The 143055-nt window shown below is 49.6% G+C and overlaps 3 protein-coding genes across 3 annotated transcripts; 1 reads left to right on the forward strand and 2 right to left on the reverse strand.

Moving 5' to 3' along the window:
• Nucleotides 1-2138: 2138 nt before the first annotated feature.
• LOC134434492 (zinc finger protein 397-like) lies at nt 2139-6004 on the forward strand. The gene is made up of 3 exons (XM_063183147.1): nt 2139-2439; nt 4813-4892; nt 5078-6004. Exons 2-3 carry the CDS (start codon nt 4841-4843, stop codon nt 5425-5427), a joined length of 402 nt encoding a protein of 133 aa, XP_063039217.1. The 5' UTR covers nt 2139-2439; nt 4813-4840; the 3' UTR covers nt 5428-6004.
• Nucleotides 6005-12511: 6507 nt separating this feature from the next.
• On the reverse strand, nt 12512-105246 carry LOC134434447 (olfactory receptor 14J1-like; the record flags this gene model as incomplete). Its single annotated transcript, XM_063183103.1, has 2 exons — nt 12512-12523; nt 104785-105246. Coding segments are annotated over 2 exons (474 nt in total), but the record flags the coding sequence as incomplete, so codon positions are not given.
• A 22096-nt stretch (nt 105247-127342) lies between these two features.
• Nucleotides 127343-128275, reverse strand: LOC134434448 (olfactory receptor 14J1-like). Its single transcript, XM_063183104.1, has one exon. The coding sequence runs from the start codon at nt 128273-128275 to the stop codon at nt 127343-127345; it is 933 nt and encodes a 310-aa protein (XP_063039174.1).
• Nucleotides 128276-143055: the final 14780 nt, after the last annotated feature.

Raw genomic sequence — 143055 nt, forward strand, 5'->3', positions numbered from 1 at the left:
ACCAGGCGAGCATTCCCTGAGTGCAGCCCTGACTGTGACCCTTGGGGCTCTGGGATCAGCCCTCACATCCCTGTGGGAGCAGCAGCAGACAGGATGAGAGATTTCCCCGCCCAGTTTTTCCTGTGGAAGGGTGAAGTCCAGCTGCCCTTTTCTTCTCGTGTCTCCTCCTCTCCTCAGCTGAGGATGTCAAACTCCCCAGGAGCAGGAAAATCCCCATTCCCTCTTTCCTTGTGGCTGCAGCCTGGAACATCCACCCAGAATGAAGGACTTTCTGACAGCCCTGGTGAATGACATTGGCAAGAGGTTTGTGAGAAGGGGAAGAAATTGTATTTTGATAGTAAAAAAAAGGTGCAAAATTATTCCTTTCTGTTATATTCCTTTTCAGTCAGTTCTGGTCTGTTTTCAGAGTGCCACCTTCTCAGCTGACTGTGTTTGTGCCCTCTTTTCTCTCCTGCCTCTCTTTGCCTGCTCTGTTTCTCTCTCAGTGTCTCCCTTGACCCAGGGCAGCTCCCACCAATGACCGTGCCCAGATTTAATTCCCAATTCAGGAGCTACAACAACCATGGGGGAAGTTATGAAGGCTCGCAGTGAAATGCCACTGTAAGATCCTGCTCCACTTGGCTTTTGGCTCCTTCTTGACAGCTTTGCCCTCAAGGGCAGGAACATCTTTTCATAGCTGAGAACTGGAATTCCAGACCCTGGCAGTGAGTGCCGTGGATCCCAGAGGGGCATTCCCGAGGCTCCCAGGGTGCTGCTCCTGCCGTGCCTCCCAAGGAGCTTCTCTCCCAAGGGGAGTAGATCCAGCAGCTCTGTGGGCTCCCAGAGCACACAGCAAAGGTGGCTTTGATGGACATTTTCCAGCACCTTCCCTGGAAGGGACCTTCTCTGGAAGCAGAGGGAGGGAGGAAATAGAAGCGAGTCCTGGAAGGACTGGGGTGGGAAGGGACCCTGTCCATGGATTACGACCCCGCGAGGGAGAGACGCCTCTAACCCAGTGAAGGAGCGAATGAGAGCGTGGGAAAGCAACCGGCGATTATTGAGCGTGGACTGAACGGAACAAGAAATGGGGAGGAGAAAGGGAGAGAAAGAAAGCGGGAAGAGGTCTCAAAAAGAGAAAGAAACAGGAAAGAGGTCTCAGAGAACAGAAAGAAACAGGAAAAGGCTGCCGCCCGGACTCCGCAGCTCCCAGGAACACCCGCAGGGCGTAGCGCCTTTTACAATTCCAGCCAATCAGAGGACGCGGTAAACAATTTCCAGCCAACCAGAGCTTTTCCCGCCGATGACTCACCGGTTGCCAGGCGGGCCCGCAGAGCCCCGCGGCCCCCGAGCGGAATTTGGGGCTCGGGCCGGGGGACGGATCCGCCCGGGGGGGTCCCCGAGCCCCTGCCCAGCCCTGGGGCCGATCGGGGGCTCCCCCACCCAGCAGCCGGTGCTGCGGGGCCGCGGGGCAGAGCGGTGGGAAAGGGGGGTCCGGGCTGGCAGCGGAGGAAATGCGGGAGGAAGAGGAGGGAGAGGAGGAGCAGGAGCGGGAGAATCGCGGCGCTCGCAGCGCCCGCACGCCGAGCCTGCAGCACCCCCTGCCCCGGGAGCATCGCCCCCAGCCCCGAGCCGCAGGGGAGGGCGGAGGCCGAGCTCGCCCCGGCTCCAGCCAGGGGTCTCCAGGAGGATTTTTTGGAGAGTGTTCGGAGCCGGCAGATCCCGGACTCGAGCCCCGGGTATCCCCGGGCTCCCCAAGAGGAGCTTTTTCGGGGGGAGAGGAGCCGCGATCGCCCCTCGGAGGGTCCCGGGGGTCCACGTGGGGATGGCCCGGTACCGACGGGGCGGGACATTGGTTTTGGGGATCCCCGTGAGAGCCGGGGCTGTGGAACGGGGGACCCCCGGGGTGGGGAGAGGGGAAGGGGCGATACCGGAGCTGGGGGACCCCCGGCAGCCCGGAGATGAGGCGGGGACGGGACCCCCTGACCCTGACAGGGGCGTGTCCTGGGGCGACTTCATGATGCTCGTACCCCCATCGGTCTGTTTAGCCCAGAAATGAGTTCTGCACCTTTAAGGCTGGTTCTGAGAGCAAAGGGGAGGAGGAAGAAGCTGCAGTTTGTTTTCATACACTGCACTCACTCCTCCACATTCCAGCTGCTGGATGGACAGACAGCAGGACAGAGCTCTCCTTTGCTTTTAGTTAGTTTTTAGCTCGCTGAGGCAGAGAAGTTCCCTGGACTGTGGTTTTTCTTTTTCTTTGGAGCTGTTTAAATCTGCTCTGCACTGAACAGCCAGAACACCACGGGCAGCTTGCACCTGTGGCCCACCTGGCTGAGCCTGGGCCACAGCATTTCCAGTGCTGGAAGGACTGATAAGAGACTGATAAGAGACTGATAAGACACTGAGTGTGCGGAGCTACAACCCAAGGAGGAACTTTCAGAGTTTGTCATATATTTTGGAGCGGCAAGAGGTTTTTTTGCTTAATATTGTTCAATTTTTGTGCTGGTAAATGCTTTGCCTGTAAAGTAACTTTTTTTTCCACTTTCCTCTAAGGAAATATTTTCCCAAACTGGCTGAGGGTGGGGCTGCTGAATCAGCATTCTAGAGGAAACTCCTTTTGGAGGGTTTCAACCAAATTTGCCCTAATCCAGGACAAGGTGGTAGAAAGAAGGGGGAACCCCAAGTGGCTGGACTGGGGTGAGGCTGGAGAGGGGGACCTTGGGACCCCAGAACCTCCCAGAATCCAAAAGCAGGACCCTGGAGAGGGGGGATCCCCAGGACCCATGGGATCCCCACAAGCCCTGAGATGGGGGACCAAGCATAACCCAAGAGGGATGAGACTGGAAATGGGAAACTCCTGGTGGCTTTTTTAATTTACTCTTTATTTTGGGACATCAGGTGACTTATAGAAATGGACGTGGGTGGGAGGAATCCCCAACCAAAGGCATTCACACCTTATCTTTCCCCAAACCAGGATTTTCCCCAAACCTTCCCACCGTAACATCCCCTCTGTCCCACTCTCGGTGAGCTCAAACCCAAACCTGATCCTGGTCTCAATCTCACTCCATGTTTAGACACACTTACAGTTCTGTATTTATTCTCATCCCAGTGCCAGACCTTTCTAGTCCCAGACCCAATCCCAACCCCAGCCCTAAAGCCAATCCCATGTCCAGCTTTAACCCCAATCCCAGCTCTAATCCAAATCTCAGCCCCAACTCCAAGCCCAGCCCCAATTCCAGCCCCTTCCTAAACCCTCAGCCCCAAACCAAATCCCAGGCTCAGTCCTTCTGGGGCTTTGGGGGTGTCTCTGTCCCTCTGAGCCCGATGATGTTTGGGTGGGGTCACAGCAGGGCTGAGAGGGACAGAGACCCCCCCGGCCTCCCCAGGTGTGAGAAGGTGGGAGAGCCCCCCCAGGCCCGAGCACCCTCAGCGGTGAGAGGGACACAGAGCCCCTGGTCCCCAGCCCTGCACAGGCATTGCCTGAGGCCAGAGGGATGGAGACCCCCGAGCATCCCCCAGGGTGAGGGGACAGAGACCCCCGAGCATCCCCTGGGCTGAGAGGGACAGAGACTGCCCTGAGTACCCCCTGGCACAGGGTATGAGAGGGAGGGAGAACCCCCCAGGCATCCCTCAGAGTGACAATGATGGAGACCCTCTGGGGAATGGACTGGGGTGACAAGGACAGGGAAAACCCCCCCCAAGCATCTCCCAGGGCGAGAGGAACAGAGGCTTCACAAGCATCCCCTGGGCACCAGACAAATTAATGTTGTTTTTTGTCAGAAATCAAAATTGACCGTAGATAAAATGCCTTGAATTTACTCTTCCCACAAGTCACTTGTGATGGAAAGGCAAATAAATCCCAAAATTTTATAAACTTACAATAGAAGCTATTTTGTGGCAAATCCAAATTCCTTTGGTCCCGCACAGCTCCAGCTCAGCTGCTGGCACATTCTAAAAAAAGAAAAGTGGAAAATAGGCCCAATATGGATTATGAAAAGGAAGGGGAAGCTATGTGTAGCTGTCACAAAGGTGACAGGGACAAAGAGAAAAAATTATTCTAACATTTGGAAAAGTCCCCCAGCCTGTGAAACAGACTTCCCCTGGAGGGGGCCAAGTGTGACATTGTCCCCTGTATGCGTGGCATTCCCAGGGTGGGGGTTTTACAGCTGAGCCAGTTTGGGTAAGGGGGGTGGTGTTCACCCCCTGAGCAGGGATTACCCCACTGTTTCAGGTTGCCATGCAAGATGTAACCAAATGCATGTTTTCAATCCCCACCTTCAGCAACTGCTATAAACAGGTGGGGCAGTGTTCTTTATCTCTTCCATGACTCAGCCCTGATAACGCCCTCCAGGGGAGATATCTCCTGTGAATGGGCCATTGAGTGTCACTGCAGAACTGATAAAATTCCATCCTCCCATTGTGGGATGCTCCGCCCAGGGGGAGGATCCAAGCATTCCTACCTGGATATAAGCTGATGCTTTGCTACACCAGGAGCAGCTTGCCTACTGGATTGCCAGAGGACAAGAACTCCAGAACCACCACTGGGCCTCCAGAGGAAGACCAGACCCTTCTACAGGATCACTGCTTCGACAGAATCGTGTTCATCTCTCCAACAGGACTGCACAACCATTTACTGGGACTGCTGCCACCACCCTGAACAACAGGGTGTCAGGTTATATCCTGACTCTGTCAGTTTAAGGCAGTGTTTCTGTATCATTGCCTTGATCCTCATTTTGTTACTGAATTGGAATTCTGGCTTAGACTCTTCCTCAGGTTTGCCTTTAAATCAGTACAAAACTCATTGTACTCATCCCTTGTTTTCCTCCCTTGTTTTAGGAATATCCCGTTCCTAAAACTTGGCCAGATGGCGGAAGACACCTCAAGGCAGATGAGGATGCCCCAGGACACCCAGGCAGGTGAGGAGGAAGTCAGTGTCCCTTTCCCCCTCTCTCCTGCTCCATCTCCCAGCCCAGAAAATCCGCTCGCTGCAGGACGTCCCTACTGCCAATGCCATCCTGCTGGGGATGCACTGGGGGGATCTCCTTCCCCATCCCTCTTCACGGAGGGAAATCCCATCCTGTGCTTGTCCTTACTCTACCAGAGAAGGAGCTGAGGATCAAGATCAGGGACGACAAATCCCCACAGCACAACCTCATGGAAGAGACCGGTTTGATTGGCTCCATGGGAAAAGAATCCAATGTGGAGGAAAAGCCCTGGAGATCCCCCATGAGGAGGAGGGGCTCCAAACCCAACCCAGGGTGCTCTGAGGAGGAAAGACCCACCCTGAGCCAGGAAGGTGGACAGAGCTTCAGCCAGAACTCGGAGCTGGTAGTCCATGGGCATCTTCATGATGGGCAGAAGCCCCACAAGTACTTGGAGTGTGGGAACAGCTTCAGGCAGAGCAGCACCCTGATCAGCCACCAGAGGATCCACGCTGGGGAATGGCCCTAAGAGTGTGGGGAATGTGGGAAGGGCTTCAGCTCCAGCTCTGCCCTTGTCATACACCAACACATCCACACTGGGGAGAGGCCCTACGAGTGTCCCCAGTGTGGGAAAAGCTTCACCCAGATCTCTGTCTTAACCAGACACCAACGGAGGCACCTGTAAGGGTAGCTCTGCCAATGCCCCAATGCAGGAGGACTTTTGTGCACTGCCCCAACTTCATCCATAGTTGGAGGATCCATGTTGGGAAGAGCCCTGGTGATCCATTTTTCTTTCTGATCCATGCTAGGAAGACACCTGTCCCTTTTCCTGCCTCTGCCAATGACATGATGTGGGATGGAAGAACATGAGGGTCTGGCAATGACAGTCTCATTACATTCACTCCCACCTCAGGTCATTGCCAGGGACAGGAAAGGGACACTCTCTCTCTCTCTCTCTCTGTCCCTGAGGAGAAGGGTGTCCTTTCCAGGCAGGAGGAAATATGCGGCCAGGAAGACCCAGTAAGTTGTGTTTTAGTTTTCCCTGTAAACAGTTTTATTTATACACTCTGTTATCAAAATTGTTTCTGTTCCATTTGTTCCTTATCTCATTGTTGTTCTCAATAAATTGTTCTTATCCCAGCCCGGGATCTTTGCCTTTTGCGCTTTCCATGGGAGGCAGCGAGGGCAGCGCGGTTTTAGCAGGGCCAGGAAATTGGGGAATCCCATTCCTGAACCCCGGCCCATGGAAACTGAGCATCCCAGCTGGTCCCAGCCCTGGTGGCCATGACAACAGCCTTGGGAGCGGGTCCCTGGCTGGGGCTGTGGGAACCTCTTCCCTCTGGTGCCCAGGGACAGGAGTGGAGGGAACAGCTGCAGCTGAGTCGGAGCAGGCTCCGGTTGGATGTCAGGGAAAGGTTTTTGCCCAGAGGCTGCTGGGGCCCTGCCCAGGCTCCCCAGGGAAGGGTCCCAGCTCCAGGGCTCTCTGAGCTGCAGCAGTGTTTGGACAGCGCTGCCAGGCCCAGGCTGGCATTGTTGGGGTGTCCTGTGCAGGGCAAGCAGTTGGACTGGAGGATCCTGATGGGTCCCTCCCAGCTCAGCCATTTCTGTGGTTCTGGGATCCCATGAGCCTGGGGATGGGGCTGCCAATGGTTGCCATGGAAACGGGCTCTGGCTGCAGGCCTGAGCTGATGTCCATGGCAACCACCCCGGCATGGGGTCTCCATGGAGCTGCCAAGGGACTGACCATAGCAACAGGGGGCTGGGGATGGTTGCCATGGAAACTGACCATAGCAACAGGGAGCTGGTGATGGTTGCCACGGAAACTGACCAGAGCAATAGGGGGCTTCTGATGGTTGCCTGCTTAGGATCAGATTTGTCACAGGCCCTCGGAGGGGTTCCATGGGGACTTTCCAAGAGTCTCCAGGCTGTTCCAGACCTGGAATGTCACAGGCACAGACAGGGGCTCCATGGAGACCTCCCAGGGCTTTCTGGGGATGGTAAAGAGCCCTGTGGTCAGAGGCAGTCTCAGCCATTCCATGGTGACATCCCAGGGGACCTTGTGCTGCAAAGGCACCGATCTGTCACAGGCACTCACGGGGGCTCCATGGTGACATCCCAGGAGTCCCCAGGCTGCCAAAGGGCCAGGATGTCCCAGACACTCACAGGGTTCCTGTCATGGGCACAGTGGGAGCTTCAGGCAAAAGCTTTATTTCTTTATTGGAGAAACTCCTGCCGAGACGTGAGCTGCAGATATTACACGAAACAGCCACCATGGATCCTCAAACTTGTGCAGGGCCCCTAGACTTCTAAAATTCCTTCTAAGGGAGGAGACTGGGAATGGCTGGATCCAATCCCAGCCCTAGTCTTTCTCAAAGTTGTAAAAGATTGGACATTGGAATTGGTCTTTATCGCTATTTGTCCCACAGGATTAATCATAGAATAGCAGATAAATTTATATAAATACAGTTCTGATTTTTTTCTGATCATGATTAGACAGAATGGTTTATTTACACCACAGAGTAAATGAAAAAAAAAGAATTATTGCTGCAGTCTTAGGTGGTCTGGACAAAACCTTCCCCGAGAATGTCTTGTGCCAATGGGTAGGAACCACAAAGAGCACCAGCACACAGACACACACACAGACACACAGATACACACACACACACACACACACACACACACACATACAGAGAGAGAAAGAAAGAGAAACGCTGTAAGTGTCCAGAGGCCAAAGAGAAAGGGTTGTCCACGGCATAAATGAAGGGAAAGAGGGTGCAATGGAGGGCACCAGGTATCCAATGATCTGAGGGCTCAGGGGTGGTACAGTGGGAAGGGACCAGTAGGGAATGCCAGGGTAGATGGACAGGGTTACACACCAATGGGAAGGGAGAACTCGCCAGAACATGAACATGTAAGTGTAAAAGGGGTAGAGAAGGCCAATGGAGAGGACAGAACTGGGACAAATTAACACAGTGCTGCAGAGCACCATGGGGAAGCCTTTTTTCTCACCTTGAGCTGTGAGGAGTGCCCAGAGCCTGTGGTGTGTCTTTCCAGGGCATTGCTACTGCCTTTTCCCTGGTAGGCTCACAGGTTTGCACAGTTGTGCAGTGTCACAATGACCTCCTTGGTTCTGCAGTCCTGCTGTGGCTGCTGTGTAACAATGGACCTGTGATACCATGAGGCTCCATAGTGTCACCATGGTCCCTTTGGTTGCACAAGGCCCTGCTGGGACATGATGGACCCTTGGTTGCATGAGGTGCCTGGGCTCCCACAGCCCCTCACAGACCCCTATGGCCTCTCAGAGTTCCCCATGGCCCCTCATGGCCTCTCAAGGCCCTTAATGGTGCCTCATGACTGATGGCTCCTCAGAGCCCCTCATGATCCCTCACAGCCCCAGGTTCAGGGCTCCTCCAAAAGGAGAAGGGGTCAAGTCCTGCTTGTTCTCCTTTCATTTCAGTCCCTTCACAGCCGCGAGTGCAGAAAGGCTGAAATGGAGCCTTTCCCCAGCGTTTCCCTCAGGGTTAACTGTAGGCTGAAGCTCTGTGCTGGCCCCGGCCCCAGTGCCACCATCCCTGCAGCCGCCAGGCTTTTGCTGTCCCCCGTGTCCGTTCCCTGTCCCCGAGTCCCGCCCGGCTCTGGCAGCAGCAGCAGCCGCAGCGCAGGGGGCGCCGGCCCGGCCCAGCCGGGGCTCCCAGCCAGGAGCAGCAGCAGCACCGGCCCCTTCCCGCCTGCTCCTGCCTCGGCTCCCGAGGGCTTTTTCCAGCTCAATTCTGGAGCAGAGCAGCCAGCACCCACACACAGCCCTGACTGCTCAGGGCCCGCCTGTGCTGCCCTGAGCCAGCCCTCAGAGGAAGAAAGGATCGGGTCCCAGCACTGTTTTCAGCACTGTTTTACTCACCCTGAGGTGACAGCAGGAGGCTGCTGGAGCCTTTGCCTTGGGAATTGGGGATCATGGTTGCTCGTGGCCCTCTTCTGCTTGCCACCTGAATTTTATCCATAAAACTGCAAGTGCCTCTTTCAGTTGGTGCTACCCATGGTGCTTTCATGACAGTGAAGTCAGTATTTTTGTCACAGGCATAAAGATCAGCAGATACTGGAATGTCCACCAGCCCCTGAGCACTAAAGTGAGGGGAATTAAAGCCACACAGGCCACATTTGCAGTGCTCAAACAGAGTCCTGTTGCTGGCACTGTTGAAATAGAATGAACTGACAGAGGCCATCACAGAAATTGCCTCCGCAGTGTGGAATTAAATTGAAAAATCCACCAGGAGAAACAGAAACCAGAATTTCTTGACTCACTTCATTGCTCCTTCCCAGCAGCAGGAAATGCAGATGCCCAGAGGTGTTTTGCACTGCTGCTGCCCCCAGTTTGAGCCCAGGCTCTGCCCAGTCCCAGCGGGAACCTGAGCCCAGCCCAGGCAGCTCAGCGCACACGGGGCCAGGCCCAGAGCCCCAGGCAGGGCCGCCCATTGCGGGGCAGCGGCGCAGACGGAATGTCCTGCGGCCCAAACCTCCTGCTCCTGCCACACAGCGCCAGCCTTCTCCCCCTCCTCCTCCTCTCCCAGCACGGCACAAATTCTAGCTTGGAGAAGGCTGCCCCAGAGAGGGCTTCAGCTCCTGTTCCAGCCTGAATGTCCCTGCAGAGGAACAGGGCATCTTTCAGGCACTTGCACAAGCCCAGGCTTCTCACTTCATTGGGAATCTGGGATGCAGATGGCCTTGCTAAGAAAGCCAAAAGCCAAGGGAATGGATTATAGATTACTGAAAAAAAAGTCACCCATCTTTCAGGCAAGGTTTACCAAGTAATTTCCTGCATTTCTTCTTTTCAGATTCTTTCAGTTGGCTACTCTGGGAAGTCCAGCTTGTACTGGTGCTTATCATGGACTGATTGTGCTCTTGATTTACGCAGCAAGACACCAAATGTGGAATCATCTATATGGAAGTGTTATGAATGATCAGTCGAAAGCCAAATTATAAAACATGCGAAAAGATTTCTTTATCTTTTTCTGTGACTAAAATATGGTCTTCAAAACCACCACAGCCAAAGAGACAGTGTCGAGCCCAGGGTTGGTGCTGGGTGAACCTGGATCCCACCTCTATTGCATCGGAGCCTCCACCATTCACGAGAGTTGCTTCTTGTAGGGATGCTTTATATAGTTTATTATGCCTGAGCTAAGAAGTCCCAGTTTCTTTTGTAACTCTGCATATTCATAGTTGGATCTTTCAGTGTGCAGAGCTGGACAATCGCCATTTCCTTGTTGATAGCCAGTGCTGATCAGATTCAGGGAAGTCAGGTATTCACAGGTATATTTCTGGCGACTTTGGCTATCTTGATCGATGTTATCAACAGGGCAATGATTGCTCTTAGGCATCTTCCGATGACTCGGGATAATGGTGATCATTGCGCTGGGTGTGTCTATTCTTGGGCTAAAGTTCCGATCGTTATCCGACCACCTTCAGGAATTTCGGAATTTGAATAGATGCCCGCCTCTCAGGTTGCTTGTGATCAGAGACTTGGTTGGATTTTGCAATCTTTATATGAAATACATGCTTTCATAGCATTGATTATTTCCCAACATATATTACAACACCTCTACAATCTCACAGAAGAAGGCAATCATACAGATCAGTGTATGGTCAAATTGCCCCCTAATTCTCATAAAGTCCATCTACTCTGCATATGCTTACTTTGTATTTTTGTTTCTCAGTCATCACAGAACTGAGAGCTGCAAGAAAAAGAGAAAGAAATATGAACAGTCCTTGGGTAAGGGAAATACTGGACTGTCAGGAACTAAAAATAGTTGATAGCATCGGTATCAGGCAAATTTTTTTACTCTCTACCAGTGTCCATTTCAGACATCCTGTTAGCATGACTTAGGATTTTGCAGCTAAATGCAATGGGCTGCAATTTGAGGGGCCTACAAGAAAAAAAACTTATCAGACTTTTTTCCCCTGAGTGACAGGTGCAGATTACAAAATGAAAGGGCCTACAGACATTTAAAATTTTCTAATTTTAGAAAAATATAGTATTAGCATCAGATTCCAAGGGCATAGAGATATAGGAGCAGCAAGGAAATGCTCCCAGAAATGTTTTCTAGCCTGAAGAGACAAGCTCGCCACAGGAACAAGAGAGAGCCACTTCCTTTAAAATGTGTGAATTACTGAATGCAAGAGCCATTGGCCCTTTCAGCTTCTGTTTTTAACAAAAGTAATCTATTAACTTGTGTTTATGAAGACTTTAGTTGAACTTCAATGTTTTTGGGACAGCTTCTGAACAAATACAAAGAAACTACATTACATATTAGTAAATGCAGCATTTAGAATAACAACTAAATAATCCTATCTCATAGTTAAATGTTCAGTTCTTCATGTGATCAAGTCCATGAAATGCAGTACCTAATCCAGTTAAATCCCACCTACACCTCAGATTTGCTTGTGTAACTGATATTTTCCACTCCACTCCCTATCTCTCCTCTCACCACAGTCCTCAAGCCCTCAGCCAGGCACAAGCCAACTTCTCACCTCAACTGCTGTTAGCAATTACCAAGCACCTGTTGGTAATTACCTGAGCACCTGCCCCACCCACAGCAGCTGTAGGTCCCTGGCTGCTGGGAGAACAGGTCTGAAGTGCAGACCCCAACACCACCACTCCCCCACCAAATAAAAAGAAATTAAAACTTTTCTAAATAATTTGAGACTAGTAAAAGATCAGGACATGGAGGGACTTGTTTATCCCCTACAGGCCAATCAAGAAAAAGTTTATAGCCTTCTCTGGAAAGGGAAGACGGGGGGTTTTTCTTGAAGCAGAAGCATGTTTTATCAGCCCAGTTTCCTTCCTCATTTGTTCCTGCTCCCCAGGAGGCCATTCACTAGGCATATATATGTAAATATCTATGTCTGAAAGCACATCTACAGGAGTGCATGACTTACACTGGTGCAATTTAAAGCATAGTTTTTATTGTACAAAAATGCAAAAATCTGTTCTAGGAGAGGCACATCTTGTGGAGCTCTAAGGACCCTGCCAGCACATCTGCTACCAAAGCAACAACTCCTGCTCTGCAGTGGCTTGAGCGGGCTGAGATGGAAGTGTTTCTTCATCAATGCATAAACCACAACAAAGTAGTGGTGACAAGCCTTTTTTCCAAGTCTGACTGAAGGTTTGGGAAGCAGGTCTGCCGGCAGAGGGCACACAGAAGCATGACACGTTTGCCTACTGTGCACCTACAATTTCTACACCATCATATCACTACTCAGGTCACTGAGCAAGCTGACACTGTATGACAGGTTATCTGTCCTGCATAGAAAGTCACAGAGAGAAGAAGAGGGGAAGAAAACACAGAAGATGACAATGCAAAAGAAGTTGAAGAAATGTGGCAAGGATTGAGCATTAAGGGACAGAAATAAGAAGAGACCATACCCTTGAACTGTAAAGTCCTGTCAGGAAACTGCAAGTACTTGCATATTTGAGTTCACCACCCGGACTTGCATGCTTCTCCATATTACCATTATTTCAAAAATTTTGCTTCCTGGACAAGCTGCCAGGTCTCCAGTACCAGTCCTAGCTCCCTTCCAGCAGTCTGCATCTGAGCAGGGAGTTGAAAATAGATCAGGGCTTACCTTTTACGCTGTAAGAATTCAAGACAGCAAAAGAACTTTGAGGAAAAAGGCCATACTGAGTGCCCAGGACAAAGAGATCTTAAGAAATTGGAAGAAGGAAGTATTGATTGAGGGTCACAGTTATGTTGAGGTTTAGCCTTTCAAAGGTTTGTTGCTTTTCTACTGAAAACTGCAGGTGAGAAAGCCTAGGCAGAAAAGGGAAGGAGAAGCTATGTAAACAAACCCATAGCTGTACACAAGGACAGAAGCAGATTTCTTCTTCACCAGGCTGAAGAGAGTGGTTTTATTATTTGAAAAACAAAAGCCAAAGTACCCCAAGTCAAATATATATTGTCCCACTACATTTAGACATTACAACAATAAAAATGCTCTATAAAACTACTGCAGTAAATTAGTCAGTTAGGAACAATAAACAGGGCACATGTTAATAGTATCCATATCTATCTTTGGAAAGATGAGCAATTACAATCTGCATCCCAGCTCATGCTCAGTATTTACTACAATCTCAAATAACAATAAAGTCAAACACAACAGATGACTGATGTTCCTACCTTCTGCTTTCCAAACAGAGTTTTAAAAGTTTATTACAAAATCAGTCTCAAGTATGTTCAAGGCCTTGGGAGCTCTCTAAGCTTAATTAATAACAGAAATAAAAACTATATCTTTATAACAAAGTTATAAAGATCACAACTTTAACATCACACATATAGAATCCATTTAATATTTCTGTAAAGCCAGTATTATAATATTATAATTTTTATATAACAATCTATTTGTAATATTGCTGAAAGAAGGCACACTTTTCTAAATACCTACTGGCTTTGGTAACTGCTAAAGGTAATGTAGATTGAATTGTACTACTGCTTACTCATCTTTCTGTTGCACAGAAATCTTGGATACTTTAGTGCGTACATCTGTAATTCTGACATTTTCTGAAATTAAAGCGAGAGGAGAAATGGGCTAAATTCAGGTACCTAAAGTTACGTATCAACATTTGCAGACATGAATCAAATACACAAGGAAAGCTTTTCTAGGGGAAGAATGCCAGAGCAAATTAAAATATGTATTGATAAGAATAATCAACACAGTAGAAATGAAGAGCATCTGCACCATAGGAGAGAGTGTATAAAATCACACTCTGCATCAAGAGAACATAATTGGTATTTCTTCACAGCCTTCTCCCTTTTCATGCCCCTCTGCCAAGTGCAAGGGGCCTCAAGGACTGAAGGAAACACAGGGAGTCAAATGGAGACACTTGCACCTGTCTCACTGGGGGCTCCTGGGGAAGCAGTTCCCTTGGCAATCCAGCCCCTCTCTGCCAGGGGCACTTCCCCAGATGTGTACATTTCATGGGCAACACCAACACACCCTTAAGTGCATGGTGCGGAGGTTCAGGGACATCACAACATAACCAATATGATCCAGTGAAGCTAAATTTATTATTCCTAAAAAGACTCTATTTATAATAAATCTTTACTGTCCACGTGTCTCTAGCTAATACATGATTGGTTAATCCTAGCTGTTCACACATCTAAAATAGAATGCTGATTGGATCACCTAATTTTTTACACATCTTGCTGGAGTATTCTGGCCCACCGATGGCTCACTTTCCCAAACTTGCTGACAAACTTGCTGAGTCCTGATGACTCTTCTTCATGTATCTTTTTCAAGGATATACCGAGCTCATTTCTGAATATGTCCATAATTCATTCTTTGTGAACATATTCATTGTCCATTATTACAAGCAGGCTGGATTGGGCATTGGCTGAATATGGCCACTCTCTTGCAAAAACTCCTCCATTCTGTCTCTGAGCCAGCATTCGAGACAGTTAAACAAAATCCTCCCTCTCACACTGTAAAGAATGTGGAATTAGAGTTGGAACGTGACCCTGAAATAGAAGCAGCTCAGAAAATAAAGTAGAAAAAAGTTATTCCAGAAGCTATTGTAGAAGGGACTTTTCTCTCAAATGATGTAGAAGCTTTTCCTGTAGTAACTAATGCTGCAAGTAGAGTTTGAAAACCTTTCGATTGGAAGATTTTAGAAAAGTTAAGAGCTGCAATTTCACAATTTAGTTGAAAATCCCAACTTGCACAGTCACTTCTGCAGTATATTTTTCCATCTAACACATTAATTCCAGCTGATGTGCATACCCTAATAAGACTTAGAATGCCACCCCAACAGCAGTGATGTGTCATAAAAGCTGGGAGGAAAAGTGTGCTCAAGAAGCAGCAAGACCTAGAGTGCAGGGTGATCCTCTGTATGGTTTAACAGCACAACAGTTACTTGGCAAAGGGCCCTGGGCTACTGCCACTGCCCAGGCTAAGAGCATTGATCAAGTCTTGCAGATGAGCCAACAACTAGCATATAATGCTATCCTTGCACTTCCAGATGGGTTACACACTATGTCTTTTACACAAATTCACCAAAGAAGAATGAAGACTTTGATAATTTTTTAGACAAATTGCATGAAGCTATCTATAAGCATTCTGTTTTAAATTCAGACAGAAAGATACAATTGTATGGACTTTGGGATCATTACTCCATTCCAAATAGCTTTCCCTTCAGTCACAAGAGCCTTCCATCTCTTCCAAAAATTGCCTGCTGAAACTCTTCTGCTCCCTTCCAAATCAGTTCACTACTCTACCATAACCCTTGAAGCACGGACAAACAACTCTTCAACTAATTATATTAGAAAAGAAGGGTATTTATTGGAGCCCTGGACACATGTGAACTAGTTTCCAAAGACACGTGCAAGGAGTTGCAGACTCCTGCTCTCTATTTCTACAGAAAAGGTTTTACTTTGGGTTTCTAAGGACCCATAATACATAATTCTTACCTGTCTGCTTCGCATTTTTATCAGCTGAATATCTATTACAGCTGCACAATTGTACTCCCTTAACTGGGTCGGTGGGATTTTGAAATGAGGAATTTTGAAATGTATGGGAGGAAGAAAGCCTTCTTGCTCATGGTGAACTCTTCTCCCATGGCCAGCTGGCGAGACCTTTGGACCTGCTGCTCATGGTCCAAGCCTCTCCTAACTGTTCAATTATTCTTAAGGCAAGGTATTTCTATGGTCTCTGCTTCTTCACAATTGCTTCCTCTATCCCTGTCACTCCTAGCTTTATGTTCCTAATATATTGGCTACTCTTTAACTAAGGTATGTGATTTCTTCTAGCTGTATTACTAACTTAGTTTCTTACCTCATTTTAAAATCTTAACTAAAATATGCAATCTTCTACTATCCCAATTCTATTCCCATCTAGCCCCTCGACCCATCTGCAGTTTTCAATTATCCTAATTCCATTTTCAGCTAACCCCTTGGCTCATCTCAGGCACATCCCCGACTGCCTCTCTCCCAGCAGCTCAGAGCTGCATTGCACAGTGCTTGCTGTGCGCCACAGAGCACCAAGCAGGCTGGCCTGGTTGGCCTGAATATTTCTGCCAAACACTCTGCATCTCACACCTTTGCTCTGGCTCAGTGCAGAACTGCAGGATTGCAGGCGCTTCCTCCCAGAGCTGCGTGAGGTGCTGGCTGCTGCAGATGTGCTCTGCCAAGCTGTCCCTGCCTCACACTGGCCACGCTTCCCCTGGCACAAGTGCCGGGCCTGAAGGAGCTGCCCTGTGCTCCAGCCTGCCGAGCAGCCCGGCTCCCTGTCCCGGTGCCCAGAGTGCTGCACACACTGCTGGCCTTTGCCAGGAGTTGCAGGGCAGCCAGCAGAAGAGGAGGAATCCTCAGCCAGCCCAGCGGCCCGCGGCTGCCCTTGGCCTTTCCCTGCTCCTGGGCACACTCCAGACGGCCATGGCCTCCAGGCCGGGCTGTGCCCAGCATGGCTGCGCTTCCCCTCGGCAGCAGCCAGCTGCCACCTGGGCTCTGAGAGCGGAGGATTCACCTGCTCCCAGCAAGAGGCACCCAGGGCCCGGCTGCTGCCTCTTGCAGCTCCAAGGGCCTCCTTCCAGCCTGCCTCTGCCAGGGCTCAGGCTGCTCTGGCCTCTGCCGAGGCTCTGCTGGGGCTCCAGCCTGGGCAAGGCCGGGCCCGCTCTCACCTCACAGGCGCTGACAGCTCTGCGCCACAGGAGACCTTCCCGAGCACCCTCTCTGACCTTTCTGCTTTCTGACTTGAGCAAGGCTCTCCTCCAGCCAAAGACATTGCTCCTAGGGATACAAATCCAAGTGGCAGGAACCCCAATGCTCTCCAGTCACAGCTGAAGGCCTGCATCTGTGCAAGATGTTTGGGCTGCTCCATTCTTCCTTTGGTTTTGCCTTCAAATGCCATTGCCCTTTCTGCCTCAACTAGAAGTGTCACAGATGTACCAAAACGGGCCAGTGTGCTGGCCAAAGGCAGTGTGCTCTGGAGATGATGAATGAAGAGTCTTCCCAACTTTCAAAGCAAATTGAGAAAAACAACAATCCCTTCTTTTTAAATTTGAACCGTTTAGTAGCAATAAAATTGTTATTAAGATAGTAATCGAAGTTAGAATAATAAGAATTTGGACAATCAGAGTCAGAACAGTAAAGGACAATAAAAACAAAGACATATGGACAGTCCTGGTGCCTCCTGGGCAATTATGCCCTGAAAGCACACAGGCTAGCAAAGGATTAGCCCTTTAAAGCAATAGCCTGTTGCATATTCATGTATCTCATACATGATGCATAAATTCTTTTCAAACAAAGGGTGTTCTCTGCCTATTGTCAAGTTCTCCCCCTTGATCCTGTTGGCTCCTCAAAGCTGGGAAGGAGGTGGAAGAAAGTTGGCCTTTTCCAATAAGGACACAAAAATTCTTCCCTTGGGGCTCTTGGTGTCCTGTTGCTGTCATCTCTGGGCAAAGAATTTCTTGATTACCCCATCCCTTTCTTGAGCTAGTTAAAAAAGTATCTTACATCACATAGCTCCTGTTTTACATAATGTTATAACCTAAAACTATATTTACCACTGAAATAATTACCAATATAGCTGGACGGGACCTACATGAGCTTGTCTGGCCCTTGCTGCCTGACCAAATAGTGGCAGCTGTGGAATTTTATCCCAGAGACACTTTTGGCTAGCTGGGTGCTGCAGCTGGGTGCTTGGAGGCGAGTCCAGGCATGCAGGAGTTCAGGTTTACCTTTGGTGGAGAAGCTTTAAGGCGAGGTGAAGGAAAGGAGTCGGTTCTGATGGAGGGTTTCTATCCAGAGCTTTATTCCTGCCCCACAGGCCTCTGAATCCAGCAAGGGCTCCAGGAGAGCTCCCAACCGCATGGTTTGCTCGCCCTTTTACCCGGGGCAGAGGGGCAGGGAAGGAACACGGGGAGCACCAACCAGGTACGGGGCGGGGAAGTGACAAGGGACAGAGGACACCTGGATGGCCCAATGTCCTTCCAGGAGGGGAGGGCATCTTTTGAATTCTGCCAATCACTGGACGCCCTTCTGGAATGCCAAGATTGACAGACAGCGCTCAGCAGGGGTCAGGGTGTGGAAAGGAGGGATGATTGACACACCTGGCAGGGAATTATCAGGGAGGAACCTGGGGTATCTGAGGCAAACCATGACATCACACCGCAACATACCACACTACTTAAAAATTACGGTACTACTAACTAAGACACCATAACACATATAGTATATTAATTTATATATATATATATATATATATAAATTTTAATATCTGTGAAGAGCCTGTCCTGTAATATGTACTTTTCACAACACCAAAGAAGCCATTGCACCTTTAAGAGACAGCTGACAACTCAGAAGGAAATGTTCAGCTTGTTCACAGGGTGAGAAAGAAAGGATTCTTCCAGATGAGTTAAAGTTTCAGAAACTTTATTTATTTACAATCCTACTCTATAATCCTGTAGGGTGGTATTTACAGAAAAATGGACAGGCACTAAATGAACCAGCCTAACCTTCTGGAGCTAACTAAACTAACTAACCTTGTAGGACTAAGTCAGGTTTTTAGTAAAGCTGCATTCAACTCTGTGGATAAAAAGGTGATGTTGCAAGTGGAAAGAAGAAGCAGAAGAGTTGCTGACAGACAAAGGGGTAGCAACCCAAATAAAATGATCCTTACAGCATCTACCAATTAGATTAAGAAAAAGATGCAACCAAACAATGCATGGCTACAGAAAGCTATAGGATAGGAACTAATTATAAACTATATTTAGAAGAACAATAAATGGCTTCACCTTGATTCACATTAAATTGTGCAGAGTCTTTTGTCTTTTCTCCACATAGTCCTACTCTAAATCCTACTCTAAATCCTACTGTACTGTCCTACTCTACAATCCTACTCTAAGATGGCTATGGAGAAAATGGTCCTGATATGATTATATCACCGTTTGCTTCTCCATCCTCCTCTTCACTGAGATGATGAGTGGTGCCAGGGTGGATGCAGTCTCAGCTGATGTTACAAATGGATGCTGTTCACAAAAAAACCCCAAAAAACAAAAAAAGAATACAAAAACAAAAAAGAAAACAAAACGCAAACAAAAAACCAAAAACCAAAACAAAACAAATAAACCCAAAGCAAACAAAAAACCAAACAACAAAAAGACAAAGAACAGTGAACAGTGAACCATTACTTTCCAAGCTCAATGCTTTACAGGCTCAGTTGGGATTACTCTGGGTCCTAAAAAGACCCAGAAAGAGGAGCAGTGGGACCATCTGCTACCCAGCAGTCATGTGCAGGACCCTGCCATCACAGGCAAACCTGGCCAAGAATCCCACTCATCCATTTATTCAGGTTTCTTTATCTTGTTGGGATTTTTGCCCTGCCAGTGCCCTAGAAATGGTGCTTTCTGTCCCTGGGTTATTTTCCTTTCAGGAAACTCCAATGACTCACATGGGTCCCTGCCTTTGAAAGACAGGCACTGTGCTGATTGCCACAGGGACAGAAAGCAGTGTCTACCTTTCCATGCCCTACCCCTCGTGTGCTGGATGGCTCCTTCCTTCCCAGCAGGGCCAGCCCAGTGGCACTGGGCCCTGCAGTTCCCTCTCTGCCACACAACCTGGCAGTAACCCTGGCACAGTTCCCGTCTGCTTGAGCGTGCCAGGCAGCAGATGGGGCTGGGACAAGTCCCTCCCAGCTGTCCCTGTTTGCATGGCAGAAACCTCTGAGGGTGGGCTGGGGGGCACCAACCAGGGCCCCTCAGAAGCTCACAGTGAGCCCCCCACAGCCCCTCCTGCCCACAGCCAAATCTCTGACCCCTAGGCTGGGACTGGCTTCCTTGGGTTCCTCCACCACCATTTCATGTCTCTGTACCCTGCATTGCTCTACTTCAATTCTTTTGCCATTAGATAAAACTGAGCACTCCACCAAATTACAAAAGAGGGCAACAGAAACAGCCAGAGGACAGAGCACCTCTCCTCTCAGGAAATGCAGAGCGAGCTGGAGTTATTCAGTTTTGTGAAGAACAGACCCCAGGGAGACTTTATTGCCACTTTCCAAGATTTCAGAGTGGTTTTGAAGAAAGTGGGGGACATCTTTTTTAACAGGGTCAGTTACAATAGGATATGGACAAATATTTTTAAACACAAAGGGCATCTAATCAGAGTAGGTCTAAGGAAGAACTTGTTTTCTTGGAGCATGGTGTGACCCTGGCACAGCTTGCCCCAAGAGCTTGTAGGTGCCCCATCCCTCCAACCATTCTGGCTCCGGTGGAAAAGGGCTCTGAGCAACCTGATCTCTTTAAAGATGTCCCTGCTCATTGCAGGACACTTGCACCACAGGACCTTTACAGGACCCTGCCACCCAGCCCAGTCTAGGATTCCGCACTGTTTTCATTTGAAGAGTACCAAGAGTGGAGGTGAGGAGGAAGGGGGCTCATCTGATGCCTTGGGCTTGAGTGGAGGAGGAGCCCATCCCTCAGAGCCTGTTTCACCTGCAGCCCCTTCACATTTTACCTGCAGGAGCTCCTTGGCAGACCAGCGCCGCGCCTCGTCTCTCTGCAGGCAGCAGCTCAGGAAGTCACACAGGCAGGATGAAAATAGGTTGGGCTGCTGCAGCTTTTGTCTTCCTCCTGTGGCTATCAGGAGTTGAGGCTGGGGAAAAAGGAGACACCAGGCTCCACCTGCTTCTTTCCCATCTGTCACTGCTCTCCCAGATCCCACTGATTAAGCTCCACTCTGCAGTGGCAGTTTCTGCCCTGGCAGAGACCCAGAGATGACTTTCCTTTACCAACCAAAACCCCAAACCCCGATGCACCACAGCCTCTCCAACATCCCACAGATCTTGCCTTGGCAGCTGATTTCATTGACTGACCTGGTTAGTGGGAACTACATCAGCACAAGCACATTTCCTTCCCTGAGGATTCATACCAGCTTGAGAGGCTTTTTGGAAGAAGGACTTTGCTATACTAACTCTACTGTATCCAAGGGTTAGGATATGAAAAGTATCTCTGCAGTGCTTCTTGTCTCTTAAGAACAGCTGCCATAAAACAAAACCAATCAAGTTTTTTGCTTTGTTCTTGAAAACAATGGGAATTGGAAGGAAAGAAAGGAAATCCACCAGGCATTCCTCAGGTAAGGAGACAAACATTTGGAATCCCAACTTCAACACAGACACATTAAGAAGCATGCACAAATGTACTGGGATGAAAATGCCTGCTTGGACACACAGGAGCCACCTGCAGCTCTGTCTCTCAGCAGTCTTAAAATTCCTGCTTTCCTTACATGGAAAAGAAAAACTTTTCATGGTCAAATCAGAATGAGAGGTTCCATCCCTACGGTCACCCTCGACTCATTTGGCCACACAATTCAATGCATGAATGGTAGGCCCATGCCAGAAAGTGCCAGGAAACAAATGGGAGGTTTTGGCAGGCTCTCCACATCACCAGGCTCTGCCTTGGTGATGTGGAGAATGTTGCTTTGGGCTAGGAGAGAAACACGGTCACTGAGTGTTTCAGCAGCACTGCACAAGAAGCAGAAGAGCCTCTTTGGCCTTTACACCCTCATGCCCAGGTTTCAGGCATGTTTCCCAGTGAGAAGAAACTGCACAGGGGGTTAAGTTCCTCTCTAAAAACCAGTGCCTTAGCAACTTTCTTGTGTTTGGGCTTCTTTTCTTCATTTCTGGAAATGTAACACCAGTTCTGAGAGGCTTGCCTTGTGGTTTTAGGCACATCTTCACAGACAGACAAGTGGGAACAACTTGAAACCCAAAGCAAATGTTGCCTGAGAAGAGCTGGGGAGTGTTTGCCTGTGGTGAGGCTTGAGCTGTCTGGCAATCCCCTTCCATGATGTGCAGAAACATCCAGCTGCTCCCCAGAACTCAGTCCCTCTGGGCACGCAGGCCTCTGGAAACCCCTGAGGATTCCAGCCTTTCTCCTGCGTAAGAGCATCTAACCTAAGCTGAGCTCCAGTTAGCAAGGCCAAGGATGCTCACTTCCATGCAGCTGACAGTGTCCATGGAGCTCAGCAGGGCTTTCTGATACTCCTCAGGCCAAGGAATTACAGTGTAGATTGGCAAGACATTGGCTGATCATTATCCAGTGTGGTTCATGTGGAACCAAGCTCTAACACGCTGACAAGTCAGGGGGAGAGAGCTCATTCTGCTTTTGCAAGATGGTATTTAGAAACATAAGACACCAACTTGGAACTATTCAAACCTCAACTTGCAGAATCCATCTCAAATAGACAAAAATAACAATGGCAAGAGGCCTTGGAGTCTCCATAAAAATGCCCACCACTGTCATGATAACTCTGTGCTCTTGGCACTGAAATAGATGGTGACCAAAGAGACTTTGCTATTATCCTCTTTAAGCCAAAGGAGAATTTCAAAGCCAGAAATGGCAATGCACTTCCCTTGTGTACAAATAATTGATGCGGCTTTCTGTCCTTTTCCCACATCACCAGAGGTGACAAAGAGGGTTTTATCCTGACTCTCAGCTGAGCTCAGCCACTGGCCATGGTGGGGAGCTGGAGCCCTCCCTGTCATTAGAACTGTGCAGGCCAGGGATGGCCCTGCTCCTGTGGTAAAGAAACACAGCACCGGTGTCAACTGCCCATGTTGGATCCTAGCCCAGGCACCTGCCTGCGAGCTCATCAACTTGTTAAAGTACCCAGAAACAGCCAAGGGTTTGGCAACTGCAGTCGGAGAAAAAAACATCCTAAACTTATCGAGGCCACCCACACACATGACTGAACGATGTACAGATGACTTGAAAGCCTGAAAGTTTTGAAGATCCACAGGATTTGGAAAAGATGCTACAGAATGGAAGAGAAGAGCTGTGTTTAAAAAATGAAAAAGCAAGCAGAACTGCTTGGGCATTGCTTTGGTAGTAGGTTTTTTATCTTTTTCTTTTTTGTTTACTTTTCTTTTTCCTTTTTTTCTTATGTTTTCTATAAAATTGAAACTGGGAAGGTCTAACCTCCATTGCTCAGGATGTTTATCACATGTCTACCCTGTCCACTGAAAAATTCTTGTCCTTCAGAAACAGAGTTCCAACATTGTTCAAAAAACAAGTGAGAAATGTCAGGCATGGCTGGAGGCCAAAATGGCAGGTTTCTGAACTGGTTAGGTTTCTGAACTGCCACTTCCCTTTCTGATACAACCAAAGCTACAGCAGATGCTGATGTGTTGCAGGGGCATTTTTAGAAGGAGACCTTGGTGGAAGTGGTGCCAGCAGATGGCAATGGGATTTTGTCCAATGGCACACAGAACACGGGACAGGTGAGAAAGACAGTGGGATCAGTGAGTATTTGCACCTTACCAAGACAGGAGTTGCATTCCAGGAAGGAACTTCTCGTTCCACCATTTCGATGCCCACGATTCCCAAAGACCATATGTCCACTTTGGGGCCACATGGTTGACCTGTCACCACTTCAGGCGCCAGCCACCCAGCAGCGCCGGCCACGGAGCTCTGTCTGTCCTGCTCAGGGCTGAGCTGAGCAAAGAGGCCAAAGTCAGCTGTGGAGAAAAAAACAAACCGTGAAAGCCAGCTCCAATTAGGAAACCAAGCAACTGAATTCCCCACTCTCAGGCTAACAATGTGCTGTTGGATCTCCTGGAGAACTGTCCACGCTTGATTTCCTTGGAGCTTTAGCCAAGGGAATATGGAATTGGCCACCTCCAAAAAAACCCAGGTTTCTTAACGCTGCTCACAGCAGTGGACTTTATTCCCCTGAAGCTTTAGCTTGTAGCTCCCTCTGTCTGGAAGGGACACACACAGAGCAAGGCCACTCTTGACTGCTTGTGGTTCCTTATACCTCTGTGCACATTGCAACTGTGCCCTCAGCTCGCAGCAGGGGTCCCTGCACTGCCACCAGCACCATTTTTGGGGAGCTGGCAGTCACTCCAAGCAGCCCCACACCCACATCCCTGGAACGCTGCACCTGACCAAGAATATACTGACCCAGCTTGACAGAGCCGTCAGTTCTGAGAAGGATGTTGCTGCTCTTCACATCTTGGTGGATGACGTGGTTTGAATGAAGAAATTGCAGTCCTTGCAGGCACTGAGAGAGAAAACAGAAAGAGGAGGTCAAAAATGAGTGATGTGATTTCATCCCACAAGAAAGAAAACAAAGAACCTAAAAGATTCCCTCTCCAGGGGAATGGGGAGTAAGGGCAGAACAGTAATGGCCACTGAGAGGAAGAGCTTGCTGCTCCAACACTTGCAGAGCAGGACCTTTCTGAGGAAAGGCACGTCAGCTTTTGAAAGAGCAACAGCACCTGCTGTTGTAGGCTGTCCCCTGCCAACCAGCCAGGATGACTCCTGCTGCAGTGGACGTGCTTTTTCCATGCAGAGGACAAAGGAGGGGTTTGGAAAGGAAAAGTCCCTCCCTTTGGTGTTTAGTGGATCACTTTTGGGTGGGAGGCTGCATGACAAAGATTTTCTTGCTGGCCTCAGCACAGGCTTGGATGTATCACACCAGTCACTTTCCAGAAGCAAAGAGCATTTTGGCTGCACTACTATCTTTTTCAGCTGAGGACTGTGAGAAATGAGTCTTTTTTCTTTGCTGATCATTTCAAATCCTTCCACCAGCACCTTTGCTTTCACAGGCAAGGAATGCAGTGAAGACAGACTCCAGGCAAACATTTAGAGAGGCAAGGTGGAGAACAGCAAATACAAATACAAGAGACAGAGCGAGAATACAACAGCAGGAGATAAGAGTACTGGCACTGAGTACAGGGAGTGCAGGGGCACTGGCAGGCCTTTCACTTGAGATGCTTTTACTTGCCCATAGAATAGGAGCAACACAGAAACAAAGCTTGGCACAGGAAATCACTCCAGCTCTGAGGCCCTGTTTCCCAGACAATCCTGCCCAAGCCCTTGGAAACACAGATGGGATTGCTGACCTCCCGACTGATGGCTGCCATCTCATCTTCCGACAGGTAGGTCTGGCTGATGACCAGAGTGCCTCCATCCATGTACTCCATAACCAGGGACAGTTCCTCACCCACAAGGTAGCTGAAAGAAGGAAACAAGGGCGTGGAGATGAATGTACATTGCTAGGTTGCTGTTTGGAAAAGACAGGTTGACTCTTCTTTTCAGATCCCTTTGAGACAAAGACAAAATAAAGGAATATACATCCCCTCTTGGCTGTGCATTGTTTGCCATCTGTGCAGTCTCAAAGAGAAAGGTGCCGCTGCAAAAAAGGAGATGTCTTAGATGGGCAGCAAGCAAAATGTGCAGTTTAGTAACAGCCCAGATAAAAATCCTGTCATGCATGGTGTATCTGGAAAAAAGTACCTAGTCTTCCTGGCAGGCATAGCAATGGAAAACAGTGGCAACAATCCAAGGGAAATCCTTGTTAGTTTACCTGGATGTAAGAAGACACTTGAATAAAATCAAGCTCCAAAACAAAGTTGTGGCTGTGAATATAGAGATCATTGATTTAGTAAGACATGACTCATCGTGTCTTACTAAATCAATGATCTCTATATTCACAACAATTTTTTGAACAATTTTCAAATGCCATGTGCCAGCAAAGACTCATGCAGACAAAATGCAATCTCTTACCACCCACTTGAGATGAAAAGAGCAATAATAATTAGCCAATAATTACAGCTCTATTTTCTGCCAGTGACCAAAGTGGGATTTTACCTTGCATGTTTGCAATATGTGAACAAACATTCATCGGACAAAAGCACAACTCACCTGTCTAAACAGTTGACCAGGTTGGAATTTCTGTTCACCTTCATGACCATGAGTTCATTGACTTTTAGTTCCTTCTTCCTCAGTCCTTGAAGCTGTATTTTCTTGATGGCCACCTAAAATGACATTGATAATCAGTAACTTGAGAGGTTGGTGGCACGAGACCACAAGGCACGTGGAGCGAGTGATTTTGCAATGACACAGCTGAGCTGTGCCAAACTCCCTTGTGATCAGGCACTGCAGTAATCAGGAACTGACATTCCAACAGCCCATTTCTCTGCTCCCTTGAGAGCCAGTTACAGGACACGTGGGGGCACTGACATTTTGCCTTGACCACTTGGTAACAGCGGTGTCTCAGTTATCACCCACAAACCTCTGACCACACTCTCTGCTGCTTTGTTTGGGATTCAGAAGAAGTAATCCATGCCTTAATACTCTGTGGATACATCCTGGGCTATGGGCAGGGCTTAGGGCTTTCAGGGACGCCTTGCAGATCTCTCCCCTATGTGCAGTTCCCAAGTGCAGAACTGCAGGTGGCTAAGGAACTACAGTAACTTGGAGATGGATTTGCTGGCAGCCAGAAATGAGAATTCAGGACTCTGAAGCTGTAGCCCCAAAGAGCAGTGAGGTGCTCGAAGGCACCACCTTTGTTTTAGCAATGGAGAGCGAGTGAGTGCATCCTTCTCTGAAAGGAACCGCTGCCCTCCGTGCCTTCCTTCCGGCAGCTGAGGAGGACAAAGTCCCAAATGTGTTCTGTGGGCTGGTGCCAGTCTGTGCTTCTTGTGCCTTTTCAGCACAGCTCTGCCCAAAGCTCCAGCCACAGCTCACACCAGAGGGGAAAGCCCTCAAGTGCAGCAGAGTCTGCAGGGGCTGTTCACATTTACCTCTCCTCCTGTGGCAGTGTCGAGTGCTTTACAAACATCTCCAAAAGTCCTAGAACCAAAACGGAAGCAGAGAAAGGAGAAGCCATTTAGATCTTGCAGTGAAAGCCAGCCCACACAGGAGATCTGTGCTGCCAATGCCTAAGACCTGCAGGATACTGGAAGCATGGAGATGTCTTTGACAATGACTTCTAAGCACACTTAGAAATTCTGATCAGCATTGACAATCTAAGCTCAGTGCCTGAACACATTTGCAGCTTGTCTGACTTCACACTTGATACCTATTCCACCAGCAAAACATCTGATGCATAGTTTTGTACCATTAACATTGCTTGGACTCACCCACTGCCAATATTTTCCAGTTCAATGTATTTTAGAATGGGATTTTCCATCTTCACCATTCTCCCTGAGGGAAACAAAATGCAAGATGTTCGCTTTAAAGCAGAGATCACACCTTCTAGGAGATACAAAAGGCAGCCCCACTGTCTGGAGCTCTGAGCCTCCCTTGGTGGACAGCTGGCTAACAACAACAGGAACAGCAACTGGAACAACAAGAAAAGAACAGCAGGCCCCCAGCACAAGTGGCTGGCACAGAGACTGATTCCTAGCATCCTTTGAATTGAGAGACCTCTTGACAGCAGACACACAGGGAAGCACAGGGAGATACATTCAGAGGAGACTGAGACCAGAAGAGAATACCTACCTAGGCAAGTAAGTTTGTCATCTAGAAACATTAAAGAGAGCTGGAACTAACAGTGCCTTTGTTTTCTTGGGAATAAACACTGTGAGATTTAGAAAAGGTTTCCTACTTGCTAAGATTAAATGCACCTGGACATGTAGAATCAATTCCTCTGAACAGATGCCAAGTCCAGAACAGGAGGAATATTGCCAAGTGTTCCCATCTTTTCCACCTTGCAGCAGTTTGCCAGAAGAATGCCTCTGCGTTTGTAAACCAGAGCAGCTCATGCTAGAACCAATCCCCACGGGGCTTTCAGCATCAGGACCCTCACCCTTTATGAGCAGGCTGAGCTCACAGACGCCCTTGCCCGTGCCCCGCATGAAGAACCGCGCCGCTTCTCTTCACCCTGACAGCGCGGCTCAGTCGCTCCCATTGCACTCGCCCTCTCGGCACCGCGCACGTCCCCATCTTCCCAACCCGGCACGGCGGGCACGGGCACAGAGGACAGCAGTGCTCCTCAGGTGCCCCTGTGACACAGAGAGCTGCCCAGAGGAGATGCTGACCCTCCTGTGAGCCCAGGCCGTGCGAGGCAGAAGCCGGCCCAGAGCAGGGGCTGCTGCCTCAGGCAGCTCCGCGCTGCAGCAGCCGGGCAGCAGTGGGACCCTCCCAGCTAAGGAAGGCTCCAGCCTCTGCATTCCCACAGCCCTCAGGGGCAGGGCAGCGACCACAACAAGGCTGGCAAAGCCCCAACATAAGCACTGACAGGCACTGATGGGAAGAAGCCAGAGTCAGCCTGAGCCCTGGACAAGCTGTTGCCCCCATTCAGGACACAACAGGATGGGCTTTGAGATCAGCCACACCCAGGCACAGATCAGTGCCCTTTTTGTCCCAACAGGTGATGGTAGACACAGAATCCACTGGGCTGTGTTCTCAACCCTACCAGATCTTATCTGAGAGCACAGCACTGGCAGCCGTTAAGGGCAAGAAGCAGATTCATTGGGTTGTGCTGCAGAATCACAAAGGGCTTGATGTGTTTTCCTAGAGACTGATCTCAGCAGGGCTTCTGCCAGCGGCTGGGACTCAAGCAGTCACAGCCTTCTGCTGATCCAGGAACAATCCCTGCTTCTGCCTTCGGGAGAGAGAAGGGAAGCCCAGGCAAACTCCAGCCAGTCTAAGCTGCCCTCAGAGGCAGCAGGAACACCCAGAGCTCTCTCTTGCTGCCTCGGAGCAATGCCAGCACTTCTGTGACACTAAACTGAGGAGAACCCTTTGATACAGCTATGCTGACACGTGCACACAACACACTGTCCCTCAGATAAGAAAGATACCAGACGTACTCTGTTGCTCCAGGGAGTCACCCGCCATCTCCTGTTGCTGAGCAGCAGCTGGGTCAGCACGGGAGGTGAACCAAGGGCTCAGGCTCCACTTCTTCAGCTGGAGAGCAAAGGCTCCTTGGGACGGCACTGCGGCTTCTGCAGCAGCTTCAGTGTCAGAGTCGGTGTAGATCTGAGACAAGAAATGAGTTGATGTCAGGAAGGTGTGGCAGAGATTGCCCTGAAATGCAAGAGTGATTGCCATTTGAAATGCAAGCCCTTAGGAAGCTGCTGTCAGTCACATGCAGAGCTCCTCAACTGGATTGCTTTGGATGTCCACTTGTGAAACCAAATGGTCAAAACCAAAGGCTGGTTTGACTCGAGTTCATAGCCAGTTTCTTGTTCTAAAGGATGACTGCAGCAACGACCGCTCCAGTTCCTCCCAAAGACTCCTTTCCCCCTCCTAGGTCTGCAGATACATTTGCAGCTCCTCATTCTAATGTTCTACCTCCTGAAATTCTCTTTTCCTGCACCTTCCTCGGGTCGAGCTTATCCTGGAGCATCTCTGGATGGGTCAGTTCCTGAGCCTCATGCCAGCCTCGGGGCTCTTGGTTGCCCGTCATTTGCTGGAACTCTCTGCAGGCTGCCAGGTAGGATGGTGACACTTCCACCTCAAGTCAAACAGAACAAAGCAGTCAGAGACTACAGCTTGTCCCCGTCAGCCAGGAGACATCGACTGGGAAGAATGTAAAGGACAGGAGCAGATTAGCAAGGGATACAGACAGCTTGTAGCTCGTATTCCAAATCTATGTGAGTGACCATGTTCACCTGCAAAAACACCTCAAGAAACAAGGTCACCTGGAAGAAGCCAGCAGGAGTTCATTCGGGTGACTGCTGGCTAAATGGCCAAAGGAGTAATGCCACTGTCTAGAGCATCATCTGAGATCCAGCAGAGCAGGAAGTGTCCTTGAGAGCAGCTCTGACAGAGGCCTCATCAGGATGGCACTCAGAGGCATCACCCACCCCTGCTGCTCTGCACTGGAAAGGCAAGGAGGGCAGAAACCACCCTTGGGTGACTGCAGTGCTGATTGCTATTTCCCTCACTTGCTTTTCTAGAGCCTTTTGCTCCTGAAGGAGGCAATTCATTTTCTCTTTGATGATTTTAATTTTTTCATCTAGCCTCTTCTTCCTTGCCTTTATCCTAGTCTCAGTTTCTTGCAGCTGTGCATCCATCTGTTCGTCAATTTTCTGTAAACAACAATGGAAAGGACTCTCTTTCATGAGTGGAGTGGCTGCCATTCCTTCATTCACCTGTTTTTGTTGATTGCCCCTCTGCATAGGGAGATTCTTGTCCTCTTGGATGTCTTCATTCCTCCTCTTCACTGCCATGATGGCACTCTGAGCTTCAGGCAGCTCTGTTTGTGGCTCTGCCTTGATGTTCTGTGCACACAAAAGCAGAGCAAGGGACTGAGAGCTGCCATCAAGCTCAGCTTTTCCCTCTTTTAGCCTCAAAATCACATTTATTCAGCCCCTTCTTTCTGCTTCCCTACCCAGCTCTGTTTCCACTGTAACCTTCCTGTCCTGGTGCTGATCTCTGCAGATTGCAAGGCTCTGTCCTTCCAGTGCCTGTGGGACTCCCGGCCTCCTCAGTCCCAAGAGCTCTGGTTTATGCCCCTCTCCCTGCCCTTCCCTCTGTGCCCTGGCCAGTCAGGCTTACCCGGCCATTCTCCTGTGGCTCTTCCACCTGCTGCCTGAGCTGCTCTTCCTGCCCTCGGGCAGGGAACAGCTCTCCCTGAGTCTGGCATGGCAGCTCAGATGAGGCAGTGTGCTCCTGCTCTTTCTCTAGAAGCACCTGCACAGAAAGCAAGAGAAGATGGGTTTCAACTTCCCATACGCCCTTTGTGGGCCAAGACTCACAGGCTGCTGGGCTCACACGTTCCCAAAGCACTGTGCTGCTGCTCTCCTGGGTCGTTCTCTGCCCGAGGGGAGGCACAGATTCCAAAGTGACCCTGGCCCTACAATCAGGGGCCATCTGGGACTGAAGCTCCAGCAGCCTCTCAGGCAGCTGACAGGGAAGGGGTGGCATTTCTCAAGGGTCTGGTGAGGGCCTCCCTCTGCTTCTGCCATGTCCTGTTTGTCTCTCAGTAGTGACTGACACCCCGCCCTGTCCCACAGCTCCATCCTGGCTCTGCAGGGGCTTCCTGGGTGAGCTCACTCCTTGTGAGAGACACTTCTGGAGTTCACCTTCTCTTCGGGCCTGCACCAGCATTCCTCCCTCCTGACATCCACACTCTCGTTAGAAAACCGGGTCATTCAGGAGATAAGGATGCATACAAAGATCTCTGATGGAAGTCAGAGAACCCCTATGGCCACCTCAGTATATGGAGGAGGACCAAGGTGTTTCTTCTCCCTCTTTTGTCAACGGAGAATTCTGACCAGCACTAACAGAGTTTCTCATAAGGCCCCATTAATGAATGCACTTACACAGCCCTGGGGATGCCAGCTAAGGAAACCATGTGTCATGTAATGCAAACCATGTGTCATGTATGAGCAAAGTCACCAGACCCCAGGTACAGCATGGAATAGTTCTACTTCCTCAGGACATGCAAAAATTTAAAGAATAAAAAGAAGGCTTCAGGGCACAAGAGGCTGGAGGAGGAAAACATGAGGGGAAAAAACAACCATCTCTGGAGGGGGAAACATCTCTGCCTGCTCAGGATCAGTCAATGGAACTTGTCTCTACTCCTCTCCTGAAGGGATGCCTTTAGGTGAGCTTTGCATCTTCCACTGCTTTGGAGCTGAGCCAGGAAGATTCAATAGACAGACAGACAGATCTCACTTTTTTAATCTCTCTTTACTGTGCTGTGGCATTTACATTCTTTGAATATAGAGAGATATAGTTCCTCTCTCTCTCCTAGGTTTTTTTTAAAGGAAGGTAGTGAGAAACTTAGAGAAGAAGAGAAAACAATTACCTCTACTGGCTGTTCTTGTTGTTTAGTATATGTAGAATGTGTTATAGTGATTGTTCACTGAAAGTGATTTGTTAAGTGGATTTTAGTGATAGTTGTTTAGCTTGATTAGCTAATTAGATAAAATCTGTGTTGTGACTGTCTGGAGACAGTCACGAGTTTTTCTTTAGTAGCTTTTTAGTATAGTATGTCTATAGTAGAGTTTTAATATAGTACTAGTGTAATATAGCATAGCCTAAGAAAGCATTTGTTTAACCTTCTAAATCATAGAGTCAAAGCACATTATTCCCCATGTGGGGGTCACCCTGAATCAATACTGTCCTTTCTGTCGCTACACACATCAGCACTCGGTAGCAGTGCCCCAACCAGCAACCATCCTGAACTTGCTCTCATGTTGCTTCAGTAACCCACACTCTTGGGGAATCTGGAGCATGTGGATCCTTATGGAATGCAACCAGACCCAGAGCATTGCACTGGGAACTGCACTCTTTGTGCATCTGTGCTCAGCAAGTTCTTCTCTTGGACTCGACCACACTGATGGGGCTAAAGTGGCTGGAATCAGAAATGCAGCCCAGCCCCTCCCAGCTCCTCTAATCTCTGAGCACCAGCTGGAATGCAAGGGCATTGATTTCCTGCTCAATTCTCAAACACAACACACACTGATTCCCTGGGCTGCCAAAAGAGATGGAGCTGTTAACCTGAAAGTGATGTGTTTCTGCCAGTGCTGGAAAAGGGCAGAAAAGACTGAGAAAAAGCTCCCTGGAGAAGGAGAAATTACACAATGCTTCTCCTTCTAGCAAACAAACAAACAAATAAACAAACAAAATATGAAAGTGTTACCCACACCAGTGTCTAAAGCACTTGGATGCAGTGAAGGGATGTCTGGCAGGGAAACAGCCCTCGTGCTGAGCATTGGCTCTATGGATCCAAGGCAGGGATCTATGGCAGTCTGCCTGAAGGTCCCTCATGAGCCCCCATTGTCCAGGCTAAAGCTCCCTCAGCCCCTTCTCCCTGGCCTTGTGCTGCACCCCTTGCCCAGCTCCCCTGTCCCTCTGTGCCCACGCTGCAGCCCCTCCATGACTTTCTGCTTCCCAGGGCCTACAGCTGCACACAGCACTCCAGCTGTGGCCGCAGCGCTGCCCAGCACAGGGCCACGCTCCCTGCCCTGCTCCTGCTGCCCCACTGCTGCTGGCACAGCCACCGTGCCCTTGGCCTTTTGGGCCCCCTGGCCCCACGCTGCCTCATCTTCAGCTGCTCACGGCCGCCAGCCCTGCGTCCTTTGGGCCCACGCAGCTCCCCAGCCACAAAGGTGCCCATTGCACTTCAGATACTGCAGGCACCATTGCAAGATGGCCTTCCTGTTCTACAACGATATCTTCTAAGTAGATATCATAAAGTTTGATAGGAATAGAATTCTAAGGGACTCTGACTAAATTAAAATGGTCTAATTCAACTGTACAGGAAATTGCTCCTAAGTAAACATTCCACCCTATCTGTCGTCAGCAAGCAAGGTTCTCTCTGCAACACTAGGTTTGTAGTTTTTCAAAACTCTGATATAGAAATTTAAAATATCCATTTTGCACTTTGTTATTTTTCTTCAGGCATGAAAATGGATTTTCTTTCAGCCTTCCTAGCTGGCTCTCTACTTGCCAAGCTCTGGCCAAGCTCTCAGCTAGCTCCACAATTCTTAAACACCAGGAACATGAAATGTTCCTTTCTCATGCACCTCAGGATCTTCAGCACTGCTGAATACACGCTTCAGGTGACCTGTAGTGGGAAGGGAAAATGAACCAGATGCTGTCAGAAACCTGCCTGGGCTGCTGAATCCCACAGAACAAGTCAACCCAAACAGAGACGATTTCCCGTTTCTCAACACCCCTCCAGCAGACACATTTCATTCACACATCCAGCAAGGGATCAGGACAATATTCTTGGTTGTGCCTACACTTCAGCCTGTTTTGCCAGTAAATGAATACAAATATGACCAAGAAAATGCAAATTGTTCTTTAAAACTCAGTGCTCCTGTTCTACCAAACACATAAAACAGCTTCTAAAATCCTCTCCTTCAGGTACTCTTTTTTTTTTTTTTTTTTTTTTTTTTTTCCGGTTAGTTACACGCACTAATTCTGATTAACTTGCAGGAAACAGTTGCCCAGAAAAGCTTCCCAAAATTCCCCTGGGCTGGTGAAGTTCTATTGTGGAAGAGCACAGCAGCACTTCTAGGGTTCAGGAGCAGACACTCACTGCTTTAGAGTTTGAACTTCCTTTCAAAGGGAATAACTATTTTAGCACTCAGTAAAAGGTTATTAAGTTAGACAGTCAAATCCTTTCATGACAAAAGTTAAAAAGAAATAAGCTTTCTCTGAATTCTGGGAACAACTGCAGAGTTTTAAGAAGGCATTCCAAGAAGCTCTGCCAGTCTACAATTTCAAAGGTGTCTTTCTTGTCCCAGCAACCTGAGGAAATGACAGACTCTGCTGCCACAGACTCTCCTGTGGAGGGAATGGAAGCCCTGCAGGTTCCCCAGCAAATGCTGCCCCTGTGGCTACAGACACCCCCTTTTTAGCTGAAAGCCTTGACAGGAGCTTTACCAAACCACTGGCATCCTAATGCTCTTTCTCTTTCAAAATCAGTAACTCAGCCACCAAGAATGAGCAGGAAGACATACAAAAGCCAGGTTAGGTTACATCCTAACCAAAGTAGAAGGGAAACCTCTACTTATGGGTGAAGTGTGTCATGTAATACATGGAGAATAAAATGCCATATAGAGCAAAAGCTGCCATGGCCAGTTGGTGAAACATAGTCATTTTTGAAAGTTAGATAAATAATAGAAAAAACAATGCTCTTGTCAGTGGACAGCTACCCACTGACAAATTCCCCAGCCAGGAGGGTTCTCCTGATAAGAGCAAGCATTAGGGCTGCTCTGACACTCAGGCCTTCCGTGCACCAAGGCAACCTTCTGATGTCACTACAACAAGGTGGCAACCATGCCCTGACATCACAAAGCAAATGTTCCATGTTGCTCTGTGAATTTATGCACAGCGATAACCAACCTTCCCTACAGTAAACACAAAAGAGCCAGGGAAGTTCTCCTCTGTCACAAAGCAGCACAAATTCCCCTCATGGGCCAAACCCTGTTGTTCAGGGGATCCAAGGGGAACTCCAAGGGTGCCCCAAGCACCTACAGCCTGTACCCCAGCTGAGCACTCAGATGGGACCCAAGCAAAGGAAACCAGACCAAGACAATGGCCCACAGCATTGCACATGTGAGAAATGACTCTCACTTTTAACATTTTAAAGGTTTAGTAAACCTTAACAAAGGACTGAATAAGGAAAAATTGCAGCATTGGGAGTCTCTGTGACTAGCAGCCATGTGCTCATCTACAAAAAGGATCCTCTGCCTTTTATACCCTTAGCCCCTCCAAAAGTTTTGTCAGTCAACTCTTTCTCTGCTGTCCATTGGTGGAGATTACTTTCTTGTATCTTGACTGGAGGTCAGGTGTTGTTACACCCTGCCTGCTGGTCACAAGCCAGCCCTCCCCAAATGCCCTGACTGCCCAGGCTGTTACAAGGGGGACAGGAAAGAGGACTATGGGAGGATATATTACAATACCATCACTACACATTTGAACATCCACATAACATCTGCTTCTTTAACTGTCAGAGCCAACCATTGCATTACTCGTCCAGAACACACAGAACCGGGAGAGAGGCCACTGTTGGCATCACAGCTGAAATGTTTCCTAACAAATCTCTCCACATATTTGCCCCTTTCTTGCACATGCCCAGGGCTCCGGTGCGGGTACATCTCTGCCTTTCTTCCCCTTTGGCAGCAGTCGAACTGGCAGCATCTGCCCGCCAGCAGCAGCTGCTCCCAGCTGGGAACGCCACTGGCGCTGCTGATTTCCAGAGGCTTCTGTGTGCCAGGGGAAGCCAAGGCAGGAGCGGGTTGAACGGTGCTGGCGCTGCTGCTGCTCTGTGCCAGAGAGCCCCGGCTGGGCAGGGCACGGTGCCCACTGCGCTGCGGGCTCCTTCTCCTGCCACAGCTGGGCACACCTGGCAACCAGGCATGACAACCTGTGGGCAAGCCAAGGGGTTTCTGGGGCTGCACTGCTCTGCACACACCCAGCACACCTGCAGCACACAATTTTAACCCTCAAACAGGTAAACCAAAGGGAAACAGCTGGAAAAGATTTCATTTTAACCATTCTTTATGCTTCAATAGAAATGACCAAAATGAACAGCACCGAGCAGGGCCCAATCCACACTGCCAGCTCAGTGTGAGAAAAGAGGCATTACTTTATTTCAGTGCTGGGTTCATGAGGAATCACTTCCCTGAAACGTGCACACCCACGTGTTAGTATCCACGGAACTAAGACATTACTTTCATTACTTTTATTCATTACTTTGCTCAAACTCACAGGCTAAACCGTCTCACAAAGTGTTTGACATGTTTAAATCACTTCCCCAAAATTACTGACATTTAGAGTAGGGGTCTCTTGAGGGTCTCTGGTGGTCATGGGGTGAACATCCCGTTCCTCAAATTCTTCTTCCATGGTTAAGAGCCTTCTTCTCCTTGAATGCATTGCAGCTACCTCCTCAGCAGGCCCACTGTCTTTATTCTCAAGGCTAAGACATCCACTTGCACACAGTAACAACTGCTGTGAGGGAAGGTACGACTAAGCACTGCCTGTTAAAGCTTAACAAATTCACAATTTGTTGCAGGTCAACACTTCCCCAACATCTCTCGTTCCTTCTCTGGGAATCAAACACAAGCATTTTGTGATCAGTGAGCCCAAGGCTGCCTCCAGCCCTCCTGTCACCCAGCAGCCCTTCTCTCCTCACAAACAGCAGGCCCAGCAGGGCCTTCCCTCACTGGCTCAGTCACCAGCTGTGTCAGGAGTTCTCTGTCACACACTCCAGGACCATCCTGGACTGTTTGCTCTCCGCTGCACTCTGTTGCCAGCAGACATCCCCACCCTGTTCCATGCCCCTTGCAGAACCCTGCACCTGCTGTCCATGGGCACCTGGCAAGGGGAGGCACTCACGGCAGAGATGCACCAGCTGCCCTGGGCAGGAACCAAAACCCTCTGGGGCACAGCTGCTGGCCTGGGTCTGGCACAGTTCTGCACGCCCCACTCCTCACAGGCTCTGGGCTGGAAATGCAATTGCACTTTCTGCCTCATGGAGAAACACCGGGGCTGCACAAACAACGGCCAGCAGGCCACATCCCAAAGGCACTACAGCATGGAGCTGAGAAGGAAGAAGACCCTTCCCCAATTCCTAACCATACCAAAACCACCATCATTGGGACTTTTAATCTTCTGAATGTAGAGCTGATTCACAGGGTGACAAGGGAATCTTCCAATGGAGTTGAAGTTTGGTAGAGTTTTTATTCTGAGTCCTACTCAGACTGTTGATTTGAAAATTTATTTTAAAATATATTTTAAAAGGCTGTGCCGTCAACTGGTTTTGTTCTAATACCAAAATGGCTAGATGAAATGTACTGGCATTTTAATTACATCCAAACTGATTAGTCTGTAAAAGCTTTCCTGCAGAATAGCCACTAAACAAGAAATGAAAATCTGTGGACTGTTGACTTTGCAAATTTCTGCTAAACTTATCAGACAAAGAGGCATTTTTAGGTAGATCATAGAGCAAATTAATTCCTATGGATAACTTGATTTGGAGAAACCTGTTGATTTCAAATTAAAACTGCCAGCACATACTAAGTGGAAATCTGAATACTCACTTCCATGAGCTCTGAATTATTAGATAGTAATTGTTTGCCATATTAACAAAAATTAACATTCTGGCTATTTTTTTTACTTACAGCCAGCTCTTCAACACTCTTTGTAACACCAGAGAGAGACTTTGTAGTAATGTGAACCATGGGTTGGTGGAGCATTGCAGAAGGCTCCTATGCCAGCACTAAACGTTCACATTTACCATGGCATCACTTCTTGCCTTTAATTCCAAGCTACAGCTCAGTTCCTGCAGTATAGATTCACACTTGTAGTCTGTATTTGCAGCTGGTTCTTGCTTTCCTGTCCAGAAAAAAAAATAATGCTTGGATCTCAAATCAAAATAAAATGAGGAGAGAGTCAGGTTCTGGATAGGTATAGCAAGAACTAAGAGATTTATTTGCAAATATGTTGAAAAGTTGTTTGTACATGCTGCAAAACCAGCAGATTAAAAACTTGCACTCTAACTTGCAAGCTGAGCTTTGCCTGTTCTTTCTGGACTGATTTTTTGAGGCCAGACACTGAACCTAATCAGTAAGAAAATCCAAACCACAGGAGTAGTTTGGAGAATATTGTAAATTATTCTGTCATGATGCTTTTTGCCTAAAAGTTCTGGCCATCATCCGATTGGAGTAATTAGAGGAGATCGAAGCCATCATACTGTGCCTGTGCACACAATTCCTTCCCAGGAGTAATCCATGAAGCAACGCTGACAAATCCACACCAGCAGCTGCTGCCACACAGTCATGAAGGAGGGAATATGTATTTCTGCTACACTTGGACAGATGAAAATGCCTCTGCTGAGCTAATTTTAGTGACTGCCCACCACAGATGAGACCTTGTGGTCAGTCTCCAACAAGTCAGGGCAGTTAATATTCTGCCTAAATGAAGTAAGTTTAGCAATACATAGACCATGGAACCTGAGGAAAGCCAGCAGCTGTGGGAGATTAAATTTGTTTCCATATCTTTCTTTTTACTAATTTATTGCAGTCAATTATTTAAAGAATGGAATCTTTTTGCATACCATTGGCTGGAATGTTGGTCAGTCTTCCATTCATGACTCCTCTGAAAGCATCACCCCAGTGTTTTTATCAGTAGCTCTTCCATCATCATGGCTCACACATCATTTCCTGCAGCTCTTGCTGGAGTCAGGGAAAGGCACCAGGAGAAGGGGGAGAAAGCTGTGTGCAGAGACTGTGTCAGCTACAGAGACATTTGTTTCCTCTGATTTGACTGAATGGCTGCAGGAACCTTGCTGGCTCTGCTGGCGGGGTGGCCTTTGGCAGGGCTGGGCAGAGTTTGGGGCCCAGGATCCCTCCTCTCGGTGGGACACCAGGGTGAGCAGCCCCTGTCCCAGCCAGGAGCAGAGGTTCTGTGGCTCTGCCCGGGCACAGGGACCTGCCACTGCCATGAGCTCCTGCCGCGGCTCCTCTGGGGCAGCTCCTGCTCTGCAGCGATGATGGGCGCAGCTGGGGGTGGCTGCAATGGAGGGGGGCTTCCAGTGGGCTCTGCTCGTCTGCCACACTGGAGCCAGCAGAGCTTCTGGAAGGAGTCTCCCCTTGTGAGCTGCTGGAGCTGGCACTGGCCACAGAGCCGCTGTGTTCATCCCTGACAGGACCAGAGCACAGCAGCCTCTGGGCCTCCTTGCTGCATGATGGCAGTGAGGAGGCCATGGACCAGAGGTTCAGTGTGTGTGACTCAGTTTCCTGATAAACTGTGCTAAGAAAACCCTGCATCCCTCCTGCCAGATCTAAGACACTCCAAGAAATCTGTTGGCACTTTGGGAGCTCAGAATTGTTTGCATTTTGAACAATTGTCCTATGAGCGCTTTTGATGGTTTTTGTCATTTTGTGTTGATTCAGTTGATCCTTCAGAGAAGCTTTCCTAATAATATAAAACAGGAGAAATTGTGGAGACCCTGGGGGGGCATTCCCTGGTCTAGGGAGACACAAGAAGCTTCCCTCAAAAAGCTGTTAGACCCCATTGGCTCCTTTCCCTGTTCCTATGTCTGTTCCTGTGTTCCTGAGCCACACCTTCCCTATTCCCTGATCGGCCCCCTTATCTTTGTACTGCCCTGAGATCAGGGTCAGCCCCCAGGCCCCTGTGGAGACAAAGTGAGACCCTCTGTGTGTGGCTGCTGGGAGCTGAACATTTCCCTGCACAGCTGAATGAAACATCTGTGGAGATCATGCAAAGGTCCTTTTTGCTTCTTTACCCTGGACTATGCTAGCAGCAATTCAGACTGCTACAGAGGAGAAGCTGCAGTACTGGCACCAAGGTTTTGGCAACTTGACCATAGGCACAGAGGGCGTGCAGGATGCTGCTCTATGAATTCCTTAACCAGCCATCTCTGGTGCTGGCATATTCCCTCCAGCTTCTGGTGCAGCCAGGGCCACCTTTGGTCCAGTAGATGACATTGTTATTTGAAAAATCCGGCCCACTCCTTGGGCAGGAGGCCATCCACAGGCTCTGGCCCTGCAGCCCCTGCTCAGCTGGGGACAGTGTTCCCTGTGGGGAAGATGGAGCAGCCATCACAGGGTCTGGGGGGCTGCTTTCAGCAAGGTGGCCAGGCTCTCTCCCTGCTGGACTCTAGCAGTTGTTTGGGGGAGCTGGTGGCAAATTGTATGTAGTCCTGTTCATCCTACTCAGAAAACATGACAGCTTCTATCATTCTTCTGCAGAGTTGGCACGCTGGATTTCTCTTTGCCCACTGCAGGATGCAGCCCAGGCAGAACTGGTGGTGACAGGGCAGAGAAAAATTCACATCCTTCTTAGTGCCCTGGCAGATGGGGCAGCTCCATTCTGTCCCCATGGCCATGTCTGTGTGTCACAGCAGCAGGGAAGAGCTGAGGACCATGAGCTGCTCTCATTGGCAATCCTGCTTGGCCAGAGCCCAAGCTCCAGCCAGAGTGGCCCAGGCTCTGTCAGTGCCCAAACATAAGCAGAAAGGGATGTTGTATCACAATCCATTCCTTGGTGAAGGAGGTCCATAGCAGCCTCAAGAGCACCTCAGACACTCAACAGTCAAGGCAGTAACATATGGACAGGACACAGATGGCAGTTCATGGCTGGGAGAGCATTCATAGGCATATCCAAGGACCAGTTTCCCAGGAACTCTCCACAGCTCTGGGATCTGCCCATCAGCTCTGTCAGAAGCTTCAGCAGAACAACCAAAGTCCTAAAAAGCAGCTCCCAGACACTTTCCTACCATCCTGCCTGAGTAGCTGGGTTGCTTGCTGCAAAGCACTCTTTTTCTTCTCTTCCCCAATCCCCTGTGGACACTTGCAGCCAAAATAAAAAGCTCCTGGCCCTCTGTGTGATGTGATAATACAGTTTTTATATTTCCATGCTGGGATAAAAGAAAGCTGTGCTGTGGGTCAGGAGAGGCCAGGACCCACTTGGCCTTCCTGCAGGCTGAGGGGGTCCCAGCAGACATCCTGCTGCTTTTTTGGGGAATGTGTGAGGGGGAGTGGAGAGGGTGACAGAGAGGCCAAGATCATAGAGTGGAAACTCAGCTCCAGAGTGGCAGTGCACACTCTCTCTGCTAAATGCCTGCTGGGGCTGACAAAGAAGGAAAATGCCCCAATAACAGCCCGGTGGCACTGTGTCTCAGGGACAGGTACAGGGAGGTGACAACAAACAGCAGCATGGCCCGGTCTCACAGCTCCTAGGAAGCAGTGACAGAGGGGCCTCATGTGCCAGAGATTTCAGAAAGGCTGTCTTCTCAAATGGCCACTCTAAAACCCCTTCTCTTTGCCTCTTGGGTTTGTGAATGCTTTTGACAGCCACAGCATCCTAGGCAACGCATTCCATGATTTCATTAAGCACTCCTTGTAAAGCACCTCCCATTGTTCAACTGAGCTGCCAGCCTGGTCATTTCAGAGGGTGCTGCCTTGGTGGAGAGAAAAATCAATCTTCTGCCTTTCAGGGAGCTGAAGGAGGAGGGACTCTTCACCATCAAACACCTGGCTGGGTCCCATTCAGAGGTCCTGCTTTGCAGACTTGGTGAGGTTTGCTTGGCAATTGCCAGCAAGGTGAGAACATTGTTCTGAATTGTCCCCCATACTTCATACACAGTGTGTAGAGTAGGTATGTGCTTGCTCATCTCCATGTGTGCTCAGGGTCTGCCTTCATTTCTGGTTTTAGACCTGATATTTCCAATGTCTGTCAGCTGTCTGTAGGATCTGTGGGCACATGCAGCTGTATTTACTGGCAGGTTGGGTATCTGACACTCATCTTTGAGTGTGGAGCCTTTATAATGCAATGTGCAAATGCAGAAACTGAGACACCAATGATGTTATTTGCCAGAGTCCCAGTCTCTGCCCAAGCTGTAATTCAACACTGCAAATTATTCTGTAGACCTGAGCCTGTGTTTTCTGTATCCTGGCATAGTGCTTCAGCTGCTGGTGTTGATTTTTTGAAGAGGAGCACCTGACTCTTTTATCTTTATGACTTTTGCCTTCATGATTTGAAAGCAGCTCTTTATTTATTTTCTAGTAAAAGGGCCTAAAAACAAAGATGTGGACATTTAAGAAGGGTTAAATAGAACACTTAATGAAATTTTTATTTATGCCTGCACTAAGCAGGTCTGAAGCCAGAAATTGGTGCCAGAGTAAGTGCCTTTCTGTGCTTGTGCTCTCCTGCTCTTCTGTCCTTGTATGCTCCTCTGGACACAGTGGGATGTGTTGTCATTTCCTGGGACTTCTGTTGAAGGCAACTGGTTTTCTTTCCAAGGTGATTCTTATGTTTCCTCTCATGGCTTCCCCAGGTGACCAACCTCCGTTCCAAGGTGTCCTGCTCTGCCATTGTCACTCTGGGAGAGCTCTCTGTGACCTTGAAGAAGGACATGGACTCTGAGGTGGATGAGGGTGCTCGGGTCCTTCTCCAGATGGTGTCCATCTCCCCAGTATTTGTTCAGAAAGCAGCCAGTCAGAGCCTGGGGATTGTGGTGGAGAATGTGACTCCTGCATGAGCAAAGACTGCACTCATGGACATGGGAGTCAAGTAGGTTCTTCTTCTTTTAGTGATGTTCTTCACCTTTGTGTGTGGGGGAGGGAGAAGGGATGAGACAGACAATGGGAATGGTTGGAGGGAAGGGTCCTGTATCCTGCATCTTCTGTGGACTCAGTGACTTGATTCTCCAACCAACCTCACTTCTCTCCTCTTGTCACCTATTTCTGCCCTCCTGCAGCCCATCAGTTCTCAGAATTACAGAAGTGTAGAATATGGAAAGTTGGAAGGGGCCCATCAGGACCATCGAGTCCAGCTCCTGGCCTTGCCCAGAACAGCCCAAGGGTCACACCAAGTGCCTGAGATTGCTGTCCAAATGCTCCTTCAGCCCTGTCAGGCTTGGTGCTGTGACCACTGCCCCGGGGAGCCTGTTCCAGTGCCCAACGACCCTCTGGGTGAAAAACCCTTTTTCCTGATATCCAAAATAAAGCTCCTCTGACTCAGCTTCCTGCTGCTTCCTGGAGTTCTCCCAGCCTGTCAGATTTTCCTAGATGTGGTGACTGATGGGGAAGGGAAAGTGCCTGCAAAGGCCAAGGATAGAGCCTTGTGCTTTTGTGGGCAGAGGGACAATTGCAATTGCAGCTGTGAGCAGTGTTTTGTATTTCACAGTGCTAACCACTGAGGCCCTGGGAAAACCACGTCTCCTCATGATGCCACTAACTTGGGAAACGAAGAGCATCCTTGCCCTCATGGAGCACATGGGGGACAATCTGCTGGGTGTGGCACAGCCTGCACAGCAGGTGCAGCTCCTGCCAAAGGAGTCTTGTATGACTGTCATGGCCTTAGAGCTCTACTTTCTATTCAAAGTGATGTTTCATGTTAGCCTTGAGATGATAAATCACTTTACAGGCACCTTCACAGGCTGACTGCCATGGGACAGTTGAAGCAAATGCTGCCTTAAATGTTGGTGCTGGGCCTGATAGTTCCCAAGAGACACTCTCTAGAACAGGACAGCCTGGCTAAACTGCCTGCCACCCTTTCCTCAGCTTTGCAATAGGGTAAAACATTCAGATGGATCCATTGCCAAGCCCCACAGAAGAAACAGGCTGCATTGCTGGATATTCTGCAACTTCACAGCCCACCACATGTTTTCCCTGCATTTGTTGTTTTCCAAAACTCTGAAGATTTCGGGATACATGGGTGAAAAGAGCCTCAGTCCTGCTGCAGGTCTCTGTGGTGTGCATCTGCCCCTGTTCTCTCCATTGCCCTTCCTACTCATGGCATGAGGGGCCTGAAGCTGCTCCAGATGGAGGACAAGGTGAAGGCAATCATGGCTGAGCCTCACACAGAGGTGAGGGGGGAGCTTGGCCAATCTCTGCTGGCAGGAAGGGCCTTGTGGCAGCCCAGAGAGGCTGTGCACATTGCCAGGGAACAGCTGTGCCCTGCGTGTGCCCCTGCAATGAGCTGTGCTGCTGCCAGTGCCCCTGGAGCTGTGGGGCTGCTGAGCTGTGGGGCAGGCGGAGGAGCAGGAGGGTGCATGTGCAGCTGAGCCATTCCTGGGGAGCACAGGGCTCTGGGCTCCCTGCTGTCCCAGGGCAGCCCAGAGGCCAGGCTGGGCCTGTGCCAGCTCTGGGCAAGTGGCTCAGGGTTTGCCCTGGCCTGCCTCAGTGTCTGCCAGCAGGAGCATGTTTCCCTGTGCAGCTGTTTGGACATTTCCAGGAAATGTGTCCCAGGAATTATGGAGCTTCAGATGCTTTAGGTTTGCATGGTGGCCTCTGTTAAACTTTGTGTCTCCGCTTTGCAGATCTGACTGGTTACCGTCTTACCGAGAAGATTTCTCGGGACACTTTCCATGTTCCCTCACCCACAAAGTCCTCGCCTCCCATCCAGAAAAGCTCTCTGTCCTCCAAGCTCAGGAAGAAGCTGCCACCTGTATGGAGAGTGTTTGAAGAATAGGATTGATGCGTTAGGCTTGATAGTTACAGCTGTACATATGTTCTGATCTTTAGATGTAGTTTTGAATTAATGTGTTTTGATTCTGTCTTTAAGTTTTGATGACATGTTTTTAATTCTATATATTTCATTTTGATGATGAAAAAAAGTAAATAAATAAACAAAATTGAAAAAACCAAGAGGAGAAAGTGAGACCAGGACCTGCCAGCCTAGAGATGATGGGAGTGCAGCTCACTCCATGTGCCAGTGTCTCACCACATCCTTTCCTCATTGGGCCTCTCCTCTTCCTCTTTGGCCATGGTTTCTTTGTGTCATTTGTGCTGCTCTTTGTTACTTAGCATTACAACAGAGTCACCTGTTGACCTGTTTGAGGGACAATGGATCCAAAAGATCCTGTCTAGTCAAAGGTTTTCTACCTAGGTGTGTTCTGTGCTCACCAAAGGACTGAGCAAAGAAACCAAGAGAAGTGTGCCCAAATCCCAAAGCTTTGCTCCTTTGCAATCTCCCACAGATCTGGCTCACAGGTGTCTTCAATCACAATTCCATAGGTAAGAAGTGGTCGTGTATTTCACCGGGAAAAGATGCACTGCTTTGGCAAAGTCACCTGTATGTATATTTACCCGGGACAGCAGTGCAGCTGTGTTGTTTGCCCCTTGTTTGCAGAAGGATGAGTGCACTGGGAGGCCAATAACAAGTGACAAGGGCTCCTCCAATCTGCACTGCAGCCTGGCTGTCATTCAGCCCAGAGCTAGGGGATCATTTGTTCCCATGGACCAGTGCTTGCCAGTGGAATGAATTCCTGCACAGCTGGAAGAAGCAATTCTGGATTCAGCTCCAGCTGTTGGTGGGCTGCATGATCATTGACAATGCTGCCCTTCCAGAAATGATTCTGCAGTTTCCTTTCATAGTCATTTGAAGCTTTGAAACTTCACATTTCAATTTGCTTTGCCTTAGGGAAAAACACTTCTGGGCCCAGTGCAAACTGTAACCTTTTGACAGCAAAGTCCTCATGGTTGCCAGCCTCAGATGTTACACACTGTCACCTGGCTGCATGTGTTTGCTTGGCTCTGGGTCTAGTCTCGGCCTAGTAAAGCCCAGGCAGGGTGGCACGTTGCAGGGAAAACTGGTCCATGAGCTTATGGGGTTGCCATCAGCAGCAGAGTGAATGTGCCCTGTGGGGATTCCTCTGGAGACAAAATTAGGGACCTACCTCATGCCACAATATTCTCTTACATCTTTCTAAAATATCCTAGGAAAGGCTGTGAAACTTCACATCTCCTTGCACACCCACTGTTTGAAGAGGGGCATTTTGGTCCCTCCTCAAAGTCATTGCTCTTGCACATCAGAAACATGAACATCCACCAACAGGAATGATGCGTGGTCCTGCTGCTGCTGCTGCAGAGCACTGGGCAGTGCAGACCTGGGTATTACCAATATGAGCACTTAATTAGCACTTCATGCTCCTTCAAGCTATCCAGATCTCAGGGCTCTTTGTTTCAAAGCAGCCACTGGATCATCTCTAGGGAAGAACAGGAACTGGGAAACAGCCACTGCCAGCCTTGCAGGGGTGTGGGGGAAAACCTTAAGTGTCTGCATCAAAAGATGAATGGGAAGAGTGTAATTGCCAAAGCAAATGCTCTGTTAGGACAGCAGGAGCAGTTCTTTACTGCATGCTTGCATGAAGATCATTTGGGATGTCCTTTTTGTATCTCATGCAGAAAAGGAGCTCTTAATAATACCACACTACTTAAACCAGATTGGGATGCAGCTCTGTAGTGGTTCACAATGAAGCAGACTGCCTGCTGTGTCACTGCCAGCCCTGGTGAGCCTGCGAGGGACTGTAGTTTATCCCATGCCTGTTTTGCCTCCAAGCAGAGCTTGGTTTTCCTTATTAGTGTGGAGTAAATACAAGTGTAATAAAATGGACAATTAGACTGGCCACTTTGGAGGATATGCTCATGCTTTCACACATCAGTCCTGTACCTCATGCTCCCAAGGCTTGTTACTCAGCATTAAATATTTTAACAAAAAAACTCAGCTCTCATGTTACATCTGAAGAAAATTGCACAAGATCATCAAGAATTCTGCTGTCAGGAACAAGACAAGAGCCTTCCGACACTCACTTGCAGCTGTCCTGGGTTTCTGCAGCCCTTTGTGAAAAGCTGCAGCTGACAGAGTGTTTGGAGTTGGTTTGGGCCTGTATGAAAGATCTGTGGAGCAGTGTGCAGGGCTCTCCTGGCAGGAAACTGTTTTTCCCAGCCCAGGGACACGGTGCCGGCAGGAGCGGAGCTGCCCCGCTCCCAGCCCGGGAGTCTGTGGGCTGAGCCACGCCGGGGAGACAAGGCAGCGAGGGGCTCCAGCCCAGCTGCTTCACTGCCCTGCCCGCTCCATGGAGCTCTGCCATGGGAGAAAGCCGACGCCGGATGAGTCCCCGAGCTTCCATCAGCTGCTGGAACTGCTCCGTGACAGCTCCTGTTCTTCCGAGAGAGACCCCAGCGCCTTCTTGGAACGCGTGTCATGGGGGGATTCTGTTTGATAATAAACTGTTGGGGGTTTTCCACTTTCATCTATCAGTAATAATTTCCTATTGCTGGAAATGGACTGTTGGAACACTTCAGAGGAAATGATTTATTGCACAATATCCTGTTTGAAGTTGTCTGAGACTGTGGGAGACAGATGGCTTCACACAGGAGCATCCCCAAGGCTGCTGAGGGGAAGGCACAGAGGAAGACAAACCCAGTATTTCTGAGGGAACTCCTTGACACCAAACCAACCTGAGTTGTCAAACAGCAGACCTGATGTTTCGAGACATGGGCCACAGGGGAAACATTGCAGTGTGTTTGGTCCAGGCTGGGTTATGCTCGAGGCAAATGTGTTTCAGTGTGTTGGATAATACTCTTTTCTTGAGCTAGAGATGGGGACACTGAGAGGTGTTTTAAAAACTTTTATTCCATTTTCAGTCTTATGAGAAGGGTGAGACAATACAGATGTTATAATTCACGCCATCACAATCAGAAGCCAACTATTTCCTAATTATAATACATTATAATTAGATTTTTGGTCTATCAGCCTTTTGCCATGCCACGTTGTGAATGCCTTAAAGCCAATTATTAAAACTGCCCCTCGTGGGTCCCACTACAATGCATCTTTCATAGCTCTGTTTTTCCAAAATCTTATTTGCAAGGCCATCTTTTGGAACTTTTTTCCACCTCCATTTCTCTCTAACAATGTCTGTCCTATTCCATGGCATTTTTAAGTTATCATTTCTTGTCTCAAGGTTTATATACAGATTCATACTCTGTGGGCATTCTACTAGGCCCTAAAAGATTTCTAGATATCCATTTCCCACATCAGTGCACTTGGCTCCTTCTGTCCTCATTGTGCCTGGCAAGTACAGGAGCCCAGAGCTCCTGCAGAACCCATCCCAGCACTCAGTGGGAGCAAACTTGTGTCCAGTCCTCACCTGGAGCTGTGGTGCCCAGCATTCCACCACATTGCAATGAGGAACTGTTCCTGCTCTTTCAGAAGGAGCTAAGGAGCTTTGGCCTTCAGATCAATTGTCTGCAGGCTCCTGCAGTGCCTGGTGCTGCTCCCTTGCCAGCGGCACCCCAGGCCAGGGGGACACATCTGGGCTGCTGTGTCTGCCTCTGGGGCTCCCTGTTCTGGGCAGTGAGGAGGAGCTGCAGAGGCACTGCAGGACTGACAGGATGGGCTTTGGGGCTGCCAGGAGAAGCTGAGGGACCTGGGCTGCTGGAGCTGCTGAAGAGGAGGCCCAGGGCTCATCCTGCAACTGCTCCAAGGGTGGTTTCAGAGAATCCCAGAATCAGCAAGGGTGGAACAGGCTGTGGAGATCATCAAGTCCAATCCATGCCCTGCCACCGCCTTGTCTCCCCTGAGCCTCCTCTCCTCCAGGATAAACAACCTCAGCAGCTCCCTCAGCCACTCCTCAAAGCCCTTGTGCTCCAGACCCCTCTCCAGCCTTGTTACCCTTCTCTGGACACGCTCCAGCCCTTCCATGTCCTTCCTAAATTGGGGGCACCAGAACTAGAAACAGCAATCGAGGTGCTGCCCAAGCAGTGCTGAGTGCAGGGGAAGAATCCCTGCCCTGCTCCTGCTGGCCACACCATTCCTGATGCAGGCCAGGAGCCATTGGCCTCCTTGGCCACCTGGGCACACTGCTGGCTCATGTCCAGCCTGCTGTCCATCAGTCCCTGCAGGTCCCTTTCTGCCTGGCTGCTGTCCAGCCCCTCTGGCACCTTGTTGAGGGAGGGAGGCAGGGATGGAACGGGTCCAGATCCAATCCTTCCTGAAATGTGGTGTTTGCTGGCACTGCCAGTTCCCAGATCTTGATATTTCCCTATTCTGGCACAGCCCAAGTGCAGCAACTTGCTGGCAAAGAAAGTCTAAACCAAGCAAAGACCTGGTACCTACAGCAACCCGATCTCGGATTTGCTGACACCGCCAGTACCCAGATCGGGAATGTTTCAGATGTCTGCACAGCACAATTCCAGCAATTTGCTGGCACAGAAAATTAGCATCAGGAAATTTCTCAGTGCCGGCACATTCCACACCAAGATCTGGTGTGCGCTGGCACTGCCAGTGCCCACATCTGGCAATTTCCCTCTTCTGGCACCACCCATGTCCAGAATTTGCAGGCAAAGAAAGCTAAAACCTGGCAATTTCCCCTTGCCAGCACCGCCCAATCAGGAGTTTGTTGGCAGCAGGATCCCAAGAAAGATGGAAGGAAAGAAGGAAAGAAAAGAGGAAGGCATCCAGACCCAGTCCTTCCTGGAGCCTGGAGCCTGAAATGGGCTGTTTGCTGGCACTGCCAGTGCCCAGATCTGGAAATTTCCCTATTCTGACACAGCCCAAGTGCAGCAATTTGCTGGCACAGAAATCCAAAACCTGTGGCAGCTTCCTGCTACTGGGTCTGGCACCACCCCCACATCTTGTGTTTCCTGCACCAGAACCCAGATTTGGAAATTTCTCAGCACCAGCAGAGCCCAAATCTGGCAAATTTCTGTCATTGGCAATGACACCACCCAGATCTGGTGTTGGCTGGCAGTGCCAGCGCCCAGATCTGAAAATTTCCTGGTGCTGGCACAGCCCAAGTACGGGGATTTGCTGGCACAGAAAGTCAAAATTTGGAAATCTGCAGGTTCTGGCACCAGCATCATCCAGCTCATGTGTTTGCTGGGACCGCCAGTGCCCAGATTTGGAAATTTCCCGATGCCTTCACAGCCCAGGTCTAGCAATTTGGTTTTAGCTAGCTTAGGAAGCAAAATTCCTCGGACTGTGGCTTTCCTTTTTCTTGGAACTGTTTAAACCTGCTCTGGACTGAAAACCCAGACAAACACTGGCAGCAGCTCACACCTGTGGCCCACCAAGCTGTGGGACGCTGCATTCCAGCACCAGAGGGACTTAGAAGAGACCGAGTGAGCCAACTACAACCCACAGAAAGGACTTTCTGAATTTGCCATCTCTTCACCACTGTCAGAGGTTTGATTTAATATTATTCATTTTTCATGCTTGTGAATACTCTACTTGTTAAATAAACTGGGGTTTTTTCCACTTTTCTCAAGGGAAGTCTTTTCCTGAACTAGTAGGGGGAGGGGCCATTTGAACTTGCTTTCTAGACAGACCCCTTTTGGAGATTTCCTCCCAAAATTTGCCCTAAGCCAGCACAAACAGTCATCATGAAAATTGCACCAGTGGCGTAATTTCCCGGTGGCAAATCTTGTGACAGAAGCTTGACCTTGTTCTCCATGAGAGATTCTTGGGAAGAGCAGACAGGAGAAGATTCCTGGAAAACTGAAACAGCTTTCCAGAAGTGAAATGAAAATGAAAGAAACAATCCAGGATGTTTTCCTCTGTTTATTTCTATGCTCCCCTTTTCCATGTTGCACTACTTCTCCATCCCAGTAATTCCAGGTGCACTGCACCTCTAAGATCGGTGACTTAGTGATTTTTAGACCCTCTAAAACACCATGAGCCACACACAGTTTTCCTTCCCCTGTTTTTACAGGAAAGCAACACTGGAGGTGTCAGTGCAGTGCTGTGCTCAGGTAGGAATCCTACCCCAAGGGAAGGTGGCCCGACAGTGTTTGCCCCTCAGCAAGGACAATGCACATCAGCAAGCGAGGGGATCGCTGTGCCAGTGCGCAGGAGTCAGGGCTCTGCATTCGGGCTCAGCGCTGCAAAGTTCCCGTGTTTGGGCACACGGAGGGGCTGTCCCCGGGGCGCGCGGGGCTCGAACGTGGGGCTCGTGGGGCGAGCGGGGAACGGACACGGGGACGAACGGCCCCGGTGCCTCAGTTGCAGCGGCGGCAGCGGCGGCAGCAGAAGCGGCGGCAGCAGCGGCGGCGGCAGCAAAGAGCAAAGAGATATTTTGAATACTCTCTTTCTTTCTCTTCTCTCTTTCTTTCTCTCTCTCTCCCTTTCCCGCTGTCGCGCACCCTTCTCTCGGGGTCCCTTGCCCGGCGTCCCTCCCCTCTCCCCGCCTCTCTCTCCCCTGCCGGGCCGGGCCATGCCCCCGGCCCGCCCCCGGCCCCGGGCGGGGCTGCCCCGTGCCCGGCCCCGGCCGTCCCGCCGCGGTCTCGCCTCCGCCCGGCTCTGGCCGTGCTGGCGGTGGCGCTGCCGGGCGGGCGTCAGTGCCTGGGGCGGGGGCGGCATCGCCGCCCTTTGCCTCCGCCTGGCCCGAGCCCGGCCCCGGACCCGACGCAGGGTCCAGTCCCGACCCCGGCCCCGGCCCCGGCCCCGGCCCCGGCCCCGGCTCCTCCCGGGGCCCGCGGAGCACACACGCGGCGCGGCCGCTCCCGCCGCCTCCGCTGCGGCTTCCCTGGCCCGAGCTCCGCCGCTCGGCAGCGCGGCCGCCGGCCCCGAGCCTCCCGTGCCGCGTTCCCGGGAGCGAACGCCTGGGCATGGCCGGCCCGGGGCGGGTGAGGGGCGCTCGGGGGTCGTTGCTGGCCCCGGGCCGAGCGCTGAGAGCCGCGTCCCGCCCGCAGGGACGGCGCAGGAGGCCTTGCTGGAGCGGTACCGGCTGGGATCGCTGCTGGGGCGCGGCGGCTTCGGCAGAGTCTTCGCGGCCACGAGGATCTCGGACGGCGCCCCGGTGAGCGGCGGGGCCGGCGGCGGACGCAGGAGGAGGGGATGGAGGAGGAGGAGGGCGGAGGGCGGAGGATGGGGCTCGCAGTGCGGGCGGCGAGCTCACCCCGCTGCTGCCCTTGGCTTGCAGGTGGCCATCAAAAGGGTGCCACGGAACCGCGTCCGGCACTGGGGCGAGCTGGTGAGTGAGCGGGGCCAGCAGCCGGGGCTGCCGGCCGGGGATGAGCCGGGGCCCGGCACGGTGGGAGCCGCCAGGACGCCCCGACGGAGAGCGGGCGTGGGGCCAGCGCAGGGCTCAGAGCATCCCAGGCTGGCTGAGGGCTTCCCCAGGCCTGGCACGGCATCGGCCCCACTGACGGCACGGTGCTCCTCCCGCAGCCCGACGGCACCAGCGCACCCCTGGAGGTCGTACTGCTGGCCAAGGTGTCCACTGGCTTCCCCGGTGTGGTCCAGCTGCTGGAGTGGCTCGAGCTCCCCAACTGCATCGTGATGGTGCTGGAGCGGCCAGAGCAGTGTCAGGACCTGCAGCGTTTCATTCGGGCACGGCGGTTCCTGCCCGAGGAGGAGGCGCGGGAGCTGTTCCGCCAGGTGCTGGAGGCCGTGCGGCACTGCACCAGCTGCGGGGTCCTGCACAGGGACATCAAGCCAGAGAACATCCTGGTTGACCTGGACACCGGGCAGGCCAAACTGATTGACTTTGGCTGTGGCACCTACCTGCAGGACACAGTCTACACTCACTTTGCAGGTGAGCCTACACAGGGCTGTGCTCCCGCTGCTGACATCTCATGGCCCAACATCTCCCAGTCCAAGCTGGCTGTGGCAGCGGGGATTCTCCCTTTTGCTGCCAGTCAGGGCACTGAATCTTCAGCTGAGTTGCTTTAGAGCGGGGCTGGGTGGGCAGCCATCTTCCAGCCCTGCTGGCAGCCTTTGCCAGCCACTCTGCCCAGGTCTGGGGCTGGGCTGGGGCAGCCAGCCCGACCAAAACCCCCGTGGGTGGGGTAGCAGAGAGGGAGGGCAGAACCTGTGCCCCAGCCACTTTGGTGTGCAGAAAAGAGGAAGGGCTTGGGCTGCTCCACTCGCCCTGTTTCCCTGGCTTCATTATATTTTTGGGGCAATGCAGGCAGGGAGGATATGGGCAGGTTTTTTCCCCAGCATGGAGTGGGTTTTTCCTTTGCATGTCATGGTCGGGCCTAGCCAGGGCTGCCCTCTTCCAGCACCAGAGGCTTCTTTTCCAACCCTAACTTTGTGCACAAGTCCCAGGTGCTGGCGAGAGGGCAGTGGTCACCCTGTGTGCCCCTGATGCAGCCCCTGCAGGCGCAGGGATGCTGGGGCCAGGCTCTGGGAGCAGCAGCATCCCCCTGATGAACTCCATCTGTATTCCATAGGAACACTGTCCTACAGCCCCCCAGAATGGAACGACTTTGGCTGGTACCATGGCGAGCCAGCTACCATCTGGTCCCTGGGCATCCTGCTGCACCAGATGGTCTGCGGGGAGCACCCATTCAGGAGGGGCCAGAACCTCAGCTGGGGCCAGCTCCCGCTGCCACAACGGCTCTCTCAAGGTGGATCCTCTTCTCTGGGCACGGGGGGAATGCCAGTGCTGGGAGCCAGCAGCGGGGTCGTGGGCATCCCACTCTGGCAGCTGCTGAGGAGGTGGCACATGTCCTGCTCTCCTCCAAAACAGGGAATTGATGGGAAAGTTTAGGCCCAGCTCTGAGCACATCCAGCATGGCCTGGGCACAGGAATAGTGGGGTAAATCAGACAGGAGCCTTCTCTGGCTGACCGTCACTTTCTGCTTTCTCTCCCCAGAGTGCAAAGACCTGATCAGGTGGTGTTTATCCGTGAACTCCTTGGACAGACCCACACTGGAAGACCTGTTCTGTGATCCTTGGATGCAGGATATTCCTCTGCCATAGAAGAAAGGAGAGAGCCACAGGCACACTTTGATCCAGAGCCCTGGTAAGTTCCTGCTCCACATATGCCTTGGCAATGAGAAGCAAAGGAACCCAGAGCTTTTTGTGCTGCCAGTGTCACTGCACCGGGGTCATGGGATGGGAACACGCAGCCCTTGTGCTGGAGCTGAGCTGCTCTGCCCAGCACTGGTGGCTGCCATCCCAGCTGGTTTTGCTTGTCCTGGTTCCCTGACAGCTGGGGCCCTGGGCAGAGCCCTGAGAGCCTGGTCTGCCCCCAGGGAAGGAGAAAGAGCCCCTGCAGAAGCTGTTCCGGGTGGGGATGCTGCTGCTGCTGCTGCTGCTGTTGGAGACAGCGAGGGTGACATCAGGGATGACAAGCTCTTCCTCAGCCTGGCCACGGGAGGCTGAAGGTGATGCACTTTGATTCTGGCACCTTCTTCAAAGCCAAACTCCACAGGGAATTTGCAGATGAGTCCCCATCTGGGGAAATTCTGCCAGATTTGGGCATTGCCCAGCCTGGCTTGGAGCCAAAGGCTCCCCCTTTGCTGGGGCAGATGCAGCTCATTCTTCAGTCGCTGCCCAGCTGCTTTTGGCAGGGCTGGGAGGATGGGCTGGGGTCGGTACGAAATGGGAGTGGGCTCCTGGCTCTGCCAACAGCCCCCAGCACCCACCGTGCCCCGGGCTGGGGCTGGGGCTGGGGCAGCCAGCCCGACACAAACAAAGCCCCATGGTGGGAGCAGAGGTGGGGCTCCAGAACCTGTGCACAGCTGCTTTGCTGTGCAGGTAAGGAAGGGCTGGGCTGCTCCACTGCCCTTGTTTGCTTCAGGGTCACTGTGATTTTGGGGGGCAGTGCAGGGGGAAGAGAGAAAGTGTAGGCTTCCCTCACCAGTGGGTGGGTTCTTCCTTGGCATGCAGGGGTTGGGCCTTCCTCAAGGCACTGACAGAGATAAGAGTTTATAGCATTTTTATTGTTTTCCCTTTTTGCACCTAATCTCTTTTCAATAATGTGTTGTTTGTTTTTCCAGAGGAAGCATTCGAGGTGGTCCAGTGTGGATGGGGAAGTGCTGGGGAGCAGCTGTGGCATGGATGAGCCGTGCCCTTGGAGAAGGCTGAGGCCATGGTTTGGGAGCAGCTTTTCTTGCAGCCGTGGCTGGCGTGAGGTGGGTCCCTGTGTGCTTGGCAGGGTGGGATCAGAGCTTTTGGGAGCTGGCAGCGAGCACAGGAGCATCCTGCTCTGGGCAGCTGCTGAGGGCTGGATGTGCCCTGGCTGGCTGCAGGCTGGGCACATGTGCTGCCCTCCTGCTCTGTGCCAAAGGCAGCAGGGATGGGCAGCTCTGGGCACAGCTCTGGGCACAGCCAGCATGGCCTGGGCACCGCAGGCCTTGGCACAAGGGCACAGGAGCCCTCAGCTGACGGGCACTTTCTGCTTTCCTTGCAGCCGGGCTCTGCGGGTGCTGAGGCTGCTCTGGGCTCTGCCAGGGCTCTGCTGGGCTCAGCCCTGGGCCCAGCTGGGCTGGCTCTGCCCTCACATTGCTCTGACAGCTCTGCATCAGACGAGCCCGTTGCGAGCACAGCGCCTGAGCTTTCTGCTTTGGCCGGTGAGTGAGACTGTGCTGCAGGCCCAGAGATTGCAGCTGGGGACACACATCCAATTGGCAAGGACCCAAACTCTCCACAGTCCCGGCTGAATGCCTGGATCTGCACAGGGTGTTTTGTCTGTCCCATTCTTCCTTCTTGACTGGCTGGAATTGTGCAATTGCACTTTGTTCCTCCTCTAGCAGTGCCACGAGTGGGCCAAAGCTGGCGAGTGGGCCGTGCTCCTGAGGCAGTGCAGTCTGGAGCTGGTGGATGGAGAATTGCCCTTCTGCACTTCCAAACCAGAGCAAAAAGCCATAAGTGGGACTTTGTGACTCTAAGAAACTCTTGGCAGTTTCAAAGGGAATGTGCAGCTCATTCGCAGGTTGAGAAGGAAGGTCATCTTCTAAAGGATTTGGGCTTTGACAGAGTTTCCATTCCCAGTCCTGCTTGGAGCTGGAAGGGCACAAAGCAATTTCCTCTTGCTTCGAGCACAATTTCAAATACCAGTGTTGGGAACAAAGCCCAAAATCTTTTAAGAGGCTGCTGAGGTCAGTAAGATGGATCCATGCCATCAGCACATTTACAATGTAAAGAACTGAGTTCTCTTTTGAAAAAGATCATTTACCTCTTAATGGAAAGAATGTATATTTTCATTTATGTTTTGGTTTTTTCACTAACATTGTGTTATGTTTTTTCACTAACACTTGGATTTTATTCTTATCTTTTACAATTTACCTATTTTCTTCCTTTTTTCCTTTTTTTTCCCTCTAAATAGAAAACATGTCCTACAAAAGGAATGTCCTTTGCTCCTGGTTCCCGTGTGGAGCAGCTCCCTTCCTGCTGGCTGAGCTGCTCAGGCAGAGCCCGGCAGCTCCTGGCCCTGCAGGGCTGAGGCTTTCCCCTGTTGCTGGGCACAGACTGATGGAGCAGCACTGCTGAACACGGGCACACAGAGGCACCAGCAGCAGCTGCCTTTGGCCACCTGAGGCTCCAAGGCCAAAACTCTGAGCAGCCAGGGCTGGAAGAGACTGGCAGGATCTGATCCCTGATCTGGGCAGACAGGGCTGCACAAATGACCCCGCAGGAGCAGCAGCAGCAGCAGATGGAGCTGACTTGGAGCACAGCCCCTGCCCCTCTTCCCTCCCGTGTGCAGCGGTGTCACAGCAGCCTGAGGCACCTGGGAGCCCCCAGTGCCAGCAGGGACTGGAGATGGCAGCCCTGGGCTCCTGGAGGCTGTGCAAGGAACAGAGCTGGGCACTCCCTGTGCATGGGGAGCTTCCAGATGGAAAAGGCTGCTGTGCCCAGGCAGCTGCAAGGGCACAGAAAGGAGGCTCTGGAGCACTGGATCTGTGCCAGTGCCACAGTCCTGGGCAGCAGCCAGCGAGCCCTGAGGGAACAGAGGGCACAGCAAGAGGGACAGAACCAGGCAAGGGCAGAGACTGGAGAGAGCCAGGCCTGGGAGCAGGAACAGCTGCTCCATTGCACTCTTGGAGAAAGCTATTGGCTGGTTCAAAGCAGTGAAAGGCGTGAAGGGCAGAGAGGAGGCCACAGCAAACAATGCTCCTGTTTGCACAGCCTCCCCTCTCCGTGTCCCAGAAGGAATTGCATGGACTGTGTTCTTCTCTCCGAGCCGTCTCATTCAGCATGAGCAGCTCAGCACCAGGAGCTGAAGCCTCAGGCCACAGGAGCTGGGCAAGAGGGAACTTTTGGAGCAAAGGAATGCTGCTAAAATAGCCCCAGCTGAATGCAGTGGATAGAATCATGGAATCATGGAATCCTCTCTGTTGGAAAAGCCCTCTGAGCTCACCCAGCGCAGCCGGTCACCCAGCAGTGCCAAGCCCAGCACTAAACCACGTCCCTGAAGTGCCAAGGCCTGGACACCAGCCCTGAGTGAGGCCTGGACAGCAGGCCCTAAGCCAAAGGTGGCCTCTGGATGAACCTTCCAAGCAAACGTTGTCTTTGTATCTGCTCCCTAATGAAATGGGCATGGATTTTAGCACTGAGATAGATGTAGCCACTCATTAGTGAAACATGTCTTGACCTTTGTGTATTTAGAAGCCAGTCAAGGCCATGAAATCTGACATCTGGCCTTGTTTGGGGCTGAAGGATCAAAGTCATCTCCCTTGGTTCCTCCTTGAGCCCTGGCCAGGCTTTGGGAGGGACCCAAGAGGAGGATGAAAGCAGATGTTGCCACACTAGCAGTGCTGTCAGTTTGTTCATTCAGCACTGTCAGAGCTGGGCCCTCTCCCAGCGGGGTTGGAGCCTCACCTGGGGCTGGAGGCACCTGCAGGAATTCCCAGTGCCCAGGAGTGGCTCTGCAGCCCTTGGCTGTGACAGCTTCCCCAGCTGCTGTGTGGGTCTGGGGGATGGTAAAGGCTGAGGGTAAATGCTGCTGGATCTTTCTTAATCACTGCAGGCAATCTTTGGTGGGGATGGTTGGGTGCATTGCTGAGCTGCTCCTTTTGTGATTCTTTGCTGCTCTGAGCTGCAGGAAATGACACTGATTCCTTCAGTTGGAGTCTGTGTCTTTGGTGCTGACTTTGCCCACTGGTGAAACAAAACTGGCACAGTCTGGCCAGATCCCAACAAAATGTCACTTGTTCAGTGTAAATGTGAGGAATCAGTGCCATCAGAAATTCCCAGCTGGGAAACCCTTCCCTGGATTTCCCTGGCTCTGGAGTGGGCTGAGGTCAGAGCCCCGTGTGAGCAGTGGGGCAGTGCGGTAAAAGAAGCTGCACCCCTGGATGGCTTCAAATGCATCCAAAAATTGCATATGGAAAAGGAAAAGACCTTGTGGGTTTGGGCAGACAAAGATGAATTTGTTGTGAGTACATAGGAAACAGCACCTTCAGAAGGAACAATGATTGTTGGAATGCTCCCACATGGAGCAACAGAAAAAGGCTTTAATCTTGAGCTCAGATGCATTTGTACAAGTGAAATATCAATATAATAAATAACAATATATGTATTTATAGAATAAGAAGGCATTAATATATATGTCTTTATATATATATTTATATATATATGTATCTATCTCTCTATATGTATATCAATATGTGTATCTATATTTAAAATAATAATAATGTGAAATAGTGCTGACAATACTAATTTTGTAGCTTTGGCTGCTCAGGGATGTAACACTAAATACCCTACAGAACAGAATTGGCCAGGACCCTCATGTCAGTGGTCAACTTTGTGAGATTGTATACAATGAAAAAGGAGGAAGGGAGGAAATTGGCTATTTTTACAGGGTGTGCTGATACTGTGATGCAGAATGCTTTGTCTGTTCCTGTGAAAAATACAGTGATTTTGCCTGCAGGGTTTTTCATGTACCAGACTATGCACGAGCTGCAACAATGGTTGAAAGGGTGAAGGGGTTGTTAAAAGAGCAGTTGGGAAAATGAGGAGATGGGAACCTTTGTCCATGGAGAACCCATCTCCCAGATGTGCTCCATGTCCTTCACAATGGCCCACTGGGGAAATGGAACCCCCTGGCTGTGCACGGCTGCCCCCAGTTTGCAAATCCAGCCATGGGCAGTGAGACTTGGGCTGCCTGGGAAATTGTTCTGGCTGTGATGGCCCCTGGCAGGGCCAGCCCAGAGGCTGCAGGGCTGGGCCTTCGTGCATTGGAATTTATTAGGAAAAATTCAAAGCAAATGAGAGCTATCAGTACTGAAACAGGAGTTCAGATTCCTCCAGGATACTTTGATTTGGTAACTGCTCCCTTGGAGCTTGGCCTTGCAAAGTGTTCATGTCATGGCAGGAGGAATTGATGCAGAATGTTAAGGAGAAATTACAGTTATTCTGTTAAACAATAGTGACCAGGATTGGATTATTCAACCCCATGACAGGGTAGCATATTTATTGATATTGCAACTTTAAGAGCAATTGATAAAAAAAGGAGATCCAGCTCCAGTCACCACCTTTGTTCGAGAAAAAGTTTTTGGATCCAGCAGCTCTAATAATGGAGCCAGAGTGTGGGTCTGGAGGCCAAAAGGCCCTCCCGAGGCAGCTGAAGGAGCAGCTCCTGGGAAAGACAACTCTGAGTCCTGAACCCTGGGCAGGAACAATGGGAATGTGTCCCTGCAGCCAAGGATTCTGTGTGAGAACAAGTAGATCTGCCACGAGATTGTTTTACACATCCTGCCACACCAGATCTCCCTGTTTGCCCCAAGGCTCCCTTTGGAACATGCTCTGATCCACGGGGCTCCATGGGAAGGCTGCTGTGACACTGAGGGACTTGCACAGGAATTCCATCCAGGAGCCTGGGTGCCCCTCAGGCACTGGGACCCGGCCCCTTCCAGCCAGAGGGGAAAGGGCCCCCCAAGCCTTGTTAGCCACAGACAGCATGGAAAAGCTGAACAGCAAAGGGCCTGGGGGCATTTTTCTGGAATTAAAAATGTGCCAGCTCCATGCACAACAGAATTCTTGTTCCTAATTGGAATGAGATTGAGAAAAAAGAATGATGAACGGTGTCACTAAAGTACTACTGATGTCTGTAAGGTGTACCTAGATAGTCAGCCAGAATCTTTGCCTGCCACAAACACCTCTAGTGTTTCACCAAGGGGTTAGTCATCAAAATGTAATGATGGGTTATGATGGATTGCTGAGCTTCTTTTGTAATTCTTTGCTAATGATGATATGCTTTGCTGAGCTTATCCTTTTTTAAATCTTTGCAGCTGTGCATGATATAAATGACACAATTCCTTCAGTTGGTGTCTGTGTCTTTGGTAGTGACCCTGCCCACTGGGGACACAGGGCCCCCTCTTGCCTAAGTGTTACCTGGCAAGGCAAAAGCCCTCCCTCCAAAATTCCCCCCTTCCTCCCTGTTCCCCCCTTCACACCCTGAGCATGATGTGCTCTGGTCTGGGCTATGCCCGGGCTCAGTTGGGGTCCTCTGTCCTGGCTGTGTCCCCTGCCCAGCTCCCCCGCAGCCCCAGCCCCTCCCCAGCGTGGCTGACGAGGGGCAGGACAGGCCTTGGCTGTGCTGCAGCTCAGCAAGAACAAAACCATCTCTGCGTGCCCAGCCCTGTGCTCAGCACCCGGCCCAGCAGTGTCTCAGTGCCAGGGGCTGTGCCCTCAGTCCCTGCCCGGGGTTTCCATGGCAACTGCCAGGCCAGGTGACCCAGGTGTCCCCCCAGTGCTGGCTGCCATGGAAACAGTGCCCAGCCCTGCCCCTTTCTGTCTGGCTGACCTGGCCTTTGGCCCTGGCAGTGCCAGTGGCTGCTGGTTCCTGGTGCCAGAGCGGCCAGCGTGGCACAGGGCAGGTGGCCATGGCACAGCCCCCAGCAAGGGATCCCCTCTGGCTCTGGGCACTGACACCAGCCCTGAGCACGGGGCCAGGGCAGCTTTCCATGGCCACCAACCATCACAACGGCTCCGGGCATTGGTTGCCATGGCACCAAACCAAGGACCGGGTCCCCGTGGACGTTGCCATGGCACCTGGTGGCACCAATGAGTGTTGCTGCAATTGTACCTGGAGCAGCCCTGGCACCGCTTTGTCCTGAGGGTTGCCGTGGCAGCTGAGGACAGACACAGCTGGTGCTCTGCAAGGGCCCTGGGGCAGACGGGAAGGAGCAGCAGAGCAGGGGCTGATCCATCCCCAGTGCGCTGCACAGCCCAGGGCAGCGTCCCAGAGTGTCCTCATGGAGCTGCCAACAACATCCCCCCTCTGCAGCCCTGGCCTCTCCCCCAGCTCACACAGGTGCCCCATCCTTGCAGGCACACACACGGCAGCACTGGCTCAGCAGCCCCTGTTTGCATTGCACAGAGCAGGGGGAGCACCCCCATGCTGTTGGTGTGGGGACATGAACCTGAGGGAGCACAAATGCCATCAGCCCCTGGGCCAGCAAGGGCTGGGGGATGTTGAATTTCCGTTTTCTGTTTCTTCTCCCGGCTGATTTATGACCGGAGATAGCTCAGGGATGCCACTTGTCGGTTTCTCGGCTGTTTAGGTGGCCTGGAAAGGCCCAGGGTGGCCTTGGACAGCCCTGCGCTTCAAAGGACGAGGAGAGACTTCTGATCTTGTCTCGGTCTCGGTGTTTATTAATTGTTTATCTAAAAGATTTTCTTTCAGCCAAACAGAGGTCTGCACAGCAAGCCAGCCATGAGCACACTGCGAGCCCCCGGGGCGGTCACTTATCTTTATACCTGAAGTTACGTGTACAATATTTATAATTTTTCCCCAATACCTTCTACCCTTATTAACCGGTGCACTTCTAGTAAAGACCAATCCCAAAGTGCCACCATCACCACAGAAGATGGAGGCCAAGAAGAAGAAGAAGAAGAAGAAGAACAGGACACGCCCAATTCCTCCATCTTACTTCTTTAGACCCCCCTGTACAGAAATCCTAAACCCTGTGTCTTACACTCTAATTAACTTATCCCTTCACTATTCACCCAGTGAAATCCTCCCAGTCCTCATACAGGTGTCGTCTCCTGTGTAGGATCAAAGTCCAGCCACCAGACACTTCTGGCAACATTCCAGGACTCCTGAGCCCCCACAAGGGTGTTCTCGGCCACTCTGCACCTCCATCCTGAGGTGCTGAGATCCCACAGGGGGACACCAGGGAAACCACTCAGCTTTGTCCTGGCTTCTGCAGTCAGCCAGAATGTTTGTTCCCATCAGCTGGGAGTTTCCTGTGCCACAGCAGATGCTGTTGCTCAGAGCCAGGGCAGCCTGGCAGCCACTCCCAAAATGCCCTGAGCATTTCCCTTGCTTCACCTTGGCTTTCTTTACTCATCCTGATACAAATTTCTTCTAATTCCCCACCCCAGGGGACCCAGAACTACAAACAGCACTCGAGATGCTGCCCAAGCAGTGCTGAGCACAGGGAAAGAATCCCTGCCCTGCTCCTGCTGGCCACACAATTCCTGATCCAGGCCAGGAGCCATTGGCCTGCTTGGCCACCTGGGCACTCTGCTGCCACATGCCCAGCCTGCTGTCCATCAGTCCCTGCAGGTCCCTTTCTGCCTGGCTGCTCTCCAGCCACTCTGTCCCCAGCCTGTAGCACTGCAGGGGTTGTTGTGGCCAAAGTGCAGGACCCAGCACTTGGACTTATTAAACCTGACCTTGTTGGATCACACATCCTTTTTAAACCACACCTGGATCCAGCCTGTCCAGGGCCCTGTGCAGAGCCCTCCTACCTCCATCCTCCAGCAGATCCAAACTCACACCCAGTTTGGTGTCATCTGCAGATTTGCTGGTGTTGGACACAATCCCCTCATCCAGACCATTCCATGCAGACATTGGAATCCACGCTGGCCGGCTCTGACCCCTTGGCCATCCTGTGGGTGCCCTGGGATGGCACTCAGGGTGATCTGTTCCATAACCTTGCCAGGCACCCAGGTCAGGCTGACAGGCCTGGAGTTCCCCAGCTCCTCCTTCCAGCCCTTCTTGGGGATGGGCTCACATGGGCACCTCCAGTCCTCTGGGCCCTCCCTGCTGAGCCAGCACTGATGGTAAATGATGGAGAGCAGCTTGGGGAGCTCATCCACCAGCTCCCTCATCCCCCTAGGATGGATCCCATCTGACCCCACACACCTGTGAGCCTCTGAGTGGCTCAGCAGGTCACCAACAGCTTCCTCCTGGATTCCAGGGGCTGTTCTGCTCCCTGTGCCCATCTACCAGCTCAGCAGAGTACTTGTCCTGAGGACAGCCTGTCCTAATATCGAAAATTGAGAGAAACAAGATGTTAAGAAGCTCTGCCTTCTCCTATCTTTAGTTACTATATTCCCCACTGCATCCAATAAAGAGTAGAGGTTTTCCTTACCCCATGTTTTGCTATTAATTTAATTGGGGAAACATTGTCTATTTTTTTTTCACAGAAGTGGTCAGGTTAAAATCTAATTGAGCATTCACCTCTTGACTTTTTTTCTGCACGACTTCACAACATCCTTAAACATTTTCTAAGCTGCTTGACCTTCTGTCCAAAGTTGATGCACCTCTTGTTACCCTTGAGTTCCCACAAAATCTCCATGGCCAGCCAGGCCAGTCATTTTCCTCACTAGCTCATCTTTTGCCACATTGGGACAGGCTGCTCCTTCCCCTTAAGATTACTTCCTTGAAATATGTCCATCCTTCCTGGACCCCTTTGTTTTTAAGGGATGCTTTCCTTCCAAGAATCAGGACCTGATTTGGTACTCCCAAAATCAGCATCCTAAAGAGGCAAAAGTCTGCCCTTCCTAATTTCAGTGCAGAAGTTTTGTTGCTGCCCCTCCTTCTTTCCCAGAACATTGAAAACTTGATTATTTCATGGTCACTGTGCTCCAGGCAACCTCTGAGCCCAACATCTGCCACCAGCCCTTCTGTGTTTGTGAACAGCAGCAGACAGAGCTTTCCTTGGCAGTTAGAGTGTTACCAAAAATTCGGTAAAACAGAAAATTCCTTAACCCCAATGTAGTATTAAGAAGCAGCATTCTTTATTCAGCTGGATGCACAGGGGAGAGCTCCTTCCAAAGCCGTGCATGCTGAGTAAAGGAAAGTTTCTGTTTCTATTCTCTATATTGCACACATATTCATTGATTATCCTGGACTAAACACAAATATGATAATGGTTTCCCCAAAATCATTAACACATTTCCTCTCCCCATTACCCATGTGTTCTTCTGTCCTGGGGCTCTCTCTGGTGGTCCTTGGTGGTCGTGGACCCCAATGTTCCAGTGGGCCTGGCTGAGCTGGCAGGACACAGAGGCTGGTGAACTTGCTGTTCCCCTTCTCACACAATGGGCATTGTGTGGTTTCCACAGGCCTGGGGTTTAGGAGAACAAGCTCCAGGTGTCAGCTCACCTGGTGGAGACAACTGATCATCTGGATACATGTTGTCACAGAGTGGGCTATGACATCCCAGAGTGGGTTATGTGAGGTCATGGAAAATCTATGTCATCATAGACTGCTTCTGTGACTTCACACAGCCAACTGTGACATCAGAGGGCAGAAGTCTGACATCATATGTTCAATTATGACATCACAAAATTGGCTGTGACATCAAAGAACAGCTGTGTGACATTAGAAAATGGGCCGTGACATCACAGAGCAGAGGTCTGACATCACAGAGCTGGCTGTGACATCTCAGAGGGGCTGTGTGACATCCCAGCAGGCTGTGTCAGGTCTCTGGGTTGGTCACTCTGCCCCAGCTCCCCCTCACAGTTTCTCCCAACAAGTCCAATGCTGTTCATGCCCAGCAGGGTCCCTGTCCCCCGGGATCCCCCCGGCCCACCTGGAGCCACAGCCTCCACCAAAGGATGTTCCACAGGATCCACCCCAGAGCCTGACAGGGGACAAGGAGCCAGGGCTGTACGACCAGAACATCAAGGACAGGGATTATCCAGGTCACTGTGGCCTGGGTTGGGTTCCCCAGGGCAGGAAAGATGTCTGGCAGCTGGAGCAGGGTCTGGGAAGGGCCTCCAAGGTGGGGCTGGAGCCCTTGGGCTGTGAGCAGAGGCTGAGGGAGCTGGGCTTGTCCAGCCTGGAGCAGGGAAGGCTGAGGGGCTCCTCATGCCAGCCTGGCAGTGCCAGTGAGGAGGGCATGGAGAACACAGAGCCAGGCTCTTGACCAGAGGGCCTGGTGGGAGCCAAAAGCCAATGGGTGGAAGAGGAAAGGAGAGATCAGCCAGGACAGGAGGAGATGAACTGAGTCAGGCTGGTTTCAGCATTTCCACAACACCAAGAGCAGCCTGACCTCTCTTCTCCATCCACCACTGACAGCTTTGCAAATCAGGAATTGTTGGAGCTGTTAGGCACCACACCAGGATTAGCATCCTGATGCAAGAACTGAATTGTGTTTTTATCTATCATAAAACCATGTTTGTCTGAAAGTAATTTTAGTATGGAAATCACCTGTGGATGGCAGAATCATCAGACACTGCTCTGATGTTTCCCATAGCTCAGGGAAGAGCGTGATTGTTGTTGAACTGTGTCCTGTTCAACTATGGTCTGTTGGCCATGAATTGAAACTTTCTGTGCCTCTGAGTCTCATCAGTTCCTGACCCCTAAAGGACACAAACCTGATGAGTTGTGGCTCCCATCCCAGTGGTGGCACTTGCATCTCCCTCCATCCCCAGAGCAGAGCTCCCTTGTCCCAGAAAGTCCCTGGCAAAGGAGGGATGAAGGAAACAGGACAGGCTGTGGGGATCAGGTGCAAGCCAGGGCCAGGGAGAAGAATGGCTTTTGCATCTGATGGAGCTGTGCCTTCCCTTGGCTTTTTTGGCTGACAATAAATGAACATCCCTCTGTCGAGAGAAGGAGACCCAGACACCAGATGGTTCATCACAGGTCCAGTTTATAGAAGAAAGCATCAAACACTTATACAGCAAATAATAAGCTTATGAATATTCCGTAAGCCAAGCAATCTATTGGTTAAACTATACCATTAACTCATCCACATTCCTTTGGGCCTACGTTCTCTACTTCTCACACCTCGCTGTCCATTTCTTTATCATACTCCGCTAGGCCCAAGGACACCTTATCTTGCTGGTGCAAGATTTGGAATTAACCACCGTCTTGTACTTTTCCATTCTCTAGTCAGCTACATTCCCAACAGACACCCTGCCTGCAAAAAGGCCTCTGCTCTAGTTAGGACATCTTTACCAAATTAATTTGGCTGTGTCCTCTCTCCTCAAGCCACTCTTTGACAAAACTCTCCACATCCCTCTGTGTCTCAGGCAGCCCCTTCTCCAAGGACAGCTGGTGAGAGTTGGAGCCAAGGAGCTGAAAGCTGCAGGTGCAGCCTGGGCTGGAGGTAGCTCAGATTTGCACAAGGCTGCTCTGAGTGCCAGGGCTGGGATGGGGGAAATGGTGGGGTGGGGGTAGGGACAGAGTCTGATTGATTGTCAGCCATGAAGGGTCTTGATTTTCATCTCTATTCAAACTGCATGAGGAGGTACTTGGATTCGGTGTCGATTGGAGATTGCACATGTCAATGAATTAACAGGAAAACAAAACTAAACTGGACCTAAAAAAATATTTTCTCACTGTCTTTTTAAATATCATGTCTTTGAATACACTTCTGAGATCTGCTTAACTACAAATTATTAGGAAACTGAAATCAAATGATTCCCTGAGGCTTGGCTTGCTCAGGTGTTCAGAATGTTGATGAGCCCTGGGACGCTGAATTCCTGCACTGAAGTGCTGAAGGCTGAACAAGCCTCTGCAGCAGGAAAATTCAGCAGCAGCCTCCAAGGTGCTGAGGATGTCAGCAGCCCCCACTGAGGCCATCCCTGCCCAGAGACTGTGGGGGAATGGGCAGACAAGGAGAGCGTCCCTGGGGCTGGGGCAGCACAACTCAGAGGCACCAGCGGCTCCAGCTGGGAAATGGAGTGTGGAATGTGGCTGGGAAAGCCCTGCCTGGGCTGTGCCAAGGAGGACACGCAAGCCCTGACTCCCATCCCCCAGATTACTCTCTCAAGGAGACGTATAAAAGGAATTACAATTGTTTGTTTCCTCTGAGTTGGACTCCTTGGAAAATACCAACAAGAGGTTCTCAGGCACTCCAAACAACCAAACAGCCTTTACTGGGAACTTTAGAAAATCAGAGAAACTTTGGCAGAAGGTTTATTATGACATTGTAGTGGTTTTGGTTTGTTAATTTTTTTCTAATTGTGAGATTTCCTAATTATTGTATTGATGAGTTTGGTGGGTTTTAGTGTCATTTAATTCTTTATGTATTTATTTTGTTGTGAGATTGGATTACAAGAAAGGTAAAGTATGCTGAAAAATTTAAAAGGGTTTAAAGGAAAATTTTATTAAAAATAAATTTAACAGCAAAAGGTAGTAAGAATTAAAATAAACTCTTTAGAGAACTTTTTTATTCTCTAGAACTTTTTCTTTTTACTGACAATGTAAAGAATGTAAACTTAAAATTTCTACTTAATTTACTGTTTGTAGAATACTCTTTTTTTTAGTTTAATTCTAAAATGTTGTAAAGATGAGTTGTTTAAAGGTAACAGTTTTTATTATTTACTTCTAAATTTTTTTTTTTATCTCTAGGAATAGAGGTCTTCTTGGGGATACTGGATTACTTTTTTCCCTTGCTTAATCATCTGATGAAACTACAGGTATTTTAACATTTGTTTACTTTAGTATGGAAGTTTTTGTTTGATATTAATTTGAATTCTTGTTTTTAGTTTTATGTGTAATAAAAGAAAAGAGTTTTTTCTTTAGAGTTTACAAGAGGGTTTTAGTTTTAAGATTAAGGTATTTTTTTCTTCTTTTTTATTTGAGTGTTAATTTCTTCTTTACTGATTTTCATAATTTAATATTTGTTTTTATATGCTTGTATTTTGGGGTTTTCTTATACTTGATGGAGGATTGAAGCATTGAAAGGACTAATACCTCACCTGCCAGTAACTTATGGTGGAAGTTGTGTTTGGACTCTGTTAGGATTGGTTTTATGGTTTGTTTTTGGGGTTTTTTGTGTTGAATTTTAGTTGTAGGGGTATTTTGTATGGGTTGCAGGTTGTAGAGGTTTATGATTTGAAAGGTGTTGGGGGAAGGGGACTTGATGGTAAGATTTTAATAGGTGTGGCTACCTTTGTTGTGGTTAGGGTTTTGTAGAACCTTTCTTTTTCCTGTTTGGTAGTTGTTGGGGTTTAGTTGGGTTAGAATGGGGCCAATGGGGGGGCAGCCTGGGGGGTTGGGGGGAAGGGGCTCAGGCCACGGCAGGGTTAATTTGGTTTGGTTTGGTTTGGTTTGGTTTGGTTTGGTTTGGTTTGGTTTGGTTTGGTTTGGTTTGGTTTGGTTGAGATGAGAGCCAGGGCCAGGCCCCGCTGCATTTTATTGACTGGAAAAGAAAGAGGAGGTTCCTGGGTTTTTTCATCTTTAACAAATGTGTTTCCCAGAGCATGTTCAGTATCTTAGTAGTTTAACAGATTTTCAGTTACACAAAAATTTTGTATTACTTTTTAAAATTCTTCTCATGTCAAACTACAACAGACATTCAACCAACAAAAAACTCTTCTCAAAGCATTGACTTGGCCCATTCAACTTCACAAACTCTATGCCTGTTCAATTTAATGTAATTCAAAATTTGCAGGAGCACAGAAACAGAAGACTCAGAAAGAGAGCAAGACAAAAAAGATTTAGAGAGGCACACACAGAGCTATCAACTCCTGGATTCCAGTGGTGTTCAGATGCAAATTCCAAGAAGAGGTAGGGTCAAGATGTGTGCTTGTCTTGTGGTCAGCCTTCAATACCCCTTGGTCTTCATGAGCCCTTCCCCCAGGTGAGACTTGGGCTCATTTGGTCCCTCAGGAGCTTGGCTGGGGGCTGTAGAGGTGGCCATGGAGCATTGCCTGTGCTGTGCCAGGGACGACAGCCTGCAGGGACAGAAACGCAGGGCAGGGACACCGTGGGACAGCCTGGGCTGCACAGGGCACAGGGATGGGCAGCAGCTGCAAGAGAGCCCTGCCAGAGCCAACTTGGGCAGCACTTTGGCCATGGCTGCTGGGCCTGGGCATGAGGCAGGAGCAGGAGACAAGTGACCCTTGCAGGCCTGGGGCCTCATTGCCTCCTTGTCCCTGCTCAGCAGCCTGGCAGGGGCCGCCCCATGCTCCTGCCCTTGGCATTGCACATCCCCACATGCCAGTGGCCATCCCGGCAGGAGCCCTGAGCAAGGAGGGAGGGACAGGATCTGCCTGGCCAGGGGCGGGGGCCCAGGCCTGGGCCCTTTGCATTCCTGAAACACATCCAGGTTTGCTCAGCACCAGAGACACCTTTGCTTGCTTGTCCCCAGCTGTCATCACTGCCTCCAGTGTTCTGGTCTGCCTGGAACCTGGGGACACTTTCTCAGTTGTGTCCCTGACAGGAATCTCTTCAACGTGCAAGAAACTTCAGCATTTCAATGTAACTGAGTTCTTGAGTGTTTTGTGACATCACTGAGGAAGTTGTGACATCACAGAGCTGGCTGTGACATCACAGAGTAGGATGTGAGGCAATAGAGCCGACTTTGCCATCATAAAGTGTTAATCTGTGGCATCAAATATTGGTTTGTGACATCACCAGATGGGTGTGCAACATCAGAGATCAGGCTGTGACCTCACAGAACAGACTGTGACATCACAGAAAATACAGTGACATCACATGGTGACTTTATGACATCACAGTGTCGTCTGTGACATCACAGAGATGGCTGTATCACATCACAGGGTGACATCTCAGATGACTGTGTGACATCACAGGAAGTCTGTGTGACATCACAAGCTCTGGTATGACATCACAGGGGGTGTGTTCCATGAGAGATGGCTGTGTGACAGCACATGGGACTGTGTGAGGTCCCTGGGTAGGTTACTCTGTCCCGGCCCCCCTCACAGCTCCCCCCAGAGCAGTCCAACCCTGCTCATGCACAGCGGGGTCCCCTGTCCCTCCGGGTCCCTCCGCCCCCAGCCCCGCAGCCTCCCCCAGAGGATGTTCCACGAGATCGACCTCAGAGCCTGACACAGGGACAGGGGGCTGGGGCCCTGGGGGTGGCACAGGGGGACAGGGACCCTCCAGCAGTGTCCCTGTGTCCCCCAGGGCCAGAGCCTGGGCCAGGGCTCCTTCACCCTGGTACAAACAAGGCCTTGAGACCGCTGAAAAAATCCCCAGCAAGGGAGCAGCAAAAACCAGATTGAATATTAAGGGACAGCAGCACAAAGTTCCTTGGCAAGAGTCAGTCTGCTCCTGACTGGACACTTCAGGCACACCAAGGAAACAAAGCAACAACAAAACCAAACCAAATCCAGGCAATCAAACCAGAAATCATCAGAGAACTGTCCCTATGTGTGTGTGACACAAGGGCAGTGAGGGCAAGGATGAAAGGAATACGGTCCAAAAGGTTAAAAGAGCTCAAACTTAACAGGACTTAACCTTAACTGATACCTTCAACTTCACAATTTAGCAAAAGAACAGAGCTTAACAGTATTTAACCTTACTTACAACCTATGACTTAGCAATCTAACAGAGGAATAACACTCAACGATATTCAACTTAACTTATATTCAACATAAAAACTTAGCAAAAGAAAAACTCTTAGCAGCATTTAGCTTAGCTTAGACTTTGTGACTTAACCTCACTTACAAGCCTGACTGACTCAGCTATCCAAGGCACTCAAGCCCCTCAGGGAGCAGCATTTCTGCCACATTTCCCCAGCACAGGCACTCCTGTGTGCACACAGACACCAAGAGTCAGTGCCAGGCACCTGTAAGCAATTCCCCTGAGGGCAGGAAATGCTCCTTGTGGATCCTTTGGCATCTCCCCAGCAGGCAAAGGGTTGAGCCTCGAGGAGGGGGAGTGGATTGGCCCAGGCTCCATCATTGTTTGGGATCCCCGAGTGCAGCAAACGGGAGAGTTCCCAGCTGGGAGAGGCCCCACTCAGAGGGAGTCGCTGGCCCAGGAGAGCTCCAAGGGCTCCTTTAGGAGCGCTGTGTGCAGGGCCCCAAGAGAGGGGCTTCAGTCCCAGCAATGGTTTATCCTGGGCGCACTCGGCACCAACAGCTTTCTTTGGCAGTGTGAGAACAGGGATGTTGTGCCACAGAGGTAACAAAAACAGCTCCCAGGGCTGCTCCTACAGAACCCAGGTGCTGATTAGGCAGCAGCAGTGCCTGGAGCAGACAGTGTTTGTGATGAGCTGCAGAGGGGCTGAGCCCAGGGGCTGTTGGCCAAGGCCGAGGCCCAATGAGCATTTCTCAGCTGGCAGGGCGGCCTGAGAATGGGAGGGGGGAAAGCACCAGCACAGGGCCCATGGAACCAAGGGACCATTGTGACACTGTAGGGCCCTGTGAGACCAAGAGACCATTGTGACACTGTGGGGCCTCATGGAATCATGGAGAGCACTGTGACATTGCTGGGACTCATGGAACCAAGAGGGCTGTACTGACACTGTGGGTCCATGGAATGTAGAGATCATTGTGACACTGAGAGGCCCCATAAAACCAAGGGGCCATTGTGACACTGTGAGACCCCATGGATCCAAAGGTCCATTGTGACATTGCAAGTCCTCATGGAAGCAAGGGCCATTGTGACACTGAGGATACTCATGGGATCATGGAGACCATTGGGACGCTATGAGGCCTCATGGAATAAGCAAAGCATTGTGACACTGTGAGGCCTCATGGAAGCAGTGAGACCATAGTGACCCCGCGGGTCCCCACAGAACCAAGAGCACCATTGTGATACTGTGGGGCCTCATGAAACCAAGAGGCCTTTGTGACACTGCAGGGCTGCATGGAACCAAAGGTCCATTGTGACACTGCAGGGCCTCGTGTCATCAGTGGTCCATTGTGACACTGGGCAACCAAAGGAGACCATGGTGACACTGCAGGGATGCATGGAACCTTGGGGCCATGGTGACATTGTTGAACCCCATTGAAACTAGGGTTCATTGTGACGCTGCAGGGCTGCATGGAACCAAAGCTCCAGGGTGACACAGAGGGGCCTCCTGTCATCAATCGTCCGTTGTGACACTCTTGAGTCAAAGGAGACCATTGTGACTCCGCAAACCCCCAAGGTCCAAAGGTCCATTGTGACATTCAGGGCTCATGGAACAGAAGAATCACATGTTATTTTTGGGCCCAGGGAACCACAGAGACCATTGTGACACTGCGAGGCCTCATGGAATCATTTGGACCATTCTGACACTTGGGGCCCTCTGGAACCTGGGGGCCACTTTGACACTGTGCGACTCCACTGAACCAAGGGTCCATTATGACACTGCTGGACCCCATGAAACCAAGGCACCATTGTGACATTATGGGGCCTCAAAAACAAGGAGACACAGAGCATGTCTGACTGGTTTGGCCTCCCACGGACTGCCTGACTGGTCCAACTGACCTTGGCATGTTGAGGGTCGCTTCTCATCTGCTAATGAAACACTGGGGCTCCATGCTTTCCTTCCCAACAGAAAAGAACTGTCCTTCTCCTCCAGGCACCCGTGGCCAGAATTGGGATTTCACCTCCAAATTTCCTTATATCCAGGGATTGTTCCCATAGGAATATTGCCAGGACAAGTCTGTCTTGCATTGGTTTTACAAGGGTCACCTCCCATCTGTCTCCAAAACATTGGGGAAGGCTCTGCACTTTCCTTCCCATGGGAAAGAATTGTCCTGCTTCTCCAGGTGCCCATGGCTGAGATTGGACTTCCACCTCCAAAAGTCCCTACACCAAAGATAGCTCCCAGACAAAATATGTCATTTCTGAAAAGTCTGGATGGCCTTGGCCTACTGAGGCTCTCACCTGCCTTCCAAACACTGGGGCTCTGTGCTTTCCTTCCTATGGAAAAGAACTGTACTTCTTGGCCAGGTGCCCATGCCCAGAATTGGGATTTCACCTCCAACAGTGCCTGTTGTGACAGACTGGAGGAGATTGTTGGCTGCAAAACATTTCATGTGTGGGGGAGGAAGAAGGGGTAGGTCCAGCCTTGCCCTGCCCTGTGACCCCAGCACTGCCCTGCCCTGTAGCCCCAATTCCCCCAGAGCCTCTATCCCAGCCCAGCAGTGGCTGCCAGTCCCTGGCACAGCACAGGCAATGCTCCACAGCCACCTCTGCAGCCCCCAGCCCAGCTCCTGAGGGACCAAATGAGCCCAAGGCCCACCTGGGTGAAGGGCCCAGGAAGATCAAGGGGTATTGAAGGCTGACCACAAGGCAAGCACCCATCTTGACCCTACCTCTTCTTGGAATTTCCATCTGAACACAACTGGAATCCAGGAGGTAGTAGCTCTGTTTCTGCCTCTCTGTATCTTTTTTGTCTTTCTGTCTTTCTGTGTCTTCTTCTTCTGTTTCTCTTGCAAATTTTGATTAACATTAAATTGAACAGGCTGAGAGTTTGTGAAGTTGAATGGGCCAAGTCAATGATTTGAGAAGAGTTTTTTGTTGGTTGAATGTCTGTTGTAATTTGAGATGAGAAGAATTTTAAAAAGTAATACAAAATTTTTGTGTAACTGAAAATCTGTTAAACCACCAAGATACTGAACACGCCTCTGTGAAACACAAATGTTAAAGACGAAAAACCCAGGAACCTCCTCTTTTGTTCCCAGTCAACAAAGAAGCAGCAGGCCCTGGCCCCAGCCCCCATCTCAACCAAACCAAACCAAACCAAACCAAACCAAACCAAACCAAACCAAACCAAACCAAACCAAACCAAACCAAACCAAACCAAACCAAACCAAACCAAACCAAACCAAACCAAACCAAACCAAATCAAGCAACTCTGCCACGGGCTGAGCCCCTTCCCCCCTCCCCAGGCTTCACCCTGCCCCCCCCCATCGGCCCCATTCTAACCAAACCAAACGTCAACAACTACCAAACAGGAAAACGAGAGGCTACAAACCCCTAACCAGAACAAAGCCAGCCACAGCTATTAAAATCTTACCATCAAGTCCCCTCCCCCCAAGACAATTAAAACAAAAAAACTCCTACAACCTACAACGCACACAAATTCAACCCTGGAACTAAAGTTAAACAAAAAACCCCACAAAAATGAACCATAAAACCAATCCTAACCCAACCACAACTTCAACCACAAGCTACTGGCAGGTCAGGTGTTAATCTTTTCAATACTTCAGTCCTCCCTCGAGTAAAAGAAAAACAAAATACAAGCATATAAAAAACAAACATAAAACCATCGAAATCAGTAAAGAAGAAATTAAATCCTAAAAAATCTATTTTTCATTGAAATACATAAAACTAATTAAAAATTCAAATTAATATCAAAGAAAAGCCTCCATGCTAAAAAAAAGGAACTGTTAAAATAACTGTAATTACATAAAAAGTTTAAAGAGGCAGGAAAAAAGTAATCCAGTATTCCCAAGAGAAGATCTGTATTCCAAGAGATAAAAATAATTTAAAAATTAAATTATGAACACTTTTACCTTTAAAGAACTATTTTTAAAACAATACCCCATAAGTCAACATGGCCCATCAACAAGCTGTAAAAAACCTTCTGGCAATAAAAATAACTTCACAATAACAAAGTCCCCCAGACCACTGTTATCCATGACAAAATTAAGAACCAGAAAAAAAGCTATTTTTTCCTCTTGTAAAAGAATCTCCATAACCTTAACAAGAATAACTTCTCTCACAAAGTAAACTAAAAAAAGACTATTCTAGAAATAGTAAATAGCTAGAAATTTTAAGTTTAATTTCTTTACATTGTCAGTAAAAATATAGTTGTAAAAAAAGTGTTCTTAAGGGCTTATTTTAATTATTACTACATTTTTTTCTTTTAGTTACTTTTAATAACATTTTCTTTCTACCATTTAAAAATCTTAGGCCTACTTTACTTTTCTCGCAATCCTATCTCACAACAACAAAAAAAACCCATAAATAATTAATTGAGAATAAAACCCAACACACTCATCAATACGCTAATTAAGAAATCTCAAGATTAGAAAAATCTTGAATAAACAAACCAACAACAATGTCATAATAAACATTTTGCCAAAGTTTCTCTGATTTTGTCAAGTTCCCAGTAAAGGCTGTTTTATAGTTTTGAGCTCCTGAGAATCTCTTGATGGTACTTCTCCAGTGAGTTCAACTCAGAGCACATAACTGTAATTCCTTTGAAATGTCTCCTAAAAAGAGTTTTTAGCGGATGGGAGTCAGGGCTTGTCTGTCATGCTTGGCACAGCCCAGGCAGGGCTTTCCCAGCCACATTCCACACTCCATTTCCCAGCTGGAGCCGCTGCTGCCTCTGAGTTGTGCTGCCCCAGCCCCAGGGACGCTCTCCTTGTCTGCCCATTCCCCCACGGTCTCTGGGCAGGGATGGCCTCAGTGGGGGCTGCTGACATCCTCAGCACCTTGGAGGCTACTGCTGAATTTTCCTGCTCCAGAGGCTTGTTCAGCCTTCAGCTCTTCAGTGCAGGAATTCAGTGTCCCAGGGCTCATTGACATTCGGAACACCTGAACAAGCCAAGCCTCTGGGAATAATCTGATTTCAGTTTTCAAATCATTTGTGGTTAATTCAACAGATCTCAGTAGTATATCCAAACTGAATGCAATATATTTTAAAATGAGTGACAAAACATATTTTTTAGGTCTTGTAATATTTTTTCCTGTTAATTCATTAAAATGTGCAATCTCCAATTGACACTGACTCCAAGTACTGCTCCAGAGGCTTGTTCAGCCTTCAGCTCTTCAGTGCAGGAATTTAGTGTCCCAGGGCTCATTAACATTCAGAACACCTTAACAAGCCAAGCCTCTGGGGATAATTTTATTTCAGTTTCCAAATCTTGTGTGGTTAACAAAGAGAGATTTCATAACTGCATTCAACTGAATATGTTCTATTTAAAAAGACAGTGAGAAAACATTTTTTAGGTCCTGTTTAGTTCTTTTTTTTTTTCCCTGTTAATAGCAATCTCCAATTGACTTTGAATCCAAGTACCTCCTCATGTAGTTGGAACAGATATGAAAATCAAGACTGTGACATTTTTCACAGGGGTTCTTGGATGAGGGAAGAGATGAGGATCTGACTCCATGTTTCAGAAGGCTTGATTTATTATATTATGATATGTAATTCATTAAAACTATACTAAAAGAATAGCAGAAAATGTTTCATCAGAAGGCTTAGGTAAGAAGAGAAAAGAAAGAAATTATAACAAAGGTTTCTGGCTCGAGCTCCATGTCCAAGCCAGCAGGGCTGTGATTGGCCATTAATTACAAACAATTACATGAGACTAATCACAGATCTATATGTTGCCTTCCACAGCAGCAGATAATCATTGTTTCCAATTGGTTCCTGAGGTCTCTCAGCTTCTCAGGAGGAAAAATCTTAAAGAAAGGATTTTTCATAAAAGTTCTCTGCGACATAAGACCCTTCATGGCTGACAACCAATCAGACTCTGTCCCTACCCCCACCCCACCATTTCCCCCATCCAAGCCCTGGCACTCAGAGCCGCCTTGTGCAAATCTGAGCTCCCTCCAGCCCAGGCTGCACCTACAGCTTTCAGCTCCTTGGCTCCAGCTCCCACCTGCTTTCCTTGGAGAAGGAGCTGCCCGAGACACAGAGGGATGTTCATTTCTTGTCAGCCAACAAAGCCAAGGGAAGGCACAGCTTCATCATATGCCAAAATCATTCCTCTGCAAGGTATTAAATCCACTTTGCACAGCAGACATCTCAGAGCAATGGAAAACACCTTCTGTGCCCAGCACAGATCCCAACAGATCCTCCCGTGCAAACCCTCCCTGCCCCAATTCTGCCCAGATTTGCTCTTTGCACACACGGAGTCACACACTGAAGTCAGGAGCTCCCTCCATACCCAGAGGGAGGAAAAGAGAGAAAGGGGATGAAGAGCTCTCCTGCACAGAGCCAAGGTCCAAGTGCCCCTGCAGTGTGAGCCACAGCTCATCAGGTTTGTGTCCTTTGGGCTCAGGGACTGGTGACTCTCAGAGGCACAGAAAGGTTTTGCGCCAAAAAACACAAATTGAATATTTGAACAGTTTAATAACCATCACAGCTCTTACCTCAGCTCTCTGGAATGTCCCAGCACCATCTGACATGTCCACCATCCCCAAGAGATTTTTATGCAGAAACAGTTTTAGACATAGATATAAGAAAAGGTAATTCTGTGATAGATATAAAGACAATTAAGATGTCGCCTTACGTGATATTTATTTAAATTTCAGAAAGTTTGGGCAACTCCCTGAAGCTCAAAGCATGAAACCAGTCAGTTATGAGGCACTTGAATGACCACAGAGCATCGGGTGGAGGAAATCTGGGACCAGTGGGAAGAAGAAATATCCAGCTGGTCTGGTGAAGAGATGTCCTTAGACATGGCCATTTAACCAAGAGAGATGGAAGCACTTGATGGAAAAGAGACGGATTAAATAATAGACTAATTATTGGTGACACAAGTAGATGGGAAGATCAGTATTTCTTCTCCTGCCATCAGTACGCTTCCAGGAAATCCCCGTTTCTGGTGGGAAAACGTTGCCATTCCTTAAGAGTACTCAAATTGCACAGATAATCAATATTTGCTTGTATATTATGGAACTAACAGGTATTAAAACCTGAGCCCCTTTCCAGGCAGACATCAGTTGTGTGCCCATGAAAAGGCAGGGCCACTTTGTGCCCTGAGGTGCCCAGCTTCGATTGGATCTCTCTGAGAGCACCTGAGGGAGAGCAGAGCACCTTGCAAGCTGCAGGTCCCTGACAGCCCCACAGGGCTCCTGTCCCATCAACATCTGCTCTGCTCCAGTCTAAACAGGACCCAGCATGGTGCCGGGATCATCAGAGAGCTGAGATGTGTGCTGGAATTCAATGTCCTCCCTATCCCGCAGCAGCCCTGCATTTCCCTCTTGCAGCCTTGGTCTCCAGCACAGCCATGGAGGCTCTTTGGGCTCTGGACTGTTGCTGCAGCCCCCAAGGGCAGCTGAGCTCTGCCTTTGGCACAGTCAGGCCTGGACAGCACAGGCCATGCTCAGCAATTCCCTGTGTGTGCCTGGCCTTGCTGTCAGCCCCGGCAGCGGCTGCGTGGCCCCTTTGTGGCCCTGTAATGGCCCCGCCATGGTGGCCCAGCCCCTGTGCAGGCCCAGCCCAGGCCAGGAGCATTGCGGCTGGGAACGGCCCCTGTGCCGTGGTGCCCACAGCAGCCCTGGGGCTCTGTGCCCCATGGCCTCCCTGCTGGGCAGCCTCTGCCAGCTCCTGCAGAGCCCCTGGCACCTGTCAGCCTGCACAGACAGCCCTGCCCCAGGCTCTGCCGGCCTCTGGGCCAGCACAGAGGCAGCCAGGGCTGGCCATGGCCAGGAACAGGCCCTGAACCCGGCAGGAGGATGGAGCTGGGCCACAGCCAAACTCAGCCCAGGCCAAAGCTGGGCTCAGCAGCCAGGGCTGCCAATGCATGGGCACAGAGGCTGGTGCTGGCAAATGTCCTGGGCCCCCTCCCTGCTCTGTCCATGCCACCAAGGGCACAGGGCAGCCTCCTCTCTGGGCCACTTGCCTGTTTGCAATGCCTTGCACAGGTGCTGGCCCTGCCCCACAAGGCCTGGCCTGAGTCCTGCCCCTGCACGCTCAGCCAGGCTGAGATGGACACTGATGGTTTCTGGGCCAGGCTCTCTGAGCCCAGCCCAGCTCCCTGCAAGCTCTGCCAGCTGCCCTGAGCTCTGGGCAGCACCAAGGGCCTCTCCCCAGCCCAGCCCAGCCAGCTCTGGCCCCACAGCTCTGCTCAGGCAAGGCTGCTCTGGGCACTGCCCCACGGCCTCAGCCCCTGGCAAGGGCACAGCAGCAGCTGCAGCTGCCACAGGACTCAGCCCCAGCCATGGGGGAAGGTGCTTGGCCAAGGCCAAAGGAGGCTCCCTGGCTGCCCTGCTCCCCTCGGGCTGAGGTGCTGAGGGCTCTGCAGCCCCTGCTGCCATCCCATCTGCCCAGGGCAGAACACGAGCCGCTGCCTTGGGGCCCTCAAGAGCTGCTCCTTCCGCAGGCCCAGGGCCCATGCCAAAGTTGGGCCTGCCAAAAAGCTGTGCCCATTTATGTTCATTGCTGCTCTGATGGAGATGGGTTCTCAGCCACTTGGAGGTTGATGATGAATTTTATTTCTCCAGAGGCCTCTTTTTTCTTGAGGTCTTCCGTTCAGAAATTCAGTGTAAAAGGCTAATAAATATTTGTTCCAAACACATCTGAACAAGAAAAGCCCTTGGTAATAATCTAAATTTTCATGTGTTATTGGTTAATTAGACAGATTTCAGAAGTCTATTTATAGTGAATATACTGTATTTAAAACATTGCAGAGAGAATTGTTTTTTCCTGTTTTCTTATTTTGTTCATAGATTGATATCAGCAATGTCCAATTGATTTTGATCCCCAGCACCTCTTCATGCAGTCTGAGCAGATATGAAAATCCAGACCCTTCATGGCTGACAATCAATCACACTTTGTCTCCATCTCCTCCTCACCATTTCCCTCATCCAACCCCTGGCACTCAGAGCAGCTGAGGAATGGAGTCACATCCAGGGGTGTCCCCAGGGCTCAGAACTAGGGCTAGGTCAGTTCAATCTCTTTATTGCTGATCTGGATGAGGCCATCGAGAGTACCCTCAGTCAGTTCCCAGGTGAGCCCAAGCTGGGTGGGAGTGTGGCTGTGCTGGAGGCCAGGAAGCTCTGCAGATAGATCTGGACAGGATGGAGCCATGGGCCCAGGACAATTGGATGAGGTTCACCACAGCCAAGGGCTGGGTCCTACCCTGGGCTTACACAACCATCCCAAATCCCTGGCCCTACCCTGCCCCTGATCCCCATAGCCTGTCCTGTTTCCTTCATCCCTGCATTGCCAGGGACTTTGTGGGATAAGGGAGCTCTGCTCTGGCTATAGAGGGAGGTCCAAGTGCTACCACTGGAGTGGGAACCACAACTCATCATGTTTGTGTCTTTTGGGGGGTGTGGAACTGGTGACACTCAGAGGCACAGAAAATTTCTCTTCATGGCAAACAGGCCCCAGTTGAACAGGACACCATTTCAAACCAATCACAATCCTCCCTGAGATATGTGCAACGTCCCAGCAGCATCTGATGAGTCCACCATTCACAGGTGATTTCCATACCAAAATTAATTTCTGAAAAAAGAACAATTAAGTTCTTGTATCAGGATGCTCATCCTGGAGTGGGAGCAAAACAGCTCAAACAATTCCTAGTTTGCAAAGCTGTCAGTGGTGGATGGAGAAGGGAGGGCAGGCTGCTCTTGGTGTTGAGGAAATGCTGAAAGCAGCCTGACTCATTTCATCTCCTCATGCCCTGGCTGATCTCCCCTCTTTCCCCTTCCACCCATTGGCTTTTGTCTCCCCCCAGACCCCCTGGTGAAGATCCTGACTCTGTGTTCTGCATCCCCTCCTCGCTGGCACTGCCAGGCTGGGATGAGGAGCCCCTCAGCCTTCCCTGCTCCAGGCTGGACAAGCCCAGCTCCCTCAGCCTCTGCTCACAGCCCAAGGGCTCCAGCCCCACCTTGGAGGCCCTTCCCAGACCCTGCTCCAGCTGCCAGACATCTTTCCTGCCCTGGCCAACCCAATCCAGGCCACAGTGACTGGAGAACCAACGTCCTTGATGTCCTGGTTACACAGCCCTGGCTCCTTGTCCCCATGCCAGGCTCTGGGGTGGATCCTGTGGAACATCCTTTGGTGGAGGCTGTGGCTCCAGGTGGGCCGGGGGGATCCCGGGGGACAGGGACCCTGCTGGGCATGAACAGCATTGGACTTGTTGGGAGAAACTGTGAGGGGGAGCTGGGGTGGAGTGACCAACCCAGTGACCTGACACAGCCCTGCTGGGATGTCACACAGCTCGTCTGTGACGTCACAGCCTGCTCTGTGATGTCACAGCCCATTCTCCAGTGTCACACAGCTGATCTCTGATGGTTGGTCACAGCTGGTCACAGCCAACTCTGTGATGTCACAGTCTGCTCTATCATGTCAGACCTCTGCCCTTTGATGTCACAGATGGCTCTGTGATGTCACAGGGGCAGTATATGATGTCATACTGATCAAACACCTCACATAACCTGCTCTGTGATGTCAAAGCCAACTCTGTGACCTCATGTTACCAGATGATAAATTGTCTCCATCAGGTGAGCTGACACCTGGACCTTGTTCTCCAAAACCCCAGGCCTATGGAAGCCACTCAGTGCCCATTGTGTGAGAAGGGGAACTGGAAGTTCAGCAGCCTCAGTGTCCTGCCAGCTCAGCCAGACCCACAGGAACATTGGGGTCCATGACCACCAGGGACCACCAGAGAGACCCCAAGACAGAACAACACATGGGTGAAGGGGAGGGGAAATATATGAATGATTTTGGGGAAACCATTATCATATTTATGTTTAGTCTGGGACAATCAATGAATATGTGTGCAATATACAGAATATAAACAGAAACTTTCCTTTACTCAGCCTGCAGGGCTTTGGGAGGAGCTGTCCCCTGTGCATCCAGCTGAATAAAGAATGCTGCTTCTTAATACTACATTGGGGTTAAGGAGTTCTCTCTTTTACTGAATTTTTGGTAACACTCCCACTGCCAAGGAAAGTTCTGTCTGCTGCTGTTCACAACAGAGAAGGGCTGGTGGCAGATGTGGGGCTCAGAGGTTGCCTGGGACACAGTGACCATGAAATAATTAGGTTTTCAATGTTCTGGGAAAGAAGCGGGGGCAGCAACAAAACTTCTACACTGGAATTAGGAAGGGCAGACTTTGGCCTATTTAGGATGCTGATTTTGTGAGTACCAAATCAGGTCCTGATTTTTTTTAAGGAAAACATCCCTTAAAAACAAAGGGGTCCAGGAAGGATGGACACATTTCAAGGAAGTAATCTTAAGGGGGAAGGAGCAGCCTGTCCCAGTGTGGCAAAAGATGAGCTAGTGAGGAAAATGACTGGCCTGGCTGGCCATGGAGATTTTGTGGCAAATCAAGGGTAACAAGAGGCCCTTCAACTTTAGACAGAAGGTCAAGCAGCTTAGGAAATGTTTATGGATTTTGTGAAGTTGTGCAGAAAAAAAGTTAAGAGGTGAAAGCTCAATTAGAGTTTAACCTGAAAACTTCTGTGAAAAAAAAATAGACAATGTTTCCACAATTAAATTAATAGCAAAACATGGGGTAAGGAAAACCTCTACTCTTTATTGGATGCAGTGGGGAATATAGTAACGAAAGATAAGGAGAAGGCAGAGCTACTTAACATCTTGTTTCTCTCAATTTTTGATATTAGGGCAGGCTGTCCTCAGGACAAGTGCTCTGCTGAGCTGGTAGATGGGCACAGGGTGCAGAACAGCCCCTGGAATCCAGGAGGAAGCAGTTGGTGACCTGCTGAGCCACTCAGATGCTCACAGGTATGTGGGATCAGATGGGATCCATCCTAGGGGGATGAGGGAGCTGGTGGATGAGCTCCCCAAGCTGCTCTCCATCATTTACCATCAGTGCTGGCTCAGCAGGGAGGGCCCAGAGGACTGGAGGTGCCCATGTGAGCCCATCCCCAAGAAGGGCTGGAAGGAGGAGCTGGGGAACTCCAGGCCTGTCAGCCTGCCCTGGGTGCCCGGCAAGGTTATGGAACAGATCACCTTGAGTGCCATCACAGGGCACCCACAGGATGGCCGAGGGGTCAGAGCAAGCCAGCATGGATTCCAATGTCTGCATGGAATGGTCTGGATGAGGGGATTGTGTCCAACATCAGCAAATCTGCAGATGACACCAAACTGGGGGTGAGTTTGGATCTGATAGAGGATGGAAGTAGGAGGGCTCTGCACAGGGCCCTGGACAGCCTGGATCCAGGGCCCAAATCCAATAAGGTGAGCTTTAACCAGCCCAAGTGTCAGGTCCTGCAATTTGGCCACAACAACCCCTGCAGCGCTACTGGCTGGGGACAGAGTGGCTGGAGAGCAGCCAGGCAGAAAAGGACCTGCAGGGACTGATGGACAGCAGGGAGGGCATGAGGCAGCAGAGTGCCCAGGTCTGCAAGAAGGCCAATGGCTCCTGGCCTGGATCAGGAATGGTGTGGCCAGCAGGAGCAGGGCAGGGATTCTTTCCCTGTGCTGGGCACTGCTTGGGCAGCACCTCGAGTGCTGTGTCTAGTTCTGGGTCCCCTGGGGTGGGGAATTAGAAGAAATTTGTATCAGGAAGAGTAAAGAAAGCCAAGGTGAAGCAATGGAAATGCTCAGGGCATTTTGGGAGTGGCTGCCAAGCAGCCCTGGCTCTGAGCAACAGCATCTGCTGTGGCACAGGAAACTCGCAGCTGACGGGAACAAACTTTCTGGCTGACTGCAGAGGCCCGGACAAAGCTGAGTGGTTTCCCTGGTGTCCCCCAGCCCTTGCTGGCCCCAGGGGCTGATGGCATTTGTGCTCCCTCAGGTTCATGTCCCCACAGCAACAGCATGGGGGTGCTCACCCTGCTGTGTGCAGTGCAAACAGGGGCTGCTGAGCCAGTGCTGCCGTGTCTGTGCCTGCAAGGATGGGGCACCTGTGTGAGCTGGGGGAGAGGCCAGGGCTGCAGAGGGGGGATGTTGTTGGCAGCTCCATGAGGACGCTCTGGGACGCTGCCCTGGGCTGTGCAGCGCACTGGGGATGGATCAGCCCCTGCTCTGCTGCTCCTTCCCATCTGCCCCAGGGCCCTTGCAGAGCACCAGCTGTGTCTGTCCTCAGCTGCCACGGCAACCCTCAGGACAAAGCGGTGCCAGGGCTGCTCCAGGTACAATTCCAGTGACACTCGTTGGTGCCACCAGGTGCCATGGTAACGTCCACGGGGACCCAGTCCTTGGTTTGGTGCCATGGCAACCAATGCCCGGCCCAGTTGTGATGGTTGGTGGCCATGGAAAGCTGCCCTGGGCCCTTGCTCAGGGCTGGTGTCAGTGCCCAGAGCCAGAGGGGATCCCTTGCTGGGGGCTGTGCCATGGCCACCTGCCCTGTGCCGCACTGGCCGCTCAGGCACCAGGAACCAGCAGCCACCGGCACTGCCAGGGCCAAAGGCCAGGTCAGCCAGACAGAAAGGGGCAGGGCTGGGCACTGTTTCCATGGCAACCGGCACTGCGGGGACACCTGGGTCACCTGGCCTGGCAGTTGCCATGGAAACCCCTGGCAGGGACTGAGGGCACAGCCCCTGGCACTGAGACACTGCTGGGCCGGGTGCTGAGCACAGGGCTGGGCACGCAGAGATGGTTTTGTTCTTGCCGAGCTGCAGCACAGCCAAGGCCTGTCCTGCCCCTCGTCCAGCCACGCTGGGGAGGGGCTGGGGCTGCGGGGGAGCTGGGCAGGGGACACAGCCAGGACAGGGGACCCCAACTGACCCCGGGCATAGCCCAGACCAGAGCACATCATGCTCAGGGTGTGAAGGGGGGAACAGGGAGGAAGGGGGGAATTTTGGAGTGAGGGCTTTTGCCTTCCCAGGGAACACTTAGGCAAGAGGGCCCCTGTGTCCCCAGTGGGCAGGGTCGCTACCAAAGACACAGACACCAACTGAAGGAATTGTGTCATTTATATCATGCACAGCTGCAAAGAATTACAAAAGGATAAGCTCAGAAAAGCACATGATCATTAGCAAAGATTTACAAAAGAATAAGTCAGCAATCCATCATAACTCATCATTACATTTTGATGACTAACCCCTTGATGAAACACTAGAGGTGTTTGTGGCAGACAAAGATTCTGGCTGACTATCAAGGTACACCTTACAGACATCAGAAGTACTTTAGTGACACTGTTCTTCATTCTTTTTTCTCAATCCCATTGGAATTAGGAACAAGAATTCTGTTGTGCCTGGAGCTGGCACCTTTTTAATTCCAGAATAATGCCCCCAGGCCCTTTGCTGTTCAACTTTACCATGCTGTCGGTGGCTAACAAGGCCTGGGGGGCCCTTTCCCCTCTGGCTGGAAGGGGCCGGGTCCCAGTCCCTGAGGGGCACCCAGGCTCCTGGATGGAATTCCTGTGCAAGTCCCTCAGTGTCACAGCAGCCTTCACATGGAGCCCCGTGGATCAGAGCATTTTCCACAGGGGCCCTTGGGGCAAACAGGGAGATTTGGTCTGGCAGGATGTGTAAAAATCCTGTCAAATCTCCTTGTTCTCACACAGAATCCCTGGCTGCAGGGACACATTCCCATTGTTCCTGCCCAGGGTTCAGGACTCAGAGTTGTCTTTCCTAGGAGCTGTTCCTTCAGCTGCCTCGGAAGGGCCATTTGGCCTCTGGACCCACACTCTGGCTCCATTATTAGGGCTGCTGGATTCAAACCCTTTATCTCCACAAATGGTGGTGATTGGAGCTGGATCTCCTTTTTTCACAATCGTTCTTAAAATTGCAAGATCAGTAATTGTGCTACCCTGTCATGGGGTTGAATAATCCAATCCTGGTCACTATAGTTTAACAGAATTACTGTAATTTCTCCTTGATATTCTGCATCAATTCCTCCTGCCATGACATGAACACTTTGCAAGGCCAAGCTCCAAGGGAGCAGTTATCAAAGCAAAGTGTCCTGGAGGAATCTGAATTCCTGTTTTGGTATTGATAGCTCTCATTTGCTTTGACATTCTCCACATTATTTCCAATGCATGAAGGCCCAGCCCTGCAGCCTCTGGGCCGGCCCTGCCAGGGGCCATCACAGCCAGAACAATTTCCCAGGCAGCCCAAGTCTCACTGCCCATGGCTGGATTTGCAAACTGGGGGCAGCCGTGCACAGCCAGGGGGTTCCATTTCCCCAGTGGGCCATTGTGAAGGACATGGAGCACATCTGGGAGATGAGTTCTCCATGGACAAAGGTTCTCATCTCCTCATTTTTCCAACTGCTCTTTTAACAACCCCTTCACCCTTTCAACCAATCCTGCAGCTTGTGCATAGTCTGGTACATGAAAAACCCTGCAGGCCTAATCACTGTATTTTTCACAGGAGCAGACAAAGCATTCTGCATCACAGTATCAGCACACCCTGTAAAAATAGCCAATTTCCTCCCTTCCTCCTTTTTCATTGTATACAATCTCAAAAAGTTGACCACTGACATGAGGGTCCTGGCCAATTCTGTTCTGTAGGGTATTTAGTGTTACATCTCTGAGCATCCAAAGCTACCAAATTAGTATTGTCAGCACTATTTGACATTATTATTATTTTAAATATAGATACACATATTGAAATACATATAGACAGATAGATACAAACATATATATATAAATATATATATAAAGACATATATATTAATGCCTTCTTATTCTATAAATACATATATTGTTATTTATTATATTGATATTTCACTTGTACAAATGCATCTGAGCTCAAGATTAAAACCTTTTTCTGTTGCTCCATGTGGGAGCATTCCAACAATCATTGTTCCTTCTGAAGGTGCTGTTTCCAATGGACTCTTAACAAATTCAGCTTTGTCTGCCCAAACCCACAAGGTCTTTTCCTTTTCCATTTGCAATTTTCGGATGCATTTGAAGCCATTCAGGGGTGCAGCTTCTTTTACCCGACTGCCCCACTGCCGATACAGGGATCCAACCTCAGCCCACTCCAGAGCCAGGGAACTCCAGGGAAGGGCTTCCCAGCTGGGAATTTCTGATGGCACTGATTCCTCACATTGACACTGAACAAGTGACATTTTGTTGGCATCTTGCCAGACTGTGCCAGTTTTGTTTTGCCAGTGGGCAGGGTCATCACCAAAGACACAGACTCCAACTGAAGGAATCAGTGTCATTTCCTGCAGCTCAGAGCAGCAAAGAATCACAAAAGGAGCAGCTCAGCAATGCACCCAACCATCCCCACCAAAGATTGCCTGCAGTGATTAAGAAAGATCCAGCAGCATTTACCCTCAGCCTTTACCATCCCCCAGACCCACACAGCAGCTGGGGAAGCTGTCACAGCCAAGGGCTGCAGAGCCACTCCTGGGCACTGGGAATTCCTGCAGGTGCCTCCAGCCCCAGGTGAGGCTCCAACCCCGCTGGGAGAGGGCCCAGCTCTGACAGTGCTGAATGAACAAACTGACAGCACTGCTAGTGTGGCAACATCTGCTTTCTTCCTCCTCTTGGGTCCCTCCCAAAGCCTGGCCAGGGCTCAAGGAGAAACCAAGGGAGCTGACTTTGACCATACAGCCCCAAACAAGGCCAGATGTCAGATTTCATGGCCTTGTCTGGCTTCTAAATACACAAAGGTCAATACATGTTTCACTAATGAGTGGCTACATCTATCTCAGTGCTAAAAACCATGCACATTTCATTAGGGAGCAGATACAAAGATAACCTTTGCTTGGAAGGTTCATCCAGAGGCCACCTTGGGCTCAGGGCCTGCTGTCCAGGCCTCACTCAGGGCTGGTGTCCAGGCCTTGGCACTTCAGGGACATGGTTTAGTGCTGGGCTTGGCACTGCTGAGTGACCGGCTGCACTGGGCAAGCTCAGAGGGCTTTTCCAACAGAAAGGATTCTGTGATTCCATGATTTTATCCACTGCATTCAGCTGGGGCTATTTTAGCAGCATTCCTATGCTCCAAAAGTTCCCTCTTGCCCAGATCCTGTGGCCTGAGGCTTCAGCTCCTTCAGCTCCTGGTGCTGAGCTGCTCATGCTGAACGAGATGGCTTGGAGAGAAGAACACAGTCCATGCAATTCCTTCTGGGACACGGAGAGGGGAGGCTGTGCAAACAGGAGCATTGTTTGCTGTGGCCTCGTCTCTGCCCTTCACGCCTTTCACTGCTTTGAACCAGCCAAGAGCTTTCTCCAAGAGTGCAATGGAGCAGCTGTTCCTGCTCCCAGGCCTGGCTTTCTCCAGTCTCTGCCCTTGCCTGGTTCTGTCCCTCTTGCTGTGCCCCCTGTTCCCCCAGGGCTCGCTGGCTGCTGCCCAGGACTGTGGCACTGGCACAGATCCAGTGCTCCAGAGCCTCCTTTCTGTGCCCTTGCAGCTGCCTGGGCACAGCAGCCTTTTCCATCTGGAAGCTCCCCATGGACAGGGAGTGCCCAGCTCCGTTCCTTGCACAGCCTCCAGGAGCCCAGGGCTGCCATCTCCAGTCCCTGCTGGCACTGGGGGCTCCCAGGTGCCTCAGGCTGCTGTGACACCGCTGCACACGGGAGGCAAGAGGGGCAGGGGCTGTGCTCAAAGTCAGCTCCATCTGCTGCTGCTGCTGCTGCTGCTGCTGCCGTGGGGTCATTTGTGCAGTCCTGTCTGCCCAGAGTCAGGGATCAGATCCTGCCAGTCTCTTCCAGCCCTGGCTGCTCAGAGTTTGGGCCTTGGAGCCTCAGGTGGCCAAAGGCAGCTGCTGCTGGTCCCTCTGTGTGCCCGTGTTCAGCAGTGCTGCTCCATCAGTCTGTGCCCAGCAACGGGGAAAAGCCTCAGCCCTGCAGGGCCAGGAGCTGCCGGGCTGTGCCTGAGCAGCTCAGCCAGCAGGAAGGGAGCTGCTCCACACAGGAACCAGGAGCAAAGAAAATTCCTTTTGTAGGACATGTTTTCTATTGAAAGGAAAAAAAATAAAAAGCAATAAAAAACTTTATAAAATGTGAAAGGTAACAACAAAACCCAAGTCTGCAGTCGAAAATCTTCTCTAACTTTGATTTAAGAGGTAACTGATCTTTTGAAACAGTACTCAGTTATTTATTTTGTAAATGTGCTGATGGCATGGATCCATCTTACTTACCTCAGCAATCATTATAAAAAGTTTTTGGGGATTGTTTCCAATATTGTTATTTTAAATTGTGGTCGAAGAAAGAGGAAATTGCTTTGTGCCATTCCAGCTCCAAGCAGGACTGGGAATGGAAACTGTGTCGAAGCACAAATCCTTTCCAAGATGATCTTCCTTCTCAGCCTCGGAATGAGCTACACATTCCTTTTGAAACTGTCATGGATTTCTTAGAGACACAAAGTCCCACTTACAGCTTTTTGCTCTTGTTTGGCAGTGCAGAAGGGCAATTCTCCATCCACCAGCTCCAGACTGCACTGCCTCAGGAGCATGGCCAACTTGCCAGCTTTGGCCCACTCGTGGCAGTTCTAGAGGAGGAACAAAGTGCAATTGCACAATTCCAGCCAGTCAAGAAGGAAGAATGGGACACAGAAAACACCCTGTGCAGATCCAGGCATTCAGCTGGGACTGTGGAGAGTTTGGGTCCTTGCCAATTGGATGTGTGTCCCCAGCTGCAATCTCTGGGCCTGCAGCAGAGTCTCACTCACCTGCCAAAGCAGAAAGCTCAGGCGCTGTGCTTGCAAGGGGCTCGTCTGATGCAGAGCTGTCAGAGCAATGTGAGGGCAGAGCCAGCCCAGCTGGGCCCAGGGCTGAGCCCAGCAGAGCCCTGGCAAAACCCAGAGCAGCCTCAGCACCCGCAGAGCCCGGCTGCAAGGAGAGAAAGCAGAAAGTGCCCATCAGCTGAGGGCTCCTGTGCCCTTGTGCCAAGGCCTGTGGTGCCCAGGCCATGCTGGCTGTGCCCAGAGCTGTGCCCAGAGCTGCCCATCCCTGCTGCCTTTGGCAGCAGAGCAGGAGGGCAGCACATGTGCCCAGCCTGCAGCCAGCCATGGCACATCCAGCCCTCAGCAGCTGCCCAGAGCAGGATGCTCCTGTGCTTGCTGCCAGCTCCCAAAAGCTCTGATCCCACCCTGCCAAGCACACAGGGACCCACCACACACCACCCACGGCTGCAAGAAAAGCTGCTCCCAAACCATGGCCTCAGCCTTCTCCAAGGGCATGGCCCATCCACGCCACAGCTGTTCCCCAGCACTTCCCCATTCACACTGGACCACCTGGAACATTTCCTCTGGAAAAATAAACAACACATTATTGAAAAGAGATTAGAGACAAAAAGGGAAAACAAGAAAAATAGTAAAAAGTCTTATCTCTGTCAGAGCCTTGAGGAAGGCTCCCTCTTGGGTGAGGGAAGCCCACACTTTCTCTCTTCCCCCCTGCACTGCCCCCCAAAATCACGGTGATCCCAAAGCAAACAAGGGCAGTGGAGCAGCCCAGCCCTTCCTTGCCTGCACAGCAAAGCAGCTGTGCACAGGTTCTGAAGTCCCACCTCTGCTCCCACCATGGGGTTGGTTTGTGTTGGGCTGGCTGCCCCAGCCCCAGCCCCAGCCCAGGGCACGGTGGGTGCTGGGGGCTGTTGGCAGAGCCAGGAGCCCACTCCCATTTCGTACCCACCCCAGCCCATCCTCCCAGCCCTGCCAAAAGCAGCTGGGCAGCCACTGAACAATGAGCTGCATCTGCACCAGCAAAAGGGGAGCCTTTGGTTCCCAGCCAGGCTGGGCCATGCCCAAATCTGGCAGAATTTCCCCAGGTGGGGACTCATCTGCAAATTCCCTGTGGAGTTTAGCTTTGAAGAAGGTGCCAGAATCAAAGTCCATCACCTTCAGCCTCCAGTGGCCAGGCTGAGGAAGAGCTTCTCATCCTTGGTGTCATCCTCACTCTCTCCAGCAGCAGCAGCAGCAGCAGCAGCATCCCCACCCGGTACAGCTTCTCCAGGGGCTCCTTCTCCTTCCCTGGGGGGACACCAGGCTCTCAGGGCTCTGCCCAGGGCCCCAGCTGTCAGGGAACAGCAAACCAGCTGGGATGGCGGCCACCAGTGCTGGGCAGAGCAGCTCAGCTCCAGCACAAGGGCTGCGTGTTCCCATCCCATGACCCCGGTGCAGTGACACAGGCAGCACAAAAAGCTCTGGGTTCCTTTGCTTCTCATTGCCAAGGCATGTGTGGAGCTGGAAATTACCAGGGCCCTGGATACTCCAGGGACCTGGAGAACCATTCCCAGCAATTGGGAAAATCCTAGGTGCTCCATCCACTCATAGATGAGGTCTCCGAAATTGCCCCAAAATTGGGTCCAGCTTTTAGAGGCCAAAAAGAGCAAGTCCAAGTGTCTTGATGATATTTTTAGCCCAGAAAGCCCTGCAGCTGATGGCACACTTCACAATCAGCAGGGGACACAGCTAGGCCAAAGCCCAGACCTCTGCTGGGAGCCTTTCTCCTCAAATACCCTTCAGGCAAACGTCCATGCAAGTCACTTGGGAAAGTTTCTTCCAATGATCCGTTTCTGGCACATAACTGCACAGGGTTATGGGAAAGATTCTAAAGCAGCTGCTCTGGAGTCAAAGAGCCAGCACTAAGAGTAGTCCTTGTCATCTCTTTGTAGCTAAATCCTACTTTGGGGGAGTCGAAGGACTTTGGAATGAGCTAGAAAGCGGACCTCTGAGTTTTTTAGATGATGCCATTGATTTTTCTTCTCTTCTACATAGACAGGAAGGGTGAGTTTGGTTCACATCTCCACCGCATGGCTCACAAGGCCACAAGACTTGTAGTTAAAAGAGCTTTGAAGGATTTCTTGGCCAAGAAGACACGGCCAACAAGGATACTTGTGTTTTGGAGCCTACCCTTCAATATTTCATCTTATGGACTCATGCTACAGTGTAAGCTTCCTTAGCCAATCATGTTATGACACACAAACTCACAGCACTGCATCCTAAACTTCTTGTTTACAATTGTAACTACTTTTAGTTTTTCTAGATCTTGGACTCTAAAACTCTAAACTTTCTTCCCCGTGTCTCTGCTATAATAAACTAGAAATCCTCGTTCTCGCTTCTAGCACCTAAGTTTGGAAGCCCTTTCCAAGGTCTCAGATCAAATCCTGTGTTTAATTCTAAGCTTTGCTGACAAGACCAAAGGTCTGAGATTTCCCCGCATTTGGGTTTCCAACAACACTGATGCTGTTAGTTCCAGAGTGCCCAGGATCCCTCTTGCAAGTCAACTCTGGCAGGAACAAGGCGGCTGCCAGGGGGCTGCTTATGGCCTCTGACAGCCCATTGCTCAGGGCTTGCCAGCGCCCCAGCCCCTCAGGGGCTGCCCCAGCCCGGCCAAGCTGCCCGGCAGCAGCGCCGCAGCCCCACAGCAGCTCCAGAGCAGCCCCATCCAGAGGCACCTGGGAGCCCTCAGCAAGGCAGCCAGCAGCACACGGGCAGGAGGATACAGAGGGTGGTTCCTGCCTGGCACAGGGCTTGTGGCCATCTCCAGGCACCGCTCTGGCAGGGATCCCCGCAGCCCCGGGCCCTGTCCAGCCGCTCTGTCACCAGCACAAAGGCTTCAGCAGAACCACCAAAGGCCAAGGGGCTTCTGGCCATTTCCCCTTGCCCGCTGCACGCCTGGGCAGCTGGCTGAGCACAAGCACCTTTTCCCCTCCTCCCCCATGCCCTGCGGACCCTAGGCAGTAAAGAAATCTCCTTAGAGTCTGTATATTATAAGACATTTTTCTTATTTATCTCTATTATAACACATTCTATATTTATCTATACAAAGGATAAAAAATGCAAGGGAAGGAAAAAAAAAATCTTAAAGAAAAGGAAAATCCCTGCTGGCTCAGGTTGCCCCAGCAAAGAGAGCTTCCCGGATCAGCCCTCTACAGAGTTCCAGCAGTGCAGCCAGCTGAGCCGCGACAGACAAGGCCGAGTCATTGTTACGAATAGGAAGCTTGACTCGGCCAATATTCAAGCAGCAATCAATTTATTATTTAATATGGTAAAGTGTGAGTAATACAGCGTTGGGTACAGTGGGAGATGTTTTCCCTCCAACTGCACACTGATAATTGAGGGTTACAGGTATTTATAGGGGTACTCATCAGTTTTTTTCAGCAGTTTCTATTTCCAATCTTTTACTCAGCAGCAATTCTTATTCCAAATTATTACATCACAATTCTATACACTACTGTGATTTAAATTTCTCAGGATGTATCTCAAAGGAGTATCCCCAGATGGTGACGGTCCAGTTTCTGAAAGAAGAAAGACGAATCCCATCTGGTGGGGTCCGGATCCCCAGATGTGGGTCCACTTTTTAATTGCAGAGACCATAAATCTCATTACAGTGATGTCCAGCTTCCCTTTGGTCGAAACCATAAACCCTTGAGGTGATGTTCACCTTCCTTTCTCAAGCTGTTTTTCTCTGCTTCAATAAGGTGTGAGATAAGCATATTTCCTTTATATATATTCCAAAGCTACAGTTTCAAGGATACAAGTAATATTCTAAAATTATACTTCAAAAGGTTATTATTGCAGAGCTTTTTATGGATTAAATGCAAGCAAAAAGCAACATCTTTAACACCTTAATTCCAAAACACCTAAATCAACTAGGGTTAATTGCAAACAAAAGATAGGTTCAAAGGCCTTTTTCCATGCTTTATTTTCCTCAGTTATTATTAGAATTCACAGCTCTCCCATTGTCGAGGTCCACACATTTTGCATTCACAAATACACTCATCGCCTGTTTGTATCTGACACGAAACACAGCTTTGCATCTCACAAACAAGAAAATGCACTCCTTGCTCTTCTGACACAGCTCTCTCTGTTCATGATGTGGGACAGTGAGTGCCAATGTGCAGGAGCTGATGGAAGGGACAGGGACAAGGATGTAGCAGGCACAGTGCCAAGCTGAGAGAGGGATGATCTCTGGCAGTGGCACTGAAGGAGAACAGTTTGCAGGCAGGACAGAAAATGGCTCTTTGTTTCACCTCTTCTTTCAGTGCTGCTAAGAATGTAGCCTGGAGCAAGCTGGGAACACCAGAGCCTGGAGCCCTTTCCAGGCAGAGCTGCATCAGACACAAACCAGCCGGGGACTGAGGAGCCCCTGGGGTGACAGTGAGCAACCTCGGGCTCTGCTCACTGCTGCTGGCATTTTCTATTGAACCATCTCCAAGGACTTCTGTTGTGCTCTGTATTTCTAAGGGTTTTTCCCCTTGGTTTTTTTTTTTTGTTGTCTCCTGCACATTTTTTTTCTCCAAATTCTCCTACCCTGTCAGCAGCAGCCCCTGTCCAGAACTGGCTCTAAAATATCAGCACAGTAGCTAGGAACAACAATGGGTGGAATCCTGTGGCTCAGGAATTCCTATGCCAGAGCCCTGCCTGTGCTGTGCCTTATGTCAGGACCTCCTTCTCTGTGCAAAAACTAGGGATTAGTGGAGTTTTTTGTGAAAGAGATCCTGAGAAGCAAATGTTGTGCTAGGTTTCTCAGGAGTGTATCTGTTAAGTTCATTGCTGGCAAAGAGAAAGTAAGGCCAGGGTAGCAGAGCAGCTGGGAGCTGGTCACTCCCTGCAAAGGGCTGGTGTAGGATGTGGGAACACCACGTTCCAGGAGAGGCGAGCAGGGTCAATGTGCTCAAGGTGCTGCCAGTGAGGTTTGGGTTCACTTAGAGAGTAGTCAGGAGCGGTGAGCACTGCAAGATCCAGCTGCAGTCCCCATCCATGTCCCTTTCAGTGCTGGCTTTAGGGTGTCTGCAGCCTGGATCCAGAGCGCCCTGGGGGGCTCCTGAGGCTGCCTTTGCACTCAGGGTGAGGATGCCCAGGAGCCCCTGAGGCCGCAGTGGGGACCAGGGCTGGGGCTTGTGGCCTGGCAGGTGTGGCTCTGGGGGCTGTGACATGCCAGGGCATGGGTCACTGTCACTGCCCTCCGCAGCCCTGGCTAGCTCTGTGATGCTCCAGGGACAATGGCAAGAGTGGGGAACTGGCTAGGTTACAGTTTTGCCTGAGCCAGAACCTCTAGGCCAAATGCCCAGCAGTAGAGACCCCTGGAGGACCGGGTGAAGGAAGCAGAGGAGGCTCTTCTGCGGCGTAAAGTGCAGCAAATTCATCAGGAGAGGAAGGGGGAAGGTTCTGCAAGTGAGAATTCCCAAAGGGAACAGATGTTGAAAGAACCCCCAACAGCCCTGTGCATGGGTTTCTAAAATCTTTCAAAACACGGGGTGGACACCATATAGTAACCAATAAGCGACTCTCGGGGTGTGGTTTTGAGGGCTACAACAAATCAGAACAAGGGGAAGAGAGAGCGTTGGGATAGGGATTTGATCTTGGGGTGAGAGACAGGGAACTTTCTGGAACAAAGAGTAGGGTTTGGTCTGATGGATGGGGCAAAGGGGCCGGGTTGTCTTGACAGACAGGAAAAAATCTGGTGAGGAGGGAGGGGATTTCTTGAGGGACACTTGGGTAGGAGAGCATAACACAGGGGAGAGACTAACTGTAATAACTCAGGGAACACTTGAACATACCGCTATATAACAGAACATTTGGCTCAATAAACTAACTCACTGCAACACAGAAATTCAGGCTTTCGGCAGCTGAGAGGTGGCAGTGTTAGTACCCACAGCAGCTGGTGAAAGCCATCTCTGTCCTTCAGGTTCTTGCTGTGTGGGAAGGTGCTGCGAGTTGTGGTGGCTGCACTCCCCCTGTGCTGAGAGGATGATCTGTACCAGGGCAGAGCAGAAAGCTGCCATGGTGAGCAGAACATGCTCGGAGCATTACAGTTCAGAGAATGGCACTGCCCTTGAAGGGCAAAAAGCCTGAAAGCATTGAATTCTGTGCAGAACTGTTGCACAAATTTTCTCTTCAAAACATGCCCATTTTTGTATACTGTGGATGAATACTCTGGGTTTTATAGAATACATGGGTTTTTTTCTTAAGGTTTTTGGGAGAACTCTCAAGTTTATTTCTCTTTGTATTTTACATTCAGCATGCATACAGGTTTTTTTATTATTATTTTTCTTTAATAAATACTTAGGGAAAAAATACTTAAGCATTTTTAATCCCTTGGGATATTGTGATTAATATTCTTAGAAAGAAAACCTTGTTGAACAAGTGTGAAAACACAGAGAGAGGGAAAACAGTATAAAAGTCTTTTAGAACAGGGCGTGTAATAAGCACTGCAGAACTGAGTAATTCCTCCAAGGGCAGAATTAGCAAGATATATCACCAAGAATACCTGCCAAGATACTTCCTTAAATCAAGGGAAATGTGACCTGCAGCCATACAAAGTACAGCCAAAGCAAATGAAAACCTTTGGAAAAGAGGGAATTTTGCAAGTGACATCAGTCTGTCTGGATAACTGAGGGATGCCCATCATTATTGCACTACACTCCTCAATATTTGCAATGTCTTTTCTCCCAATTTCTGTGAAATGAATAAGCTGCAGTTGTTTACCATTACCTTAAGCTCTTAAGGGAATTACCAAGCACTATGTATGTTTTTCTGTAGCTGAGCAGGACTTGAGTTTCCCAAATCTTCTACAAAGCAGAAGGGAATCACACAGTAACTTGTGCTAATGTTAATGAAGGGTTTCATGAAAGCAGGTGAATGAGAGCATTGCGTTGTAAAACTTCCACATGCAGGAAAACAGGGGTCCACTTAGAATAAAACATATAAGGCTAGCATGACATCAGAACAGGATAAAATGAAATTGCTAGACAGGAACTGATGCATCAGAAATTATGTGTATCATTTCTGATACATCTGCATGCATTTGCAAGCTAAAACAGAAAAAGAAGGGCAGAGATAATAAGGAACGAAGATTTGAAAATTGCACTGTGCAGAAGAGACACACAAACCACCAGTGTGAACACAGCCGGGAGATTCAGCTTGGAGATGGATTAAAGTGAAATCCATTCACTGAAGGTCTCTGGTGCACATGAGTGCAAAGACTGAGGAAAAAAAGGAAAAAAGTTCAATTTCTGAATGCTATTTAGATTCCTGGAAGCATTGTCTAGAGATCTAAAAATCTAAAGCCTCAGAGAATCTGAACCTAAACCATCCCCAAATGGATTGATCAGGTATGATGTGCATATCTCTGCTGTTTTCAGAGTCAATGAAATTGACAATGAGTGGCTGGAAATTAGGAATGCCCACCCAGATTTTATCTCCCTTACTTTAAGAACGCCTTAATAAGGCACTTCAGGAACTGAACACTGACATTCTCACCCTGCTCTATTTACTTTACATTTGAATACAGGCTGGTAGAAGCAGAAATCGGGCTTAAATTTCACCCCAAATTACCTGTTGCACTTTCAGGATAGGAGTAGATGTAAAATTCAGCTAATGACTCTCTCCATCCCTGAATATTCCACTAGTGAACTGACATACAGAACATCCTTTTTCTCTTTTGCACCTTCCTAAATGGTGCCCAATGAACAGGACACTTGCATGAATCTCACAGAAAATCACCAAAATTGTTGAAATTAACACTAAATTCCATGGTAAAAGCTTCTGAGAAAAGGCTGGACAGGATCACTGAACAAACTGAAACTTGGTAGAGAAACACTCATTTCAGCACTGATCAAGGGGAAAGGAAAAGAAATGCTGTAAGAATTCCACTTTGAAGGTAAAGAGAAACACAAGAAGCACAGAAAGAACAAGGCCCTGTCAGGTGACCTGTGCAAGGTAACTTTGTGCCCCAGCACTGTTAGAGGATATTCCCTGTCATTGGTGCAAGCAGCTGGAGACATAAATGCTGATTGATTTGGGGGCCACAGTCTTGATAGGTGCAGAGGTGGTTCAATAACCTGACATGAGGGAGTTCCCTCAGAGCAACTGGGATGCCAGAAAGAAGTGAACAGCTCACCACAGCCCGGCCTGCTCGGCTGCTTTTCCTTCTGACCCTCCTGGGGAGGCTCTGGCATTTCCTCTGCCCTGATGGAAGCGCAGCTGCTGCCAAGGGAGACGTCCCCACACTCACTCAGTGTTCCCTTTGCTTGCCAGATGTCCCATCTGCTGTCCCTGTCCAGGAGAGCTGCTCTGCTCGGGAGGAGGAGCCGAGCGAGAGCCTGGGAACATCGGCGGCTGCAATCCCTCCTGATCTAGCGCTGTTTATGGATGTGTAGTTGGATTTGGATGGTTACAAGTATAGGGATATTTACATACACTGACTGATACTTGTATAGGGATAGTATGTGTGTATACTGTTATATTGATGCGTGTATATTCATCTGTTTACATACTTGTACAGCTCTGTAACTATGCATTTCTATTGCTGGGGATGTATGGATTTTTTGATTGGTCCATTGATATTTGTGTATTTATAGACAGGTTTGTTATGTTGGTATTATATTGTCATGTTATATGTCATGAAATATGTAATGTGTGTTTACATCTATATTGTTATATCTATATATGTATTTACTTCTATTTATTATGTATGGAGTTGTATAGTTCTAAAATTCTATTTATTTAGTTCTGGATCTGAGATTCTTTAGAGAGGGATATTGATGTTTCTGTATTTGTATATGGGCTGTACGGTTGTAGTAATATGTAATAAATTTTTTAAACTTCAATTCAGTAACTTCAATATTTGTGTACAATGAGTTGTTGCAGAGGGTTGCAATGAAGTAATTTTTTTCACTGAAGTTGATATCTGTATATCTGCCAAAGACAGGCAGACATGGTGAGATAAAACCAGCTAGTCTGCTGAAAAGGAGTCCCAATTAATGTTTTCTAACTCCCCCTTTTCATCCTTTCCCCAGCCAAGACAGAGCAATGTCCTTCCACTCTGTCCTCGATGGTGACCCAGGCATGGGATGCAGCGTGGGAACAGAGCCTGTCACTGCTCCCAGTGCCCTGCCCTGCCCTTCCCTGCCTGCCTTGCCCTTCCCTTTCCTGCTGGATCCTGATGCGCTGTGCTGTGCCGAGCCCGGCCAGCGGTCACGCATTTCGGGAATGACCCACCCCTGTGCCGGCTGCCGGCGTAATGAACATACCACTTTGTAACTTTGACTAGTTATAGAGTCTTTGTCCCTGATTTTCAGTTTTAACAATTCAGGGAGCTTTTGTTTTCCCTGACAGAAGTAGAGTTCCTGCCAAGGGAAACACACCCAAAAACCAATAGTGACCCAGCCTTCCCTTTGCTTCCCTTTTCCTTCCCTCACTGCTACACCGCGCTCTCATACCAGGACCTCAGTGCTGCCTCACCTGAGGATGTAGAGCTGCCCCCAGGCCCTTCCAGGCTAAGTGCAGGTGCTCAGGATTCTGAGGTTTTCCTAGCTTCTTGGGAGAAGGTGTTTGCTTCATCTGGACTTCTTGGGGTTTCATCGGAGGAGCCAGGCACAGGCAAATTTCATCTTCACTGTGAGCTTTTCATTCTGCTTGTTCCCATGAAACTTAAATGCCAGCTTGAGCTCATTGTTCCTCTGGTTCCCGTAGACCATCACAACCCTTCCATGACCTCTCCAGAGAGGAGCAGCTGCACATCTTCAGAGCAGCAGTTGCCAGCCCGCATCCCATCAGGTAGGGAAAGAGCTTCTACCCTTGCTTTTTAGAGAGTTATTTTAGACAAGAGTTAATACACAGATCAGTGTTCTATTTGTCCTTGATTTTGTACAGTTTAAATAATTTTTCTGCTGACCTATCTCATGACTTCTGCTTAGCTCTAATCACAGTTCTGCTGCCTCTGGGGCCTTCCTTTTGCAGCTTTCCCCAAAACCCTCTAATTTTGTGGATTCCCCCAATTACCCCTCCTGTTCACCTAAAAAGAAACCTTCACAATTATGTAGTTTATTACTTGTGTTTCGTAGCCTTACTATAATATTTCTGCTTATTACCTATTTAAAGCATTTTCTCGCTTGCACTAAGCATTGCTATATTACAACACAGCAATTTTAATGCTGTGGAAGTCCAGTCAGTTCAAAGGGCATAAATTATGCCTGACAATAGTTAGAAGTCATTGTTCAAAAAAGTCTTGTCGATTCACAGGTCTTAATTCGAAACCTTCCTCCATGTCCATACCTTCATCGACCATCTCTGTGAGATTTTGAGAACTCTCTGTGAATCCATTTCCTACCTCTCTCTCTCTTGTGTGATAAAAACTTCTTTGATAGTTTTGTCCATCATTTGTCACACACACCAAAGTATGCAAGGTGTGACTACTAGTATCCCTACCAAAACCCCCGATACATATAGAGACTTATTCTACAAAGTTCTGTTAGCCAAGGTGCAAAGCTCCATTCTTGGAACAGATCATCTAACCATGACCCACCATCTTCTTTAATTGGAGCTGTCAAATCTTTCAGCTTTTGTATGCTTTTGTGGATAGATTCAGAATGACCTGACAAGTTCGTACAACATAGTCCTTCAAATTCCTCACAACCATGCCCATGTTCCAGTAAAAGAAAATCAATTGCTGCTCTTTTGAAGGGTAGCAGGTCTGACACTATTAACATCAGTCAACATATCACTGATTGCAGTGGATGTGGCATTCGTTTGTTTACTCAGCCAACATCCAATCCAATCTTATTGTTTCAATGCCACTGCTGAAGCCAGTTGGGGTAAAAACAAACCTGCTGAAACTCTTTTTGCAGCCCACCAAGGCATGAAATCACTCTTATGGTTTTCATTATAATGACGAGCAGATCTTGTTCCCCTTAGTTTCTTCTTAATGACTGCCTTGGCACTAGGTGCTATCACAGTGAGTATTCCAATGCTACATGGGCCACCCTCAAGGTGTGATGATGGATTGCCTTGCCAAGCCCAATCTCCACAAATGAACAATATCCCTTGGGCAATTGTGGTGGATATTGGTCAGCCTCAGAAAGCACATCCCAACTTTTTGAAAAATTACACCAAAAACCTAAGTTTCTGTGTGCAAAATTATGGGGAGTAACATTGTACTTTGGAGGATCACGTTCTCGCTAATCATTAGCTGTAAATGTAAGGCAAAAATCTATTGTTAAAGAACCAAGGATTTCTAATTCTTGGGGTTCAGGAACTGCTTTGGAAAGTTCTTTGGCCCAAACGTTCCAATTCAATACAGGACTGGTCCCATTGTCAATTTCACCAGGCTCACCGTTGGATTGCTTTTAGATCAATGGCAAATTTTTACAGGCACACCAACCAGACAGGTTGAGAAAGGCTTTTCTGGTTCCGAATGAGACAAACATATGGTATCCCAGCCTGCTGCCTTAGCTAAGGTCAACCAGACATTTGGTTTTGGTGGTTCAACAGGCAAATCTGCACGACAAGAAGCAATTAAAACCCACCAACACCAGCATATAATTTGATTTTGCTCTATCTTTTTCATGACATAGTTTTTGGCAAAATCCTCACATATATATATCAATTTTAAAACTTTGCTTTTAAACTAAAGATAAGATTTCACCTTTCAGATACAATAGATGGGATCTAAGCTGTAACAAAAGAAAAACAGCCCTGCAGGGCTCCGTCCCATCCCATCGTGTCCCATCCATCCTGACAGTCTCACAGGGCTGCTGTCCCATCAACATCTGCTCTGCTCCAGTGTAAAACAGGACCCAGCATGGTGCCGGGACCATCAGAGAGCTGAGGTGTGTGCTGGAATTCAATGCCCTCCCTATCCCACAGCAGCCCTGTATTTCCCTCCTGCAGCCTTGGTCTCCAGCACAGCCATGGAGGCTCTTTGGGCTCTGGAGTGTTCCTGCAGCCCCCAAGGGCAGCTGAGCTCTGCCTTTGGCACAGTCAGGCCTGGCCAGCGCAGGCCATGCTCAGCAATTCCCTGTGTGTGCCTGGCCTTGCTGTCAGCCCCGGCAGCGGCTGCGTGGCCCCTTTGTGGCCCTGTGCTGGCCCAGCCATGGTGGCCCAGCCCCTGTGCAGGCCCAGCCCAGGCCAGGAGCATTGCAGCTGGGAACAGCCCCTGTGCCGTGGTGGCCACAGCAGCCTTGGGGCTCTGTGCCCCATGGCCTCCCTGCTGGGCAGCCTCTGCCAGCTCCTGCAGAGCCCCTGGCCCCTCTGGGGCTGCACAGACAGCCCTGCTCTGGGTTCTGCCAGCCTCTGGGCCAGCTGAGAGGCAGCCAGGGCCGGCCATGGCCAAGAAGAGGCCCTGAACCCGGCAGGAGGATGGAGCTGGGCCACAGCCAAACTCAGCCCAGGCCAAAGCTGGCTCAGCAGCCAGGGCTGCCAATGCATGGGCACAGAGGCTGGCACTGACAAATGTCCTGGGGCCCCTCCCTGCTCTGTCCATGCCACCAAGGGCACAGAGCAGCCTCCTCTCTGGGCCACTTGCCTGTTTGCAATGCCTTGCACAGGCGCTGGCCCTACCCCACAAAGCCTGGCCTGAGTCCTGCCCCTGCACGCTCAGCCAGGCTGAGATGGACACTGATGGTTTCTGGGCCAGGCTCTCTGAGCCCAGCCCAGCTCCCTGCAAGCTCTGCCAGCTGCCCTGAGCTCTGGGCAGCACCAAGGGCCTCTCCCCAGCCCAGCCCTGCCGGCTCTGGTCCCACAGCTCTGCTCAGGCCAGGCTGCTCTGAGCACTGGCCCCACGGCCTCAGCCCCTGGCAAGGGCACAGCAGCAGCTGCAGCTGCCACAGGACTCAGCCCCAGCCATGGGTGAAGGTGCTTGGCCAAGGCCAAAGGAGGCTCCCTGGCTGCCCTGCTCCCCTCGGGCTGAGGTGCTGAGAGCTCTGCAGCCCCTGCTGTCATCCCATCTGCCCAGGGCAGCACAAGAGCCCTGGCCCTGGGGCCCTCAAGAGCTGCTCCTTCCGCAGGCCCAGGGCCCATGCCAAAGCTGGGGCAGCCACAAAGCTGTGCCCATTTCTTTCCATTGCTGCTCTGATGGGGATGGATTCTCAGCCACTTGGAGGTTGCTGATGAATTTTAATCCTCCAGAGGTCTCTTCTTTCTTGAGTTCTTCAGTTCATGAATTCAGAGAGAAAAGCTCATAAACATTTGTTCAAAGCACTCAAACAAGAAAAGGCTCTGGCAATTATGTAAATTTTCAATTCTTCTGTGGTTAATTGATTATTTTAGAAATGTATTCAAAATTAATGCACTGTACTGAAAACAAAGAAAACCAGAGAGAACTGTTTGATCCAGTTTTTTTTTCCTGTTTATAGTTTGATATCAACAATGTCCAATATATATTAACACCCAGCACCTTCTAATTCAGTCTCAATAGATATGAAAATCAAGTCTCTTTAAGGCTGACAATCAATAGTACTTTGTCCCCACCACCCCCTGACCATTTTCCTCATCCAACCCCTTGGACTCCTATGCATCAGGAACAAGGGAGTTGCTGTCCCTGGAAGTCTTTAAGCAAAGGCTGGATGTGGCACGCTGTGCCATGGTCTGGGTGAAAAAGTGGTGTTGGGTCCTAGGTTGGATTTGATGCTCTCCAAGGTCTTTTCCAGCCTGGTTGATTCTCTGATGATTGTGACACGGCAGGACCCTGGGGATGCAAGGGGCCATTGTGACACTGCGGGGCCTGGTGGCACTAAGGGAACAATGGTGACACTGTGTATGGCATGGCAGCACAGAGCCATGGGGCCATTGTGACACTGTGGGGCTGAATGGAAGCAAGGAGTCCATGGTGACAGTCTGGGTCCTCCTGGAACCACAGAGGCCACTGTGACACTGCGGGGCCTTGTGGAACCAAGGGGCCATTGTGCCACTGTGGAACCAAGGAGACCCTGGGAGAGCATGGGGACAATGGAATCAAGTGGGCATTGCAGCATTGAAAGGACTCTGGGAACTGAGGGAACAATTGTGACACTGTGGTGCCCCGTGGAACGAAAGCGTCCTTGGTGATACTGCAGGATCTTGTGTCGCCAGGGCTCCATTGTGACACTGCAGCATCAAGGAATTCATTGTGGAAATCTGAGGCCTCATGGAACCAAGAGGCCACCGTGACCCTGCAGGGCCTTGTGGAACCATGCAGAGCTTTGTGACAGAGCAGGACCTGGTGTCATGATGGGGCCATTGTGACACTACAGGGCCCCATGGAACCAAGGGGCCAGTGCAGCTCCTCAGGGACTCCTGGAATGAAGGAAACATGTTTGACACCGTGGTGACCCTTGGGACCAAGAGGCCATTGTGACACTATGGAACCAAGGAGAGAATTGCTGCACTGCCAGACCTCATGGAACCAAGGATCCATTGTGACACTACAGGGCCTTGGGGGACATGGTGAGATTGTGACACCAAGGGGTCCCATGGAACCAAAGGGACATTGTGACACTGGGAGGCCTCATGGAATCATGGACACCATTGGGACACTCTCGGGCCTCATGGAACTGTGGTGACACCAAGTTGTCTGGGAGTGCTGATCTGCTGGAGGGTAGGAAGGCTCTGCACAGGGCCCTGGACAGGCTGGATCCAGGGCCCAAATCCAACAAGGTGAGGTTTAAGAAGTCCAAGTCCTGCACTTTGGCCACAACAACCCCTGCAGTGCTGCAGGCTGGGGACCGAGTGGCTGGAGAGCAGACAGGCAGAAAAGGGACCTGCAGGGAGTGATGGACAGAAGGCTGGACATGTGGCAGCAGTGTGCCCAGGTGGGCAAGAAGGCCAATGGCTCCTGGCCTTGCTCAGGAATGGTGTGGACAGCAGGAGCAGGGCAGTGATTCTTCCCCTGTGCTCAGCGCTGGTTGAGCAGCTCCTTAAATGCTGTGTCCAGTTCTGGGCTCCCCAATTTGGGATAGACATGGAGGGGCTGGAGCATTTCCAGAGAAGGCCAACAAGGTTGGGGAGGGGTCTGGAACACAAGAGCTTTGAGGAGTGACTAAGGGAGCTGGGGTTGTCATGGAGAAGAGGAGGTTCAGGAGAGACAAAGCAGTGTCAAGGCACGGGTTGGACTTGATGATCTCCAAGGTCTTTTCCCACCTTGCTGACTCTGGGATTCTCTGAAACCACCCTTGGAGCAGTTTCAGGATGAGCCCTGGGCCTCCCCTTGAGAAGCTCCAGCAGCCCAGGTCCCTCAGCTTCTCCTGCCAGCCCCAAAGCCCATCCTGTCTGTCCTGCAGAGCCTCTGCAGCTCCACCTCACTGCCCAGAACAGGGAGCCCCAGAGCCAGGCACAGCAGCCCAGATGTGCCCTCCTGGCCTGGGGTGCCTCTGGCAAGGGAGCAGCACCAGGCACTGCAGGAGCCTGCAGACAATTCCTTCAGCACTTGTAGGAAGATCCTGCTGCCCAAGGGACGTTCCCACGGTGCCAAGTCAGGAACTGCAATGGGGAGTGGGGCCAGAGAGGAAAGGGCAAACGGAGATGGGATGTTTGCAGGGCGGGGAACAGGGCTGGGCAACAAGAAGAAATTTGTGCCAGACAGAGTAAAGAAAGCCAAGATGAAGCCAAGGAAATGCTCAGGGCAGTTTGGGGATGGCTGCTAGGCAGTCCTGGCTCTGAGCAACAGCGTCTGCAGTGGGACAGCAAACTTCCAGTTGATGGGAACAAACTTACTGGCTGACTGCAGAGGCCTGGACAAAGCTGAGTGGTTTCCTTGGTGTCCCCCCAGCCCTTGCTGGCCCCAGGGGCTTATTTGTGCTTCTCGAGCATGTCCCCACCCCAACAGCCTGGGGCTGCTCATGGGACTTTTCTGTGCTCAGCATTGGCCTGGGTGTGTTCTTGAGAGAGCCTGGGCAAGGAGCCTGGAGCCCCCAGGGCCTGGCCTGAGGCGTCAGTGCTGCCCCAGCAGTGCCCATGGCCTGTCCCTGCTGCAGCCCTGGCACTGCCGCCCCCAGGACTGTGCCTGGCCCGAGAGCACTCAGGCCCTGCAGCAACACCAGGGCCACCAGGGCAGTGGGGCAGGGCCACGGCAGCAGCACTGGCAACACCAAGTGCTGCTGCTGCTGGGCACAGCTGCTGGGCCAGCACTGATCTGCCCCCAGCTCTCCACACAGACATTGCTGCTGCAGCTCCAGAGAAGGCAACAAGAGGGGGAACTCTGGTTAAAACTTTGCTTGGAGATCCTTTACTTCCTTTAGAGCCACTGAGAGCACAGCTCCTCATTGACACAGTCTGGGGCCACAGCAAAGGTGGAGAGAAATGAAATGAGAAATGGCAAAACCAGTAGCACTTCATTTGGACAATACTAAAAAAAATAAAAAGAATGAGAATAATAAACCAACCACCATACGCAAGAAGAACAATGAAAGATTACATTGATTTCAAGTGATTTGCAGAAATTGGCAAGCAGTTTAATGTTTCTGATATAGTCCAGTCACCAATCTCCACACTGCAGCCTTGAGCTCCTGGTTTCTCAGGCTGTAGATGAGGGGATTCAGGGCTGGAGGCACCACCGAATACAGAACTGACAGGGCCAGATCAAGGGATGGGGAGGAGATGGAGGGGGGCTTCAGGTAGGCAAAAAAGCCAGTGCTGAGAAACAGGGAGACAACAGCCAGGTGAGGGAGGCAGGTGGAAAAGGCTTTGTGCCGTCCCTGCTCAGAGGGGATCCTCAGCACAGCCCTGAAGATCTGCACATAGGAGAAAACAATGAACACAAAGCAGCTTGAGGCTACACAGACACTTAGAGCAAGAAGCCCAAGTTCCCTGAGGTAGGATTTGGAGCAGGAGAGCTTGAGGATCTGGGGGATTTCACAGAAGAACTGGTCCAGGGCATTGCCATGGCACAGGGGCAGGGAAAATGTATTGGCTGTGTGCAGCAGTGAGTAGAGAAAGGCACTGGCCCAGGCAGCTGCTGCCATGTGGGCACAAGCTCTGCTGCCCAGGAGGGTCCCGTAGTGCAGGGGTTTGCTGATGGACACGTAGCGGTCGTAGCACATGATGGTCAGGAGGGAAAGCTCTGCTGAGATAAAGAACATAAAGAAGAAGAGCTGAGCAGCACATCCTGAGTAGGAGATGTTCCTGGTGTCCCAGAGGGAATTGTGCATGGCTTTGGGGACAGTGGTGCAGATGGAGCCCAGGTCACTGAGGGCCAGGTTGAGCAGGAAGAAGAACATGGGTGTGTGCAGGTGATGGCCACAGGCTATGGCGCTGATGATGAGGCCGTTGCCCAGGAGGGCAGCCAGGGAGATGCCCAGCAAGAGGCAGAAGTGCAGGAGCTGCAGCTGCCGCGTGTCTGCCAATGCCAGCAGGAGGAAGTGCCTGATGGAGCTGCTGTTGGACATTTGATTTCTCTGGCCATTGGGAGCTGTTCATGGAGAAAAGTCAGTGACCGGTTGGGAGAAACTTCTTCCAGCAAAATCAAAGCCTATTTCCATAGGCCCTTCTCCTGTAACACTCTCACACCCTTTTCAATTTCCAGCAGATTTTCCTTCAGCTCCAAGTGTGGAGCCCTGGCTGGTGCTGCCTGACTGGGACTTCAGGTTCAGGGCAGCTACACACAGAGGTTTTTATAGTTCAGCCTTGATGTGCAGACATAGCAGGGGCACAGAGATCTGTCCTCGTGTTCCACTTTGAATCTCTGTTAACACAGACAGCCCTGTCAGCATCTGCCCTCCCACTGCCAGAGAACAGGAATGGTATAGTCTGTTTAAATGTACTAGTGTTATTGACAGCTTTTCTTCATCTCCCCTGCTGATTATTTTTGGATGTCAGAAACTCTCTGCATTTCTGCTGCCCTCAGGGAGAACAGTGAGTTCTCTGAGGCAAGGTGGTGAGTGGAGTGGGAGGGAAGGAGGTCTGTCGCCCTGTCCTGTTCCAGGATTCTCTAGGCTATCACCTTTCCCAGACAGAGGATGATCACCCTCCCATGTTTCCCTTAAAAACCATCCTGACATTGCTGACAGCAGATGGATCCCCACAGTCCACCAAATGTCCATCCCCTTCTCAAGGTCTCAGCCCCACATTTGTACCCAGGACGGGGCTCATTTCACCAACCCAACAGCATTTTCTCATCATAGACCTTCTGTGTCTCACTGTGGGGCTTTTAGATAACACAGAGATGCTACAGGACAGGTTTGAACCTGGAGGGAACCTCAAAGCTTGGACTGAAAGGGAGATTCCAGGTGTCCCTATGATGGCATTGGATTGAGGGAGTGCAGCTCCTTCCCTGGCTGCACTGACAGCATTGCCCAGAGCCAGGCACTGGGGACAGCGTCACCCTGAGCCAGCTGTGCCCCCTCCAGAGCCCCCAGGGCCGGGCAGCTGCTCCCAGCCCTGTGCTCTGCAGAGGGAACTGGGCCCGGGGCTGCAGAGCTGCCCCATGGCTCTGCTGCAGCTCTGCCTGCACAGGAGGGGCTGCACGCCTTGGAGCCCCAGCCCTGAGGGCAGAGGCTTGGCTGGAACACAGGAGGGAGGGGACTTGTTTAGAGGGAGGGGCTGCACTGGAGGGGGTCCTGTGGGCATCTCTAAACTCTCCCTGCCGCAGCATCTCTGGGTATTGTTTTCTCTCCTTGCCTGATTTTCTCTCTGCTTCCTGCAGATTTTCTTCCTGCAGGTGTTTCCCTGTGCCTGATCTCTCCCTGCCAGCACTCACAGACCCCAAATCTCTGTGCCCTCTCCTTGGCCTGACAGAACCCTGCCTGTTTGCAGGGCACTGCCTGGGGGCAGGTTCTGTTTGCACGTGGGACAAAGGACAGCTCAGACTGAGCCTGATGGGTCCAGCAGAGGGGATTCTGGTGCTGTCCATGGGCAGAATGGCTGAAAGTACATTAGGGATCTCCTGTGAATCTACAGAACACAAAAATAACAGTTCCAATGTCTCAGGAACTTTTAAAATTTCATAATTAATAATTCATAATCCATTTTTATTATTAATCCCCCCGGTCCCTGCCATTCTCCAATATTAGGAAACTGAATACAAAGTCTTTGGAAATGTCCTAATTTTTAATGAAATCCTTGTATTGGAAATATTTTATGACTGACCAGCATTCCTCAGCATGTCAAAGCTTCATGGGCATTTCACCTCCCCTGCACCAGGAATATTCAGAGTTGTACTCACAGAGTCTGTAGGCATTGAGATGTTCCAGCTTTAGGAGATCACTGGAGGAGCTGCAGCTGCATTGTCCTGCAGCCAGAGGTTCCTGTGCCAAGGGCCGGCAGTGATTCTGCCCCAGACACTTCTCAGCCCCTTCCCAGTCCTGCCTGATTGAAGCTCTCTGTGCCTCTGTGCTGTGCCTGGGGTGGCTGCAGGCAGTGCCCCAGCCCTGCTGGGCTGGGAGAGGAGCTGCTCCTCAGCAGAAATGTCTTTTTGAAGCTCTTCTTCGTTTTCAAGGAGCTGCCTCTGTGCCAGGAGCCCAGCCCAGCTCAGCAGCACAGACACAGCACAAGGATTTTAATGACACTCTCGGGGCTTTGCTGTTGTTTACATCAGACTCAGTCCCTGAGAGAGTGTTCAGAAAACTTCTCAATAAATCAAAGTTTAATTTAAACTCCAAAGTTTCTTGAAGTTGTTATGGGTCCCACTGAGGAACACAAGTCACAAAGTGTCCCTAGGTTCCAGTTAGAGCAGAACACTGGAGGCAATGATGACAGCTGGGCAAAGGTGTCTCTGGTGCTGAGCAAAGCTGGATGTGTTTGAGGAATGCCAAGGGCCAAGGCCTGAGCCCCAGCCCCTGGCCAGGCAGATCCTGTCCCTCCCTCCTTGCTCAGGGCTCTTGCCGGGATGGGCACTGGCATGTGGGGATGTGCAATGCCAAGGGCAGGAGCATGGGGCGGCCCCTGCCAGGCTGCTGAGCAGGGACAAGGAGGCAATGAGGCCCCAGCCCTGCAAGGGTCACTTGTCTCCTGCTCCTGCCTCAGGCCCAGGCCCAGCAGCCATGGCCAAAGTGCTGCCCAAGTTGGCTCTGGCAGGGCTGTCTTGCAACTGCTGCCCATCCCTGTGCCCTGTGCAGCCCAGGCTGTCCTACGGTGTCCCTGCCCTGTGCCTCTGTCCCTGCAGGCTGTCGGCATCCCCCGGCTGCCACACCTGGCTGGGCCCTTCCTTTGCTGACAGCTCTGCCTCCTGCCTGCCTCTGCCTGCCCACACAGAGCCTAGGGCTGACACACAGAATTTGGGAGGTAGAATACAAGTTTTGGCCACTGGTCCCTTGATGAAAAGGCCCTTTCTTTTCCATCTGAAGGAAAGCAGAGAGCCCCAGGGTTTGATGGTAGATGAGAAGCAGCCCCTGGGAGGCCAAGCCACCAGACTCGTCTCTCCTGGCAGCTTTTGATTGGGAGCTATCCTTGGATATATGAAATTTAGGGGCCAGATCTCAAATTTGGCCGCGGCCCCTGGACGAGGAGACTGTTCTATTTCCATGGGAAGGAAGGCAGAGAGCCCCAGTGTTTCAGGGGTAGATGACAGGTGGCCATCAGAGCCCACTACACCAGGGAGAGCTGGCAGGTTTTGTCTGGGAGAAACCTTTCATGTAGTTAATATTTTAGGAGGAGTAGCAATTTTGGCCATTGAGGAATAAGAAGATTTATTTCCATAGGAAGGAAAGCACAGAACACCCGTGCTTCAGGGGCTGATGAACTGCAGGCACCAGAGACCAAGGCCAGCCAGACCTGTCTGTAATGGCAGCTTTTGTGTAGGAGCAATAATTGGATATCGGACTTTTGAAGGTGGAATCCCAGTTTCAGCCATGGGCACCTGGAGAAGAAGGATGGTTCTTTTCCCTTAGGATGGAAAGGGCAGAGCCCCAGTGTTTCAGGGCAGAATTCAGGCAACCACCAGAGGCCAAGGCCAGCCAGAGCTGTCTGTCCTGGGAGCTTTTGTCTGGGAGGAAAACCCCTTGAACATAGGAATTTTGGAGGAAAAATACCAAATTCAGATATGGCCACCTGGGCAGGAGAGACGGTTCTTTTCTATAGGAAGGAAAGCACTGAGCCCCAGTGTTTGAAGGCAGGTGAGAGTCAGCTCTAAAGAAGACAAGGGCAGCCAGACCTGTCTGTAATGGCAGCTTTTGTCTGGAAGCAATCCTTGGATGTTGGGAATTTTGGAGGGGGAATCCCATTTTGGCCATTGATGCTTGAATGCGAAAGGCAGTTCTTTTCCATTTGAAGGAAAGCCCAGAGCCTCAGGGTTTCAGGGGTACATGAGAAGAGACCCTCGACATGCCAAGGGCAGTTGGACCAGTCAGGCCAAGCCAACCAGACCAGTTCCCTGTTCCCTTGTTTCCATGGGGCCCTGCAGTGTCACAGTGGTAGTGTCATATTGGATCCTTGGTTCCATCAGGTCCAGATGTGATCCACTGGCCTCTTGTTTCCATGGGTCTTCACAGTGTCACAATGGTCCCTGGCTTCCATGAGGCCTGGCAGTGTCACAGGGGTCTCCTTGGTGCTGCAGTGTCACAATGAACCCTTGGTTCCATAGGGACTCACAATGTCAGAAGGGTCTCCTTGGTTTCATGAGGCCCTGCAGAGCCCCTTGATTCAACGAGGCCTCCAAGTGTCATCATGGCCTCCAGGATTCCATGAGGCCCCGCAATGTCCCAATGGACCTTTGGTTCCATGGGGTCCTGCACTGTTCCATGGATCCTTAGTTCCAAGGGGCCCTGGAGTGTCACAATGGCCTCCTTGGTTCCATGGTGCCACACAGTGTGACAACTGCCCCTTGGCCTGCCAAGCCCACACAATGTCGAAAGGTTCCTAGCTTCCATGAGGCCTTATAGTGTCACAATGGTCTGCATGATCCCATAAGGCCTTGCAGTGTCACAACAGACCATTGGTTACATGAAGCCCCACAATGTCACTGTGGTCCCCTTGGCTCCACAAGGTTCTGAAGTGCTACAATGGCCTTTTGGTTTCTCAAGGCCTCCAAGCGTAAAAATGGCATCCATGGTTCCATGAGGCCCTGCTGGGTCAAAATGGCTCATGGTTCCATGAGGCCACAAAGTTTAACAAGGGACCCTTGGTTCCATCAGGCCTTGCTGTGTCACAATGGACTTCTGGTTCCATGAGCTCTCACACTGCCAGCAGCAGTCTCCTTGGTTCTGCAGTGTCACCATGGACCCTTGGTTCCATGAGGTTCCGCAGTAGAACACGGTCACCTTGGTTCCGTGAGGTTCTGCAGTGTCACAATGGACCCATGGTTCCACCAGGCCTTGCTATGGAAAGGAACTTCCCTCCCAGGGCAGGGCTGTGGCACAGCACATCCCCCAGAAGGAGCCTGGCTCAGCCCCAGGCTTTGTGTGGGCAGGCAGAGGCCGGCAGGAGGCAGAGCTGTCAGCAAAGGAAGGGCCCAGCCAGGTGGGGCAGCTGGGGGGTGCCGACAGCCTGCAGGGACAGAGGCGCAGGGCAGGGACACCGTGGGACAGCCTAGGCTGCACAGGGCACAGGGATGGGCAGCAGCTGCAAGACAGCCCTGCCAGAGCCACCTTGGGCAGCACTTTGGCCATGGCTGCTGGGCCTGGGCCTGAGGCCACGAGGGGACAAGTGACCCTTGCAGGCCTGGGGCCTCATTGCCTCCTTGTCCCTGCTCAGCAGCCTGGCAGGGGCCGCCCCATGCTCCTGCCCTTGCCATTGCACAGCCCCACATGCCAGTGCCCATCCCGGGAAGAGCCCTGAGCAAGGAGGGAGGGACAGGATCTGCCTGGCCAGGGGCTGGGGCTCAGGCCTGGGCCCTTGGCATTCCTCAAACACATCCAGCTTTGCTCAGCACCAGAGACACCTTTGCCTTGTTTGTCCCCAGCTGTCATCACTGCCTCCAGTGTTCTGGTCTCCCTGGAACCTGGGGACACTTTCCCAGTGGTGTCCCTCAGTGGGACCCATTAAAACTCCAAGAAAATTTGGAGTTTAAATTTAACTCTATGTTATTGAGAAGTTATTTGAAGACACTCTCAAGGACTGAGTCTGATGTAAACAACAGCAAAGCCCTGAGAGGGTCATTAAAGTTTTCCTAGTCCAGTTATGAAGAAAGATTTCAAAGAGCAGTAATAAAATATACATTCCTATTTTAAAGGGTGTCTTTGATTAAATTTCTCTTTAGAGCAGAGTTGATTGCAGCATTCTGTGATTGATATTGACCCAGGGTCTCTCCTCAGCAGCTCTGGCCTGCCCACAGAAGCTATGCCTGGAGCTCTGACCCAGTGTGGACAACCTTGCTCCACATTGCCCAGCCCCATCCTGTCTGTCCTCACTGCCCTGGGCCCTGCTGTGCTTGCAGAGCTGGCTGCACCCAGCCTAAGAGGGCTTTTCACATTTTTAGGGTTTTTTGAAGCAATCTCAAACTGCTGAGTTTCCCCACTGCAAACAGACACACTGCTCAGGTGTGTGCCAGCCCCAGGTGCCACCAAAGGCACTGCAGAGCTGCCCTGGGCCAGCTGTGAGGGTGGATCATCAGCCCAAGCTGCACTGGGCCCTGCAAGGGGCTGTGGCCATGGGCACTGCACTGACCCCACTGCTGGGTTTGGCTGCCACGGCCACCGAGAGAAATGAAACTGTCCTTGGAAACACTGGGGAGGACTGGGACATACTGGGAACACTGGGAACACTGTGGGAGACACTGGGATGTACTGGGAGTGACACTGGGGAGGACTGGGGAAAACTGGGGACTCAAGGAATGCTGAGGGGGAATCTGGGTGGATTGGGATGGACACTGAGGGTACACTGGGACATACTGGAAGGTACCAGGATATACTGGGAGTGATACTTAGCGATACTGGGGACACCGGGGACATTGCGGCGAAGGCTGGGTACACTGGTGCATCCTGTGCATGACACTGGGGGGAAACTGAAAGGGACAGGGAAGAAACTCAGGTGTATTGGGAGGGACTGGGCTGTACTGGGAGGGATTGGAGGGGTACTGGGTTTGTACTGGGTTCTACTTGGGTTGAAATGGGCTGTACTGGGATGGAGTGGAGGCTGGTGCATGGGCTCTTCCCGCCTCCTCCCCATACCATTTGCCGAGGCTCCTGCCCATCACTTCCAGCAGCCTATCAGTGCCAGAGATCTGGGCCTGGGGGCGGTACCTAGATGGACGCCATCTTTTATTTTTGACTACAACTCCCATCATGCACGGTGGCCGGGTATAGCACGATTGCAGCCGGGACTACAAGCCCGTCAGGTCCCGCGCCCCACAGAACCCCGGGATCCGCCCCCATCTGTTCCCTAAGTGTCCGCCAGACCCTCCAGTATCCTTCAGTGCCCCCTCAGCGCCCATTCCGGACAAAAGCGTCCCCGGATCCCCTGAGTGCTCCCAACCCCACAGGTACCCGGTACAGCCACTTCTGGGAATTCATCTCCTCTCATCTCCCGCGGCCCCAGAGCCCCTCAGAACAGTCCCGCGCCAAAAAATACTGCCGTGTCCCGAGCTCTAAGGAGCCCGGTTGGAACACCCAGAGATCCTTGCAAGTGCTCCCAAACCATTTAAGTTCCCCCGAGGTCGTCAAGTCGAGGCTTGGACACAAAAGTGTCCCCCAAGAGCCTTCCCGGACCTCCAAACATCGTGTTTGAACCACTTCCGGGACTACAGCTCCCATCATGCTCCGCGCCCCACCGAGAGCCATTGCAGCTGCGCCTAGAACTCCCGTGATGCTCCGCGACCCCGTTTAACCCTTCGATACCCGTGCTTACAATTCCCATTCCCCCCTGCTCCCCTGAGCGCCCCGTTGGAGTCCCCCAAGGGCCCGCCCGGATCCCGAGGGGCCCCAAATTCCCCTCCCTGACCTCCAAGGGCCCTGCTGGACCCCCAAGTGCTGCCCCGCGCCCCGAACTGTCCCTCAGAATCCCTGAGTGCCCCTCCAAGTGCCCACCCGGCTCCCCCAAGTGTCCTCCAGACCCTCAAGTTCTCCCTGAATTCCCTCTCCAGAACCAAAACTCCCCCAAAAGGGCCCCAGAAATGTCTCCATGGACCCCAAAGTGCCGCCCCTTGACCCTTTTGGAGAAAAAGTTTATAAAAATGGTGCCAAAAGGACTACAAATATTAGTTACCGTAAAGAGGAAGAAATAAATGGCCAATAAAGCTTAATTAATTAATGAACCGTATTGTGTTTACTTTGAACTAATGAGAAATAATTTTTTTGGTTGCTAAAATAGTATTGATTTTTAAATATAAATATAAAAATTAGGTAGTAAAATATTGAATAATACTATCATAACTAGAATAATATAAATATAATTTTGTTACTTAATTAAATTTTATTTAGAAGGAAAAATGCTTAAATTTTTTTCATGTTTTGTGATGTGAGATATGGTGAGGTTTGGGGTGAGGAACAGCTTGTCCAAACAGGCTCAGCCTGCAAGGGGCTCATTCTTCTCCCTGCCCAGACCTCCTAAGGAGACATTCAGCATCAAGATCACCTGAGGAATGCTTCTGTCCCCTCTTCTCTGAAATAAAAATAAAAAAATATTTCCTTGACTAAAACCAAAAATCCTGATGTGCACTTTGGAATCTCCCTCCTGAAGAGAACTCCAAACCGACTCCAATCCCTGCACAAGCCCTGGAGACTGGATGACAATGGACGGGAGACAAAGAGCTCCTGAGGGCTTTCTGTATTTTAATCAGCCCCACGCTGGATTTGGGGCTGGCTCCAGGAGCCTCAGGCATGCAGAGAAGGATGGAGAAGCTGCTCAAGGAGTCAGCAGCAAAACTCCAAGTGCCTTGGAGCATGGCTGGGCCCCAGTGAGGGCAGGGAGTGCAAAGGCTGCCCAGGGCCTGGTGAGAGCAGATCCTTGAGGCCAGGATTGCAGGGAGCCCAAGGCTCTGGGCAGGGAACTGCAGTGCTGAGCAAGGCCTGGCTTGGCTGGGTTTTCTCTCCTTTCAAGAGTCTCTGGGTAGGCACTGTTGGTTTCAGGTCCATGGTCCCTGTACTGCTCTTGGCCCGTTCTGGTTAGGGTGACAAAGGCAAAAAGCTCTGGCCACGGTCCTGATGTTGTCTTATGTTTTCTCTGGTTAGAGGCGTTAATTTAATTCTTCATTTACATGGTGGCTTGTTGTTCTAGGGGTTTTCGTTAGGTCATTCTTTTCTGTTATGTCTTCTGGGATTTTCATATTTGGTTATTATCTGACACAGTCCTCTTCTTTATGGTGTTGGACGGTTCAACAACTTAGATGGGAGTGGGAATGATAGTAAAAGATTCTAAAATCATGAAATTTGGGGAATTAGAAAGAAGCTAGACTTAGTGGGGCCGTAGAAAAATGTTAAAAATAGACTCTGGAAATGTTAGGCTTTGTGTTTGCCAGATCATGTGAATTTGCACCTGTGTAAGCAGTATATGATAAAAGATATAATTGTTAGATGTGATGATTGTTTAGTAATTAGATACAATTATTCTATAATCATAAGAAGAATTCTGAGAAACTATGTTAGATGTTTGAGGGGAGGGGTCACGATGAGCCCATGCTTGGCTGAAATCTATGTATACAATAGAACAATATAAGTTTAATAATTAACATTTAAGTTATATAAGGATTGACTATAAAAACATGTTTGTCCTGAATGCATGTCGGAGACAGATTTGTGTTTGTACCCCTGACACCCAGAGCTCTTCAATAAAAGCACCTGCATAGAATCATTCTCGTGATTATGTGCTTCTGAACGCTGACAGGAGCAGTGGGGGGAACACCTGACAGTGAGGGGATTTAAGTAATTATAAATCCTTTAACTAGCATTGGAAGTTGACATAACTATTAAACATTCAACAAACAATCTATAAATAACATTGGAACTTTTTATTAACTTCTTTAACAATGAACTTTGTATCAACTACTTTAACAATTGATTCTCTACAATTTCCCCCTCTAATTGTTTGACTGGGCTCAAGCCTGCATCATTTAGCAATTACTTCTTCTTGAAAGTACAATTTTTAATATTGGTTGTAAATTTGCTTGGCATCTTCACGTTCTTGATCATTCATTATCATTATTACTTTTACTTCTTTTTTATTAAGCTCTTTTGGTATCATTACACTTGCTTGTACAGCAGATGCTACAACTTGGATTATACAGGGGAGCATGCAAGGTAGGAGGATCAAACCAGCAATTTCACATAAGATGAAAAAGGTTTTTTTTCCCTACCAGTATTTTAATGACCAGAAAGTGTCCCACCAGCTGGTATCGAATGTAGGGGTCCACTCTTGTGTTCCAACATAAGCTAACTTCCAGATTTCCTTTGAGATATTTCCAATGACTTCACTGCAGTCATCTATTTCTAAGCAGCACTCAGAGGAGTTAAATTTTCCACATACGCTTCCATCATCAGCTAATAAATAAACTACTGCTAGTCTGATTTGATACACTACAGTTCTAGTCTGGGATAGTTGGTCATTTTTGTGGTCTAAAGCTAGAGAGGTTTGGTTCGATACCATCTCGAGTACTGCCTGTAATCTCAGAATCCGATTTAACCCCGTATAAATTGGGTCCGGTGTCCCCAGGACCCATCTTGAGCCCGGGTCGTCGATCCATGAGTGCAAATTATTTCCTGGGGGGTCCATACTGTCTTTTTCCGTGTCTGTGTTCCTCCAATTTCAATTAAGTTTCTTTTTGGTCAGCTAGATTAGCTGAAATAATCACATACTGGGACCCCTTGGTTCAATCCATACTCTTGGGAGTAAGAAAAATGACGGTTTAATAATTCCGATAGTGCAAGTGCTGCTCCGCTCCCCGGGTAATTCAGTGTAAGCCACATTCCCACATATCCAAACCAGGTTTTCTGGAGCTTTCCAGGAAGCATCACTGATAGTCATTGGAAATTCCCAGTAGTTGGATATTTCTCTCAGTCCCCAGAATGGGTCTATTCCTTTTATTCCTTTATTTATTCCTTTATTTATTACTTTATTTATTCCTTTATTTAATCCTTTATTTATTCCTTTTCCAGTACACTCATGGAGTTTAGATCCTTCTTGGTAGATACACCCGGTTTCTTTCTTCCCAATGGATTTTTAGTGTTAAATTTATTATTTTAAATTATTATTATTATTACTAATACTATTATTATCATTATTATTATTATTACTTAATATATAACATATATTGTATATATTATATTATATTATATTATATTATATTATATTATATTATATTATATTATATTATATTATATTATATTATATTATATTATATTATATTATATTATATTATATTATATTATATTATATTATATTATATTATATTATATTATATATAATGATTCTATATTTATCATTAAATAATATTATTATATATAACTTATATAAAACTAATATATAATTAATGTTAACAATATTAATTAATATATTATATATATATTATATAATATATATAATTATAGATATTATATATGAATAATATTATTTTATATAATATATATATTATATAATACATAATACATATTATATAATTTTAATATATATTAGTATATATATTATATATTATTAAATATATAATAGAATATATATTATATACATAATATAATAATATATATTATATATTATAAATATTAATCAATAGCATTATATATATAATAACAATATAATATATATTATAATATATAATATTAATATTACATATAACATTAATATATAAAAATATTATTTTATGATTATAATATTAAAAGTATTTTAAAAATTAATATTACTTCTTATTATTTAATAAATAATATTTTAATAAATTAATAATATTCATTATTTAATGGAAATTAAAATTAATAAATTAAAATGGTATTGTTTATTATTTAATTAATAATATTTATTTTTCCAATATAGAAGTAATAAATAATACTTCCAGTATTTATTGCGTTCTCTAGGGACCTACCCAGCTACTGGATATTTTATTTTTAAATATCTCTTACAGGATATTTCTCCTACTGGGGTTTTATAAATTTATACATTTTATACATTTTCCCTTTCGTAGATATACACTACTCTTCTCCAATTATTTTAGACTTCAATTCCCACCATTCTTTTCCTCTTTGTCCAATAGCTGGTACCTTTTGTCTTGTTTGTGTCCATTTTAATATTTCTATTGGTCTTAAGCTGATCCCTTCCCAAGGCCAGACTTCGGCCATTTGTGTATTTCCACAGATCCAGCAATTAGTTAAATGTAACTCTTTCCTGATCTTTTCCACTAAATCTATGAACAAGTTTTTCCCATGAGATGTTTCTAGGTCTTCTTTCTCATTTACTGATGTTGTTACTTCTTTCTCTTTTATTAAGTTTGCTGTGCCTTTTTGATTGGACTTATGTTCAAAGCAAAGCCAAGCATCTCCTATAGGATGCTTCCCAAGCAGTCATTGCAGTCATTCTATATTTTGTGAAATCCAATAAGTCTTCCTGTGCCCTTGACAGGTTGCTAACAGAGAGAGATTGACACAGTTTAAGTTTAAATTTGTATGTACTCGTATTAAAGATCCGGTTTCTTCCCCTCTGTAAAGGGGGTAGTAACATTTAGCACATGGGCTCTTCTGACTTCCCAGCGTGATGTTAAACAAGTTAGATCAGTAAGAGCATTCCCAGGAGTCTGGTATGAGGCATTCCCCTAAACTCTACAACTACTGAGCTGCACCCAGTGATTGGAGTGGCTGGTTTTAGGCGGAATGTAGACTCACCCAGCCTTGCCTCCTGGTTATGCTTTTCTCCTACAGAAGAGCTCGTTGGTTTTAGTACAGAGTTTTTATTCTCTCAGTGTCAACACATTTGACTTTTCTTTACTAATTTATTTTTGCCCTGATGGATGTTTTATAGGAGATTGCTTTGTACACTAAGATTGGAGTTAACTGGGGTATTTAAACTTTTTCACACAAAAACATGACCTAAAAACCTTGAACTCAATGGTCAGATGACTTTAAGAATTATCAATATCCAAAATGATAGAAAAAATACTCCAAACAAATAACGAGTTATTTACTCTTATGCCTAATCCTATAAAATCACAATATGCGCTGAAACAAACAAAGGCTCCAACACAAACTAAAAACTGTACATTCATTAATAAACACTAACTAATAAAAAATGCAACAGGAAAGTATCTACTTTTCAAACTCAAAAGTAAAATATAAATAACATTAACTGCAATTTTTAACAGTTCTTAACAAGTTTTGATTATTTAAACAGTTCTTAACAAGTTTTTGACTATAGACAGTCTCCAGTAGTCTTTAGGTCTCCTCTGGAGAGTTAGCTTTAGATTGTCTGAGTGATTAGTCACAATCCATTCATTAGAAAGCTTAGTAGGGGATGTGGTTGGTTTTGTCTCTTCAGTGGGAGGTGGTACAGGTCCTTTAGTCTGGGTTATATGTGTCCACCCCTTCTCTTGGGTCGTATGGCTGTATTGGTGGTGAGTAGGACCTGAAAAGGGCCTTCAAACTTAGAGGTAAAAGGTGCAGAGTTCCATGATTTACCTAACACCCAGTCCCCTGGATTGGTGTTATGTCCCTTAGTGTCTAAGGGAGAGGTTTGAAGGACATAGCCCTTTTTCCTAAGATCTTTGAACTCCTTCCTATGGCCTTTACCTATTTTTGGGTGGCTGTCTCTCCTTCTGGATAAATTCCCATGCTTTACGGGGTTGTGAAGAAGGGGAGTCCTAACATCATTTCATAAGGTGAGACTCTTATACCTGTTCGAGGCCTTGTTCTAATTTTTAACAGTGCTAAGGGTAGACATTTAAGCCAATTCATCTGGGTTTCTGTAACTAATTTAGTTAACGTGTTTTTGATGGTTTTATTCATTCTTTCTACTCTTCTGGGGCTCTGGGGATGCCAATGGGCTGTGCAACCTCCATTTCATTCCCAGGGCTTCAACAACGTGTTGTAAGACTTTGGCAGCAAAATGTGGACCTCGGTCAGAATCAACATTATTTATCAACCCATATTGGGGAATGATGTTTTCAAGGATTGCTTTTGTGCCTATTTGGGCTGTCTCTGTTTTGGTCAGGAACGCCTCTACCGAATGGGTGAGGTGATCCACGGTCACTAATAAGTGTCTGTGTCCCTGGACAGGGGACATTTCTGCGATGTCTACCTGCACCCTCTGGAACGGCCGCAAGGCCAGCTCTCTTCCCCCAGATCAGACAGTACTCTTCTCATTAATTTCTGATTGATTTTTTGGCAAGTTAAACATCCCCTGGTAACTGCCTTTCTTATGGTACGTACTCCCATGCACATTTGATCCCTTGGAAAGGGGTCACATAATCCTTGTATTCCCCAATGGGTCAACTCCTTTTTGGAGTTGATACAATGTCATCACCTTTTGGGCTGGAGCTTTATTTAAAATTTGCTGTCCGTCAGGGGTCCACCATTCTCCATTTTCTTTTTGCTGTCCTCTCATCTTTTCTAACTCTCTTAATTCTTTCTCATCAAAGGTGGGTCTTTCCTCTGTTTTTTCCCCACTAGGTGTTCCTTCTATCTTAAGAATTTTAATTGGACTACCTTTTTCCAAGGCTACTTCTTTCACTACTTGATCAGCTAATAAATTTCCTTTCATTTTAAGCATGTCCCCTTTTTGATGTCCTTCTATGTGAACTTTGGCTATCTCTGTTGGTTTCCTCAGGGACTGTATTACGAATTCTTTTAGCTCTTAATGTATTAAATTTTTGCCTTTAGAATTAAGGTACCCCTGTTCTTCCCATGTTTTTCCAAATGTATGGGCAATCCCAAATGCGTACTGGGAGTCAGTATAGATTGTTCTTTTGTCTTTTTCTAGTAAATCTAGCCCTCTCTTCAGGGCACAGATTTCACAGCACCGGGCACACCAATTTGAGGGTAGCTTTCCCTTTTCCTCAACTTGCATGTTCTGCCCATCTATGATTGCATACCCTGAGACCTGTTTACTGGCTACCATTTGTGATGATCCATCTGTAAATAAAATTGTCCCATATGGGACAATTTTTCTAAATCTTCTCTCTCCCTTTTTCAAAATCTTCTCTCACTTTAGTCTGCATTTCAATAATTTCTAAACAATCATGCTCCAGGTCTGTTAACAGCTTTCCCGTGAGGAACTGGGCTGGATTCAAACATTTTGAAGTGACACATTCAAGGCCCTTGGTACTTATTCGGACGACTTCATACTTTAGTATTTGGGAGTCGGTTAGCCACTGAGGGGCCTTGTGACTTAAAACAGCTTTTACATTGTGTGGGGTATGAACCTGGATCTTCCCCTTTCAGGTTAGTTTCTGTGTGTCTTCTATTGGGGTGGCTGTTGCTGCTATCACTTGCACACAAGCTGGCCACCCTCTGGCTACTGGATCTGGCAACTTGGAGAGAGATGCGACCGCTTCCTGCATCCTCCCCAATCCGGTGTAAGGACTCTGCAAACTGTCCCCTCTTCCACGTTTACCAATAGGTCAAAGTTATTTATAAGGTATGATAGGCTCAGTACAGGGGCAGAGGACAATTTAATTTTCAGATTCCGAAGCTGTTCATCTTCACTTGAGGTCCAAATTTCAGGCTCTGAGTCTATCAATTTGTCATATGGAAATTTAACACTTTTAGTACACTGATCAAGCCATAATCTGCCATACCCAAACAAACCTAGTAATTTTCTAACGTCTCTTTTGGTCTTTGGGGCAGGGATGGACGGAATTCCCAAAAATCTCTTGGGGCTTGACCTTTTATACCCTTGGCCCATTATATGTCCTAGATATGTTACTTCTTGTTCCAAAAATTGCAGTTTCTTTTGTGATACTTTTAGGCTCTTTTTCCCATAAGAAATTTAGATGCTAGTACACTGGAACTTCTAACTTTGTCTTGTTCTCGCCCAGATACAAGTAAATCATCAATGTATTGTAAAATACGTCCCCCATTCTCAGGTTTAAACTGTTCTAGGACTTCTTCTAGAGCTTGCCAAAGAGGTTGGGGGTTCTTTAAACCCCTAGGGAAGATGTGTCCACCTTTGTTGCTGTTTTCTTTTAAATGTCCTCCCATTCAAAGGCAAACCACTTCCGACACTCTTCAGCCAGGGGACACACCCAGAAGTCATCCTTTAAATCAATGACAGAGACCCATGCATGCTCCTTAGGTACTTGGCTTAAAAGGGTGTACAGGTTTTGTACTACCAGGTGCCTCGCAACCATTCTTTTATTAACTTCCCTTGAATCTTGTGCTAATCGATACCTTCCATCAGCTTTTCTCAATGCTAGTATGGGAGTATTATGTGGAGACATGCATGGTGCTTGAATCCTTCCTTTAATAGCTGGTCAGTTACTGGGGCTGGTCCTTTCTTTCCCTCTGGGGAAATTGGATACTGCCTTACCCAAATGGCGGAGATTTCTTTCTGCAGCTCTACTTCTATTGGTGGAATAATCAAACAACCAATTTTTCCCTCCCCCACCCACACGTTTGGGTTGATTTCATCCATGTCTCCCTTAGTTAACACCATTATTTGTACTACCATTTTTCCTTCTTTTGGTAATACTTCAATTCCCAATTTGATTTGTAAATCATGTGCTAATAAATTACAACCTAACTTGGAGATGTAAATGAAATTAGCTCAACACTCTCTTAAATTTCCTGTAATTTCTACATCTTCTATAATCTGGGCCTCCAATGGTTCTCCTTTGGCCCCTCGTACTTTGCAGACCTTTTTACTGACTGTGATTCCTGTTGGTATTTTAGTCACACATGACTTGTCTGCTCTGGTATCAACTAAAAATTCCAATTCATCATTCTGGGGACCATTCTCAAAATTTACTAAGGGCTCTTCTAGATGATTCATTCAATTCTCCAGGGCATAGAACCTATTCCACATACTTCTCATCTCTTTTTAAGTTTTTCTCTAGAGTTTCTTGCTCCCAGGCTATGGCTTCATCTAATTGGAGTTTCTTACAATTTCTCTTTAGGTATCCTTTCTCTCCACAGTAATAACAGTATTTGTCACTGGGTAGAGCCCTCGCCCCTTTTGGTCCAATAAAACCTTTGTCTCTTCTAAGTGGTTCTACTGGCGTGTATTTGTTGGCTCCCACACTTTCTCTGGCTATGGCTGCCATAATCTTAATTTTTATTTTTTGTCCTTTCTTCTTCTCATATATACTCTTATGGCTTCTCACAGCAGTTCATTAATATTTTTTTCCTGCCAGTCCTCTATTCTTTCTAACTTTCATCTGATATCTTGATGTAGTGACAAATTGTACCTTGAGAAGGACTTGGCCTGTCGGAACCCAGGACACACCTCTGGGTGCCCTGGAGGACATGTGCCCCTGGCAGGGGGCTGGGGATCCCTGGCAGCGGGCTGGGGAGTCCTGGCAGGAAGCCAAAGACACCTGGGATTTTGATCTTAGCCCATGGAGCAAATTACCACCCTTGTATGAAGAATTACAAGTCACAAAATTTAAGTAGAGTGATAATGAATCTGTCAGAGGGTATAAAATGGTATTTTGGGGATTTTTATATAGAGGTCTAGGAGGCAAGATGGAGGGACTTGGGTGTTGTCCTATTCTTCTTCCTTCTTCTTCTTAGTCTCCATGTTCTTGGTGATGGTGGCATTTTAGGATTGGTTTAGAGTAGAAGTAGACTGTCTAACATAGGTGATAGGTATTGGGAAATAATGATAAATAAAGTACACGTAGTTCATAGTATAAAATGTAGACACCAGCCCTGGGATGGGGAGTGTGCCTCTGTCTGACCTGCTAAAAACATCTCGGCAGGCCAGAGAAAAAATGTTATAGATAAGAAACAATGAACAACCTTGGAAACCAGAGCCGAAGAATTCAGACTCCTTCTTGGAAACATCAGGCTGAGAAAAAAGGATTCTTGGGGTCATCCCCGACTGCAGGGAACCCAAGATTGGCCTTCTGGGCTGTCTGGGTCAACATCAGAGTAAATCTGGAAGTTTTGCTTTAGCCTATTAAGCCATGGTGCTGGGGTCTCATCTTTTTCCTGGGTGCCATCAAACGCTAACCTGGTATTACTCCCTCTAGGGACTGATTCTTTTATCCCTCTGGTCATCAGGGACCTGTAATCTCTCATGTTCCTTCTCCCCTCTTCTTGACTAGAGTCCCAGCTAGGCTCACTAAAGGCATTTTTTTTGTCACCTGGGGGCCTGGGTTGGTTGTCTTGCTCCCAAATTTTCATTCCTGCAGTTCTTATTAATAGAGTCTTTTCTGGGGAAAATAGGATGTTAAAGGTAGAGTTCAATTCTCCCCATGTATAAATATTGGGGGCTAAAACTGGATTATTTGATTTGCTATTCCTACTGGCCAATCTCACTGGCCACCCTGCACATGGGAACTTCTCTGAGGGGGAACAATTTTTCCACCTACCCACTTTGGAGCGGGTGTTACACCATCAGCTGTGGAGGCTGACTGGTTAACTTCACTCTTGGACATGAGATTCTGAGATGTTGTTTGGCTTCTCATTTGTGCTGTGGGAGGCAGAGCAGGAACTTGCTGGTGAATTGGGGTGCATGAGATGGCAGAGGTAAGGGAACAGTAGTGAAGGGTAAAGAGAGTGAGCAGAGGGTGGAGGGGAAGGTGGTGGAGGTCTAACTGGGTTAGGAGGTGGTAAAGGAATGACACTGGGAGAGGAGAAGGAACTGCATCCACAGCAAGAGGAATTGGAGGAAGGATTTGAGGTACTGCAAGGGTAGGGTGAAGTAAGTGGTCAAGGAGGTCCCAGTTTTTGTCAGCCTTCTCAGCCTCTTCTTCTTCTTTTACCTTACTAGATTGCTTTCCCACTTTTACTTTATAGACTCTTGTATTTTTCTCGTGTGAGGTGTACCTTAGGCAACAGGTGACGTTCTGTACGTGATGGGCCTTTTGCAGGAACTTGGGGAAAAAAAAGAAGGTGCATCACCTTTGGACAGAGAGGCAGGTAACTCAGGAAATGTGTAAGGATGTTGTTAGGTCATGCAGAAAGAAAGTTAGAGAGGTGAAAGCTTAAGGCTTAACCAGGCCATTTCTGTGAAGGATAATAAAAATGTTTCTATAAATACATTAATAGCAAAAGGAGGTACAAGGCCAATATCCATTCATTATTGGGGGACATATGGTTTCCAAATATGAGGGAAAGGCTGAGGCACCTAACCGCTTCCTTGTCTTAATTTTGAAAAATCAGACAGGTTGTCCTCAGAACAAGAGTTCTCCTGAGCATGTGGATGGGCACAGGGAGCAGAACAGCCCCTGTAATCCAGAAGGAAGCAGCTGGGGTCCAGCTGAGCCACTCAGATGCTCACAGGCGTCTCTGGGAGGAGATGGGATCCATCCCAGGGGGATGAGGGAGCTGTGGATGAGCTCCCCAAGCTGCTCTCCATCATTTACCATCAGTCCTGGCTCAGCAGGGAGGTCCCAGATGACTGGAGGTGCCAGTGTGAGCCCATCCCCAAGAAGGGCTGGAAGGAGGATCTGGGGAACTCCAGGACTGTCAGCCTGCCCTGGGTGTCAGATCACCCTGAGTGCCATCACAGGGCGCCCACAGGATGGCCGAGGGGTCAGAGCCAGCCAGTGTGGATTTCAATATCTGCACTGATGATCTGCATGAGGGGACTGAGTCCAGAATCAGCAAATTTGCAGATGACACCAAACTGGGTGTGAGTGTGGATCTGCTGGAGGGTAGGAGGGCTCTGCACAGGGCCCTGGGCAGGCTGGATCCAGGGCCCAAATCCAACAACGTGAGGTTCAACAAGACCAAGTGCCGGGTCCTGCACTTTGGCCACAACAACCCCTGCAGTGCTACAGGCTGGGGACAGAGTGGCTGGAGAGCAGCCAGGCAGAAAGGGACCTGCAGGGACTGATGGACAGCAGGCTGGACATGAGGCAGCAGTGTGCCCAGGTGGGCAAGAAGGCCAATGGCTGCTGGCCTGGATCAGGAATGGTGTGGCCAGCAGGAGCAGGGCAGGGATTGTTCCCCTGTGCTCAGGACTGGTTGGGCAGCCCCTTAAATGCTGTGTCCAGTTCTGGGCCCCCCAATTTTGGAAGGACATGGAAGGGCTGGAGCATGTCCAGAGAAGGGCAACAAGGCTGGGTAGGGGTCTGGAGAACAAGTCCTGTATGGTGTGGTTGAGGGAGCTTGGGTTTTTTATTGGTGAAAAGAGGAGGCTCAGGGACACAAGCTGGTGTCAGGGCACAGGTTGGATTTGATGTTCTCCAAGGTCTATTCCATTCTTGCTGATTCTGTGATTTTCTGAAACCACCCTTGGAGCAGTTGCACAATGAGTCCTGGGCCTCCTCTTCAGAAGCTCCAGCAGCCCAGGTCCCTCAGCTTCTCTTGCCAGCCCCAAAGCCCATCCTGTCTGTCCTGCAGAGCCTCTGCAGCTCCTCCTCACTGCCCAGAACAGGGAGCCCCAGAGCCAGACACAGCAGCCCAGATGTGCCTCCCTGGCCTGGGGTGCCTCTGGCAAGGGAGCAGCACCAGGCACTGCAGGAGCCTGCAGACAATTCCTGCAGCACTTGTAGGATGATCCTGCTGCCCAAGGGACGTTCTCATGGGGCCAGGTCAGGAACTGCAGTGGAGAGTGGGGCCAGAGAGGAAAGGGCAAACAGGGCTGGGCTGTTTGCAGGGGACGGGACAGAGATGGGCAAGAGGAACAAATTTGTACAAGCAAAGAGTACAGAAAGCAAAGGTGAAGTAAGGGAAATGCTCAGGGCATTTTGGAGGTGGCTGCCAGGCAGCCTTGGCTCTGAGCAACAGCGTCTGCAGTGGGACAGGAAACTCCCAGCTGATGGGAACAAACTTTCTGGCTGACTGCAGAGGCCAGGACAAAGCTGAGTGGTTTCCCTGGTGTCCCCCAGCCCTTGCTGGTCCCAGGGGCTGATGGCATTTGTGCTCCCTCAGCTTCATTTCCCCACAGCAACAGCATGGGGGTGCTCCCCCTGCTGTGTGCAATGCAAACAGGGGCTGCTGAGCCAGTGCTGCCGTGTCTGTGCCTGCAAGGATGGGGCACCTGTGTGAGCTGGGGGAGAGGCCAGGGCTGCAGAGGGGGGATGTTGTTGGCAGATCCATGAGGACGCTCTGGGACACTGCCCTGGGCTGTGCAGCTCACTGGGGATGGATCAGCCCCTGCTCTGCTGCTCCTTCCCATCTCCCCCAGGGCCCTTGCAGAGCCCCAGCCATGCTGTTTGCCCCTAGCCTGCCCATGGCCAGCCTGGGGATTCTCACGGAGCTTTTCTGTGCTGAGCATTGGCCTGGGTGTGTTCTTGAGAGAGCCTGGGCAAGGAGCCTGGAGCCCCCAGGCCCTGGGCTGAGGCGTCAGCGCTGCCCCAGCAGTGCCCATGGCCTGTCCCTGCTGCAGCCCCAGCACTGCCACCCCCAGGGCTGTGCCCAGCCCCGAGAGCACTCAGGCCCTGCAGCAACACCAGGGCCACCAGGGCAGCGGGGCAGGGCCACGGCAGCAGCACTGGCAACACCAAGTGCTGCTGCTGCTGGGCACAGCTGCTGGGCCAGCACTGATCTGCCTCCAGCTCTGCACACAGACATTGCTGCTGCAGCTCCAGCGAAGGCAATAAAAGGGCATCTCTGCAGAAAACTCTTCTGGGACATCCTTTAGCTGCTTTAAAGCACTGAGGGTGCAGCCCCACATTGACACAGTCTGTGCTACAGTGAGTGTGGAGAGAAACAAAATGACAAATTGCATTTTCAGTGCCATTTCTCTGTGGAAAATACAGAAGGGCTTTACAGCTAGCTTACAAAAAAGCTGCGGTAATGGATGAAATAACAACTGATGATTTTAGAGTGTATCCATAGCAAGGAAGAAGACAAAGCATCAGCATGTGAACAGATTTGAAAAGATACATGTAAATTTTTGTAAGCTAGACTAGGTGCATGCGTAAATGTGTATACGTACCTTATTAAATTTCTGTAAAACTTTTGCTAATTATATTGATACAAAGATCTTTGCTCTAATGAATATAATAAGTTATTGTGATGTCCTTAATGACTTTAAGATGATGCTTTCTTAAAAGTATATAAACTAGAGAACACATGTTGGTCACATCCAATCTAAGAGTATCAGACAAGATTGAAAATGTAAAACAAAGAAAAGGAACCTCCAAAATGAAACCAAGAGAACGTATCAAAAACGAGTTTTATTACAAGTGATTTGTAGAAATTGGACAGCAGTTTAATGTTCCTGGAAGCATCCAGTCATCAGTCTCCACACTGCAGCCTTGAGCTCCTGGTTCCTCAGGCTGTAGATGAGGGGGTTCAGGGCTGGAGGTACCATCGAGTACAGAACTGACAGGGCCAGATCCAGGGATGGGGAGGACATGGAGGGGGGCTTCAGATGAGCGAACGCTGCAGTGCTGAGAAACAGGGAGACCACAGCCAGGTGAGGGAGGCAGGTAGAAAAAGCTTTGTACCGTCCCTGCTCAGAGGGGATCCTCAGCACGGCCTTGAAGATCTGAATATAGGAGAAAACAATGAACACAAAACAACCAAAATTTAAACACACACTTAGAGCAATTGGGACAAATTCCCTGAAGTAATGTTTGGAGCAAGAGAGCTTGAGGATCTGTGGGATTTCACAGAAGAATTGGCCCAGGGCATTGCCATGGCACAGGGGCAGGGAAAATGTATTGGCTGTGAGAAGCAGAGCAGTGAGAAAGCCACTGGCCCAGGCAGCTGCTGCCATGTGGGCACAAGCTCTGCTGCCCAAGAGGGTCCTGTAGTGCAGGGGTTTGCAGATGGACACGTAGCGGTCGTAGCACATGACAGTCAAGAGATAAAACTCTGTTGCTGCCCAGAAAACAAAAAAAAATACTTGAGCAGCACATCCTGAGTAGGAGATGTTCCTGGTGTCCCAGAGGGAATTGTGCATGGCTTTGGGGACAGTGGTGCAGATGGAGCCCAGGTCAGTGAGGGCCAGGTTGAGCAGGAAGAAGAACATGGGTGTGTGCAGGTGGTGGCTGCAGGCTACGGCGCTGATGATGAGGCCGTTGCCCAGGAGGGCAGCCAGGGAGATGCCCAGCAAGAGGCAGAAGTGCAGGAGCTGCAGCTGCCGCGTGTCTGCCAATGCCAGCAGGAGGAAGTGGCTGATGGAGCTGCTGTTGGACATTTGTGCTGTCTTGGCATGGGGATCTGTAAAAATAGTAATCATGGAATCACTGGGTTTGGAGAGGACTTTAAATATCCCAGCACAGCCTGGGGGCACCCTCCGCCCACTGCCTGCCCAGGGCTCTGCTGCCTGGAGCTGTCCCTGCCATCAGCTGCTTCTCTGTGCCCAGGGCTGGGCCCTGCCAGTGCTGCCAGAGCCCAGCCCAGCCCTGGGGGCTCAGCTCTTCCCTGCAGAGCCCTCCCAGCTCAGGCACTGTCCAGGGGCAGCTCTGGCTCTCCAGACTCTGATGCCAACGTCAGAGCAACCCTGAGGATGCTGGAAAAGCAACACTGATGCTGTCTCTAAATGGTGCTTGGCTGATTTCTGCACTGCCTGGTTTATTCATATCTGGGAGATTTTGTTTGTTTTTTTTTAGTATCATTCTGATATTAAAAATATCTATGTGCTATTTCACATACAGGCAACCTAGAGCAGTAGATTAATAAAACAGGGTTTCCCTTTTTATGCAACCCCTTCCTCACTGTGCTCCCTGTATAATCTACTTGGACATGTTGTGGAGTTAAGTGCCATGCTGGGACCAGTGCTGAACAATGCAGCATCACCACCACACAAGGATAACACATCCAAGCCTTACCAGCTGTTTGTCCCACCAAGATCTTGTCCTCCAGTGCTGGGAGCAGCTGCCAGGGCTGGCTGAGAGCTGTCCCTGGCAGGCAGCAGAGTCCCTCATACAGCACAGCGCCCTGGGCTGCAGGACCCTGCTCTGCAGGACAGCCCTGGGCAGCCCTGGCTGCTCTGCACAAGAGACAATCAGAGAATGTACTCAGAGAATCTGTATGCATTGTGATGTTCCAGCTTTAGGATATCATTCCAGGAGCTGCAGCTGCATTGTCCTGCAGCCAGATGTTCCTGTGCCAAGGGCTGGCAGTGATTCTGCCCCAAGCACTTCTCAGCACCTTCCCAGCCCTGACTGATTGAAGCTCTCTGTGCCTCTGTGCTGTGCCCAGGGTGGCTGCAGGCAGTGCCCCAGCCCTGCTGGGCTGGCAGAAGAGCTGCTCATCAAGAGAAATGTGCTTTTGAAACTCCTCTTGGTTACCAGGAGCTGCCTCTGTGCCAGGAGCCCAGCCCAGCTCAGCAGCACAGACACAGCACCAGGACTTTAATGAGCCTCTGGGGCTTTGTGCTCAGGCCCTGAACATCAGTCCCTGAGAAGGAACTGAAGAAACCTCTCCAGAACTCCAAGTCAGAATCCAACTCCAAAGTTTCTTGGACTTTTAATGGGTCCCACTGAGGGACACAACTGAGAAAGTGTCCCCAGGTAGAGCAGAGAACTGGAGGCAGTGATGACAGGAGAGGACAAAGAGAAGCCAGGTCTTGGTGCCCTGGGGCACAGCAGCAGGGTCTGTGCCACCAAGGGCTGTGAGGAGACACCTTGTCCTGAGGCCCTGGGGCCTCCTGGCACAGCCAGGCTGGGCACTGTCAGCCCCTTGTGCTGCCCTCAGCATCCCCCCCTAGCCGACATCCCTGTGGCCTCAAGGATCTGCTGGAAGGAGTCCCTGGGGAGCCTTGCTCAGGAATGGCCCTGGGGGGGTCTTTAATGCTCCCTGAAGGGACTGCAGGTTTTTGAAAGGACTTTGAGTTTGGCTTTTGCCTTGGAGTCTCTGAGAGGTTTGTGCAATCATGGCCTCCAATTATCTGCTGTATTTAGTCCCTGGAGAGGCTTTGTCAGTAACAACACTCAGTGGAGGTCATTAATACTTCATGGTACTTCAGTTATTTTAAGGTACTTGGTGTTTCACTTTTGATACAGACTCTGTGAGAGTTTTGTGCAATCATGCCCCCAGTTATCTATTTTAACGAGTCCCTTGAGAGCTTTGTACTGAAACTTAGCAGGGCTCATTAATGCCTAAAGATACTCAAGATTTTTAACGTACTTTATGGATTTAAGAATACTTTTAGGTAATTTTAAGGATTTTCTTGCCCACACTGAGTCTCTGAGAGGTTTTTGTGCCATCCTGACCTCCAGTTCTCTCCTCCAAGGAGTCCATGAGGAGCCTGTGTTGGGTATCTTCCCCCCTTTCTGTTTTACAATAAAGATGGAACTGAAAGAATTTTGTAAGACCTTCTAAAAGCATCCAAACAAACATGGGACAATTAACAATACAACAGCAACCACTAAGAGAATTAATAGTCCTTTTTTAGCTAGACATCATCCAACCCTTTAGTGCCTTGGATTGGGGGAGTTTATTGACCCAGTCTTTGTTTTCTACCTGAAGCTTCTTGAACCCTTTCTTCAGTACCGTAATGCCCTTATGGATTGACTCGCTGTGGCTGGAGAGGTTCATGCAACACATGCCCTCAGAGTCTACACAGCCATGCCCATGTGCCCAGAATAAAAACTTTATCGCTCTTTTGCAAGGTGGCATGTCTGATGGTCTATTTCTCTGAGAGCACGCCACTCAATGTGAGGGAGGTAGCATTGGTTTTCTTACTTGATAGCATTGGTTTGCTTACTTGACAGGCACCCAAGATGGTCTGATGGTCCTAAAGCTTTAGCTGCAGCCACCCAAGGTAGTCCAAATTGGGGGTGCTACCATCCGATACCTGGATTAAAGCTTTCAAAGCCATCTCTTTGGTATCATTCAATACTTCTCTGGCGATACCTACTGGTTGATTGTCTGGTAGACTGTGTTGTCCTTCTCCAGCTAGATGGTTGATTGTCAATTCCGCCCTTGCCTCATTATTAGCATAGTCTGCTATTAATTGATTCAGCAAACACTTCCATCCCCCTTCCCATAGGGTGTATTCTGTAGGTGAGAACAACATGGTCATAATATATTTTAAATCATAGGGGGTTAAGACATGTGCTTTAACCATGGCCCTCATTAGTCCATTAAAACAAGGTAAGTCCTTCCTATGGTCTTTACCTGCCCGACACAGCTCCCTTATTTCCCCAGAAGCCAATGGCTGTTACCTGGGATTCTGTCCCCTTCTTTCATAATATACAGGGGCCACAAGGAGTTTTCAGACTATTTGCCAGTCTCCTTCCTTAACTGCTTCTTTCCAGATCCTTTCCTGGGGATCTTCTGGGGTTGACAGATGGGGTGGTTCTGGGGAATCCAAACTGTCTTCTGGGGAGGAAGAATAACTTGGAGGAGAATTATTTGGATTAGAAATAGTGTGACAGTTGGGCTTAGTACCTTGAGCATAGGGTTATATTGTTGCCGGAGGGTGATGTAAATGGCGCTGCCATTTTGAAAGGTGTTGGGGAGGAAGGGCCTTGATTTAGGATGGCAGACTTCAGGGCTGGTCTTCTGGAGGCATGGCCCAGGGTGGAGGTGGAATGATTGAAAGTGGGAGTGTGACCTGCAATCATGGGGGTGGAGTCTGGAGTTCATTCAGGGCAGAATAGAAGATTGTGGTAGCAGGAAGTGGAGGAGCAAAGGTGGAGGGAGGACGGTCAGGCTCACAGGCATCTGGAAAATTTTTAATGATCCACCTCAGAATTGATTTTATTTTGTTCTTTGAAGATACTTGGTCATGATCAGTGAGAATTAACTTAAAGCATCCATATACACACCTTTCTACTTTGGACTTCCAGCTGCCCATTTTTCTCTTTCTCTGCCTTAGGTGGAAGAGCCACTGGAACACTCCAAATCAGTTAAGGGATGTGGATTCATATTGTAAAAACACAGTGGCAAAATGGGCAATAATTGTTCTTCCTTTCCCCAAACCCACCTGCAATCCTACATAGGTGCAACCATCATTGTCCCTGGAGATCCTGGCCAAGGTCCCTCAAAGCAATGATGAATGTGCCAGCCCAGCAAAAACCAAAATCCCGAGGAGCACTGGCCTATCCATCAGCTAACGCCAGCTGACATGACTGAATGTCAGGGTCCCTGTTTGGGCGCCAAAGGTTGCAATGAGGGTGGCTGTGACAAACCTTTCTGGTTCCCCAACTTCAGGGCAAGGATGGTGAAAATGAAAAGAAGCAGATGCTGGGGAAGATGAAACATGAAAGCCTTATAAATATGAATTCCTGGCAAAAGATTTTGAGAATATCAAAACTATAAGTGAGATTGAAATGAAAGCAAGCTTTGAGATACCAAGCCTTAGTTACTGAACAACTGGAAAAGAATGGTATGGCCGGCTGAAGGTAATCTTCTTTTGATGAAACAATACCCTCTGCTTGCAGACAAGTCCAAGTGTCAGAGCAGACTGTACTAGCTTGTCAGAAGGAGTCCAAAGAGTTGTTTTCAGGGTTTAAAATGTAGCACAGTATGGTAATGTAATGATTCTTATAGGCTGTATGTAAATGCTATAAGATCTGTATCTTGTACTATATTGGTTAGTGAAAATTAGAATATACAGCACAGAAGAAGATTTATTGTATAGTAATGGGAACTCCCCTCCTCTTTTGGGCATCCATTTTGGGCATCTCTTTCGATCTCCTCTTTTGGGCCTGCTCTGAGCTGTGGCTGGCAGCTCCAAACAAGGTCCCTGTACCCACACCCTATGCAATAAACCAGAGCTTCCAAGATCTGGCTTCAGAGATCTCTGGTCTCTGTCCGTCCCAACCGTCCTAGCCCCCGATGATCCTACAAGCAGGATCAATGAGTTTGCCCAAAAAGAACTTTAGTAACAGGGTGAAAAACAATAAACATGGAGAAGTCAAGCGCAGTGCAAGGGGTGGGATTCAAAGACCTGAGATAAAGGCGAAGAAACAATATATACACTCAAGGGTAGAACACTCTAGAACAATAACCATATAGGGGACACAAGTAACCAGTAGGGGAGGAGAACTTGGACAACTTAGCATAACAACACTAAAGGCTCATGGGGGAACTCTGTAACTCACCTTAAGTTAAACAAATTATTCCCAGGGTTTGAAACTCGAGCCCAGTAGTTCCGAGGTATAATCTGTCTGACTGAGTTACAGCTGGGCTAACTCACACACCGCTGCTTTGCTCTGGTCCCTTGGGACCTTGTGGCCCAACAGAGCCACAAAGGTGTCCTGGGTTCCACAAGGCTCCACAGTATCACAATGGTCCCTTGGATCCATGGTGCTTGGCAGTGTCACAATGGCCCCTTCATTTCTCAAGGCTCTCAAATGTCACATTGGTCTCCATAGGAAGGAAACCACGCAGCCCCATGTTTCAGGAGCTGATGAACAGCAATCACCAGAGGCCAAGGTAAGCCTGACCTGTCTGTCCTGGCAGGTTTGCTTGGAGCAACTCTTGGATTTTTGAAATGATGAATGTGGAGTCCTAATTTAAAACATTTGTGCCTGGAGAAGAAGGGTTTTTTTTCATAAAAAGAAGAGCACAGAGCCCTTTCCAGTTGTTATGGTTTGGGCCTGGCAAAGCCAGAGCCCCCATGAGTCTACCCTCTACCTGATATCTGCTGTGAGATGTGAACAGGAATAAGCAAAGCAGGCTCCAGCTTAAACGTAAAGAAAAGTTTATTAACTAAACTACACACAATTACTAAACTACACACAATTACTAAACTACACACACACAAAAAAAAAAAAGAAATCACAAGGAGAATGAAAACTACACAGAAACACTTCCCCCTCCTCCTCCAGATCCCAGTACAATTCATCTGCCAAAATTATCCACACTCCCAAAATTATCCACACTCGGTCTGGCACCACCCTTTAGAAAATCAAATCTTCAGCTTATGACAAGTAGACGGAGTCCTTCCTTTTACCACGGACTTCTTGTCACAATTAGCACACCGCCCGGAGTCCTGCTATCTCGTGACATCTCCTTTCCATGCCAAGGTGCTCTCACCACCAGGCATGGGATGAGGCAGAGGTCTGCTTTCAGGGTGGGCCTTTTTAAGAATGCCTCGTCTCGTTCCAAGCAGAGCACAGTCTCATCTCTGGCACCTTTGTCCCCCCCATTTCTTCTATACCCCCTGGGGCCGAGGGGTCTCAACACCAAACTCTCCTGGCTCCGAGCCTCCGCTTCCCCCTGCAATGCAGCCTCTGTATCACCAGGAAACAGTCCATGGATCTACAATAAGAGAGTCCAGCAAAGTTGCCACTCCATCTTCCTCCATTTCTTCAACATCTCTTTTTCTCTTTGCCAGAGCCCCTTACTGGCCTGTTTCTTCCTTCATCTTCCACTCTTATCCTTTTCCTAGGAAAGGTAATGTTCTGTGAAGTTCTCACTATCCACTGGGGTTAAAGGCTCTCCCAGGCCGCTGGACTGCTCACAGGCCCCCCGCTTCTCCTCTCAGCCGTGCTGCCGGCACATGATATCATGTTTCAAGATAACAGCACAGGCTGCATTCTCTTCGTCTCCAGAAAGGTGGGGGGGGGAGGAGGGGGGGGGGTAAACAGGTCCCTCGATGCTCCCCCACCATTCCACCAAATCTGGGCCTACCATAAATGGGCCACGTGTCTTTCCCCTCCCCCAGCCCAGCCAGCAACTGGGCCGGGGGAGGGAGGACCAACCCTTCATGCCGGAAATCCCAAGAGAGCTCTGAAGGACAAGAGCCCTGCTTTTAACTCCTTGGGTTTGTAGTCTCAAGAGGCAGATCCAATGCTCCACTGGTCAAACCAGGTGCTCATCTTAAAATCCGAACACCCATTAAGTAACCACAGCAAAACAACATATCCCAGATGTCCCATTTCCGGTCAAGCCACGACACCAGTGTTTTGAAAACAGGTGAGTGCTGCCCCTCAGGAGTCAAAGACCAGCCAGACTTGTCTGTTCTGGGAGCTTTTGTCTGGGAGAAATCCTTGAAAACACAGAAATTTGGAGGTGGAATACAAATTTTGGCCATGGATGCCAGGAAAAGATGGACAGTTCTTTTCCATAAGAAAGAAAGTGCAGAGCCTCAGAGTTTCAGGGGCAGATGGGGGTGACCTTCCACATTCCAAGGTCAGCCAGACCTGTCAGGTGAACCCTGGGAGGCCAAGGCAGCCACACCTATTTCATGTTCCCTTGGTTCCACAGGGCCCTGCAGTGTCACAGTGGCTCCTTGCTTCTATGAGGCCTTGCAGTGCCGCAATGATTCTCTTGCTTCCATCATGCCCTGAGGTGTCATAATAGCTCCTTGGTTACACAAGTCCTTAAGGATCCTAATGGTCTCCATGGCTCCACAAGCACAAGGTCCCACAGTGCCATAATGGACTTTGATTTCCATGAAGCCTTACTGTGTCCAATGGCCCCTTGGTTCCATTGGGGTCCAGTAGTGCAACAATGATTCCCTTGGTTCCACAACTTCCCATAGTGTCACAATGGCCCCTTCCTTCCATAAGGCCCTGCAGGGTCACAATGGTCTCCATGATTCCACGGGGCCTTGCAATGCCACAGTGCTCTCCATGGATCCATGGTGCCCTCCAGGATCACAATGGCCCTTTGGCTCCACGAGGCCCTGAAATGCAGCAATGGCCTCTTGGTTCCACAAAGCCCTTCTGCTTCACACTGGCCCCTTGGGACCATGCAGCCCAACAGACCCACAAAGATATCCTTGGTTCCACAAGGCCCCACCGTGTCACCGTGGCCCCTGGGATCCACGCTACCCTGCAGGGTCACAATGTTCCTCTTGGTGCCTTAAGGGCCTACAGTGTAACAGGTTCCACAAGGGCCTGCAGTGTCACCATGGTCCATTGTTTCCACAATGCTCCGCAGTGTCACAATGGTCTCCATAGGAAGGAAACAAGTGAGCCCCAGTGGTGCAGGGGCAGTCACCAGAGAAGCAGTCACCAGAGGTCAAGCCTAGCCAGACTTGTGTCATCCTGATTTTTTAAGATTTTCTAAGCCTTCTGATGTTGACATTCTTGTAGTGAACTTTCGCACACACTTTCTGTAAATAACTCATTGTTATTTATGGAGGAGGAGAGAGTTAAAGAGCTGTTGGTTTGACCAGTATCATTGGAGAGGTGACACTGTCACCTTCCAATCTGCTGTCTCTTTTGGAAAACTATAAATGTTGGAGTCAGAATATAAACTTCACTTTTTTCTTTCACCTTGAGAACAGTGGTGTGCGCTTCTGTTCTTTTCTGTCCTCTAGTGACATCTGGTGACTGCCAAAGTGTACTGCAGCCTAGGCTGAGAGAGTCCGGATTGCCGGTATTGTCCCCCCTCTTTGGTGCTTTGCCTGCTGTTCTTGGGGTCATGGCAACCTCTGTGGGTTTCGAGAAGGATTCCCTCATTTTAGACCTCTGGAGGGGGTCCTGGAGTGGAAACAGGTTTCTATTTCCTGGAATGATTTTGAGTGATTGTTTCTGTGGGCCCTAGAGCGAGGGCTCTTTTCGGACTCTGCAAAGCCGTTCTCCAAGGAGGAGTGGTCTCTTGTGGGGGTCCGCCGCATGGAGGCCCTCTTTGATGATTGCACTGTAGACATGGGATTGCTGCTGGTGCAGTGGAAAAAGTGTGAGGAGCTTTGGCGGGGGTCTGGCTCTTGTACCCCTCGGAGTTCCCAGTTGACCCCTTCTGTCTTGGACATGGACGAGGGGCAGTTTGAGTTTCTGTGCAATGTGGAGCTCTCTCCCCACCCTGGGACAGTGTGCTAGGGGATGGGTCCAACTCGGGGGATTGCGATGGTTCCCCCGGGGTGGATTTGGCTGTGCCAGGCTCCCTTGTGCCGCTCTCTGCAGTGATGCGGCTCCACGGGCTGCACCTCTCTCGGCACCCCTCCCCTCCTCCATGTCAGGGACAGGGCCCTGCTCCGGTCTCGTCCTGTTGCAGACATCTTTTCATTAAAATCCTTTCATTAGGATTTTTCCTGCTGAAGTTGAGAGCTTTCAGCAAAAAAGTGTAAACAATGGTTATCTGCTGCTGTGGAATGCAGCAGGTGGATCCATGATTGGTCTCCTGTGGATGTTTGGATTTACTGACCACTCACGGCAGAGCTGCTCTTGCTCTCTGCCGAGACACAGATCTTTGTTATTCATTCTTTTCAATTCTATTTTTAGCTTAGCCTCCTGAGAAACCTTTTCCTTTCTATTTCTTTTTAGTATAGATACAATGTAGTGTATATATAATAAAATAATAAATCAAGCCTTCTGATCATGGAGTCAACGTTCTTGTCTCTCTCTCATCCTGAAAACCCTTGTGACCACCATCACATCGTCCCAGTCCACACTGGATTTGCAGGCCGTGCTGGCACCCGTGCCCGCCAAGGCGCCCCCTGCCGGGTCTGCGGCGTGACAGGGCACTGAGGTATTTACCTTTAGTGTGAATTCCGACAGAGCCGGCGGGAGGCCGGTGGGTTCCCGGGGCCATGGCGTCTCCTCGTCGAATTTGTGGACGCTTCCCTCGTGCCAGGTGACTGTGTGTCCAAGGGCCCCCATGCGTTTCTGGCAAGAAGCCAGAACTAAGACTAATGAGATGTCTGAGCCTGCCTCCTCGCGGCATCTGCTAGGTCACAGAGCAGGCTCCTCTGGCTCTGCCAGTGCTGCAGGGGGCGTGGGGGTGACTGGTGTTGACCTGGCTCCCAGTCAGTCATCGCCTCTTGTCCCTGTGGGGACCAAGTACCAGGACACAGCAGGTGTTGTGGCTTTGCCAGGGGGTTCCCAGGCTTTCCCTATGCTCAGGGGTGTTACTCACAACACTTATGAACCGCTTTTGTATAAGCTGGAGAGGGAAGTCCATGATGAGGTTGCTCAGCATGGTTTGGAGTATGCTGAGGTTATGCAGAGTCTCAGGAGGGTTGCTACGGACGTGCTGACGCCTCATGACCTCAATCGTGTGGCATATTCTCTTTTTGACTTTGTGCAGTTTGGTGTTTTTGAGACCAAGTGGGCTCGTTTGGTGGCCCATGCGGTGGTGCAGAATGCTGCATTGGCGCCACAGGACCCCAGGTGTGGGGTTGTCGCTGACATGCTGTTGGGCACAGGGCTTTATGCCAATGTTCAAGCACAGGCTGGATACGATCCCCTTGTGCTTGACCAGTGCCACATGCTGGGCACGGCAGCAATTGTTCAGACCCTGGAAATGGCTGCTCCAAGGCAGCCGTTTGCGACCATTGTCCAGGGGGTTGATTTGATGAGTCTTTCATGGCATTTGCAGCAAGGCTGACTGCGTCTGTGGAGAGGTAGGTGTCTTATCCTGTGGCAAAGAGGATTGGGATTGCAAACCTTGCGAGGTGAAATTGGAATGATGCTTGTAGGAGGGTCATAGTGGCGGTGCCTGGTTTTCCTACTGTCTCCCAGATGGTGGAGGCCTGTGCAGACATCATCAACTCGGGTCAGAAGTTGGCTGCCGTGGCTGCCGCTGTGCAGCCACTCTGGGCAGCACCGCAGGGCAGGCAGCCACAGCAGGGGACTGCGCAGGCTGGCAAGAAGCGGGGGAAGAAAGCACAGAAGGTCAAATTCCCCATGTTCTTATGAGGTTGGTGTGGTAGACTGAATCACATGTCCAATATCTGCCAGGCGACTGTTCATGTTAATGGCCAGGCTTTACTGGGCTCGGGAAACATGAAGCCGCCTCAAGTTCGCTGGACTGCTGTCCTGACAAAGGACCGTCCCGATATGCTGCGTACCCTGTCTGTTCCTGGTGCGATGCCATCAGAAATCCACCTCTGCTGGCTTCTCAACAGCAGTGCTGACATCGTGGTTCTCTCCCTTTCATTCTGGCCCCCAGAGTGGCCCCTGGATCTGGTGGGGACGTCTGTCGTGGGCCTGGGAGGGACGGCACAATGCTACATGAGCGAGCAGCCAGTGCTGGTTGCAAACCCAGAGGGACAGACAGCCTGGGTTAGGCCTCATGTTACTTCAATTCCTCCCAACCTCTGGGGGAGGGATGTTCTGTCTGTCTGGGGGGTGTGCATCGGGACGGATTTTTGATGGGGGCCACTGCGATGAAGGGCGCAGAGTGTCTTACGCCTCCTATTCGGTGGCTGGTGGACAAACCTGTCTGGGAAAAGCAGTGGCCCCTCCCTCAAGATAAATTGGTTGCCCTTCAGAACCTGGTGTAGGAGCAGTTGGACCAGGGTGAAGCTGTCAGGGGGGCTTTGTACAAACCACAAACCAGGCAGGGCTGCTGTAGAACGTGCCTTGAGCTGCTTTAATTTTCAGCATCAGTCTCATTATGTGGTTATGACAATGGGAAGATGCCAGCAGCTCACATTCCAGGCAGCACACCAGGAACTTAATGTTACAACTTACTTTATAAGTTTCTTGACCAATCACACAAAGCAAAAGCACACTGACAGCAGTTCTAGCCAATCACCATAAGCACACGTACCTTTGGTTAAAACAATGCTTTCTTATTTTGAATACAATACCTGCTTGTAAGCCTTAAAACACAATGCACAGAGCTCCATTATTAAGCTTTAATCTTCCTAATATCTTGCTAGATAAACTTTCCGTAGCTTACAGAGCTATTCTAGACAAGTGTTAATACACAGACCATTGTTCTATTTGCCCTTGCTTTTCTACAGTTTAAATAATTTTTCAGCTGACCTATCTCATGGCTGCTGCATAGCTCTGCTCACAGTTCTGCTGTGTCTGAGGCCTGCATCTTGAAGCTTTCCCAAAATCCTCTAATTTTGTGGATTCCCACACAGGGTCATCTGGAGCCTTCTACCAGTCTCTGGAACACTCCTGTCTTCTGCATCAAAAAGAAATCTTGGAAGTGGAGGTTGTTGCAAGACCTCCGAAAGGTTAATGCCGTGATGGAAAGCATGGGAACATTGCAGGTGGGCACGCCATCGCCTACCATGCTTCCCCCTGCCTGGTCGGTCCTCATTGTGGATCTGGAGGATTGTTTCTTTATGATTCCTTTGCATCCCGATGACAGTCCGAAGTTTGCCTTCTCAGTGCCAGCGATTATCGAGGCTGAACCCGCACAGAGATATCAATGGAGGACGTTGCCCAAGGCATGCAGAATTCTCCTGCCTTGTGTGGAGTTGGCAAGCAGTTTCCTGATGCACGTCTGTATCATTATATGGACAACATTCTGGTGGGTATGCCCACCCAGGATGAGCTGCTGAGGATTCAGCCTCAGTTGCTCGATGCTTTCCATGCTCATGGACTGCAGGTGGCTCCAGAAAAGGTTCAATAACAACCACCTTGGAAATACTTGGGGGTCAAAATTCTGGAAGGGATGATCCGTCAACAGGAGGTGCAATTTGTCCATTCCGTGAAGACACTGAAGGATGCTCAGAAATTGGTAGATGTCATCACTTGGTCATGTCTGTACTTGGCGCTAACTGATGCACAGCTGTCTCCTCTGTATGATTTGTTGAAAAGAGACTCTGATCTAAAGTCGCCTCTCACACTGCCCCCTGTGGCGCTTATGGCATTGGAGGTGGTTCAGCAAGCTGTTTTGGCTTGCCAAGTTTATCGCATTGATCCCTCTGTTGATGTCACTGTGTTCATCACCACTCCAGATTCGCATCCCACGGGCATTATTGGCCAATGGAGTGACAAATGATCCCATTCCTCGCACATGTTGGAATCAGTTTTCCTGCCCCATCAGCTGCAGAAGACGGCAACTGCATTGTTTGAGCTGATTGATCGCTGGATAATCAAATGCCGGCAACGGTGTTTGCAATTGATGGGTGCGGATCCTGCAAAGATCATACTCCCGGTGCAACGTGAGGATTTTGACTGGAGCTTTGCAAACAGTGTGTCCCTGCAGAGTGCTCTGGAAAATTTTTCAGGGCAGATCATTTGTCATCTGCCCAGTCATAGGCTACTGCATATAGTGAAATTCACACAAATCTCTTTGCGGCCCAAAAATAGCCAGGAACCTGTGCAAGGACCCACCGTCTTCACTGATGGTTCAGGGAGAACAGGAAACGCCATTGTTACTTGGAGAGACCAATCAGAGTGGCAGGTTCTGGAAGCTCATGAGGATGGGTCAGCCCAATTGGTTGATTTTCCCAGGAACCTTTCAATCTGGTCATGGATTCTGCCTATGTGGCCAATACTGCACAGAGTTTGGGTCATTCCGTTTTGAAGGAGGTCAGTAATCCTGCCTTGTTTCATTTACTGAAGACCTTGTGGTGTGCCATTCAGGCCCGGGTTCATCCATTCTATGTTCTGCATGTCAGGAGTCACACCAATTTTCCAGGCTTTATAGTGGAAGGTAATGCGAGGGCTGACAAGTTGGCTAACCCAGCGTGGGGAGCGCCTCAGCCTGATACACTCGCGCAGGCCAAGGCATTGCATGGGTTTTTCCACCAAAATGCACATACCCTGCAGAAGCAGTTTCAGCTGACGCCAACTGAGGCTCGTGACATTGTTGAGTCATGTGATGACTGCCATGTACTTGCTCCACCTTTCCAGCTAGGGTAAATCCCAGAGGCCTTAGGGCCTTGGAGCTTTGGCAGACCAATGTCACCCAGATTGCCGAGTTTGGCCAGCTCAAGTATGTGCATGTCACGGTGAACACGTTCTCCTCTGCAATGTGGGCTTCGGCTCACACTGGGGAGAAGGCCCCTGATGTCCTTGCCCACTGGAGGCAGGATGTCGTTCTGGGCAGAACTTCTGCTGTGAAAACCAACAATGGTCCTGCTTACACATCGCAAAAGTTGCGGCAGTTCCTGCAGTTGTGGGGTGTCTCGCACAAGTTTGGTATCCCTCATTCTCCAACTGGTCAAGCTATTGTAGAACACGCTCATTGTACTCTGAAGCAGGTTCTTCAAAAACAAAAACGGGGAATGCAGGTTGAAACCACGCAAAGTCGGTTGGCAAAAGCCTTGTGCACAATAAATCATCTCACTGTGCCACAGAACTCAAATAACCCTGTCATTTTGAATCACCATCTCTCGTTGCAGGCTGTGGATGAAGCACATCAGCCTTGAGCGAAGGTACAGGTGCAGAATTTAGTCACCAAACAGTCGGAAGGTCCCTATGACCTTATCGCTTCGGGGCGCGGGTATGCTTGTGTATCCACACAGACTGGGGTACGCTGGGTACCTTCGAAGTTTGTTCAACCTGACCTGCAACCGCAGAGACAGAATCCAGCTGATGAGCAAGATGGAAACCGTGACCACCCTGGAAGGCATCAAGTGGGGGAATCATTGAGTGATGATTCGGATGCAGATGATAAGAGTGATCACTCTGATGATTCCTCCGCAAGTGGACACTGAAGAGTGTTCATATTTTCTTTATCATATTGTTCATTTTCTTGTTTTTCTTTTTTAAAGGAAAACAGTGAGATGTTGCCCTGTTTTTTTAAGATTTTCTAAGCCTTCTGATGTTGACATTCTTGTAGTGAACTTTCTCACACACTTTCTGTAAATAACTCATTGTTTTGCATTCCTTTCTGGAGGAGACAGTTGATGGACTGTTGGTTTGTCCAGTGTCATTGGAGAGGTGTCACTGTCACCCTCCAATCCACTGTCACTTTTGGAAAGCTGTAAATGTTGGAGTCAGAAAATAAACTTCCCCTTTTTTCTTCACCTTGAGAACAACGATGTGAGCTTGTGTTCTTTTGTGTCTTATAGTGACACTCCTGGGCCAGCGACTCCCTCTGAGTGGGGCCTCTCCCAGCCAGGAACTCTCCCGTTTGCTGCACTCGGGGATCCTGAACAACAACACAGAGTCTGGGCTGATCCCCCCACTCCTCCAGGCTCAACCCCTCACCCCCTGGGGAGATGCCAAAGGATCCTCAGTGAGCATTCCCTGTCCTCAGGGGAATTTCTCACAGGTGCCTTGCACTGACTCTTTGTGTCTGTGTGCACACAGGAGAGCCTGTGCTGGGGAAATGTGGCAGAAATGCTGCTCTCTGAGGGGTTGGAGTGCCTTGGATAGCTGAGTCAGTCAGGTGTGTAGGTAAGGTAAGTCACAAGGTCTAAGTAAAGTTAAATGC

The sequence above is a fragment of the Melospiza melodia genome, unplaced genomic scaffold, assembly GCF_035770615.1.
Source record: "Melospiza melodia melodia isolate bMelMel2 unplaced genomic scaffold, bMelMel2.pri scaffold_37, whole genome shotgun sequence".
Lineage (NCBI taxonomy): Eukaryota > Metazoa > Chordata > Aves > Passeriformes > Passerellidae > Melospiza > Melospiza melodia.

Coding starts and splice junctions, on each gene's coding strand:
- LOC134434492 (XM_063183147.1), top strand. CDS start 4,841: ATGGCGGAAGACACCTCAAGGCAGATGAGGATGCCCCAGGACACCCAG. Junction 4,893..5,077: donor GCCCCAGGACACCCAGGCAG/GTGAGGAGGAAG, acceptor TTACTCTACCAG/AGAAGGAGCTGAGGATCAAG.
- LOC134434448 (XM_063183104.1), bottom strand. CDS start 128,275: ATGTCCAACAGCAGCTCCATCAGCCACTTCCTCCTGCTGGCATTGGCA.